Here is a 144179-nt window from a genome sequence, read left to right as displayed (position 1 = left end):
TGCTGAGTGGGCCCTTGAGGCCCCCTGGTCCCTGTCATCTATATTGCTGTAAGTGCCCAGTTAACTCACTGGTTCACTGATCTAGACTTGGGTGGGATTGTTTGTCTGGGGCGAAGAGATGTTTGTTCTCCACAGGAAAAGACCCACAGCAGACGCCTGTGAAGAACTCAGCAGGGCGGCTAACACATGGTGGGCCCTGTGCAAACAGTAGCCACGGTTAGTGTTTTCCACTTCTGTTTGCAGTGGGGACCTTCAACTGTCTCCCGATCCTCCATCTCTGACGCAGACTCTTCCGTTCCCAGCTTGGCTCCCGGAGTTGGCTCACTGAAGGAGCGTTGGATTGATCGACTAAATGGCTTCTCAGGCTTGTTTCTAGTCTGGGGAATCTGAGCTGAATAATGCTCTTCCTATCTGCCAGCCTCCCCCAGAGACTGGCAGCCAGGAGCTGCTCAGGGTAGCCCCTCCTCAGGTCTCCTCAGCTGAACAGCTGCTCTGTCTGGAGTTCTTGGAGCTGGGCTGAGTGGTGATCTGGGCGACTGGAACAGCTGAGGCTTTTCCGCTTCCAATGGCAGCCAGGCCCCCAGCAGCTGTCGAGCCCCTCCTGAGCATCCCCAGGGAGGCTGCACATGTGGCTGGGGTTCCCATAGCAACCTCTGTGGGACCTGTTGTGCCTGCATCACCACATCTCTTGGCCTCATCTGAGATGTAGGAAGGGATGGGGGCGGGGGAGAGGAAGGAAGGGGTGGCTCCCAGGAACTGGGGATGTGCCAATGTTGCCTCATATGGCAAGAAACAGAGGCCCCGAAGCATCTCAAGTCCCCCACCATACATACAAGAAAACAGGGATGCTCCCAACCAGCTTGTACTGATGGTTGGGATGGTCAGAACCCACCAAAGAGCCCTGGTTCCAAGCAAGAAAAACCCAGCTAGCTCTCTCTATCAGAAATCATGAAGTACTGATGGAAAAATGCAGTGCACACTGGAAGGGAAAAAAAGCTGAAGACACACAATGGGGAAGGACACAAAGAGGAAAGCCAGGAACCGAGTTGTTTCACCAGAAAGACCAAAGTCCCACCTATTTTTGTTGTTGTTGTTGTTGTTGTTTTGTTTCCTATCTGCTGGAGTTCAGACTTCAAGAGGTGGGACCTGTTGGACAGGAGCATCCCACCAGGCCTGTGTTCCCTGGAGAAGGTGGTCCCCAGTCGATAGAGGGATGTGTGCAAGGGGCACGAATGCTAGACAGGCCCAACCTCAAGGGCACCACGATGCGGTGGGTTGCAAGGGGAGGGGTCCATGGTCAATGAGAAAGGAGATGTGAAGAGCATGAACGTGGATGCCACCCAGAAGAGCCGGGTCGGTGCAGGAGGCAGCAGTGGTTGGAAGATGGACGCTGGGAGAAGGAAGCTGAAGGTTGATATTCTCCACTGAGACATCCATGCCTTAGCTTTTCTATACCACAGTTCTCTCTCTCTCTCTCTGTCTCATTCCTAGGACCAGAAAGCGAGTCTTGTTTGGTAAAAAGAGCCTACATTAGCTAGCGTTCTGTTGTTACAATAAAACAAGCTAAATCAAGGGAGGCTGAACTATGGCTCAGAGCTTCAAAGGTTTCAGTCCATGGTCCCTTGGGTCCACTGATCTGGGCCTATGGTGAGGCCACACCCCACAGTAGGGAGACCTGAGGAGTCTGTGGTGAGGCCGCACCCCACAGTAGGGAGACATGAGGACTCAGAAGAGGTTGACCAGGAGGATGAAGGGAATGTCTTCCAAATGGAAGACAGAACAAGTACTAAGGTCCAGAGGTCCACACAAGATCAGGCTCATTAACATTCCCTGGTTAGAGGGAGGGAGGAGCCTTCTTGAGAACCTCACTAAGCCCCTCCCTCCCCTCCACAAAGTTATAGAAGAGGTAAACAATTAGCTTGGGTAGGACTCTTCAGTGGTGCAGAGTTTAGGCAAACAGTGGGCCACCTCCAGGCCACCTCAGTGTACAGATCATTCCCTTGGGGCCTTGAAAGCACCTCTCCTCTTCCTGTCCCTCCCAGCCAGTGGCTGATGGATGGAGCGCCTGATAGTCTTGCTGGGCACCATGCCTAAATGACAGGTGACGGATGGGGCTGGAACTGAATGTGGCCATGCGGCCAGTGCACTGCTCCAAGAAGGACTTGGGAGCCAGGAGTTAATTTTTAAAAGAGGAGCAAGGGCGCTCAATATCCCTTCCTCTACTACTCAATTAGCAGAGGAGGCTGCAGGGAACTGGAGTTTTAAAGATCCCCTTAATCATCTTTGTCTGTTTGGCCTTGTGCAGGAGTGTGGTGGCAATAATCGCACGTACCCATTAACAAATGCAATTAAAGTGTTGAGGCATCCGGCACCTTGAATTCTAATTAAACAGCAGATGAGAGACTCATGGACGTGGCCTTGGAGATGAATCACTCCAAGCCCAAGACTTGGGAGGCTGGAAGTCTGGGCAGAGAGGTGATCAGAGTCGACAGAGTTGCCGTGGGAAGAGGTATCCCTTCATCAGTCACAGACTGTTCCAACTTGAGGCTCAACCTGCGGGCAGATGGACCATCTTTGGGAAAACTAAGAAGACCTGCTTTATACGACAGAGAGGCAATATTTGGAACAAACCAGCCATTCCCTCCTGCCAAGTGCTTCCTCTTTGCCAAGGGCATGATCATAAAGCGTTTAGATACAGGTAAATTCCTGGATCGTCCATTCTGATGAGAAAGTAGGGGGTCTGGGTGTGTTGCCAGGAGTTTCTGACCAGCCCTGCTCCTGTCCTGTGGAGGGAAGCAGGGGAAGAGCTGTCTGTTCTGGGGAATCACTGATGTGACAGGCCAGGTCCTGTTCTTTCCCCCTGTCTGCTGTCTTTAACTCCAATCCCACCAGCCTGAGCAAGAGCCCAGACCTCTTTATTACAGATAGATGATGGTAGGGAGACTTGGGGAGTTCAAGTTCCTCGTCTATGATCACGGGAATAGCTGGTGATGGAGCTGGGATTAGAACCCTGATCCGAGACTGTCAGTAGCCCACTCTACCAGGCAGAGGCCTTTTGTACTCACAGCTTCACTGCTGCTATGGTTACCTGCACAAGATCAGGCCAACCAGATCAGTCAATATTCTAACAGGCATCACTAACAGGACTCAGTGAATGACCCAAAAAGAGGAGGGGGGGATGAAGTTGGGAAGGGAACATATTGGGGGATGTCCAAGGGAAGTTGGAGGGGGGACGAGGGTAGTATACATGTATGAAATAATGTATACATATATAATATATACATACACACACACACACACACACACACACACACACACACACACACACACATAAAATAGGGTTTTTCTGTGTAGCAGCTCTGGCAGTCCTAGAACTTACTACGTAGTCCAGGCTGGCCTCAGACTCACAGAGATCCGCCTGCCTCTGCCTCCTGAGTGCTGGGATTAAAGGCGTGTGCCACCATGCCCAACTCAATAAAAGATTTCTTAAGAAACAAAATGAATGACTCCTGAGGAACAGCAGCCGAGATTGATCTCCATCCTTCACATGGACCCCTATACAGGAAAGGGGGTGTGTGAGGTTCTGTGATGTGACTTCAAGTCTCTGGGTTATCAGGGCTTACAGGTCCTCCCTGTAGGCACCCAGACAATGACAAGAGATAACAGACATTCTCTGTCTGCTGGGGGTCCAGTAGCCCTACCAGGGGCCTGAAGTCCCTCTGCTTTTGTCCCAGGGCCTCAGAGGGTGAGTAATGTTTCCTGATGCCCAGTTCCCCTGTCCCATTTTCCTGAGAATTCATTTTTTTTCTCTGTGGCCCCACAGAAGTGCTGGTTCCAAAGGGCTTAACTGGGTTAAGACAGGTTAAAGAGAGGAGCCACCTGCTGGTCCCGCCATCCTTGGAGGCCTTTGGAGCACCCTCACACCTGCTGTCTCCTGTGGCCCATCTTCTTCTTGAGTTTCAGACTCTCCTGTAAGATGAGAAGAGAAAGGGCAGGGATGCCCACCTAAGGCTTGGTCCAGATGTGAAGCAGCTGCTTGTCTTTCACAGCAACCGGCCACCCACTTATCTGCCAGAGGAAGAACCAGTCTTCTCTTGCAAACGCAGAACCCTAGGCCACAGCTGGGCACTGGATATGAACTTGAACTCTCACCCCATTGCCTGCCCCTCCACCCACAAGGATGTCCTTTAGGGGTCTGGCAAAGCTCTTGGGGTGGTGGACCAAGCAATGAACAAGGCAGCTCCCTGTCAGGTAGGTAACAGCACCAGGACAGCAAATAATGTGTGTGAGGAGGTTCCCCTGAGGCAGCAGCTTCCCCTGGAAGCTTGAGGGAGCCATGACTGAGGACGTTGGGAGAGGCAGCCCTTGGTGGTCTGTCTTGAAGGTGGAATGGGGCAGGGTAGGTACAGGAACTCAGGGAAGGGGAGAGCCCTCGTCAAGTCTACAAAGGCACAGAAGACATGGCACATTGTGGGGGTCAGGGAAAAATGGGTGAGTGGATAAAAACACTCGCAAAAAAACCCGACGACCCGATTTTGATCCCCAGAACTCATGAGCAGTGGTTTGAAAGAAAATGACCCCCAAAGGGAGGGGCACTATTAGGAGGTGTGGGTTTATTGGAGTGGGTGTGGCCTTGTTATAGGAAGTGTATCACTATGGGGGCGGGCCTTGAGTTTCCTGTGCTCAGGATACTGCCCAGTGTCTCAGTTGACTTCCTGTTGCCTGCAAGATGTAGGACTCTCAGCTACTACTCCAGCACCACATCTGCCTGCCACCATGCTCCCCACCATGATGATAATGGACTAAACCTCTGAACTGTAAGCTGCCACCTCAGTGAGATGTTTTCCTTTATAAGAGTTGCTGTGGTCACAGTGTCTCTTCATAGCAATAGAAACCTTAACTAGACACCATGTAAAGGTGAAAGGAAAGAACCAATTCCATTAAGTGGTCCTCCGACCTCCACATGCAGGTGGCACTGGACTCCATACATAAGGATAAAAGATGTGACATGTAGGTGCCACTTGCACCCTGCTGCTTCTAAGGCTCTCAGATCTTCAGGATTTTGTGGTGCCAGCTTCAAAGTGGGAATGGCACAGCAGCCCCGCCCCCCTCCCGCCATGCTAGTCTCTCGGACCAGGTGGGAGCAGTGGAAGGCCTGGGCACATGCCCCTTTTTCAGGAGGAGATGAAATAAAAGTTAAGGGCTGCAGGACACCCATGTCTTAAAGAGAAGAACATCAGTGCACCCAGGTATCCTTTGGCTGGGACTACAAACTCAGAGAGAGAGCTATGGACATACACAGATTAGAAGACAACCACCTTAGACATGGTCTTCACAAGATCTGTTGAAGCCAGTGTGCAGACACACATTCATGAACATGTACACACGCACGCACTCACGCACGCACGCACACACGCGCTCACACACTGGAGACCTGGAACCAAGCTTTGCTCACTTCTCATACTTCCTGCCCCTGCCCCAGACAAGTTCCCCTTTACATCAAACAGCACTGCCAATCACCTGATGCCAAACGGATGATGGCAAAAAGCTCTTGCTCCAGGTTGGGGCGGTCAAAGTCACTCTTGACAGTGAGGGCTGGCTGTGAGGCAATGACAGACAGGGTGGATGGCTCTCCTCACTTCTGTCCTGCCCTGCGCCCCAGGTGTCCACCTGGAGATGGGAGGCAGCCAAGGGGACTCTTCTCATCTTCCCTCGCCTCCTCCTCACTCTTAAGTTTAACCCTTTCCTTTGAGGGTGTTGGGACAAGGTCAGGATGATGACGGTTGATGAGAAAGACAGAGAGGCCGGTGACCTTCGAAAATCATGGAGCCCGCCCACTGAGCCAGGCAAGTGTCTGATTGGACAAGAACAGTTTCACACGGGGCCACTCTCAGCCCCACTAACTCTCAGAGGGAGATAAAATGAGACACGGCAAGGCCACCTCATGATTTATCATCTCAGCACAGATGAAAACAAATCACTCTGTCAGCCACAAAATAGGAAACCCTCCCACTTCTACTTGGGCGGTTCCCATCTTCATCCCAGTCTCTCCTTCTTACAGATAAGAGTTGTCCCTGCATTCTGTGTGGGGTGTGTGTGTGTGTGTGTGTGTGTGTGTGTGTGTGTGTGTGTGTAAGTGCATGCACAGGCCAGAGGTGGCCATCAGGTATCTTCCTGTATCCCTCTAAACTTCTTTTTATTTAAATAATTTTTTTCTGTGTTATCTGTGTATGTGTGCCATGCGTGGAGGGTATCCATGAAGGTCCACAGAAGGAATTCCCCTGGAGCTGGAGTTACAGGTGCTCTGGAGCTTCTTGAGGTGGGTGCTGGGAACTGAACTAAGGTCCTCTTCAGGAGTAACAAGGGCTCTTAACTCTGAGCCATCTTCCCAGCCCTGCCTCTTTGCTCTGTGAGGCCAGACCTCTCATGGAGCCACCCTGGGATCCCACCTCCAGCTCCCAGCCCTGGGGTTACGGGTGCACTGACTCCCGCGCCCGGTCTTTCACCCGGGTGCTGTGGGCCTGGGCTCATGTCTTCATGCTTGCTTACCCACTCAGCCATCGTCTCCCCAGCACCTTCCCTTTCTTGTACCCAGAGTCCCCCAAAGACCACCAAGAGACCGAATCCAATGCAAAAGCAAAGAGTCCTTTGTTTGTTTGTTTGTTTTTGTTTTTCGAGACAGGGTTTCTCTGTGTAGCTTTGCGCCTTTCCTGGGACTCACTTGGTAGCCCAGGCTGGCCTCGAACTCACAGAGATCCTCCTGGCTCTGCCTCCCAAGTGCTGGGATTAAAGGCGTGCGCCGCCGCCGCCGCCACCCGGCGCAAAGAGTCCTTTTACTACGAGTTAACTCGGAACTCTCCGTCCGTCTGATGCAGCAGCAGAGCAGGAAAGACCCTGAGTAGCAATGGGGCAGGGTTTTTAAAGCAAGGGGGGCTGGGGTCTACAGACTACATAGAAACAGACTCAGGATTGGTTTATGCGAGTAGCAATCCAGTTAGTAACTTTTAATTGGCTAGGGTTAGTTGGGGGTTATAGTTATCATTTTTGGGTAGGCCTGGACAAGTCCCAGTCTCTGTCCTTGAGCTGCCATGGAAGCTAGCTGGCCTAGCACATAGTGACTGTGGGGGCTGACTCAGTGGCCCCAGGCTCTGTCCTTGACCCATGAACACAGCTCTAAGTTGGTGAGGGGTCCCAGACAGTAAACAACTGGCTGAACCTTGAATGGTCAGAGTACATGCAGAAAGGGAGCTACTGCAAGGACTATGTCTTTTGTTCACGGCTCTCCCAGAAACTGCTCAAGTCTCAGGAAACTGAAATTGAGGCCTGATCTCTGGGAGAAGACTGAGCAGCCTATTATGGCGTCTGCTTGGTCCTTTCACCTTGCTTTCTGATATCCCTCCTGGAGCAACCCTGACTGCCTGAAACTTTCCTCCAAGCCTTCCCACCAGTACCCATATTATATAATCAGTTCTTTCCTACACCCTCTGTTGAAGAGAACACCCCCTCACAGCCCCTTGTGTGCACTGCCCCTGCCCCTGCCCTGCGATGAGCAATAACTCTGACTGGTATAACTGTTGACACTGTTCCTGGTGGTCTTTGATGGAACTGGAGGGTCAGTGGAGACCCTCACAGCTTTGGATAGGGACCTTCATCTGGCTCAGTGCACACATCTTTTCTTTGAGTGGGGTGGGCCTCAGGCTCTGGTGCTTCTAAAGCTCCCTAGGAAATTTGAATGGCCGGATTAGAGTGAGAATCTTTGGGTGATGCGCCACTTTAAGAGACATAAGGGTCAGAGGACATATGCTGTAAGTCCCTGAGCTTGAGGCCTGCACAAGGCACCCAGCTGAGGCTCCTTTGCCCTGCCCTTCTGTAAACAGTTGTTGAATGAGCTCCAATCCTGATGGAGGCTAGGAGTCATAGCCTTTGTAATATATCAAAGCACACCTCTGTCTCTCCCAGGCAGTCCTCTCTCTCCCGGACTCCCTGCTCCCTCACTCATCAAGGCTTGAGCTGGAGCCTAGAATTCACACTGACTCCCAGTGGCCCACTGGGCCCTACTCCCTTCCCTACACAGGAGTTTTGTTTTGTTGGTTTTTGTTTTTGTTTGTTTGTTTGAGATAAGGTTTCTCTATGTAGTCTTGACTGTCCTGGAACTCTCTCTGTAGCCCAGGCTGGCCTCAAAATTACAGAGATCCTCCTGCCTCTGCCTCCCAAGTGCTGGGATTAAAGGTGTGCACTGCCCCCCCCCACACACACACACTGGCTCCTTGCTTCTCTCTCTTTGGTCCCCATGACCCCTCATGATGGCTCAAGGCTCCTAGGTTTTCTTTGGTCTTATCTATAAAACTTAGCAAAGCCAGGACAGATCTTTCTAGAGACTGCCCTGAGCATGTCATGCTACCAGTTCAGATAACCTCTAGTGATCCTCATCAACCCCAGTGAAGTCCAATCCCTTAACATTCAAAGATGCCCCAGTCCAGCCCTACCTGCCACATGGATACATGGGTCATGTGCATATTCTCCTTAGCCCTGCTGACCTTGGGTCACTATGCTTTGTTCAAGCTGATCCCACCACCCCAAATGCCCTTCCACCATTAAGGCTGAAAAAAAATTCTTCTAATCAGGTTGCAGAGATGGTTCAGTGGTTAAGAGTGCTTGCTGTACAACTATGAGAGCTGGAGTTCAGATCCCAATACCCATAATAAGAAAAGTTGTGCATGCCTGGAACCCAACTCTGAGGGGTGTGGAGATAGGAGGATCAGTGGGGAACCCCAACTCTGATGGGTGTGGAGACAGGAGAATCACTGGGGTTTCTTGGCTTCCTGTTTACCTGAGAAAATGCTAGGCCTGAGTTCACAGAGAGACCCTGGCTCAAAGGAATCAGCATAAAGTGATTGATGCTCTCTTGTGATGCCTGAACACACCCACGTGCAACACACAAATACACACACAAATCTTTAGAGAGAATGCTACTGATCACCCAAGTGCCAGCTTTATGCTACTTCCTCCATCCCTAATCACCCCGACTCACAACCTTGAACTCATGATCCTTCATCTTCTATGCCTCTCCCCCACCCCCCACCCCCCACCCCCTATCCCCCCACCCCTCACTCCCCACCCTGCCACCAGGTGATGTAATTACAGGTATTTGTCAAGTGAGGTTCTACTATTCACTTTTTTGAAACCTACTTATGAAGCCTTTTTATACCCTGGACTAAAGTATAGCTGCTTTATTCACCCCGAGTCTATATAACAGGAGTCATTATGGCTAGTAAAGAACCTAAGAATCAGAAAATGCTGGGATGGTAATTCTATGCCCTCCTGATGTATCAGGGGTTCTGAAGCATCAGTGACCTGGACGTTTCTCAGCCTCTCCGAACATCATCTTTTTCTTGTCCACAGTGGGGAGAAACTCTTCATGCTGGATGAACTGTATGAGTTCTTCACCAGGATGTCTCTCTGGCTGGACAGGAAGACGGCTTGTTTACCACTGGACTATTGTAAGGGTCAAACAAAATAATCATATGTGTTGGATGCTGCACTCAGAACCAGGCAGAGATCATAGTTTAAATAAAACAGTTATTACGACTAGGTTGCTACGTGGTAGAACAGGCCATTGCACATTCACTGTGCACAGAAATCACATTATGATCTGGACAAAGTTCAGAGTAATTCAAGAGGTCTGGGGTGACCTGAGATTTTGTGTCTTCTTTATGTTATTTTAAGATTAAAAAAAAAAGTGTGTGTGTGTGTGTGTGTGTGTGTGTGTGTGTGTGTGTGTGTGTGTGTAGGTATGTCCACATGATAACCCAGGAGGCCAGAAGAGGTCATCAGATCCCCTGGAGCTGCAGTTACAGGCAGCTGTGCTACCTGGCAGGGAGTATTGGGAAGAGAACTCCGATCCCCTGCAAGAGAATTTTGCACTCTTAACTGCCGAGCTGTCTCTCCAGCCCTGAGTATCTGCATTTTTAACAGCTCCTGGGTGCAGTCTAGCCAGTGACCTCACTTGGAATTGCTGTCTTAGAAAGCAGGGTTTGCAACCTACGTAGAGATCTTTTCTCTTGCAGGGTTGCTATGGCTTCCAGTACAAGGTATGAAATTATCATCTTTTTTTAATGGATGCAGAGTCATTGTGGTGGTAGGCTTGAATTGCACATGGCCTTCTTGGCTCAGGAGAACACACACACACACACACAACACACATACCATACACACACATCAGCTAATCTAACCTTGCACAGACCTGAGATTTCCCAGGGGCCCAACTGCGGTGTTTCAGAAATCAGTGCTTTGAGATGGAACGGGCTGTGCACTAACCTTATAGCCCTGATTAATTCCCTCCCTTTGTTTGCCTCATTATCGTGATTAGGTTCTGCCCGTAGCATAGCAACAGCTAATTGTAGGCTGGTTGCCGAGTGCATAATTCCTGCTATTAAAATTTTATCGAGCCTTAATTGTGTTCCTTTTTGCAGCAGGGAAGCTTCAAAGTTTCAGAAGAGAGAGGATGTGGTTAGTGGGAGCTGATGATTTTTTAATCTTAGCAAGCCCTGTGAAGCCATGTTCTGCAATATCACTGACCTTGAGATGGTTTCCAGTGGCCAGAAGGAAGCCCATCATTTATTTATTAGCCCTCCTGCAGGTCTGCAAACAATCCCTTGCGGCCAGGCAGAAGGCAGATTCTAGGTCAAGTGCTATTACAGAAAGCCTCAAAGGGCAGGCAGAGCAAGGAGCTGGCCATGGGGGCATCTGGACAGAGAAAGCTGGGGGAAGGGAGTGTTGTGTTTCAGATGCAGAAGCGGTGTTGTATGCATAGGTGCGTAGCATCACTCTGTGAAAGTGCCCTTGCCTCTCGGTGGACCTCCAAACCTCCAGAGAGTCAGGAGGCTTTTGAGATTGGATATGCCAAATTGCTCAACCTGTGCTCAGCAAGAGTTGGGCAGAAGTGCGCCTATTAGCAGCTGTTTTCTACAGATGCCTCCACACCTGTCTGATTGTCGGCTCACCTGCAGAGCTTGAGTGCAGCACTTTTCCAAGCTCCACCCAGACCTATGCCTGGGATCGAAGAGGGAGGCTGGGGTACCACTCCTCAGATGAGTGGGGCTGGCACCAAGTTTGGGAACCACCACCCCTCAGATGGAAGGCAGTGTGGAAAACAGGAAGAAGAGAAGAACCAACTGGCCCTTGGGCAGGTAGTCATGTAAGCCTGTTTTGCTCATGTTGAAAGCATGGGGCCCACTGGCGTGGCTTGGCTTCATGCCAGATGGCTGAGCCCTCTTTCTAGAGCCCCTGACCCTCAGGATCGTGACTGCCTGTTCAGCCAGTCTGCAGAAGATGCTGCCATTAGGATACTTTGAGACTTTCTGTTGTAGACATCCCCTGGCGGGAATGAAGATGTTCTGAAGAGTTACTTATCTCGCCTTTTGCTATCAGAGTATTTCAGTCATGGTCCCTAAGAAACTGGAATTCTGCCAGGAATCTCATGTTGAAAAGTAAAAGCCTGGTATCATCCAGAGGAGGAACTTATCTCCAGGAAAGAGATTTCACACAGTTCTGACAACTTGTCAGACCACCTTGCAGGAGAGATGACAGCCAGAGACGGTGATCCTCTGCAGGACTGTTGAGCAGCAGTTAAAAACATCGTGGAGAGAGAAGCCTTAAGAGACAGGATGTTAGAAAGGAAGCAGACAAAACGATGTTCTAAGAAAAGGTGAAACATTCCAACCTGCAGGAAAGCCCCTTAAGCTCAGGAAGTAAACAACACAAAGGATTCAGGAAATCCCTGAAACTGACCAGATATACTAAGCCCCTCCCTCCCTTAAGTATATATAAACTGTAAGGCCTGCGGAGAGACACTCTCAGACCAGCTGAGCTGCTGGAAAAAGACACTCTCCAAGCTGTTGAGCTTTTCTGGGCTGTCACTCATGGTGGAGTGGGTTTTTGGTGATACAACTATCTTATTTAGACTTATTTCTAGTCCTGTAAGTAAACCGTCACCCATATTCCTATAAGCAACCCCAATTAAACTTGGTGGTTGACCAAGTTGGACTTTGGTGGTATCTGTACTTTGGTCTGTTATTGGTTGCTATCTAGGGTGACTAGATGTTTGTTCTTGTCTCCCTAAGAAGAATATCACACAACAGGCTTCACGCCATGCCACAACTGGTAAAATAAGTAAACTAATTTATATTGTGACCGGAGAGTTAAGAGTGAATATGGCTCTTGTTGAGGACCCACGTTCAGTTCCTACTGCCCATATTAGGTGGCTTGCACCCCGTAATTGCAGCTCCACAGGCTCTGATTTTTCTGTCTGAGGGAATCTGCGCTCATGCACACATCCATACCTCCCCACACACATATACATCATTAATTATTTTTCACATTTATTTATTATGGGAGTCACACAATGGCATGACTGTGGAAGTCAGAGAACACCTGGCAGGTGTTATCTCTCTTCTTCCCCTACGTGGTTTCTGGGAATTTAACTCAGGAGGTCAGGCTTGGTGACAAAACCCCTCACCCACTGAACCATCTTGTACGCCCCCTGCTGTCTGTTTAACCTAAACCTCATACCAGGACCCTAAAGATGGATTTGGAGGGCCGTGGGGGAGTGTCACTGGGTTTCCTTATTTATTCCTCTTCTTGATGTGGCGTATGGAATAAATACTCTCTTTATGCATTTCACTATTACCTGTCTCCTTTATTGATCGATTTAAGACTGGAGGCTGTGCCTAGCTCATGAGGAATGCCGGAGCCCAGACTCTGACCCTAACAACTCTAGTAACAGTGCTGTTCTAGATGCATCTCCAAATTTGGACCAGATGTGTCCCTTTGAAAAGGACTCCATTGTGTATCATCCTCACGTGGTAGAATGTTGCTTTTCCCAAAGACTCAGGGCTTGTGTCTTAGGCAGCTTCTAGTAATCCCAGACCAGAGGTATCTGTAATGGAGCTTTGGCCTGCGACATTGTGAAGGACCAGAGTCAAGAATCCACCCCCACACTGCCATTGTCAGGTCAAGCAGGGATTTTTTTTTTTTTTTAAAGGAAATAGGATTTTAGACTCTGGGTAAACAAGGTATTGTTGGATGAATTGGCGTCAAGCCAAGAAAGGCTTTCGCTAAGACATGGCGACTGAACTGTGGTGAGTAGATGAAAAACACAGTAAGCGTATTTGATGGAGAGGAGAAAAATGGTGAGTGGGGAGAAGAGGGAGAAACTTCAGGGGAAGCTTAAAGTGGGAGTTGGAACCCGGAAGCTCCGGGGCTGGGAATGGTGCTCTGTTGGTAGAGCGCTTGCCTAGAAGGGCGGTTTGAATGAGAAATGCCTCGCTCCCCCATAGATGCATGTGTTCAAACACCTGTCCCCAGCTGATGGCGCTGTCTGGGGAGGTTTATGGAACTTTTAGGATGTAAAGCCTGGCTGGAGGAAGTTTGTCACGGGCTTCACTGAAGACAGGCTTCGAGAGTTTATAGTCTCGCTCACTTCAGTTAGTTCTCGCTGCTCTCCTCGTGTGGCTGAAGAGGCCATCTCTCAGCCTCCTGCTTTGGCCACCGGCTGCCATGCCTCCCCACCACTGTGGGCTTCTCCCGAACAGTAAGCCCGATAAATTCTTCCTTCCAGAAGCTGCTTTTGCTTACAGTACTTTATCATTTGCATGAAGCTTGGGTTCCATCTCTCCCACCTCGTAAGTGAAAGGATCAGAGTCTGCACAGGCCACACCAAGACCAAGTTCTCAGCAAAGGGCAGAGGACGGGGGAGACAGGAAAAGAAACCAGGGAGAGGGGAAGGGATATTTGCCCCAGAGGGACAAATGACTGTCTCTGGAAAGAAAGAAGACAGCCATGGTCATGGGCAAATGACAGTTTATAAAGGGAAAAGGGGAAACCCAGGGTTAGGATGAGTTCTTTAATTTTAGTTGGACATGTTAATTAGGGTAGCCAAAAGGGGGCTTTTGATTTCTGTACTTCAATACTTTGATAGCTGGCCCTGGTGGAGGAGGAAGTGGCCAAATAAAGGACTAGACCTTGGGGGCTAGCTTCAGGAACCTAACCTAGCAAGGGGGAGAGGGAAAGGTGAGGGGCAAAACCTGCCAGTGCGTGCCGAGTGTGCCACGCTCGGGCCTCACTGGATGAATGGGCATGCTCGTGCACACCTGTAATCCCAGCCTGGGCAGGCGGAGGCAAGAGGATCAGAAGTTTGAAATCATCTCAGCCAGCCCGGAAACCATGAGAACCTGTCCAAAACACAACACAAAGGAAGAACTTCAGAGGCCAGGCAGCTAACAGAAGGCAGTGAGACAGGGCTCAGACACCCGTCAGAACCTGTCTGTGGGTCCAGACAACCTGTAACAGAGTGGTGGGGGCTGTAGGGACCTAGCCCTAAACCTCTGAAAGGGGAGGGAGAATTTCTCCGCCTCGGCAGCTGCCAATGTTAGCCATGGAAGAATGTGAGTCCAGGGTTGCCCGCCCTTTAAACTTTCAAAAGAAGTTCGGAATGTGAATTTTAAGATGAAATTTCCCTATTTGAAAAAACAAAACAACAAAACAGCTTCAATCAAACATGCCCTGCAGGCCATGAGTTTATAACTTCCTGCTTGAAAGGTTCAGAGAGATTCCTTGGTCCTTATCATGGAGCTGCTTTTACAGGAATTGGTTACAGCAGAGTGTAATTTTTCTTTATATGTTTGTTTGTTGTCTTTTAGGGGAGCTGGTTAGTTATAACAGAGAAGAAAAATAAGACAGACGAAGATGAGATCATGGAAAAGTATGAGAAAGACTTAGAAGAGGCTCCAGCACAGACACAATGCTGTCCTCTGTATAAATTATAGGCCACTGCAACATGCATCACTCCACAGTTTAGTGGCTCTGTGGCATCCCCTCTCAACCACATGACTAGCCCGGCCAGGGGTCAAGGTCATTAGCAGACACTGTGTAAAAGTGCTTGCCCCCACTGGAATGTGCTCTAGTGGAAATCTGGTTGTTGAGATCCAGTCACTGGATAGCAAGGCTAGCCATGAAGAAAGGGATGGGGTTGGGGATGTGAGGACCTGAGGTCCTCAGTTGCAAGAGTGCTTGCCTAGCATTCTGAAAGCCCTGGGTCCAGTCCCCAGCACCCTATAAACTGAGTGTGGGAGTCCACACCTATAATCCCATCACTGGGGAGACTCAGGCAGAAGGACCAGAAATCCAAGGTCTCCTTCATGGACAAAAGTTTGAGGGGATGGGGAGAGGAGAGAGGTCTAACCTACAGTTGTCCCGTCAAAGTGCCAGGTTCATAATTGGTGTCGCCATCTTGGACTTTTAAACTGTAACCACACAAGACCAGAAGAATAGCCTGGATGAGCCTCTATCAATACAGAGACGCGTGAGAAAAAGAAAGTTACTTACATCACTAAGTTTTGGAGCAATTCCTTAGGCAGTGACAATGGAAACAGTGAGTAGCCAGCCCGTGAATCAATCCTGCTGGTCGGACGTAGCAGGCTGTCTGACAACCAGTGACTTAAATACGTTAGAGTCTCACCGTTGTCCTGTCCCAAGAAGTTCGCTTTTGTTTCGCTGGCCAGAAGCAGCTGTATCAATAGGGAGTGGGGGCCCTGACATCTGAGGAAATGTCATTAGCTGGGCATGCTGATGTGCTGAGCAAAATAAAGGACTTTTTTTCTTAAGGTTTGTTTTTCCTTTTAATTATCCATATGCCCACAGCTGCCAGAATAGGGTGTCGGATCCCCTGGAGCTAGAGTTATAGGTGTTGTGATCCACCTGACGTGGATTGCTGGGGACCAAACTCAGGTCCTCTCTCATACTATCAAGCACTGAACAACTGGGTCATCTCCCCAGACCCCAGAGTTTTGACCAGTCAAGAAGAATATACCTAGCTGTTTTGCAATGCCTGTCAGGATCAGTTTCTACCAGGAAAAAGACTACCTTGTGATTTTCTAGTGAATTTTACCTTCTGCATCAAATTTAGCCATAAAACCACAAGCCAGGCAAACCCATACTGCATCCACTCATCCTGCATTTGAAGGAAGAGGTCTTGTCTCAACGGCTCAGTATTTCATGTTTTTCGGCTTCCTCCAGATTCATTTTCTAAGCAGCTGATTGATCTTGAGCTTGATTCAGCCCATTGATGTCACCACCGCTGATCAAAGGTCCCTGGGCAATCAGCTTTAAGTCTGAGGCAATGGAGGCAAGCAGACAGCTCCAAGTGAGCCTCAGCAGACTTCTAGGATGTCTGGGACAGGAGGCCATGGAAGTAGCTAAAAATAAAGTCTGTAGTTCACACGGTTAGCTGGAGGGGGGCCTAATCCATGAGTTAGAAAGCCTTGGTGGAGGTGGGAAGGCTGTTCATGAGTTCGAAAGCCTTGGTTGGGGCGGGGGTATGAGATACAAGCAATAAAAGAAAATGAGGTTGAAATTCACATCTTGGAAAGAGGAAATAGAGATAATGAGACATAAAAAAATCACAGGACATAGACTTGGCAGGGCTTTCAGAGATAGCTGGTCCCCTTCCCCACTTGTCAGTCACAGTGGCTGACACTGGTTGAGTATTTACCATGTGTCACACATTATGCAAAACGTGCTTGAATTCATTCTTTAATTGTCCCTGTCATGTTCCTTCAAGGCACCATGATTTTAATGTCCACTTTATGACATCTAGGTAAGGAAGTTGCACAAGGCCACACTGGATAAACAGGGGTGTGACTGTCCTGGCAGGAATGAAAATATTCTAAAGATACCCTTGTGTTCTGCCCTGTGGCTAGCAGGGTATTGAAACAATGGACCTTAAGAAACTGGCATTCCCCTAGGAGTCGCATACTTGGAGAGGGAAAGGGATGAAGTCTGGTACCAATCAGAAGAGGAACTTGTTTCCCAGGGAGTCCTTTCCCACAGTTCTGACCAGTGCAGAAGAAAGTGTCCTGAGATGATGATGATGATGATGATGATGATGATGATGATGATGATGATCAGGACCACACCCTGATGGGAGTTGCTTAGTTATGCATACGTCTCATCTGACTTAATCTTAGCCTTTATGGCAGGATCCTGAAAATGGACTGTGGGGGTCCCCGGACCTCTTTGTTCCTCTTCCCACTGTGGCCACACTGACTAAATCTCCTTTTTCTGTTTTCCACTATTGTTTGTTTAACTGGCCTGTTGAAGATGGGTGAAGCTCTGTTAATAGGAGCCCCAGGACCCCTGGGTACCCCTCTTCCTTAGTTCCTCTTACTCTTTCCCCTGGCAGCCTCTGCTCCACTATCCTGAGTGCTCAATTCCACTTGGAAAACTAGATTGCTCAATAGTTCATCTCTTACAATGAAAATCTGTTTTTCTAGACCCCTTGGCATCTGGGCTGCCTGCTGAAGTAACATATTGGCCATTTCTGCTCCAGCATGGTCCCTTCACTCAAGCTCCTCTGAGCCTTTACATCTTCAAAGTGAGCATCTACAACAGTCCTAAGCCCCCTCCTCATCAGATATTTGTTGTGTGTGTATGTGTCTGTCTATGTTCACATGTTTGGGGGTGGGCACAAACATGCACATGCACATGAAGGCCAGAAGTCAGTGTGGGGTGTCTTCTTCAATTCTTTCTCCACCTTGTGTTTTTGAGACAGAGTCTCATCCACAGAGGACCATAAGAATAGCCTGGATGAGCCTCTGTCAATCTAGAGACGCGTGAGGAAAAGAAAGTTGTTCACATCACTATGTTTTGGAGCAATTCCTTGGGCAGTGACAATGGAAACAGTGAGTAGCCAGCCCGTGAATCCTGCTGGTCAATGTAGCAGGCTGTCTGTCAACCAGTGACTTCAATAACTCATTTAACCTTCCTCACTGATCCAGCTAGGCTGGCTGGCTAGCAAGTCCTAAGGATCCACCTGCCTCTGCCTCCCCAGAGCTGGGATTAGGCTCACCATCATTACACGGATGCTAGACAATCCAACGAAGGTCCTCATGCCTATATGGCAAGCCCTTTACCTGCTGAGCCATCCTCCCAATCCCTACAACAGGTATTTGTATGGACCATGCTGCTTCTCTGTGTGAACCCCCAAACTCAAACTTCTGCAGACCCTGGCTAGTCAAACAAATAAAAAGCGGGCCTGCAACAGTGAGATCACGTGGATTTCTCAAGCCTTTATCTTCCCACTTTCCATAGAGACATGGACAGGGAGGGTTTCCCCCCCCCCCTCTTTCTCTGTAAAGTCAATGATAAAAGACAGCTAGCACTCAGCCTTGTCATGGGGACAGCAAGGAGTGGTGGACGCTGAGGCAAATTGGCAAGGAAACGCTTGATCTGTGGGAAGTAGACATTCCTCAGATCCCTCCAGGTATTGCTACAAAAGGGCTGTGCTGAATTGTCTGAACTTTCTCAAACCTGCTGGAATTTGAGGTTTTATTTGATTTATCCAACTTTTTTCTTTTCTTTTCTTTCTTTTTTTTCTCCCTGCCAATTTCTAGACTTTAAGAGCAGTTAAAATGGATTCTATGAGCCAAACAAAGTGGGTCTGCAGACATCTATGGGTGTCGCTGTTCTTTGTCACCAGGTGGACCCAACACCCTGACGAAGGCCAAGGGTGAGGGAACCTCACCCCACTTGACCTGCGCATCCCACTCCTAGGAATGCAGGCTTATCTACCAGAGCTTCTCCTGCATCTGTGGCATATTATGCTTGAAGTTGACATGATGCTTGTGGCCAAGTGACAAACTGCAAGTCTTCACATGTGGCCTAGCCTGACCTCTCAAGTCATTTTGCTAATGGTGTCCGGAAACTAGCGGCCTAATTCTGCATTCATTCATGTCAGCCCCATTCTCTCTTGGAGAGGTTTTGACTGTTTTCCTGCAAGCTGCTTGTGTGTGCATTTGGGAGCAGCACCCCTTCCCTGGAATCAACAGCTGGATTCAAAACCCCAATGAAGTCTGACAATCCTACCAGCATCCGTAGAAACATGGACTCATGGGCTGGGAATGTAGCCCAGGAAGGGGAGTGTTGGCCTGGCATGAGTGAGGCCCTGGGTTTGATCCTCAGCACCTCGTAAACTGGATGTGGTGGCACATGCCTACAATCTTGGCACTTGGAAGGTGGAGGCAGGAAGATCATAAATTCAAAGTCAATCTTGTCACAGAGGGAGCTCAAGGCCAGCCTGGGCTTCGTGAGTCTTTGTCCCAAAGAGCCGTAGAGGTGGCTTGCTGGGCAAAAAGCCCTTGCCACGAAAGTCTAATAACTCAAGTTCAGTCCTCAGAACCATAAAAAAGCTGGATGTATTGGCATAGAGCTGGAATTCCAGCCTTTCTACAAGGAGATCAGAGGTGGAATAGAAGATTCACCCAGAAGCGTATGAGCCAGCTAGTCTGGAGTGTTCAGCACCCCACAAACAAGAGCTTTCAACATGGTAGGCAAAAGGTGAAAACCAACTCCCCAAAGTTGTCCTCTGACCTTCACATTCCTACCGTGTGTGCCTGGGCATGTGCCCCCTCCCCACCCCACCCCCATCACAGATAATGAACACTCTCACAGCTCCTGCACTTCAGAGGACCAGCCCGTGCTCTGCACCTGCCCAGCTCCTCCACTCTCTCTTCCTGCTGTCTGTAGGAACCCATCTTGCAGCTCTGCTCTGATGGATATCGCTAAACATTCAGGCTTTATTCCAGTGACATCTGAACCCTCAGCTCTGGTCTGGAATTCTCACCTCAGTGCCTGGTGGAACTATTGTTGTGAATCTCAGGTTCTCTCTGAATGGGAGAAGCATGCACCACACCCCTCAGGTCAGCCTGGCCTTGGCTTGTGGCCTGTGGCCTGTGGCCTGTGGACACACACAGTGCTGGGCACCATTTCTGATGCTGCCACTTCCATGATCTCACTTGACAATGAATCTGCTTCTGCTGCCACCCAACCCACACTTTCTAACTGAGCCTTCTGGATGATCAAAGCGTTTGTATCTTTTGAGTTCTTCCTACCTCCCCACTATTAAAACCATGAGCAAGGAAGACATCTAGCTGTTGGGCACCTTGCATCACTTACCATGATAATCTTCTGATGCAATATCCCCTTAGTCAAAGAAGATTTTAAACAATGGGGAAAAGGCAGGGAAGGAAGGGTTCCTAATCGTGGCTCCTGAACTGTGTGAGAGTGGAAAAATTGATCTGAGCACAAGCAAGGAAGTAAGCATGCATTCATTTCTCTCCTCTCTTCACTGTGGATGTGCTGTGACCAGCTCCTGCCACTGTAATTTCCTGAAGGGAGGGACTGTGACCTGGCGCTGGATATTTGTACACTGTGTAAAGAAGTGATGCTGTGATTGGCTTAATAAAAAACTGAACGGCCAATAGCTAGGCAGGAGAGGTTAGGTGGGATTTCAGGGCAGAGAGAGGGACTTGGGATGAATCTAGGCACAAAGCTTTCTCCAGGACACGGAGCACGTTGGACATACAGAATGGAGGAGAGGTAAAGAGCCACATGGCAGAGTGTAGATGAACAGAAACGGGTTAATTATAATTAAGTTATAAGAGCTAGTGGAACAAGCCTAAGCTCAGGCCAAGCTTTCATAATTAATAATACATCTCCATGTCATTATTAGGGGGCTGGTGACCCAAAGAAAGTCCGACAGGAAAGTTCGACTACAATGACCTGGAATTATAAGCTAGCATGAACTCTTTCTCTCTTAAGTTGCCTGTTGGGTGTTTTCTCCTAGCACCAGGTCTGAAACCAGGACACTATCCTAACAACTAATTTACCCCAAAGGAGTCCTAGATCCCAAGCTCCATATACTTGGGAAAGGGAGAGGAATGTTGGATTTGTATTTTCTTTGTGTTTGAAAAAAAAAAAACATATAGTGGCAGATGACCCACAAATGTATTTGTGGGCTGGTGTTTTAAAGGTACAAGGACACATCCAACCCCCTGTTGTAAAGGACCCCACTGGCCGTGGGTCCCCACATCCATGCTCATCATTCTGCATATTAGAGCTAGCTTTATTGACCCAAGACTTTCTAAAACATAAGCAGTTAGTTAAAGTGCAAGCAAATGGTATTGGTAAATGTTATGACTAAGTCTGATGTTTTTTTTAATCACCAAATGATCCTGGTACACAGATATTACTCACTTAAATAAATAGTCACTGTCAACAAATTTCAGGATGCTGTGTGAAATTAGCAAAAAAAATTCATTCAAAATTCAATTTATTGACAGCCTTTGCTTTCAATTAGTTTGCCCAACGCTTTGAACATCTTCCCTCTTGTACTGATCTTTTTTTTTTTTTAACAAATAACTGCGATTAACCTTTTTGTTCAGTCGTATCATTGTGACACAGTGCTCTTGTCTTGGAGTGGGATAATTAAATAGTGAGTTGACATGAAGGCAGTAGGGTAGCTGTGTAGCTTGTCTGGGGTCCCCACCCCAGGCCCGTGATTGAAGGGGGAACAACAGGGGTCCACAAGTTGGAGCGATATTTGAGATGAGGGTTCTCACTGTCTCCACTCGTGGAGAAGCCTTATGACCCCCATGTTCTGGGCTCCACTCTCCCTATTCTACAGACCTAGGTTTGTATCCTGCAGACCCTGTACATCGCCCCCAAACTCGGCCCCTTCCCCTAGGACCTAATGCACGCTCTTGGTTCTCTGACCCCTTTTGTTCAGTGGCATTAGCTGACGTACTGAGTCCCCTCAGACTTTGCCCTCCACCTCTGTTCGTTGGGCCTAGTCACCCTTCAGATCTTCCAGAGAACGGTATAATTCTCTCCTGCCTGTTCCAGGGGCTGCACGGGGGGTCTCTCCGGGTCCTCATTCCGCTCTTTATCAGTTGCTCCAGGCTTCCCTCTGTTACCCACAATCGACACTACTGCTGACCTTTAACTAGTCACTTCACATTCAAGATCCTGCCATGGCGCCCCATTGCCCGGGCCGGCCAACCCAAAGCCTCACATCAAGGGTGACCATTACCAACAGCCACCACCCGCTGGCCGGAGCATCCCTCGACTCCCCCACCTTTGATCCCTGCCCATTTCAAATTGTCGGTCCCTTCTCCGCTTCCCAATATGTCCTGTACTCTCCTGCCCTCACACTTTCGGTCACAGCAGCCTCATGCTGGGCAAGCAAGCCTTTTCCATTTCTTTCTCTTAGGAAAATCATCCTTCCCCAAGCCTGCTCAGTGCTAACATCGGCCACGAAGCTTCCTAGCTTCACTCTAGGCTCCAGAGATCTGTCAACTTCAAAGGGCTCAAGAGCTTATTGTCTGGGACATTCTTTTTGATCCTTAACAAGAACCTTTGCAATTTTCCCCTCCACTCTCTCAGCTGACTAGCACATTTTTTGAAAGTAGGGACATGCCTTGTGGACCCCGTGGATGGTCTTGCTTAATGGGTGAAGCCATTTCTTTCTTTCTTTCTTCCTTTCTTCCTTCCTTTCTTTCTTTCTTTCTTTCTTTCTTTCTTTCTTTCTTTCTTTCTTTCTTTCTTTCTTTCTTTCTTTCTTTCTTTCTTTCTTTCTTTCTTTCTTTCTTCTTTTCCCTTCTCTTTTCTTTCTTTCTCTTTCTTTTCTTTCTTTCTTTTTTTTTTTTTTTTTGGTCTTTCGAAACAGGGTTTCTCTGTGTAGTTTTGGTGCCTGTCCTGGATCTCACTCTGTAGATCAGGCTTGCCTTGAACTCACAGTGATCCGCCTAGCTCTGCCTCCCAAGTGCTGGGATTAAAGGCGTGAGCCACCACAGCCTGGCTTTTTTATTTTTATTATTATTATTTTTTTGGACAGGGTTTCTCTGTGTAGCTTTGGAGCCTTTCCTGGAACTCACTCTGTAGATCAGGCTGGCCTTGAACTCACAGAGCTCCACCGGCCTCTGCCTCCGGAGATTAAAGCTGGGATTAAAGGCATATGCCACCACCACCCAGCCGGTGAAGCCGGTTCTAAGCCTTCTTCAAGAAGGGGTTGTGCTGGCTAATTTTATGTCAACTTGACACACAAATTAGAGTTACCTGAGTGGACAGAACCTTTGTGGTGGTATTGTGTTCACCAAAATATTGTGTACCTTAATAAACTTACCTGGGGTCAGAGAATAGACAAGCCACTAGTTAGTCAGTGATAGCACACGCCTTTAATCCTAGCATTCCAGAGATAGAAATCCCTCTGGATCTCTGTGAGTTCAAGGTCACATTGGAAATAGCCAAGCATGGTGACACACACCTTTAATCCCAGAAAGCCAGCCTTTAATCCCAGGGAGTGGTGGTAGAAAGTAGAAAGATATATAAGGCGTGAGGACCAGAAACTAGAGGCTTTTGGCTGGTTAGGATTTTGGCTGGTTAAGATTTTTGGCTGGTTAAGCATTCAGCCTTTGGAGCAACATAGTTCAGCTGAGACCCATTCCGGATGAGGACTCAGAGGCCTCCAGTCTGAGGAAACAGGACCAGCTGAGGAACTGGCAAGGTGAGATAGCTGTGGCTTGTTCTCTCTCTCTGATCTACCAGCATTGACCCCAATAACTGGCCTCGGGTTTGATTTTATTAATAAGAACTTTTAAGATTCCTGCTACAAACCTTAATTGAGAAAATGCATTCATAAGGTTTGGCTGTGAGGCATGTTCCTAATTAGTGATTGATGGGGGAGGGCCCAGCCCATGGTGGGTGGTGCCATCCCTGGGCTGGTGGTCCTGGGTTCTATAAAAAAGCCGACTGAACAAGCCATGAGAACAAGCCAGTAAGCAGTTCCCCTCCATGGCTTCTGCGTCAGCTCCTGCCTCTGGGTTCCTGCTCTGTTTGAGTTCCTAGCCTGATTTCTTTCGATGATGAACAGTGATATAGAAGTGTGAGCCAGGTAAACCTGTTCCTCCCCAACTTGTTTTTCAGTTATGGTGTTTTTGAAACAGCAGCAGAAACCCTAACTAAGACAGAGGTGATGTCCATTTCTCTCATCTCCTGCTTTTAGGGAGGACTCGAGCTGAGTGGCTAGAATGGGTTAGTTAGCAGGTTATGCCTGAGAGCGGCTATAGCAGGCACCTGCTGGGGATTTCCATGAGGCAGGAAGCTTGGAAGAGCCCCCACCACGTATGAACATAATGTTTGCACTGTAGTGGTCTCTTTTTGCCTGTGGTCATGAGCCATACCCCCCACTAGCTCTCATCACCCATTTGCCTCCCAAGAGACTCAGGGAGTGGGCACGACACCAAAGGTCTAAGATGCATGCACTTCTGCCTCCTTTCTCTGTACAGGGCTGCACGGGAGTCTGTTGCATGGCAACATTAGGAAGCCTGGCTCCTCCCACACGCAGCCTGGCAGCAGAATTCTCCATGCATGGCAGAGAATCTCTGTGTATTCCCAGGATTCTCCTCTTAAAGATCCCAGGGAATGGCCCAGGAAGTGAGGCCTCTTGTTTCTCAGGACCAAGAATAAAAAAGAAATAGTGGTCAGTATCTCCCAGCTGTGGTTCCACTCCCCAGTTCCCCAAAGCCAGCCTGTGTCCCCAGTGCACTCATTAGTAAGCTAATGTTTATTTTATTTTTTGTTTTGTGTGTGTATGTGTTGGGGAATATTATTTTAAGGTGTGTTGTTTTTGTTTACATTGCATTTGTTTAACTCTGTGAAGCTGTGTTACTGTGCCTGTGTAAAACACCTGAGGGTCTAATAAAGAGCCAAATGGCCAATAGCAAGGCAGGAGAAAGGTTAGGTAGGTCGGGCAGGCAGAGAGAATTAAGAGAAGGAGAAATCTGGGAAGAGAAAAGAAGAAGGAACAAGAGAGGAAGGAGGACTTCAGGGGCCAGCCACTCAGCTACACAGCAAGCCATGGAGTAAGAAATAATGAAAAGGTATACAGGAATAGAATGGAAAAGCCCAGAGGCAAAAACTAGATGGGATCATTTAAGTAAAACTGGCAAGCAAAAAGCCAAGCTAAGAACCGAGCATTTACAATTAAGAATAAGCCTCCATGTGTGATTTATTTGTGAACTGGGTAGAGGGCCCCTAAAGAGACAAAGAGTAAGAAAACAACCAACAACGTGTGTGTGTGTGTGTGTGTGTGTGTGTGTGTGTGTGTTATACATATAAATGTATACATGCATGTGTGTCTGCACACTTGTGTGTGTGTGTGTGAGCACACATGTGTGCATGTAGGCCAGAGGTCAACATAGGAAGTCTTCCTCTGTTGCTCTCACTTTATTTTTTCATCTTTATGTGTGTATGAGTGTGGGCACACATGTGCTTTGGCTTGGGTGTGAAGGTTGGAAGACAGCTTCGGTGTTGGTCCTCACCTTCCACCTTGTTTAAGACAGGGTCCCTTGATGTTTGCTGTTGCGTATGTGTGGCTAGCCGACCTGTGAGCGTCCAGGATCCTTCTGTCTTTGCCTCCCCCCGCCATAGGAGTGCTGGGCTTGTAGACATGTGCCAACACACCCTCTTTTTTCTTCTTTTAAACTTGAGTGCTGGGATCTGAACTCAGGTCTTCATGTTTCCATGGCAGACACTTGACTGAAAGAGCCATTGCCTTGGGTCTTTATTAATTATTATTACTACTATCGTTGGTGTGCTGCTGAGGGATAGTCTCACTCTACCACCTCCTGCCTCTGCCTACTGGGAGCTGGGTTACAGGTTAGCTCAAGAATACTCGTCACTAGCCAGGGGGTGGTGGTGCACACCTTTAATCCCAGCACTCGGGAGGCAGAAGCAGGCGGATCTCTGTGAGTCTGAGGCCAGCCTGGGCTACAGAGTGAGATCCAGGACAGCCGGTGCTGTTACACAGAGAAACTTTGTCTCAAAAAACAGACAGACAGACTACCCATCACAAACTTACATTTAAGAAAGGCCACCTTAGGTGTGCCCGGAGATAAGCCAAGGGCTTCACACATGTTATCTTTTTCCAGTCTTTGTAGAACCCTGCTAGAAAAGGTTCGAGATAAGAAGACCCAGGCTGGAGGAAGTTCTGGGCCCAGCTGAGTCCAGATCTCCTCATTCCACAGCCACACTGGCTCTGCCACTAGTCCCGTAGCTCTAAAGGCCCATGGCTGGGAAGCCCTTGCCCCAGCTGCCTGGATCATGGGTTACTCTAGCTGTCCTCTGGTTCTCTCCACCATAGTGAACTGGTGGCATCAGACACTCTTGGCATTTGTGAGGCTGAGATGTGAGGATTTGGGGATCACTGTCCCACAGTCCCCACCAGGTGACCCAGCAGTTGGTCCACATCCAAACTGCCCATCTCTAAAGCTGGCTGGTCAGTGTATCTTTGGGACATCAAGGCACAAAAATGCGTGTCTATGTGGGTTCTAGACCACTGTGGCCCCTTGGCTGCCCGCTCCTGTGTTCTTTAGGAAACTCAGCTAAATTGGCAAGGCAAGTTCCCCTGCCCCAGTCTCCTTCTTGGATTTAAGTTCTGGGTGACTTGGTGAAGGACTTTACCTCTCTGCCTCAGTTTCCTCCAGTGTAAAGTGACGACATCTTCATTGTTTTTTCTCACATTAACCAAAGACTGACCTAGATACACAAGAGGAGCCAGCACAGTGCCTGTGGTTGTCTTCTCCATAAACGCCAGGGTCTGATTTCTTACTTCCCACAAGACTCCCCTGAGCATAACTGCTGGGGAGAAAGCAGACTGAGCCATGGCACCCCCGGACAGTGCCGCGTGACCTGCAGTGAGCGGGACCAGGCCCCTGCCGCAGCTCTTGGCTCCTTTCCTGAGTGCCCCACGTTTGCCTGGCCATCACTGCTGAGCTCAGTATAGACGCAGCCCTTCTAAGGCAGGCCAAGGGAGAACTGAGATGGGGGGGCCAGAGTCCCCAACCCTTTTCCCTAAAGACCTTAGAGTCCTGACCTAGGGAATACCCCTCCTCTGTCCCGGGGTGAGATATGAGCTCACCTGGCTTAGACCTTATTGAACTCACCTGGCTGGGCTCAAACTCCAGTTCTGCTCATTATTGGCTAGGTAACCCCTCCTCATCCTTTATTTCCTTCTCTTGAAAATGCGGATGTCATGATATCTGTTGAATTTGTGTGAGGACCAAAGGAAAGTGATTTGGCTTCGCGTAGCACTTAGTAAAGCCTCCAAATTAACATTGTTACCAGAAAGGCTCTTTGAGTCTGAGGGCCAAGTCCTTGCTTAGGAGCCAACTTCAGGGCACAGCCGAGAGACGAATAGACATGCGCTCTTATTAGCATGGCAGGGCTGGTACCTTGGTCCCTACCGTCTTTCAGATGCTGCCTCTGTTACCAGCCTTTGGGCCCGGGGTTTCCCACCATCTTTCACTGAGACTGCCTGGGTGTGTGCTCCCTGCACCCCAGTGCCCTCAGATGAATAGTTGCTCTGCCTTTTACCCCGACTGTTGTGTGTTAATTAGTGGGCAGGTGGAGGCAGCGGCTGGCCAGCCGTGATTGGGCCACACCTGCTATGGCCTGTCAGCTCCGTGTCAGATCCAACCCCAGGGCAAACAGCAGGCCAGCTAATGAAAAGCTCAGCCTTGGCCCTGGAGCTGTGCAGCTGCTGGCTTTGTGGTTTCTCTGCTGTTTGCTTGGTGAGCTGGCCCTAGGCACCCAGAACCAGGGCCAGAGCCTTGGCACCGAAGTTCCCTTCTCCAGTGATCTGGTTACAGAATGCATTCTCTGGCTCATCTCGAAGAAGCAGCTTTTTGTTGTAACTTTGGGAACTCTGGGGGGGGGGGGGGCTACAAGCCTGAAATATTTCCCTGCAACAAACCTGAAGTCCTACCAGAGGGCCAGTGATTCTGAGCCGCAGCTCTCAGAGGCCAGGTGCGTCTCCCGCTTGGTGTCACCTGGCATGTTAGAAACACAGATTCCTGGAGCTGGGGCTGTAGCTCAGTTTGTAGGGCGCATGCTTAGCATGCAGGAAGCTCTGAGTTCCCTCCCCGGCAACACATAAACCAGATGTGGTGATGCAATCCCAGCACTGAGAAGGTGGAGGGGGATGGGAGGATCAGAGATTCTAGGTCATCCTCAAATTGTGAGCCAAAAGGAATCCCTCCTGAAGTGGCTTTCGTCAGGTGGTTCATCACCACGGTGAGAAAAATAACTCACAGAAGAGGTCTGGGCTGGTTGCATGGAAGGATAGTGTCAGGGATGGGGATCTGAGACTCCTAGAAGTACAGACCAGCAAGAGGTAATGAAGGGACAGCAGAAGCAAGCATGAATGAGATGCTCCCCTCAATGTCTCACCACTCCACTTGCTGTTTTGCAGGGACTAGTCCCGTCCCCCCCCCCCCCCCGTCCCCCCCCCCCCCCCCCCCCCCCCCGCCACAACGCAGTCTCACCACTACCCTTCCCAAGATGCCTTGCTCACTTCGGATGGCACTTTCCAGTCTCCAGTCTCCTCTCCAATCTCCTACATGTCTTGCAGATTGTAAGGCATCTTCAGAGAGGTGACTGATAGAACCATGGGAGGGGTGAGCTCTCCTGCCCATTGGGACCCTTGAAGTTAAGGAAAGCTTTTGCAATTCATGCTGAGGTCACCTTGGAGAGACTGACTTTTGCCCACAGAGAGCATCCCCAGAAAGGAAGACAAGCCCTTGGAGAAACAGGCATGCAGTCCATAGCAGCACATCCAGTGGTAGTTTGAATGAGAATATTCCCACCCCGACCCCACCCAGGGCTCAGATGGTTGAATACTTGGTCCCCAGTTGGTGGTGCTGTTTGGGTAGGCTTAGGAGGCGTGGCCTTGCTGGGAACAGACTTTGAGGTTCAAAGAAAAAAAACCTCTCACCATTCCCAGTGCTTTCTCTGCTCTGTGCTTGCAGTTCAAGATGTGAGCTCTCGGCATCCAGTTCCTTACACCAGACCTGCCGCCGTGGCCCACCCCCATGACGGACTCTCATCCCTTTGGAACTGAAAGTCAAAATAAACCTTTCCTACTATAAATTTCTGTGGTCACTATGTTTTATCACAGCCATAGAAAGATAACTAATATGCTCCCCTTGCTTTTCAAGCCTTGATGTAGTGACTTAAGCCTTTGATGGAGGAGAATGAGTTATGATCTTAGTCTCTCTAGGCAGGCTCACATGCAGGAGTTTCCCCACTCCCGACTGCCAGCCATTTCAGAATCAATGTTTCATCATTAATTTAAGGGTGTGATCCCTCCTAGAATTCCATCTCCAATGAGCTTCGTTCTGGGCTTGGGTCCCTTGGGTTTCACGTTTTAGTTCTACTATTTGTTAGTCGTTATGTTCTGGGTTAAATATTTAAATTCCTTGAGCACTGAAGTTTGCCATTGTAAAATGGAATCCACGTTTTATGCCTCCAGACACATATCTATAGATACTCATTATTATTTCAAGGGTTAAAAGTATGCACTGCTAGTTGGATTTCCCACGAGCACGTGTCTTTAAAGTTGCATAAAGAAAAGAGTGAATAAAGAAGTGAGTGGTTGAAGATTCTGACGTCAACTTGGATTGTTGGTGTTTCTACAAATGCAATCATAAAATGTAAATATAACATGGGCCAGGCATAGTGGCCGCACGCCTTTAATGCCAGAGATTGGAAGGCAGAGGCAGGCAGATCTCTGAGTTCAAAGATAGCCCGGACCACATAGCAGGTTTCAGGCCAGTCAGGGCTGCATATTGCCCTCCCCCATGATTATAATACACTTCAAATTATATATATGTATTTGAGTTATGGCAGACAGGACCTATGAAGGCAAAGGATTGCTAGGATGACAGAGTGTGAAGTATGGAAATGTGTGTGTGTGTGTGTGTGTCAGTGTGTCAGTGTGTCAGGGTGGGGGCTGGTAGCATTTGCAACCCACGTTCCCTTCCCTGCTCTACTTGCTCCTCCCTCCCTGAAGCGGAAAGGCAGACTGTGACTTGCAATTACTCGCAGTGGAACTGAAGGAGCCATTACCTGGGCTCTTCAAAGGCGAGCACAGAAAGAGCTACTTAGCCTCTTAATTGAATGCAGCCTCCCAGCATCGTCCAACCCTTGGAGCCGGCCCCAGCCACGGCGCCTGTCCTCTTGATCTTCATGAGAAAACTCTTTTATGTGTTCTCATGAGGAAAGAGAAGCGCGCTTCACTGCAGCAGCATCAGACACATGTGTGTGAGCCAGAAAGATCACCATGCCTGTTTCATCAGCATTGAATGAGAGCCGGGGACTGAGGAGGGAGAGAGACTTGGAGGAATCAGGCTCCCATGGGAACCTGAATTCTAACTTCCTGGCTGTTTGGAGATCAATGGTAGCCTTTGTGTGTGCTTCCCAGCTGGAGGGGCCCGGGGCTGGCAGGTGTTTTACATTATTAATAGTGAGCTCCTTTCCTTCCTAATAATCTAGGCCCCTTCCACATGTGTGGAACCACTTAGAAAACCAGCTGTGTCCATGTGAGTGTTAAAAAGGTAGCAAGGCCGGGGCCCCTTCCCATCAAGCAATGGCCGGCCTTATGCCTGCAGCCCTCTGGACTTCAAGGGGCCAGGAAGATGTTTTAATTTGGTTTCTTAATGAAAATGAGAATGAAAACAAAGAATAATGAAAGAAACAATAATGAATATAGATTAATGAATTGATTATTTGTCTATACCAGTGCAGTTATAAACTATACTATCTGGCTGGGTAGTTGTGGTGCCCACCTTTAATCTCAGCACTCAGAAGGCAGAGGCAGGTGGATCTCTGTGAGTTCATGGCCAGTCTGTCTACAGAGCAAGTTCTAGGATAGTCAGGGCTATATGGAGAAACTCTGTCTCAAACACACACACACACACACACACACACACACACACACACACACACACACATTTTGTTTTGCTGGAAGGGTCCACAAAGGCAAAAGTGCATAGGGCCCAGGGAACTTATATTATAGACATGGGGTTAGAAGACATTTGAATGGTTTCTGAAGACTAAGGTATGATCCTTTCTTGGGCCCTAGTAACCTCGTGACCTCAAGTAAATCATTCATCCAGGTTGCAGTTTTCTCTGTGATCCAGGGTTCTGCAACCACAGAAGAGGACTGAGTGCTGCCCCCCCCCCCACCTTCCTCTCTGCCTAGGGTTTAAGGACACCATCATTATAAACTGGAAGTGCACAAGCATTCAGTAGGTGTGTGCCTATGGGGACAATGGGGCCCGTACTCTGAGAGTGAAGGGCTCCACAGGAGTATTGAAGAACCCCACCAGGCAGCCATTACCTGTCCAGTTCCTAGGAAAAGTCAATAAAAAAGCTGGGCTGTTGAAGGTTTGCCGATTCTAGGAAATGGGCTCAGAGAACCCCACAAACCCACCAGAAGCCATCAAGCTGGGGGGGGCAGGCTGACTGGGGTATAGCAGCTGGAAGGGAAAGGAGGCTCCAGATGTGGGAGGCGTGGCTCACCTGCAGACCAGGTGACTGTCCTGCTCAGTGGACCCTCAGCTGATAGGAAGAATTAAAGAGATCTGGGAACTGAAAGATCTTTTCATAAATACACGATTGAGAGCCTCAAGATGGCTGAGCAGGTAAAGGCGCTAACAACCCAAGTCCAATCCTGGGACCTGCACACAGGCAGAAGGTGAGAACGGAGTGCACAAAGTTGTCCTCTGTCTACACATGTAACTCCAAGCACATGCCTCCTACACACAACTAAAAACAAACCTTTTAAAACAAAAAGGGACAGAGGGAGGGGGGAAGGAGAGAAGAAAGGAGGGAGGGAGGGAGGGAGAGATAACGTGAGAAAGAAAAAGATGAAAGGAAGGAAAGGAAGAAAGGGAGGAAAGGAAGGAAGGAAGGAAAGAAAGGGAGGAAGGGAGGAAGGGAGGAAGGCAGGCAGGCAGGCTGGCTAAGGCTAGCGTTTCTCACTCTGGAGGTGGGACGGTCAGTTTAAAGCCATCTTCAGCTACATAATGAGTTCAAGGTCAGCCTGGGTTGCAGGACACCCAGTCCAATGGGGCGGGGAGAAAGGAAGGAAGAACAAGACCGTGGGAAAGAGGGAACATGTAACCTTTTAATTAGGATCTGCTGTTCTTGGTGTGATACAGCCTCCTCCCTCTTCCCCGAGGACTCATGGGAAACCAGGCAGCAGCAGAACTAGGCTGTGTGTTCAGCTGTGGCTCACTGATGAACACGTCCAGTATGTGTTCCAGCCTGCCTCCTTGTTCTTCCTCTTTCTCTTCCCCCTCCCCTTTCCCACTTCTAACCTCCTGTCTTCCACCCATTCTCCATTTGTCTCTTACCCTCTCTCTTTCTAGAAAGTTCTTCCTCCTCCCCAAGGTGCAGGGAACATGTCTACCTGAGGCCTCCCAGCCATGAGGACTCCAGGTTGACTTGCCAGGAAGGCTCCTGGGAACGGATGCGTAGTCTTCTGGTCATGTGATGATTAGCTTGGAAGCCTTGTTCCGACTCTGAAGTCCGTCCAAGTCTCCTCAGCATCATTTGTCATTTACATCATTTCCGCACCCTTTCATTTCTTTTCTTCTGTGCCTTGGTAGGAGACAGAGGTGATCTTTTCCAGTGGCTCTGTGAGAACAGGGTCCAGGTAGCCATGCCCATCCAGCTGTGGAGAGATTAGACAGCTGGCCCTCACTCTGCTAGCCTACAGGGCTGGCAGGTTTGGGGGCCGAGGGATACAAGCGCCTTCGTCCACAGGTGTAAACCAAAGGTAACCTGGACTAGAGAAGGTCACACTTCACCTATCCTGGTCAAGACAGGAGAAGCAGGGGTCAGCTAGAAGGTACAGGTATCTCCATAACTGGGGTGGGATGTGGAGCTGACAGAAAGGCAGACGGAGCTCTCTCTACCTCTGTGGAACTCTGCACACCAGGGCTCTGAGCTACTATAATTAACAATCAAAGAAATGTGCATTCAAGACATCAAAACCCATCTTAAAACTTATCAGATGGGCAGATAATAAATGTTTTCAACGTTTCCCTTCTAAGCAGGTGTTCTCAAAGCCTACAGGGAAGAGTCCTACAAGCTTTCTGAAGACATGGGTTGGAAATTATGCAAGCCCCAATATTGACCCAGCGACTGATTCATTTCTAAGACTGTATCTATCCTAAGAAAATCATACCATGCAAGAGTGAGGAGCTGAGTCTGAATACCCAGCAATTACATAAAGCTGGACGTCATGGTAGCATGGGATGCCTGTAATCCCAGTGGGCTGATGGTGACATGGGAGGGGAAGACAAGAGACTCCATGGAAGATGGTGGGCCAGAGATCGGTTCTCTCCAGGTTCCGGTAGCCAGAAGTCTGCTACTCCAGTGTTGACAGAGTGGAGTGCCCTCAGCAGGCTGTAGGGGGGCGTCTCTCCTGGCTGCTGGCGTTCTATGGTGGCTGCATCACTCTGGTCTCTGCCGCCATTGTCACAGGTCCTTTTCTCTGGTGTCTCTCCTCTGTGTGTCTCTTATAAGGACATCAAGTCGCGGATTTATCTGATGAGCCAGAATGGCCTTGTCTTGAGACCCTCAACTTAATAACATCCACAAAGTCCTTAGATTAGTCAGCTCTCATTGCTGTGACCCAAATGCCTGATAACACACAACTAAAGGAGGAAGAATCCATTCTGGCTCAGGGCGTCGAGGGCTCAGTTCATGGCGGCAGGGGCATGCAGCCAAAGAGCCTCATGGTAGACAGGAAGAATAATCTGGTGGCAGTGACTTGGAGGATGGCACAGCAGTATGCGCGTGCGTGCGTGCGTGCGTGCGTGCGTGCGTGCGTGCGTGCGTGCATGCATGCATGCGTGCGTGTATGTATTTGTGTGTGTCTCTCCAGTGATTTTGTTTTATTTTTCCTCATGCCCCTCAGCCTAGTAAGATAAGGAGATGGTGAGGGCCTAAGTGTGTTGGGATGACCATCAAGAAGCCACACCCACTAGGTGACATCCAGCCATTGCTCTTCCTACCTCAGTTTCTTTTCTTGTATTATGTGGCAAGTCAGTGGTTTCCTCCACTTTTTTTTCTTATCAATGGAGCTCCCCCCACCTCCCAATCACAACGAGTACAGTAGGGGCTGGGGAGAGGGCTCAGAGCTCAACTTTCAGAACCTACATAAAGAAGTAAATAAAAGCAGGCATGGTGGCAGAGATAGGAGTCTCCCTGGGGGCTTGCTGGCCAGTCAGTGGGGCCAAGTCAGTGAACTCCAGGTTCAGTGAGAGACCCTGTCTCAGAAAGATATAGTGGAGTGCATGTGAGAAAGACGCTCTCTGCACACGCTTTGTGCATCCACATGGACATGTACACATGCACACAAAAATTAAAATTAAATGAAAGAAGAGAAAGAGAAGCCTCCTCCCCTCAAAAAAAAAAAAAAAAAAAAACCCACAGCAGTGAGGCCAGCAGGAGCACAGTGACAGCACAGGAAACAGGCTATGAGAGAGTCTCCCCATTCGACCTCAGCTGACCTCATACTAACATGTCACATGCCAAATGTTCCATAAATACCAACCAGTAGCTAACGGGTCTGATTCCTTCCAGGCCTTTCCTGCCGCCACGTTGAAATGCTCTGTTCCACTTGGCAGAATCTGGACATTCCATCCTCTCTCCTCTGTTGGGCAAGGATGCCCTGCTTCAAATGCTACCCTGTGTGTGCTGCAGACGAGGCCTCAGGGCTGGGCACTGCCGATGAAACCTCACTGGTGTTCCCAGTCAGACCCAGGGCTCCCCAGGGAGAGGAAGCAGCTCTGAGATCCCCACCCCCACCCCGCTAAGCTAGCTGGAGAATCCCTGCTTTGCTTTAAGCCTCTGGATAAAACCCACTGGGAAGGTTTCCTGACTAAAATCAAATCTGTGGTCCCAGCATCCTTTGCTTCCTAAGCAGGTGTCTCACTGCCTAGCCACAGGCTTCAGGGAGCTAGCTCTCTTCAGCCCTCTGACCTTTGCACCTCATCTGTAAGATGATGATGTCAATACCTGCTGTTCAGCTGGTGTGCATCAGAGCGGGCACCCTCATTGTCAAATAGTCCCTGTGGCAAAGCCAATGCCCTGGAGCTCCCTCACACCCCAGCACTCCAGCCACCCCCTCCCTCCGGAGATCCAGAGGTCCACTGTGTCACCAGCTCATATCTAGACCTAGAAGGAGCTGGAGACCTGGCACCAATGCTGTGGTCAGGCCCTGCTGATTATTAATATTATAGTCACACCCTTAGCTACCTGGATGCAAGGTCATGTGCATGAGGCACTTGGCACACTAGTTCCTGGAAGCCAGAGAATCGACAATGTTTATAGCAGTCATGCTTCTCAGCGTGGGATTTCCCGAGCGTTTCCCTGTCAGGGTCCAGATAACATGCCTTCCTCTCTGCCCTTCTTCACAGCGCTGGATTCCTCTCTCCCAGGCTGAGGTAAACAGGTTGCTGTTCGGTTTCATGTATCATTCTTTAAATGCTCTTGGGTCTCCCTGCTGGTCTTCTGCCTGTTTCCTGTGTGGGTTGGCTCCAGATAGAAGATGAAAAGGGATGAAGCCATTTGGTAGTGGTAGAGAAGTGATTCTGTATTTAGGAGCCAAAGCTGCCGGGCACACCATAAAGACCTACCCCGGGACTGGGGTGGGAGACCTCTGTTAGGACACAGACACTCGAGTTCATCTCCCTCCTCCCAAAATCAAGCCACACCCCCTGCAGTACCCCTTCTCTGAGACAGAGTTGATAAGAAGTAGTACTGTAGACTTGAAGCTCCTCCTGTGTCCCCTTACAGCCTCGGGATCAGTTTATGGTCTAGCCTAGTGCCTGCCTCTGTGACTGCTTGGCACATAGGCCAGGCCAGGCTAGGTCATATGGTACAAAACTTATCCCAACCCAGCACCCCTGAAAACTTCTAAGACAGCAACTCCCTTTGTTGCAGAGGGTCTGAGGGAGCTGAGGGTCCAGAGGCTCCCATATCACCCCTTTGAAGCCCTTCACAGTGCCTACGGCCATGATGCTGTTTCTCCTCTAACAGTCCGAGACTAGAAAGGAAGACTCTTTCTCCCTCCCAGGTCTCATTATGGCTGCTTACGGCCATGACACTTTCTATGGCGGTTGCCTTCCTACTTCAGGCCTCATGACCTACAGCTGTGCTCATGAACCTATAACAACCCTGGTAACGTTTCCTGAAGGGTAGCTTCATGTCAGCCCCTCCCTCTGCGCCCGCTTCCTTTCTTAATTCCTAACGTCCTCCTGGACTTGCTGAGCATGGCAGCCGAATACATACTAAAGGCTACTTTAGGCTACTTGGTGCCCATCGCTGGCTCAGTAGTGCCCCTCCCAGAGGATATGCTCACGTCCTGACCCTCAAAGTCTATGAACATGAATTGATTTATTATAAAGGTGGTTACGTTTGAGTATAAAGTGCCCTCCACATGCTCATGTACCATAAGAGAAAATTAATTTACCTACAAAGAAGGAAACATCTCTACTCTCTTTTTCTATAGATAAAACAAAACTAGAAATTAGAGGTTAGGGTGGCAAGGGGGTTTATATTTGGTGTATGGGGGCGCTTGGAGACTCTGACCTTGGGGATGTCCTGCACCTCTCTGCCCTGCAGCCAAAGACACTCTAGTCCAAATATCGCTTCCCTGGACCCAGTTAAGCCTGTGCCCTTTGCCCCCCTTCACCCTGACTCGTCACTAATCCTTCCTGTCACCTTGGGCCAGCTGATCAATCCGAGGGGACAACAGAGTAAGAGGACAGGGTCTCAGCACTGACTATGGAAACCCCAAACAGAGCAGGTCACAGAGGACACCCCAATCTGCTATCCCTGTGACAGTGTTGCTAAATGACAGAGATGCTCAGCAGGAAGGATGCAATAGCCTGACATCCCAATCCATGAGTGGAGGGGAAAGCTAGAATTTAAAGAAAAGAGCATTATTAGGAAGCTTTGGTTGGCATTTCATTTGCCCTGTCCTAATGACTTCAGGAAAACCAGATGAAGAGAAAGGTCCCTTCCAGGAACAGGCAGGCAAGCTCAAGTGCCATGTACTTAGTCCGTTGCCATGGACCCACCCACACCTACCCACCGTTGTCCACCCCGTCTTCTTCCCCAAAGGGTTTATGGCAGGTATAACTGGGCAAATGCTATTGTTTTTAGCAATAAAAAACTGAGTTAAAAACATGCGATATCTTAGTATGTTGAGCGGTGGAAGGAGGGAGGGAGGAGAAAGAGGAGGAAAGAATAGCTAGAATGACACAGCAGAGAAAAAGAGAGGGGGGAGGGGGAGGGGAGGGGGGAGAGAGGAGTGAGAGGAGGCAGGAGAGGAAAGGACAGACCCTCTGCAGCCAAAGTCCATTTATTAAGCAAACGACCTTTCTCTCTTCCTCCGCTGTGCTCTCCAAAGGCCTCTGCTGAGCAGTATCGATTGGAGAGCTGGCCACAGTCCCTGCCTAGCAGAATCCATCAAGGCAATACCTGCTTTCACAGGAGATGGCTTTCATCAGGATCCAGCCGGTTCCTAGCCAGACACGGTTTGGATCCAAACGTGCCCCTGAGGAAAGGGATCTGAATGCTGCTGTTACTTCTATCCTCTTTGGGAGGCTGGGTCTGAAAGATGGAGAGTTCAAGGTAACCTGAGCCACATAGTAAATGTCAGGCTAGCCTGGTCTACAAAGCAAGACCCTCCCCCCATCTCAAAAAAACAAAACAAAAAGATAAAAAATAAGAGAGAAAGAGAGAGGGTTCAGTGGGAAAAACATTTGCTGTGCAATCATGAGGGCCTGCGTTTGAATTCCCAGAACGCACACAAAGCTGGGCGTGCTAGCCTGCATCTGTAATCCCAGAGCTCCTATGGCAAGAAGGGTAGCCAAGTCAGGAAGCCGAAACAGTATTTCCCAGAAACTCTCAACCAGCTAGCCTGGGGTACTGTGTACTCACTGACAAACACTGAAGGAGCCCAGTCTCAAATGAGGGGGAAGGCTCCTCGTGTGTGCCTTGGGGTTGGTCTTTTTCTTCAGGATCGTTGGCCACCGGTCCACAAGGGTGGAGGGAGCAGAAGCAGAGAACGGATGTGGATACGATGGAGATAGCCCTCCGGGAGGTGACTTCTGTGAGACAACTCAACTTTATTAGAGTGTATGGAATATATAGGATTGGGGATGGTGGCTGGGGAGTCACCTAATTTGCATTAAACAGCACGGTCCTATCCTAAAGCTGGCTTAGTGGCAGCATGGCCCTATGAAAATAGCTAGAGCATGTTACTTAATTATCAGCAGGGGACGAGTGTTTGCAGGGAACTATGTCAAGGGTCATCCTTGAGATAAATCAGATACTGGGGCCTAGAGACATCCTCCAAATAAGGGCAGGTAGAGAGCAGGAAGCCTCGCTGGGGAGGGGGTCCTTCATAGAGAAAGCTGCCAGGCCATGGTAGACTGCAACTTCTGACCAGCAGGGCCTCTCAACAATTTGGCACACACACACACACACACACACACACACACACACACACACACACACACACGAAAATAAAAAGTAACTGGGATGAGAGCTTTGGAATTTAGGATTTTCTCCTCCCCTCCCGCCAGGTGCTACAGCCCTAGGACTAGATCTCCTGCTCTGGGACATGCCCTGGAGATCTATCCTGAGCTCACAGGGTAGACTGTTGATCAATCAGCCGGTCAGTCAATTGACTAATGGGTCTGTATTGAGCACTTTAGGTGTACTGAGGAAGTACTTGAACATTGTCCTCCAGGTTGTTTCGAGGGAGAAAATGTCATTGTGCCATTTAAAAAGAGCTACTCTTGACAGCCAATCAGTGGTCTTAAACAGTAAGGGAAACTGGAAAGGAGTGTTGGTGTGACTGCCCTTGTTAGGAAAGAGCCAGCCCAGTGCTAGGACTCTAAATTCAATTTAGCCAGAGCAAGGTCACCTAGCAGGAAAATGATAGACCTGGACTATGAAGGCAGCAGCCTGGTCCCAGGGCCCTAGGCCACATCTGCCACTAGGACAGGCAGCCAGCACACAAAGACACACTTGGAGATGTGACTTGTTGCTTTGGGTTAGAAGCATCCACTGTGAATTGACAATGTTCCGGTGCACTTGGAAGGTTGGTATGTTTTCGAGGTCTTCCCAGCTGCCTGCTTACTCCATCCCTGTGGGGAAGATAAGGCATAGGGAATGGGTTGTTTTCTTACTGAGCTGGTGGTCTCCAGGATGTTTGATATGTGTATATAGTCAGTCACATTAAAAAAATTATTACCAGGCAGTGGTGGCACACACCTTTAATCCCAGCACTTGGGAGGCAGAGGTAGGTGGATCTCTCTGAGTTCAAGGCTAGCCTGGTCTACAGAGTGAGTTTCAGGACAGCCAGGACTACACAGAGAAACCCTGTCTCAAAAAAACAATATACATACATACATACATACATACATACATACATACACATACATATATATACATATATATATTTAACCACATTGCATCTATTCTCTCTTGGCTAATACAAAGGCAGACTTTTTTTTTTTTTTTTTAAGGCAGACATTTTTATGGTAAGCTGAGCAATGACCAGCCTGAGCCTGCTTTTCATCTACACACACGAGAAATCAGGCTGCACCAACACAGAGGAGTAGCAGGCAAGTTGGAGGGATGGATCCCACTTCTGGGGAAGGAAGGCTTATGTAGTGTAGACACTCAACCTGCAAACAACCCCTGTGCCAGGCGTTGTCCTTACCACTACACTCTGCATTATAATATGCTCCCTGTGCCTTTGAGGGAAGATAGATATTTTCTGGGGCTGGGGAGATGGCACAGTTGGTAAAGTGTTTGCTGTGTCAGCTTGAGGACCTGATTTTGATCCCATAACCTATGGAAATAGTCAGACACAGCAGCACACACTTGCAATCCCAGTGTTGGGGAGTCCAGGACCCCTAGACTGGCCAGCTCAGAAAGCCTCAGGTTTACTGAGAGATCTTGTCTCAAAAAATAAGATGGAAAGTGATTGGAGGAGACACCTGCCCTTGACCTCTGACCCCCACATACATATATACACTTGTGCATCACCCCCACATGCACAAAGGTATTTTATGGTAGAAAGGGGCCTGGGCTGAAAAGCGGGACACACAGCTTCTGTTTTGCTGCTTAAAGGCACTGGATGAGACTCAGATTCCTCATCTATAAAACGGGAGCGGGATTGAGGAATGGACAAGGCTCTTTTCTGCTCAGACTCTTGGATTTGGTGATTGCCCCCAGGGCTTTGTCCTTGGCTTCTAGGGCCCAAGCTGGCTTCTCAGATCCTGCTCTCCCAGCTGTCCCCATCTTAGCAGGCACCAGATCGAAACTCAGCTGTGCCCTCTCACCCTGCCCAAGGCCGTCTTGAGCATCTGCCCTTGCTTCCTGCTTCTTGGCAGGGCCTAGGCACAAGGGGTGGCACCCCGTGGTGCCTGGCCAAAAGGCCAGAGCATGGCAGATGGCAAACAGAGCTGCCTCTACTCTGGGCCCTGGGTGGCTGTCACCTGCCACCCTCATGTTGGCTGAAGTCTTGCTAGGCTGGCATCAACCCCTGCCACTCAGTCAGTTCTGCCAAATGGCCTTTGCAAACAACAACAGACAAAAGAACACACTTTCTGTTTCTTGTGGCCCTTGATCTTCCAGCTGGATGAGGATGCTCCACTCCTTCTCTGCTTCTAACGTTCTTGGGTATTGCATCAGACACACAAGAGGCTTGCCGGTCTTCTACCCTGCTCCCACTGCTCAGAAGGGCGGGATGCCATGGTTGAGTCCGAGTCCAGGGCCAGGAGAGACTTAGCATGTGTAGCATGTGGCAGGTATTGAGGGAGCTGCAGGCTAGAGTCTGGGCCTCTATCTTTTCCTGCTCATCCATCCCAGAAATCGTTGTACAATAAAGATGGGAATACTTGACCTCTAGGGGAAATCCCACCAGCTGCCTCCTTTCTTATTTTTATTTTTATTTTATTTATTTAGTGTGTGTGTGTGTGTGTGTGTGTGTGTGTGTGTGTGTGTGTGTATGTGTGTGTGTGTTTGTTTTTGAGACAAGGTTTCTCTGTGTAGCTTTGGAGCCTATCTTGGAACTCACTCTGTAGATGAGGCTGGCCTGGAACTCACAGAGATCCACCTGCTTCTGCCTCCCGAGTGCTGGGATTAAAGGCATGTGCCATTACCGCCTGGCTCAGCAGCCTCCTTTCATAAATCTCTGTCTCTGTCTTTGTCTCTGTTTCTCTCTCTCTCTCTCTCTCTCTCTCTCTCTCTCTCTCTCTCTCTCTCTCTCTCTCTCTTTTTCTCTCTCTCTCTCTGTCTCTCTCTGTCTCTCTCTCTCTCTCTCTCTGTGTGTGTGTGTGTGTAGGTCAGAGGCCAACCTCAGGTGTCATTCCTCAGGTGCCATCCACCTTGTCTTTTGAGTCAGGGTCTCTTATTGGCCCAGAGCTTGCTGCTCAGGCTAGGCTGGTTGGCTATCAAGCCCCAGGGAGTCACCTCTCTTCACTGCCCTGGCACTGGGCTTACAAGCACACACCACTATGCCTGGTTTTTTTTTTGTTATACACACACACACACAGGAGTTCTGGGGATTGAACTCAAGTCCTCATGCTTATGTGGCAAGCCATTTACCAACTAAGTTGTCTCCCTAGCCTTAAATAAAACTTTATCAGTACACAGCTATTTTTGGAGACCATGAGGACTTTAGACTAGAAGGGTTGGTCCCATGTAGTAGATGAGGAAGCAGGGAATGGGAAGATTCAGACTGATGTTCTCTAGCTAGTGAAGAAGGGGCCTAGACCTAAGACTGGTTTGTCTCTGAATTAATTTTCCAGGCCCCTAGAAGGCCCGAGTTCCATCCCATTGGCCCCCATGTCACCTGCACGAAGCTTTCCTGAGAGGGAAAATCTATATTTACCTCTAACATTTCCAGGTGGTTTTTTTTTAAATATATATATTTTTTTATTCTGTTTTTTGCCCCCAAATCCAGCACTTCATTACCTGCTACCTGGTGACATCATATCTCAGTGATCTCTATTGGAGGATGGAGTCAGGAGACTCCTCTTCTCTGGCCTTCCCCTAGGACTGAGTGCTCAGTCTGTGGTGATGATTCATTACTAACAACAGAAAACACACGGCTAAGGACTTGGGAGGGGCCTCAGTCTCTGAGTGCAGGCAGGGGGACCTGAGCATCATCCCAGCACTTGTGACAAGAGCAGCTGCAGCAGCATGAGCCCTTGATCCCTGTCCTCGGGGGACAGACGGGATGATCCCCTGGCTTGCTGGACAGTGGGTCTAGCTAAATTGTTGAGTACTAGGTTGACTGAGAGGCTCTGTCTTAAAAATATAAGGTGGAGAACAATTTAGGAGGACACCTGATGTTAACCTGAGTGTGTGTGTGTGTGTGTGTGTGTGTGTGTGTGTGTGTGTGTGTGTATTCCACACACATATACAGACCCACAGACACAGACACACAGAGAGACAGACACACAGACACAGATAGACATACATACACCAGAGACACACAGAGACGTACACACGACACACACAGGGAGATACACATACACAGACACACACAAGTGCATAATTAATCTGGGCAGCAGATTATGCTTTCTTCTTGGCATGGGATGGAATACAGGCGGTTGCAGGTGTGTGTGCTCATGGAATAGGGAAGATGTAGAACACACCCCCATTGCCTCCACTATAAGCCTCAACACTCCCTAAACCTGAAGGGCCAGATTTGAAAATATGTCCCTGTGCAATTGAACCATGTGTGTGCTATACTTTGTTGGACTGGCAAATATACACCTAGGAAATCAGTAGATCTGCAAACAGGTGCCTCAATCGTCAAGGGCAACAAGCAGTCAAAGACAGCCATCCCTCTGTGGTTGATGTCAGCAGGAAAGCCAAAGACAGAGTCCGCATTTAGGAAAAGCATTTAGGAGAATCTTGTGGCTGAGGGCTCTCGTGGGGCTTGGGTAATACTGATGAATATGTGCGTTTTGAAACGGTCAGGAGTCGTCTAATAATCCATCACATATAAAGATGCCTTGGGGAGCCACTAACCCTTTCTCTGCTGCTGTGGAGTCTAACCCCTCACAATGATGGGCGCCCGGGCAGCACCACCACAGGATTTATCATCATTATCAGCACTCATCATTGCCAGCCGTGGGGAGAAGCTGAAGAGACTGCTTGTGTGTGAGGCTTGGGTAAAGCTCTGTCCAGGGTAGGTTTCATCTCTGGCCCAACCTTTTCTAGAAAACACTATGCGGGGCAGTGGAGGAAGGGTGGACAGCTAGACTGGTGAGCGAGGGGACCAGGCTAACTCTGCTAGATTATCTGTGTGTGTGTATGTGTGTGTGCACAGGGCACTCACCCATGCAACTGCAAAAGGAAGCCAGAGGTTGAGGTTGGGATGTTTTTTGTTTGTTTGGGGTTTTTTGTTTTTTTGTTTTGTTTTTGTTTTGTTTGTTTTTTTAAGAAAAGACTTCTCCCTGAATCCGGAGCTTGCGGTTTTCAGCCACACTGCCTAGTCCTTGGGGTTCACCCGTCTCCACCCTCGAGTCCTAGGATTATAGGCAAGTGCTACCATACCCAGCTTTTAGCATGGGTGCTGGAGGTTCAAACTCAAGTCCGGATGCATATCTAGCAATCATTTTACCCACTGCGCCACCTCCTTAGCACCTATAAGTAAATCTTGAATCTCTTCCTTTTCTGCCCTCTTGCTCGTCTCAAAAGGCAATATCCTAGATGGTACTATGATGATTACTGATGCCTGCCACATGCCCTGGCGGGGAGAGGGTTAGAATGTGTGCCACGTGCAACACATACAGCAGGCATCAGAATTGATCATTGTACCACACTCTGTCTTGCTAGCCTTAAATGAAGCTCCAGAACCTTCAACGAAGGGTTCCAGGCTCCTTCCCACGAGGAGTTGGATCAGCATCCACACAATTAAATCCACTCATCCTCAGATGGTGCAGGATGTTTGCTTTGAGTCCAAGTTCTGATGATCATGGTTGGGTCAAAAATGGTTGATGAACTATCAGGGCAGGCCCAGCAGGAATTTCTTTACATGAAGAACCAAGGAGCCTTCTGGAAGAGAATTACCCTAAAAGGAAGAGAAAGTATGTCATGTAAGTTAAACTGAAGGTCACAGGCTCACAGTGGGAAGGAACACGGAAGTAGATTCTACCATCGGAATGAACTCTGCTTAGCCCACTGGGCCAATGCCTGAGCCCTTTTGGTGGCAAAGGCTGTCAGAAAAAAAAAAAAAATGTGAAAGAGCAGTTTCCCAGTGGTGGTCAGCGATAATGGGAGGTAATATAGCTGCTGCTTTAGAAAACAGGAACTTTGGTGGAGAGGAGCATGGGCAGGGAGGGGCATAGGTCGGGACAGGCATGGGTGGGGAGGGGCATGGGTGGGGAGGGGTATGGATGGGGAGGGGCATAGGTCGGGACAGGCATGGGTGGGGAGGGGCATGGGTGGGGAGGGGTATGGGTTTGCACCTGCTGAAAGGCCTCTGGTGGCAGCCCTAATGTGCCTGGCCTTGGCCGCTCTGTGTGGTGGTCGCTGCGCCATGTGTAAGGACCAGCACAGTGAAACAGAGCACGTGATCAAGCTAGTGTCTAGTGCCCTACAAACAGTGAGCCACCCACGGGGCACCCCCAGACAAGAGAATGTTTCTGATACTCCTCTGAGCTCCCCCACAATTCAGGTCCAGTTGCCTCAGAAAGTACAGTTTGTGTAAGCTTAAATCACCATGCATCTTGCTAATTTTTTAAAACATCTAAATAAACGTCTATGAGTGTTTTGTCTATATATGTCGATGCATCACAAAGAACAGGAGAGGGCATCGGATCCCCTGGAACTGGAACTAGGGACAGTTGTGAACTGCCATGTGAGTACTGGGAAGAGAACCCAGATCCTCTGGAAGAATAGCCAGTGCTCTTAACTGCTAAGCCATCTTTCCAGCTCCTTATACTGCTAATTTTTAAGAAGTGTTCTTTTTAATCAGCTGTCTTTGGTATTACCGTATTATAAACTATGTATTTGGTCTGTCTCCCTTTGTCCTGACATACTACTTCTAAAGCCTTGGAAGGATGCATATTTTAGCATGCTAAGGAGATGACTGGAACCGACAGTCCCTAGGAACTTCCGGTTAAGGTTTGTGTGTGGAGGGGGGGATGTCACAGGAAAGAGTAAGGCATGATCAGAGGGGTGGAATTTTCAGCCCTAGTCCTTAACGTCTGGGAGTAGAGGAAACTGCAAGTTGAGTTGATCACCAATGACCAGAGGTCTAATCAATCACACCTACATAAAAAAGCCTCTGCTCCTCCCCCACACCCACACAAACCTTCCCGGTTCTGGGAACTTTCTGGTAGCTGAACAGGCAGAGGTTCCTGGAAGGTGCCATGCCCAAAGAGGGTCTGGAATTTCTCTGAGTCGCTACCCACATGGCTTCCTCTGTAGTCTCTTCTATCTGGCTATTCATCTATTTCTTTCATAACATCATTTATAACCAATAGCTAAATGTAAGTAAACTGTTTTTCTGAGTTGCATGAGTCATTCTAGAAAATCAACCCAAACCCAAGGAAGACAGTGAGCCCTGATGGATAACCTCTTGATCAGAAGCCCAGGCCACAAACCCTGTGCTTACAACTGTCATCCAAAGTAGGGAGTGCCTCTAGGACTGTGCTCTAACCTGTGGGACCTGATGCTATCAGATAGTGACAGAATTGAATTATCTTAGAAGATACCCAGCTGGTGTATGCAGAATCGACAGGTCGGTGAGAGGAGAGCTCTCTCTGTATGCTTGGAGTCACAGAAGTATTCTCTGTAGTATAACCTCTGTACTTAAAAAATAGAGATCCCAGATGCAGCAGTTGGGTTTCATGCCTTGTATACTCCTCATACTTTCCAGTACAAGTTGATATAGTGGTAAACTCTCAAAAAAAAAAAAACCACCTAAAAAACTAGTATGGGTGTGTGGGTATGTGTGTTTAGCTACATATGTATATGGATGCATGGTTGAATGGATGGGTGGATGGATGAATGGATTGGTGGGTGGGTAGATGGGTGGGTGAATGGATGGATGGGTAGATGGATGGATGAATAATGGGTGGATGGATGGATTGGTGGGTGGGTAGATGGGTGGGTGAATGGATGGATGGGTAGATGGATGGATGAATAATGGGTGGATGGATGGATTGGTGGGTGGATGGGTGAACTGATGGATGGGCAGGCAGAAGGATGCTTGGTTGGATGGGTGAATAAAGCGCTATTCCTAGAGGACAGCCCTAATGGTCTGTCTTACTGCTTGCTCAGCATTTCCATTTTGTTTTTCTCCCTATCGCTTTCCCACTTTTCCCCCTTTCAATACAGTGCTTGCTACCTTTGTTTACATCACCTCCATCCTTTCTCTATTATGAGTTTCCTTTCTCATAGTTTCAACTGTGTGAGATCAGAATGAAAGGCTAGGTCAATTTCCCATTAATTAATTCATTAATTAATTGAGTCAGTAACTGTTTATTGAGCTCCAGCTGTTCCTTTGCCCGTTCACATAGTCTCTTGACACGATGTTTATTGAGCACTGCTGGTATGTCTTATGTGGTGCCAGCGCTGACTTATGGGGGAAGAAGATCTCAGCAAAACCTCTGTTCTGTGGGGCCCAACTATCTAACACACACAGTGGACAGAAGCTGTTACCACTGGGCTCTGCTGACCTGTGGCTCCCACCCTGATCAGTTGTCCCGTACTCAGATTGTTGAGGCCGACTCACCCCCCAGCCTCTGAGTTGTCTTGCCTCTTGTCCTTTAATAACTGGTCAAGCACACTGCAGAAGTGGCCACATGATTAGTGTGGCATTAACAGCGACAACCAGTCTACCTACCCCACTGGCTCTCTGTACCCTACTCCTTCCATATGCCCAATGGCTTCTGTTCTTTCCCAGCCTCAGTTCTCCGAACTGGAAGAAATCTCAGCATGCTCTGGAACTCCAGCACCCCACACGGAGCCCCCATCTACAGCCTTGGCTGATCTCTTGGCTATGGTCAGCACCTCCATCGACAGTCTGCTTCCTCTGTTCAGACCCTCCTATTCTGGCTCCACTGAGGCACAGCCACATGCCAAGCTCAAGCGGAGTCAGGTCATCCAGATGTAGAGGTCAGAGCTCAAGATCATCCTGACCCAGTGTCCCAGCTGTTGCTTTCTGGATATTAGAATCAGTGCTATTAGTTTCCTCTCCTGGATTTTCTTCTTTATAGTAAATATTTCCAAGTCTGGGCTGGGGAGACAGCTCAGTTGGTAAAATGTTTGCTTGCAAGCATGAGGACCTGGGTTCAATCCCCCAGTATTCACGAAGAAGAAGAAGGAGAAGGAGAAGAAGAAGCAGCAGCCAGGCATAGCAATAGCATTGTGTGTTTACAATCCCAGCACTGGAGAAAAGGAGCCAGGCAGATCCCTGGGGCTCCCGAGTTATCCAGCCTAGCCTACTTAGCAAGCTCCAGACCAATGAGAGACCTTGTCCCCAAACACAGGGTGAATAGCACTGGAGAAATGATAGCCAAGGTTGACTTCTGGCCTCCACAAGCAGAGGAACACATCATGTGAGAATGTGTGTAATGCGTGCGCGCGCGCGCGCGCGCGCGCACACACACACACACACACACACACACTTTTAAGTTTTTAACTTTTCCAAATTCAGACGTGACCTCTCAGCTCTGAAGTGCCCCCCCCCTTCCTGCCTCTCTCTGAACATACTTCCTTTTTCCTTACATAGCCTTCACGATGTGTTCTGTCCCCATAATGAACCATTACAAAAAAGGCTTCCCAGGAACTAAGGCCAGCCAAGCTGCTGTCTGGTTTAAAGTGACCATTATGTTTCTACTTGTGCACACTTGGTTCCCATTAACCACTTCTGACACACTCTCGGATCTCATTGAACTGATACTAAAATTACCCAGTCCAGCCTGGAGTTTAACTCAGAGGTTGAACACTTGCCTAGTATACATGAAGTTCTGGATTCTGTCCCCAGGGCAGCCAAACTCTGACAAACAAACACACACACAGAGAGAACAGCTATTTTACAATCTGAGAACCTATTAATTTTTTATTATATTATTGAAATTGTTAGCAGTTTAATTGCTCAATGTTCTGCATTTGTCTTATGTTCAAATACTTGACTCAATTCCATTTTTTTCTTTTATTTTTTCAAGACAGAGTTTCTCTGTGTAGCCTTGATTGTCCTGGATCTCGCTCTGTAGACCAGGCTGGTCTTGAACTCACAGAGATCCACCTGCTTCTGCCTCCTGAGTGCTGGGATTAAAGGTATGCACCACTATCACCCAGCTACTCAATTATTAGTTCTAAGACTTTATTACTTAGGATTCTTAAAGTATGTATATTACATTCATTGAGTGAATATTTGAATTTCCATTTAGAATACTTTCACTGCTCATTATTTTCTTATTTTAATTTACCTTTCTATGACTCAATAACATTTTCAAATTGAAAAAAAAGCCAAATCTTTATTATATGGATAAAATGTGAACATGTGCACTAAGGTTGATATAAACCATGAGGATTATCTCATAGTCCAGTTTATTACATGCATTCATTTATTTGTTCATTTATTTTTGTGTGGATGGGTGTTTTGCCAACATGTGTGTCTGTGCATGTCTGGTACTCAAGGAGGACAGGAGAAAGCATTGGACCTCCTGGACTGGAGTTACAGTTGTGAGCTGCCATGTGGGTGCTGGGAATTGAACCTGAGTCCTCTGGAAGAGCAGGCAGTACTCTTAACCACTGAGCCACATCTCCAGACCAGATGGTCCATTTTACAGGAGAGGAAGCCGAGGTCCAGGGAGGACAAGCTGAGCTCAAGTTGACAGCTTATATGAGTGTGGGATGGGCTGGGGCTCCTGAGTCCTGATCAGATGTCCTTTCCGCTACATCAGGCAGCCTCCTGATTGGCAGCCACCTCTGAGAAAGCAGAACCGGTCTTTTCCTTTCCAGTTTCTCTCTAGTTCAGCATTCTGTACTACTTTGTGCTTTTGCTTTGGAAACTCAATGCATATACTGGCTGCTTTTCTCCTTGTTATGAACAAAATACCCAACAAAAGCAACCGAAGGAAGGAAGAATTTACTTTGGTTCACAGTTTAAGGGTACAGTACATTATAGCAAGGGAGACGTGGCGGCAGGAGCCGGAGGCAGTGGGTCACATGGCGTCTACACTTAGGAGGCCGACAGAGATGAATGTGGTGCTCAGCTTACTGTCTCCTTTTTCTTTAGTCCAGGAGGACATCCCATGAGATGGTGCCATGCACAGTTAGGGTGGGTCTTTCCAGCTCCGCCAATCCAAGCTAGAGACATCCTTGCAGACATGCCCGGAGGTATGTCTCCTAGGTGGTTCTAGACCCTGTCCAGTTGAAACCCATCACAATGCACAACTCTGAGTTTGGCCTCTTGGCATTTTCCCTAACTCCGTCAGTCTAAGGAGACCATGCCCAGCCTTGATTTTGCAGGCATTGCTATGGCAGATACTCCTTGCCCACACGTGTCAGGCTCACACATGACCCTTTCTCATCTCGGAGGCTCTGGGCTCTGTGGCCGGTGCTAGCCCATCCCACTGCAAGCCTGGCAAGCTACAGCCAACCTGACCTCAGCCCCGCCCCCTCTCACTCCTCCTGGTGCCTTTCTCATGAGCTCGCTTTCCCACCAGCCTCTTCTGCGTATTAGAAGCCGCAGAGATTCTATCACCAGAATGGGACTTGGTGGGAAATAGCACAAACAGGACTTTCTTCTGTATGACAGCCTTTCCAAAGACTCTGCGTGTTGTAGTGAGAAAACTCCGACCCAGGTGTGTCCGGGCGCTGGGTCCTGTCACTCTCTGGACTCGAAGTATTTCTCTGTCCTCAGTTTTCTCATCTGTATAATAGGGAATGGAACCCCATGACATGGTATGCGTTCCATGCTAGCAGCCAACCTCCGGGCCTCGTTTACAGTCTTTCATTGAATTATCGCCACAAGCCCATGGAGCAGACAGCATCCCTATTTGAAAGAAGAGAAAACTGATGCGGGCAAAGTTAATTTACCAAGGATTACCCAGCTGGCAAGTGACAGAGTGTCTTTTACCTCCTGGCCTTCCTTGTTGAGTAATCACCAAAATCAAATAATTTAGTAATGAGTATGAGGCTGCCATGAACTGCAAGCACTCTGTAAATATAGGGAGTGTTATTAAAAGGCCCATGCTCCTTGTCCACTCCCTTTCTTTCTCCTTTTCCGTCACCTCCCTAACATATAAGCAGCTGCCTTTGGTCCAGACCCATCAAAGAAATGTCATAAAACCATTTTTCAAAATGTCACATGCCTGCGTACTTTCCCCCAAAGTAATTAAGCCCTTTTATTTTCTCCAAGTCATGCTGCAGAACCCGGGGAGCTTCCAGAGCATGCCCTTTCTCCTTCATCCTGAACTAATGGAAATCAAGGCTGAAGGGTGAGCTTGCCTGGGACTCCACAAGATCCCGTCAGGGCCACAAAGGCCTGGCCTGACTTTGGCAGGCCTCCAGGGTTGACCACAGAGCACTCAGTAATAACAGGGGTCAATTATTTATCCAGGGGCCAAAGACGCAGGGTGTCATGGGCTAGTTCTAGCAGATGCCAGGGTCCCTTCATCCAAGGTGAGTGGGTGCCTGAGGGTGGACCGCGGTCCTGCCAGCTGGCCAACTCATTCTGTCATCTCCCCTGGGCCACTGATGTCATCCCTGCCTTTGTACACAACACCACTGCAAGAACACCATGCCCAGAGGGCAGCTGACATTTCAGTGGCATTATAGGGTGTTGATATTGAGCTAGATATTTGTACATACATTTTTCTATTTCATCTCCATGGCAACCTTTACTTCCCCCATTGTCCTTGACAAAAGAACTGAGGCTTATAACACAGTTGGCAAAGGACAGGGCTGGACTGAGAGCCCAAGCATTTCTTTAAAATTTTGTTTGTTTTTTTTATTTATTGACAGGATCCTGTGCAAGGATCGGTGCTCCCACGCGTATTGGAGGGTCAGAGGACAACCTATGGAAGTCAGTTCTTGCACTGCATAAGTTCATTTAAGAGATCAAACTCAGGTTGTCGGGCTTGGTAGCAAGCACCCTGACCCACTAAGTCATCTTGTCCCCCACCCCACTCCCAAGCCCAGGTATTTCTAGGACACTGTGTAGTGGTTTGAATGAAATGTCCCTCCACAGTCCTGGGCATTTGAATACTTGGACCTCTGTTGGTAGTGCTGTCTGGGGAGGCCTTAGGCGATGTGGCCTTGTTGGAAGAAGTATGTCACTGGGGAGCTTAAGACATCACCCCACTCCCAGATCCCTCTCTCTGCTTCATGAGCCCTCAGCTTCTGCTCCACTGCTGTGTCTGCTGCTTGTGGCCATGCTTGCCTGCCACAATGGACTCTCACCCCTCTAGACCCATAAGCCAAAAAATCCTTTCTTCTATATGTTGCCTTGGTTGTGGTGTCTTATCGCAGCAACAGAAAGGTAACTAAGACACCATGTGAGCTTTCCCTCAGAGAGCTTCTTCTTTGATAATTATTTTTAATAACACAATCCAGAAAGCTCAGATAATGTCAAACACAGCCTTCTAAGGAATGGAATCTGTTTATGGTCTTCCTGGGTTCACTCCTAGCTGCTGCTTCTTCTTCTTCTTCTTCTTCTTCTTCTTCTTCTTCTTCTTCTTCTTCTTCTTCTTCTTCTTCTTCTTTTTGGTTTTTCGAGACAGGGTTTCTCTGTGTAGCTTTGCGCCTTTCCTGGAACTCGCTTTGGAGACCAGGCTGGCCTCGAACTCACAGAGATCCACCTGGCTCTGCCTCCTGAGTGCTGGGATTAAAGGTGTGCACCACCACTGCCCGGCAAGCTTCTTATCAGATATGATACAGCCCATCATTAGAACCATCTAGAAGGTTTAAAATACAGATTTCTTGGAATTCATCCTTGACAGTTGACCATAATCCTAACCTTGGTACTGGAATGTAGGCATTGACATTTTTCAGCTTCCCTGGTGATTTTAATAATCTCTTGGGCCAAAAGCCATGATCTCAGGGAAGCCTTTTCTTTAGTCTCTTTCCAAATTGCTGTCTATATTCTGGTTTCACTGAGGTTGCTCTTTTTTTCTTCCACCCATCGTTGTTTTCAAGACATTCTCATTATGTAGCCCAGGCTGGCCCGAACCTCCCAAGTGTTGGGATTACTTACAGGTATGTACTGCCAGGCTCATCTTACTCAGTAGTATTTTTTTATTTTTATTTTTTTGAGACAAGGTCTCACCATGTAGCCCTCAATGGCCTAGAACTCGATATATAAACAAGGCTGGCATTGAGCTCACAGAGAACCTCCTTACTCTGCCTCCTGAGTGCTGAGATTAAAGGCATGCACCACCATGCCTAGCTTTAACGATCTATTTTTAATTATGTGTATTTCTGTATGTCTATTCATGTGAATGTAGTTGCCTGGAAAAGCCAGAAAAGGCCCTCAGATCCCTTGGAGCTGGAGTTACAGGCCATTGTGAACTGGAATATCAGTGCTGGGAACAAGACCTGGGTCCTCTGCAGGAGCAATATGTGCTCCTAACTGCAGAGCCGTCTTTCCAGCCCCTCATCAGTCTTTTAAGCCAGCTCATGCTCTGTCATCTCTGCGGGGACACCGAGCACCACAGCTGGCAGGATTGCCCTGTCAGTTCTATTCTTCAGCACTGTTGGTTTTCGTCCGGCCTCTCTATTAGTTAGAACATGAACTTAGAAAGTACGAGAAAGACCCAGACAGGAATGGTGCCTCATTTAGCACCTAGAAATATATTCCTGTCTCTGAGAGAAGAATGGGCCCAGGAGGATCTCCAGGCATCAGAGACCCAGGCTCCACTATCTTGTAGCTCATCCATCGCACAGTCCCTTTGTTCCTGTGACTCAAGCCAGCAAGGTCCCATTTAAACATTTCAGCCGGTGAGGAAGGGGAGGCAGAGTGAGGAGGAATTCACCACAGAATTATGAGCACATCCCACTGTCTGGAGCTCCATTGTGTGGCCACACATAGCTGCGCTCAAGCTCAAAAGATTGGGTTTTATTTTGCCCAGATCAAATCAGCTGATTGTGCTCGCAGAGGTGGAGGACGGACAATGGGTAACAGCCTAGCAGCTTCAGCCTCCACTTGAGTTTATAGTTTTCCATTCACGCCTGTGTTCCAAGCTTCGCTGTGGAAGCTCTGTGAGAACTGGGCCCTGAGCACCTCTTTGTGATCCAGACATCTAATATAGGAAGCACGAGATGAGAACCACTGCTTGGCGTGAGTCCAGAGTGATAGGCAAAGCGCTGGGATGTCAGGCGGGATTTTATTTTAGTCTGTGTAGTTCACAGTCGAGGGAGTGGTTCTTAACCTCTCTGAGCTTCGCTTTCACTGATCTGTGAAGTTTAACTGAAGGATGCTTCAGGTGTCTACTCCAACCCTCTGGCTTGGCAGAGAAGGAAGCTGAAAGTGAGAAAGGACAGTGACTTGTCCAGGATAAAAACTTTGTAAATGTGGGCAGTGAGATAGTGCGGTGGGGAAATGCCGCTGAGGCTTATGCCCCGAGTTTGATCTCTGGGACCCACATTGTAGAAGGAGAGAACAGACTTCTACGAATTGTCCTCCAATCTCCACACACACACACACACACACACCCTAAATTAATTAATTCATTAAAAATGTAAAGTTCTATAAGTAGGAGAGCCAGAGGCCGGGCCTCCCAGCAACCAGTTCAGGGATAGCCCGAAGACGCGCTGCTACACCTGCAAAATGGAGTTCCAGGGACAGGGTGATCTTCAAGCTTCCTCCAACTCAGAACCCCTGGTGCACATACTTAGTATTCCTATCACTCAATTAAACAAAACACACAGCTGGGGTCATTTCCACAAACGGGACTGCTGCACCCTCTGGATCTTGACACATTAGCAGCTTTGAATGGTGAGCCAGAGGCAGGACAGGAGACGGCTTGGGTTCTAGAGTCAGCTAAGAAACAGAAGCAGGTGGAGAAGCAGAGGAGAGAGACCCAGTGATACCAGTACTGGACCAGCGGCAGCCATGTTCTGAGAGCCTCTCTAGGACACTGGCTTAGGTGTCACGGAGCCTCTTCCCTCAGGGCCTTAGAACCCAGGCCACACACAGCTACAAGGCGGCAGAGGAGGGTGTCTGTAACATTAAACAGAGGAAATGTCACAAGGTAAACTGGCCATCTTAATAATAACAGCTTCCACTTATTGCTCAACTGCGATGTGTCCCCCGCACGGCGATGGGTATTTATTTTATAGGCTTGATCTCATTAAATTCTCACGACAAGCTTCTGGGATTACTGAAGGTCATAGAGCTGGTAAGTGGTGATTAATTGTCGGAGGAGTGGTGTGAAGAACATAAATTATGGAGCAGTTCAGGAGCAGAGCTGAGTGGGGACGGTCTAGGGAAGGCTCTGGGATCGGGGAGGAGAGACCGGCTGGATTTCTGAGGGCAGGTGAGGTTGGTGGGATCAGGAAGTTCAGAGGGCAAAGTCAGCCCAGATTTAGGGGTTCTGGGTGAATGTGTTCCTAGATAAGGTAGAGGAGTGTCTAAAGCCAAGGACAAATGTCCCAGTTCGAGGATGGTAGGGCTAGGGAGTGGAGAAGGAATGAGACACACCTCATAATCATTCTCCCAGAAAGGATTAAAAAGTCAATAGATTGTCCCTTGCTCCACCACGACCTACTGCCAAAGGAAAGTGAAAAGAAAATGCCTAGAAAACTCAGAAAGCAATCTGTGTCAAGTGCCCTTCCATCTAAGAAACTCACTTCTAGGGTTTAACCCAAAGAAAACGTCAGAGACACAGGGTGGAAATAAAAACAATGAAATATCTAAAAGTAGGAAAGTGGTGTGTGCATGATACCTACACTTAGAGCATGTCTACCACTAAATGTTAGCTAGCTTGTACAGAACATACTCCTGGGGACCGAGTAACCAGAGTGCAGAATGCAAAGTACAGGAGTTCTTGGCTTAAATTTGTACAGATTCCGTGCCTGAATATGTACACACGTACAGAAAGGGAAGACATTGTACCATGATACACTTTTGTTTTCTTTTAAAGACAGGGTCTCATGTAGCCCAGGTTGGGCTTGAACTCTCTATGTGGCTGAGAATGACCAAGAACTTCAGACCTCCTTCTGGCATCTCCCAGATGCTGGAATCACAGATGTGCTCCATAGTGCCCAGCTTATGCAACACTGAGGATCGAACCCAGGACTTCATGTATGCTAGGCAAGCACTCTACCAACTGAGCTACTTCCTAGCACCCATCCCTTGCTTTGTCTTTAAAGGCAGTTTAGAGTGGTTGCTACAGCCATAGGGCTTTGGGGAGTTCATTTAAACCTGATTTTCTGGCTCTTATGTAAAGCTCCCAGACGCCTGCTCCTCCTCACCCTCCCCACACTGGATCGGAAGCACTAAAGTCTCCCATTAATGGTCTCTGTAGCCATTTAGATAAATTGTCTTCCACAGAGCCATAAATCCTAAATGAATGACACTCTTATTCCAGGGGACAGGCACCAAAGCCTCTTTCAAACTCGGTGATGTATAGATCTGTAGCTTTCAGAATGTCAAGGGTCCTTCATCAATATCCACAGGACTTTCCCAGGTACTGGAGCATACCACAGCTAGTGAGAAGACATTACTGTATCAGGGTCAACAGCTTTCACCCTTATCCTTCTGTAGTGTTTGGTTGAGGCGGGGGTGTGTTTTTCTGCCTTCCACTGAGATGGTTGGGATATTCGCAGAAGGACAGTGTTTCAAGTGTAACTTGATGCTCTCTACCTGCATCTTCACAGCTAGAGGGGCAACATAAAGGTTAACACCTGAGAGAGCGCCCCCTCTTTTAACTCCAGGGCAGCACCCCATCACCAGGGGACAATTAGGAGCCTTCCATGAATACCGATGGCCAGTGATCAGGCAGAGCTTTGCCCAAGCCTCTGCAGAGCTCCAATCTCCATTCATCAGCCAGCTGCCAACGCCCAGAGCCAGGGGATGAGCACCAGGCTCAGCCTTTCTGGTTCACCCAGGAGAATGATCGATGCCGCCAGGACCGAGTGGGAGAGAAGCAGGGAATGAAATGGGCTTGTCTTCGCTGAGCCTGGGCAACCGCTCAAAGTGTCTGTCCGAGACTCCCGGAGAAATATTGCACAATGATTTTGCTTGTTCCTGCTCGCAGCCTCTTGGCTCTCGGGCAAGCAGGGCTCTACCTTCAACGGTTCTCTTTGTGGAGGTGAGGCAGCGTGACGAATTGGAACAAGCACGTAGTTGTAAGATTTTTGCACAAGTTTCTCTGGATTGTGTTTTCCCATCCATAGAATGGCCCTGCTTAGAGAGGACTTTTTTTTTTTTAATCAGAAATTGTATTTCAGTTCATAAAACAAATGCCCATCTCTTTCTTTTTTAAAAGATTTATTTTATTATTTGAATTTATGTGTATGCGTGTGTGTCTCTTTGTGTATGTGCACATTGTTATGCCGGGATTGTGGGGACCCCCAAAAGACCACCAGGGAGACCGAATCCCAGATGTAAAAGCAAAGAGCCTTTATTTTTCAAGCTGAGAGCTTGGGCTCTCTGTCAGACGCAGCAGTGAGAGCAGAGAGACCAGAGCCCAGGTAGGGTGGGGTTTTTTTTTATCATAGCAGAGGTTGGGGTGAAGGGATTTCCAGGGTTCAGGACCCTGATTGGCTAACATTTGTCAGGTATTTCCTCTTAGATGCAGGCCCCACTGGGTGGGGTCAGCTCATGGCTTTTCCTGGGTCCAGGTGTTGCCTGGCAGAAGCTGTGTCTGGGCCTCTAAGCCTGTCATGGCAGCTGTGTGGGCAAGCTGTTTTGGGGCCCCTCCACAACATGTGCACAGGTGCCAAAGGAGGCCGGAAGAGAGAGTCAGATCTTATGGAGCTGGAGTCCTAAGAGAATCATATCCTATGGAACTGGAGTCCTAGGCCATTAGTGTGAGAGGTCTGACATGGGTGCTGGACACCAAACCTGTCCTCTGCCAGAACAGTAAACACCCCAACTGCTGAGTCATCTCTCCACCCTCCTGTGTCTCCAGTATTCTGAATTTTAGAATAATAACTTTTAGAGTCTAACAATTGCTTGTGCAGACTCTTCACAGCTGGTGAAATCCCAGCCGAGAGAGTGAGAGTCCTGTGTGGAAACACCCCCACTCAGCACAAGAGACAGAACTCGAGCTTAACTAGCCATTTGCCCAACTCCACATGCTTCTACCGTCCCTGGCCAATGCAGGTCCTTCTGGTCTCTGGATGAGAGAGTTTAATTGCCCCCAGAGCTGCTAACTACTTTTCCTAGTAAAATGTGGTATAACCCATAATGATCAGCCCACAGAACTCTCATCCACAGCATACAGCAAGGCAAACTCCTAGGCACAGGGCAGAATGTAAATGTTAACAGCCTCATAGCTCATTGGTGTAAAAACTCTTTTATGGGTACCTAAATTACCAGTGATTTCTCAGAGCCTGTAGCCTGAGCAATATCCCAGCTCCCACTCACTGGGAATGTGAGAACATACAAGGCCCACTGACGTTCAGGGAGAGCTGGAGGACCTTACTGAGCCGTGCCCACTATGGGTCACAATGAGACAAGGAAGGAGGAGGCCCTTTCCTTCGGGTGTTGCTGTCCTGTCCTGGTTGGTTGGCATCAGGTACTGCCGGATCTCTGAACTCTTCGGTGCTGGGTCCTGTCTCCCCCTCATTGCCATCCTTGAAGCCTTCATGACCTGGCACTGAGTGGCAGCTGGCTGCTCATTAAACTTAGCAACTCCTCTCCTCTCTTCTTCCCGCAGCCTCTCCCTCCCTGTCCTGTCCAAGGCCTCTTGATTCCCATCTCATATCTTGAGTCTGGCTTCCTGGTCTCCACTGTGCTGCCTGGATTAGCTGCAGGCCTCGCTCTCCTCTGCCTGTGCTCACCAAGACCTCTTCGATGTGTGCAGCTGTCCAGCCCTTCCTTGTGTATGACTGGCCCCCAGGACTGACCTATTCCCTGACTTTCATTCTCTGCTCCCCTGACATTAGTCCCTGGGTGGGGAAGCTCTTGTGTCATTTCCCTGCCACCAAGCCTGTGCTGCAGTCCGAGTCACCACGTACATTATATCGTGCCCTTCGGCTTGAACCTCTGCCTTACTGGACTCCTTTCTAAGTGTTCTGGTTGTTCCCTTGGAAAAAAGGCCCTGCCTGCCTTGCTGGGCAAACTGTGTTCCCAGGAGCTGGAGTCCTGTGGGAGTTCCAGTCCCTGAACCCCAACGTTTCCTGTGGCCATTCTTGGCCAAGGTCAGACTATGGCTGCCAATATCACCCTCATAGCCTTAACTTCTAATCTAGGATCCAACTTCTTGACCTATCCATCACAGTATTTTGTTTCCCCGCATGGACTCTCTATTGCCATTTGTTTCTGGGTTTGCCTAGCAACCTGCCACATCTCACTGATGGAAACCAGGACAATCTTACAGCCTGGCAGCTCAATATAATATTGAGTTTCTTTATCATTTACATCAGTTCAACAGTCTACCACATAGTGACGGGAGGACCCACTCCTAGCTAGCAACACCCTCATCTTCTAGGACCTTGGAATCCTCAACTGTTTCTTTGCATCCAGATGGTCCAGCAGGTCAGGGAGGCAGTGAGTGGCTGAGATAGCAGAGGACACCTCAGGAGACCCTAGGGATTGGCCAAGAAATAGCATTTATTGCCTCTATTCTCATCACTGGCTTGAGCTAGTACCAAGGTCTCCCGTTCCACCTGCCCCCCAGACGATGCAAACTTCTGAATTCCACAGGGAATAGGATGATCAGAGGTACCCACAGCTTTGCCTCTGACACCCAGTGGAGGCACCTGTTGTCTAAGGACCCTCTCACCCCAGTCCAGCATGCCTCCCACCCTGGGTTCAGTCTGTCTAGGCCAGAAAGGTCCAAACACCTGAGAAGACATCTTAGAACAGTGGTTCTCAACCTGTGGGTCACGGCCTCCTAGGGGATTGAATGACCCTTTCACAGTGGTCAAATATCAGATATCTTGCATATCAGATATTTATATTATGACTAATAACAGTAGCAGAGTTACAGTTATGAAATAGCAACACAATAATTTTATGGTTGGGATCACCATAGCATGGGGAACTGTATTAAAGGAAGGTTGAGAACCACTGCCTTAGACAATGTGGCAAGGGATATGGACCTGGGTTTTTGTCTCTTAGATAGGTACCCGAGCAGGAGGTGGGTCCCGTAAAGAAGGTCCCTAAGGAATCCATCAAGTCCTATATAATTTTACAAATCCAGCTCTTTCTGACAAGTGACAGCCTTTCATGTCTTCCAAGAAATATTCTTTTCTCTCTCCTGGGGACTTGTTCAGAGAGGAGATACCCAAATGATAGATGCTCTGCAAATATCTAGATGCCAGAGGAAAAAAATGGTATGAGGAAAACTTTAGACCAAACAATGTAGATCACCATGGAAACAATCTTTAGAACACACTAGAGGGAAGAAATCATTGCTAACATGGCTCGTACTTTGTAGATATCCAATCACCAAATTCAATTTCAGACCCTTCAATCATGCAATCTTCAAAATGCTGGGGTTGTTATGGACACATCATCCATGCTGGTTTCAGGGAGGTTTCCTTGGGCCCATCTAGTACTCATTAAAGGGGATAACGATTTCATTGAGCAGTTTAACTGCCTCCTCCATCAGTTAATTTGAACTCAGTGAGTGGTCAGGTTAACATTAACACCACAACTTTACTAAATTATTCCACAAGTGTTTTTCATTTTGACAGAGAGTTGGAAGAATACAAAGGATTTTAGTCAAAATGTGCACCTGAAAAAATAAGAGGTCTGTATTTTATATGGTGCGGGGGGGGGGGGAGACCTTGTTCTTTATTATACAAAAGCAGTCTTCTTACTTTTCTGTCCTAGACCATGTGGAAAGATCCCACAGGTGTGGATACAGTCAATGGCTGTGATTCACGGTGGCTGTTTAAACCAAATCTTCAGGGGGTGCTGTATTAGTTGCTTTTCTGTGACTGTAATAAAACACCATGACCCAAAGCAACTGAAGGAAGACAGGGTTTATTTTAGCTTATGGTTCCAGAGGGATAAGTTCCATCATGCTAAGGAGGGCACGGCACAGTGGCAGGAGCGGGAACTGGCTGATCACATTCTCTTCCTTTACACACAGGAAGGGGAGAGAGGAGGAGGCCATGCTAAAGGCATTTCCAGGGGCTTACTTCTTTTCAGCAAAGTGTCACCTCCTGAAGGTTATATAACCTCCTCAAATTCCACCAGGAACTGGGGAAAGAGTTCAAATATATAAACCTATAGGGGACATTTTTCAAACCACCACAGTTGCTAATGGACAGTTTGTCCCAAAGGCTTCTAAATATATGTTAGAAAAGGGGCAATGGTTATTTCAAGTGAGTCCTCCGTGAAAGAGACTCACCACAGTCTGATGCTGGACTTGAACCTTGTAGTGTCTGCCTACCTATAATTCCCTGCTTACTAGCCTTCCAGGATTCTCGCAACTGTCTATTCTTAGGTTCCAGCCTTCTTGGAGAAAAGCTGTGTACCTTCTTCATTGGAAGGCAGAGCCATTCTGTCCTGTAGCTGGGGAATCAGGAGCTATAAGATATGTGCCTCTGAAGACTTCCAGAAAGTGTCTGTCCCCCTTTCCCTGCATTTCTTGGTCCTAGTCTTACAAACTTGGTCCCTCAGTGTCCTTGAAGGTTTGTTTCCAGGATACCAAACCCACAGATGCTCAGGTTCCTCATATAAAACAGAATAGTACAGACAAATGTGAGCATTTGTCTCCCAAGCACTTCATCTCTAGATGCCATGTAATGGGTAATAATATATCCATGCCATGTGAGTAGGTGCCATACAGGGAGTGAGGACAAGAGAAAAGAGTCTATTCATGTTCCGTATGGACCCAAATTTTTCCCATATGTTTTTGATCCAAGAATGGTGTTGTCCATGGATGTAGAATCAGGATACAGAGGGACGATTATACATGATGATGTATATGGGTTCAGGGAGAAGGAAGCCAAGTTTTTGAAAACCTGAAACACAAGCCAAGCCTTCTTTCTTGATTTCATTTCTTCGTGCAAATCGCTGCCAAGTGTGTGGTAGGCACTAGGCCTCCTCTCTGGTGCCAGGAGTGTTTCCACTGTATGCCTCCTACCCATCTCTAGGACTTCCCCTTCTTCCTACATTAGGTACCAGATTTCTCCTTATCCGTTGGTCTGTGATCACCACACCTAGGTTAGATGGCTGTTTACTGGGAATTGAACCTTTCCCTCTAGGAGGGAGGGAGAGGCTCTGGAGACTCTGGAGGTAGACACAAGGTCACAAGTCTGGGAAAGTAAAAACTTGGAAGCTTCTCAAAGGCCCCTCCCCAGCTTTACAAAAGGAGTAAGGAATAAAAGCAGCTGGAGAGGATACTGTGGCCAACGGGGCTGCAGAGAGGCTTAGTCTGCCAGCTGTGCAGAGAACTCCAGGGTTGGAACTTTGGTGAGCCCTCACTCATGTTGGAGTGGGCTTTCCCATGATGCAGCTGCTTTGAATACTTTCTGCTTGCCCATACCCCTAGTAGTAACCTCAATAAAAACTCATTGGTTTTCCAAGCTGGACTGCAGTGCCATCATTAACTTTGGTCTGTGATGTGTTCTCTATCTGGAGTGCACACAGTCTGTCTGTCTGTCTGTCTGTCTGTCTGTCTGTCTGTCTGTCTCTCTCTCTCTCTCTCTGTGTGTGTGTGTGTGTATGTGTGTGTGTTGTGTCTCCTGAGGAAAAGTGTGTGTTACACAACAACCCATTCTCAAGAAAGTTCATCTGAGTTGTTTGTACCTTGGTACAAATGGGAATTGTCATGTTCCTCTTCTTAGAACATCTTGTGTTCATTGTGTCCAATGACCGCAGTCATCTATTGCAGGGGAAACAGTTTCAAGGCAGAAGACTGTCTCCAGAAGCCTCACCTCCAGCATCTGCTGACCACCCACTTAGACTAGAAACAAGGTTGGTCTTTCATTGGCTTCTTTTTGTGTGTGATCAAAACAGCAAATGGAATCGATGGACCTCACAAAAGCATGTTAGTGTTGCTCTTAGATTGACAACACATAGCAACTGAAATCCTATTGCCTCTTATTTACATCTTCCGACACCTTTTACATCACCGGAGAGAAGTTATGCTGGAATTTTTCACATCTCTATGAAGCATCATCTAATCTTAGCACATGCTTCTTCTGGAGTGAGGTACCCATCAATGCCCCTCCACTACACTTAACTCCTATTCTTGCCTCAGACTTACCCTAGTTGTTATTTCTTCGGGGATGCTCTCTCTGATCCTCAAAGACTCAGGGGATTGGATTGGACATGCAATCTCATAGTGCCCAGTAATTCTCATAGCATGTATCATGGTTGAGTTTCCTTATATATTTTTGTGGATATATGCCCCAATGATGTCAGTCTTCATTTATTATGATGTATCAAACTCCTCTCTAAGTGTTGGGCTCATAGTAAACATCTCTGGAAAGTGTTCATGGCCAGTCTTAAGGATTGTGCTTTGTGGTGGTATTGTGTTTCTCAAAATATTGTGTACCCTAATAAATTTATCTGGGGTCAGAGAACAGACAGCCACTAGATACAAAGGCTAGAAAATGGTGGCACTCACACCTTTAATCCTAGCATTCCAGAGATAGAAATCCCTCTGGATCTCTGTGAGTTCAAGGCCACATTGGAAACAGCCAAGCATGGTGACACGCCTTTAATCCCAGAAAGCCAGGCTTTAATCCCAGGGAGTGGTGGTAGAAAGTAGAAAGATATATAAGGCGTGAGGACCAGAAACTAGAGGCATTTGGCTGGTTGAGATTTTGGCTGGTTAAGCATGTGGCTGGTTAAGCTTCAGGCTTTCGAGCAACACAGTTCAGCTGAGATTCATTCGGGATGAGGACACAGAAGCTTCCAGTCTGAGGAAACAGGACCAGCTGAGGAATTGGCAAGGTGAGATAGCTGTGGTTTGTTCTGTCTCTCTGATCTACCAGCATGGACCCCAATAACTGGCCTCGGGTTTGATTTTATTAATAAGTACTTTTAAGATTCCTGCTACAGTGCTTCTAAGACACTCAATCACTAAATCAGAACATCAGACGTTCCTTTATATCATCTACTGAAATGCTGATTGCTCTGCCTTGCTGAGGAGTCCCTTCCTGGCGAGGTCACACATCTTGGGTGGAATCTGTTCTTTCTTTCTCATTATCTCTTTCCTGGGGTGTCGTCACTTCACACAACTTGTGGGATCACACCGGTTATTCTTCTCTCACACTGGGTTGGCCCGGTCACTCCTAGGCTTTTAAGGTGGCTTGGACTTGGCTTTGAATCAAGCTCAGACTGTGACTTCACATCTGTCTGCAACCTGATCTCCACTTCTGTTCTGGTATTTATTATTCTCCATGTTTTTTGTGGTCTTGAAGCTTGTATCTGTATTATTTATTCCACCAAGAAGCATCAGCACCCACACCCACACCTTTCTGCGTACCAAGCTTAGACCCACCCCCAGAGCTATCCATTTTCTCTGTACAGTAGTCCTTGGCCACCCATGTTAGGATTCTTTCAGGCATTGATCTCCAACTGGCTTAAGATAAAAACAAAAGTCTGGGATATAGCTCAGTCATAGAGTACTGCCTAACATCTACAAAGCCTGGGTCCGAACCCCAGCACCCCATACAGCTGATGTGAGGATGCAAACCTGTAATCCCAGCACTGCAGAGGTAAAGGCAGGAAGGTCATGAGTTCAAGGTCAACCTTACTTACTATATGGGAGGTACCATTTGTGTGATTCTCATCTCAGCCATGTGGCTCCCCCCGACAAAGAAGATTGAAATAGCCTTTCTGTTTCTCCCGGTAACAGTGTCCTAATCATCAGTTGGGAAATCACTCTTTCATGCAGTCTATAGGACTGGTGCACCATGGCCTTCAGGAATGTGGAAGTTTCTGCCTCCTATGGGAAAGTCCTCCATCTGTTCTTTTCTTTCTTTGCTTCTGTAGCAACTGTGTTGAATTGTGGTGGTTTTGTCTGTTTTTCTCCCCCACCCCCATTTCATGATGCCCTACCCTTCGGTATTCATTGTTTATATTTGACAGTGGCGGGTTGAAGGCAGTGTGGAGAACGAAGTTGGTTGTGTTTTTTTTTTTTTTTATAGGATCTTATGGTTCAAATAATTAACTTTTGTTCTCATTGCTAAAAGCAATAGGATGTCTACCACACATTTGCACCATGGAGATGTGAATATATTCAAATGCATTTTCTCAGCTGTAAGTTAACTGTTAAGTTAGTTTGTAAATGATCTATATGTATGAGCTATCTATCTGTCTCTTATATGTGTAAAATGCAGTTTATTGTGCATGTATATAATTTGGCTAAATAGATTTCTTTTTATAAATGGTTCTTCTCTTTAAAATTAGATATATTTAATTATTGTGTGTGCGTGTGGGGGTAATTCATGTTGAGGCACATGTTTGGGGGTCAGAGGACAACTTTGTGGGCTCAGTTCTCTCCTTGCACCATGCAGGTCCTGCAGATTGAACGTGGATCATCAGGCTTGGTAGCAAGCCTTGATATGCTGAGCCATCTTGCCTGGCTTTTACTTACTGAATTTCAATTCATCATATGAAGACTTCAGAGACACACTATCCCATTCAGAAATAATCTCAATCTTCTTGCTGTCAAACAAGGCCCATTCTTGTGTGAACACTTCATGTCCTCAACATGTCACTTCTCTTTTTTTTTTTTTTTTTTTTTTTTGGTTTTTTGAGACAGGGTTTCTCTGTGTAGCTTTGCGCCTTTCCTGGAACTCACTTGGTAGCCCAGGCTGGCCTCGAACTCACAGAGATCCACCTGGCTCTACCTCCCAAGTGCTGGGATTAAAGGCGTGCGCCACCACCGCCCGGCTGTCACTTCTCTTTTGATAGAGTCCCTATAGATAGAGCTCTCAACTTTTTATTCTGAGCTAATCTGAAGGGTAAGAGGATGCTTCCCCCCTCTGTATTCATGGAAACATATACTTTCCACAAGATTGGCCAAAAGTGGTGCGTTTGCGAAATGACCTAAGTGTTTGGGAGGAAAAGGTTCCCCTACTGCTCAAGACCTACTGTTAACTCTCCAAACGGTTCCATGCTTGCTGCTCTCTCCAATTGCGGTAATGCTCTTAAGGGCCGGGACTTTAAGGCACCAAATCCTTGTTTCCATCAAGAAAGGCTTTTTTTTTTTTTTCTCTAGTTTCGGTGGGTAGAGAGACCCTTGCGTTTTACATGCAGTGAGTCGTGTCTGCGGCTCCACTGTCCTTGCTCCTCAGGTGTCTGATGCTGTGGGGAGGGAGATTTCTGTGCAGGGGAGGAACAGATTGAACTACTCATAACAATTGCAGTAGCTACAGATTTGCTGCATACTAAATGATCCTGAATAAAGAGTTTTCAAAACATAGACATGAGTTCTCTCACATAGTCCATGTGGGAACCAGGAGAGCATCTCTCATGAAGTTGTCTATGTTTGGAATCAACTGAAACCCACACAGATGAGCGCACACGTAAAGGATTTTCTTGACTGGATTTTTTTTTCTGGTTTCCAAGACAAGGTTTCTCTATATAACAGTCTTGCTATCCTGGAACTTGCTCCTTAGACTAGGCTGGTCTGGAACTCACAGAGATCCACCTGCCTCTGCTTCCTGAATGATGGGATTAAAGGAGTGCACCACCATCCCTGGCTTTTGATTGGATCATTTGAGTTGGGAAGACCCACCCTAAATCTGGGTCACTTGCTCTGGAGGCAGCCCACACGAAAGTGCATGGAAAAAGGGAGCTGTTTGCTCTTACTCTTGATGGCAAGTTCATCTATCCTGCCACTGAGGCATTCCTTTTCTGGTATTACTAGAACCCATTTCTTAGGGATTCCAATGTAGATCAGCTGAAATGACCATCCTCATAGTCTGAACAACTACTGGATTTCTGGACTTTTCATCAGGACAGTCCAATGTTGGATGAACCAGATCCTGTCCATATATATATATATATATACATATGCATATATATATGCATACACACACACATACACACACACACACACACACACACACACACACACACACACACACAATTGGTTTTCTTCCTCTAGAAAGGGTGATTAATACAGCATCTTAAGGATTCATTTTGTGGGGCTGGGCTGGGATCACAAAGATGGCTCACTCTCACAGGTGTTACCTGGAGGCCAGGTCAATTGCCATGTACACCCCTACTTGAAGGTCCTTATGCAATTTGTTCCTCAGAGTGTGTAATAAAAGAGGGATCATAGGAGAAGCTTCAGTGATTCTTAGAATCCAGTCCCAGAAGTCATAGGCTGTAGCCGAATTGCTAAACGGTCTTATTAATAAAAAACCTGGAGCCAGATATTGGAGTTAAAACCTGAGAGATCAGAGGAATAGGAAAAGCCACACCAACCTCACCTTACTGACTCCTCAGTCTCCAAAGAGACCTACTTCCTGTATACCCACACCTATATGTCTTTCTGTTCTGCCATCTCATTTCCTCTCTCTGTCCAGCTACATCACTTCCTCTTTCTGCCCAGCTCTGTCACTTCCTGTCTGTCTGTATAGACCTCTAGACCTTTATGGATAACTGGTGTTGGAATTTAAGGTGTGTGCCACCATGCCTGGCTCTGTTCCCAGTGTGGCCTTGAACTCACAGAGATCTGGATGGATCTCTGCCTTGTGAAGGCTAGGATAAAAGGCGTGTGCTACCATTGCCTGACTTCTGTGTTTACTATAGTGGCTGGCATTTTCCTCGGATCCTCAGATAAGCTTTATTGGGGTGCACAAAGAACATCTTACCACAACAGGCTCTCATTTCTGACATAGTGTTTGCTACAGTGAGTCAGTAAATGTCACTCATGCAGAGGGGAAGGGTGGTGAGCTCCCTTTCTTGGGAGGAGCTGCATCAATTCAGTGTGGACCTTTAAAAGTCATCACAAGGCTGTTGGTATTTCCCCCTTCATGCCTTATCTTCAACAAATAATCACACAAACAGCAACAAAACAACGTCAAAGATGTAGTCAGGGGTCAGTAAATGGACAAGAGAATATGGATAATTCACACAGGATTTCAGTGTTCCAACCTAACCAAATAGCTATTCTCTAAAACTCTAAAAGAGCAGAAGTTGGATCTAACTGGATTTTTTCCAACTTAAAAGAAGTTTGCTTGATTTTATTTTTATGTTCATGAGTGTTTTGCTTGCACACGTATGTGCACCAAATGCCTACAGTGTCCATGGAAGCCAGAAAATGGCATTGGATCTCATGGAAGTGGAGTTGCAGGAGGTTGCAAGCCTCCATGTGGGTGCTGGGAACTGAACCCAGGTCTTCTGCAAGAATAGCAAGTGCTCTTTACAGGTGAGTCATCTCTTCTTCCAGCTTTGAGGAACACTGTCTGGTGTAACCCTTGTGAAGATGAAGTTGACCAGGAGGTAGCTATTGGCAGGGTTTGCTCAGGGTAGGAGACCAGTAAGGCATCCTTGTCAACAGGGATAGAACTGTTCAGTTGCAGTCAGTGAGACTAATAGGTCAGAATGCAGGCTGCAGATGGTAAGAACTCGGGAAGAAACAGGCTGGTTCTCCTGCTAGCTGGCAAAAAACAGTCGCAGATGGTGATGATAAGGAGCAGACCTCAGTTCGGGGATGAAATGAGTGCCAGTGCCACCTGCTAGCATCACCTCAGCACCACTGCCAAGGGGCAGAACCCTTGAGTGGCATTCTCTGCTTTGATCCCTGAAACAGAGACCAAGGTGGCTCTGGCCCCTCTGTGGCTCTAAGAGCAAAACACGAGGAAGGAAGCTCTTGGTACCAGATGGAGAGGTTGTGGGAACAGAGATGGCTGTCAGGCCACAGACTGAGGCATCATGCAATAAAGACAGATGGTGAGAGAGGTGCCCACTCTATGATGGCTTCTTGCCTTTTCTGCACACACCCTGGTGTGTGCCCTTCACACACAGCCTCTTCAGGGGCTTCTGACTTCCAAAGCATCTTTAATGAGAAGTCAAACACAAAGTAAGTGCTCTGAGGTTGGATGCCCTTCTGGCTGAGAGCCCTTCATCTCTGTTCAATTTTTCTCACCAGCTTTCTGATACACTAATGATTAAGAGAAGCACTGGAGTGATACAATCCATGGAACTGAGCATTGGAGAGAAGAGGGCCCAGATGGATGTGAAGTCAAGAGTACACTCCTCTTTTTAGCACACTCCTGCCTCTAAGACAACAGAGCAAGGGCCAAGTTCCTAGCAACAGAGAAAATACGGATTTATTCTCCAAGATCTACATTGGCAGGACTCATCACTCCTAAGAGACTCATTGGCTCTGCAAGTCCTCTCTTTAAACGATTGTGCACTGGTCCTTCGACACAAAGAACAGGGATCCATTAAGCTGAGAGCTGTGTGCTCATGGTGCTATTTAGTTCACTGTACTGTGGCAGACCTTCCTGCAGGTACCCAGAAGGCAGAATTCCCCACCCAAATGGCTCTGAGCCCACTTCTCAGGTCCATGTGAGCTTTCCCCTAGCTCCTGAGGTATGCATTCTTAGACTCCTTTCTCAGCTTTAAAAATGTATTTATTAGGGGCTGGATAGATGGTTCAGTGGTTAAGAGCACTGGCTGCTCTTCCAGAGGACCTGGGTTCAATTCCCAGCATCCACATGGCAGCTCACAACTGTAACTGCAGTTCCAGGGGACCCAAAACCCATGGCAAAACACCAATGTACATAAAATAAAGTTAAATAAAAAATTTATTAGTGTGTATGACTTGTGAGTGTGTTCACACACATCCACACACATACTATGGCACATGTGTGGAAGTCAGAGGACAGCTTTCAGGAGTAAGTTTTCACCTTCTGTCCTGGGTTCTGGCAGGTGCTTTTTATATGCTAAGCCGTCTTGCTGGCTCCATCCCTGGACTTTCGAAGTGCTTGTCAGATATTATTTCAGAATTGGGAAAGTGGGAACGAAGCTTGGAATGTGTGAGCCCGAGTGTCCATAGAGTGGCAGGTACTTTGTAGTGTGGACCTCAACTGGTGTACTAGTTACTTTACATATTGTTGAAGCAAAATCCCTGACAAAGGAAGGGTTTATCCTGACTCACAGAGGGTCCAACCCAGTATGGCTGGGAAGTGATGGAGTTAACTGAAGTTTACTGATCACATGGCACTCAGCTTGGAGGGAAAGAGGGATGAATGCTTGCACTCAGCTGCCTTTCTTCCTGTATGTAGACTAGGACCCGCACCCCCCCCCCCCATGAAGTGGTGCCACCCACATTTTGGTTGGGTCCTCCCATCTCAGTTAGACCAATGTCAATTAACCCTCACAGACATGGGCAGAGACTTGCTTCTGGAGCCCATTAAGTTGATAATGTAAATGATCCCAATGGGCTATAGGATACACTGTGAGGAAGGCTTCTCTATGTTCTTTCTCTTCAGCCTGCCTAGTTCTTGCAGGGAGCTCTGACACTCTCACCCTGTTAACAGAATTTTAAATCCCAACCTGGCCATCCAAGTTATTTACCAAGTACATTTGTCAAGGAAAAAGGGTATGCTGTTTTAAAGTTTCACAGTATGTTAGCTTGTTTTGTTTTTTATATATATGTAGACATTTGGTAGGAGTACTTCCATGCCTAGCTTCCTCACAGCCCCTACAAATATTTGGATTGGTTCCAGTTTTACATTTAACACCAGATCAACTCCAATTACCGTGGCTTAGTATTTAAAGCCTTTCACTATGTGGGTCCTTTCTGATCTTGCCTCTCCTCTCCCCGCTTTACTTCTTCAGGAATCTATATACCGAACTGTCCAACTTCCAACCAGGCTCAGCTCATATGCTTCTGTCTTTGCTCTGGCGATTACTATTTTCTTGGAAAGGCTTCCATTTCGGCCTTTCATTTATATGGGCCAACATGCTATTTCACCTCCCAGCTCAAACTTCACAACCACCTCCCTTTCCTCTGGATTTTTCTAACAGCTTTTGTCTGAACCAATTTGTGGTGCTCAGAGTGTGCAGTGGTGTGTGGACATTTTTCTTATTATGCACAAGGTGTGGGATAAGATAAGGGGCCATCAATATTCAACTATTTCAAACTAGGAGAGAGGACTTAAAAAAAGGTAGCTAGAAAATTAAAAGAACACAGGCAGGTGCTAAAGGAAGACACCCTTAGCATTGTCAATGGGCTTCAGAGAGGCCATTGGGGAAAGGTCCCACCAAATAGACCATTGTCTATTAGGGAAGAGGTCTTTTGAAACTGAGAGAGCAGCAGATTGTGCGGGCAAAAGCAGCATTGTAGTGGGGAAAACAAGCCAGGAGAAAGTGGAGACCACAAATACACTTTAATGTCCTCAAGAAGAGGAGTTCTCGGAACGACAGGGCAGCTTGAGTGGGTGGACCAGGTGGGGCAGTTTTGTTCTGTTAAAGAATGGCGATGCTGAGCGTATTTGGGGAAGAACGGAGCTAGACACTGATAATGGGAAAGCCGACTGAACAGTCTGGGCCTGGCTGAGATCCAGTGTACAATGGCAGGATTAACCTTGAGAAAGAGTTAGGGTACTTTTTACTGTGGGTAAGGGATGCTAGGGGAAGACGACGGCTACAGGGTAGGCATAATAATGAGAGAAGGACTTACGTGTGAGGGGAAAGGCTGCCACTATAAAGGAAAGGCTAGGAAAGCCCAATTTCCGAGGCCAGTCCAGATAAGCATCACCGTTTCCATCCATTCCCTTCACATTAATTCAATGCCCGCCTGTGCCAAACGCGACTGGGCCCTAGGGTCCGCACAGACACACGTTTCCGTGTGGTTTGGCGACTTGTTAGGTTATCACTCCAGTGAGAGTTCGTTTCTACCCTTGTGGAGGACTTTTAAGTATAACGCACAAATGAACTGGAAGAGTCCTTTGTCAAGCGAGATGTACTGGGTTGGAGCTTGAAGCATCCGTGACAATGTCGCCCTATTTGAGGTAAAAAGGGAGAGGCCGAAATGTGGGAAATCTACATTAAAGGGGGAGACAGACGTGGGTAAACTGAGGCTGTAAGCCTTCAGGGTGGTAGATGGGACTTCCTTGTTTACTTCAGATAGCTGTGTAAAAGGTAACAGCGCCTCAGTTTACCAGTATCAAATTCAGCTTCTCAGCTAAACCACGAGTCTCTACGGCGGCCGAGTCGGACCAAACTTTGCCCAAACCGCGTCATCTAAACTACCTTGCAAACGCCCAGGTCTCCAGACTTCTTCAGGTCAGCAACACCTTTGCCCGCTTGTTATTGATGAGAGGCGGGGAGAATCACCTTTTCTCTTTTGCAATTGGTCACAGTAAGCTGCGAGTCACGCCTCCCGCGCTGCCATCGCTGACAGGCTTCTGGGACTGTCACTCAAAGAGTCTCCGCCTCCCTTCATGGGGACCGCCCTTCAATGACGGCCCCGCCCCGTGATGGCCCCGCCTCTCGCGCCGCCGCTCACAGGCTTCCGGGGCTGTCACTCGGGGAGCCTCCGCCTCCCCGCTTCCATGGCCTCGCCCCTCACCGTGGCTGGGATCTCGCGTGAAGAACCGCGGGCACGGCGGCGGCTGGGCTCCCCGGCAGCGCGCGGAGCGGGCGGGCTCTCTCACACGAGCGCTTCCTCGCCGAAGAGGCTGGAGCTGCGGCAGCGCAGGCCTGGGCCGCCGCGTCTCCGCCGCCCGCTTCAGTTATCCTCAGGGCTCCGGGGGCCGCTCGTCCGCCGGCGCGCCTCAGGTGAGGGTGCTCGGCAGGTCGCGGCTGGGGAGGCGACCCGGGGCGGCCGTGGCAGGCGGGTTTCGCGACGGGGGCGGCTCCCGGGGGGATGAGCGGCGCTCCGAGTGCGGGGATCTCGGTGACGCGGCGGGGACTGGGAGTTCCGGAGCCCCTTCGGCTTTGGGGTGGGGGTGGGTGGCCGCTCAGACGGTCCGGGGGTCTCTAGGGTCGCGGGAGGGAGCGTTTCCCGTGTCCCGAGAGCCCGTGTGCTGGCATCGCGCGGTTCCGGGACGAGGGGACCATTTCTGGCGATCCCGGGCACTTGGGGGACGCAGTATACAGTTTAGCCAGGTCCTGAGGGCACGGGAAGCCCTAGGAGCGGGGAGGGGTCTGCTTGGCATTCCTGAAGTCAAGCAGGGGGGTGTCAGGGTTCCAGAGACCAGTGTTTGTTTAAGATCGCCTTGGGGTGATAGGGCGATGCCTCTGTCCCTCCCGGGCAGGAACCGACTGGGTGGGTGTGGGTGGGGGCGGGAGCGTGCCAGGGGAGACCAGCGTCTGTATTGGGGTTTCTGCTTCGCCCAGAGGGGGGCGGTAACTGTGCGCCATGGTCCCCAGTCTTTTTTCGGGGCGATAGGGAGACGGATCTTGTCGTGTGGGCGCGGCTCAGCGGGCTCTGAGTCTCCAGGGGTGCGGGACCTGGGTTCAGGAACCACTCCACAGCACTGCTTGTGGTTTTCGGTGTCTAACGGTTTCGATCCGGTCCCTTTCCTTTAGATGAGATTTGACTCGGTGCTTAGTTGGAAGATTGATCGGGGCAGTTGCCTAGTTGGAGACACGGTGGGCTTGTTCTGCTGTTTCTTTTCTTTGCCCCGGGATCCCTTTGGGGACGCGCTGTGTTGTCGCCTGAGCTCTGAGCTCCGGAGGAGCGATACCGACTTGGGCATGCTGTCGGGATGGTGGTTTGTTTGTTTGTTTGTAGGCGAGTATCCGAAGGTTGAGAGAGGATTTAGATCCTGGGGTAGGGGCGGCTGTGCGCTTTGGGCTTTCTGTTCTAGTCTTTGATGAACCTGCATGGTTAAATTTGTCCTGTATTTGCCTGCGTCTTAGGCAGTCAGATAGTGCCAGGGAGTGTCCTTTTTAAAGCATTTGTGGAAGAGGGGTAACTTCAGTATATATATAGTCTCAAAGCCAGATTTCTGCAAAAGCGGTATTGGCAACCTGTTAAGGATGGCCTATAGAGTCCTTTCAGAGAATCCTGGTGCATCAGTTTTACTGTGCTTTAGATCTTACAGAGTTCTTGATGACTCTACCAGACTTAGGTGGAACTTAAATGACTTCTATTTATCTGCCCATGAGTGGTTTAAAAATATGTGTCAGAATGTCTGAGCATTTGCCTGACAATTCTCCTGGTTAGGCAGTCTAATGTTACCTTAGTCTGAGGAAAATTCCTGTAAGCAGGAAACAAGATGTAAGCAGACAAGTTGAAATATGGCAAAGCAAAGAAGTTTGCCTTGCCAGTCTTCCTGTCAGTTTTTTAAAAAGGTAATTTCTTTTGCTTTTTAAATCAGAAAGGTTAGGAACAAAGTATTGAAGGTTTGCATTTTGCAATCATAAAATAAACCAAACCAAGGGAATGTATTGTAGTGTTAGTAGGGCTTGGGGGGTGGGATAGGTTGGTTATCATTTTCTCACACCAAAGTACCTGATTGGCTATTTTTATGCCCATTAAAACTGATCAGTTGAGCAAGTATTTGTTTGAAACCAAAGCCCCAAAAATTCAAGTAGATCAACATCTTCAAACTCTTTTTTTTTTTTTTTTGAGAGAAAGACAAAATGACAAAGTAGGCAAAAGCCTGAAGCTTCACATTCTTTTTTGAAAAGCTTTCAGACTTCTAAAGAAGCATAGATTGACCCATCTGCAAAGACTGATCATCTGTTAGGTGCCATGATGCTGATCGGAGGTGCAGTGATTGCAGTAATGCATCCTACATGGAGAAGGAAGCAACAAATAAATAAAACCGTTAAATTGTGATGTTGCAGAGGAAAAATCATTGTCCTTGGGAGTCAGCTTTTTTCCCCTTAAATAACCCCCAAGTAATAGTTGACATTTGTTGTGATAACCAGCTCAGCTCTCTACCTTCAGAATTACTTTTTTTTTTCAAAACTTAAATTATGATCAGTAGAGTTTGGGCATTAAGTAAATGTCTCTTTGAAAATGCTTTTGTGGTGTAAGCATGAAGAAAATCTGTAGCAACACAAATGGAACTTACTATGTTTGGAGCTGTCTTTAGGAGGTAGATGCATGGTAGAGAGCTGTCCAATTTCATACTTTAATATTCCTTGAATCTATTTCAATGAGCAGCTTACATGAAAATTAGGTAAGTCCAAAAATAAAAACATTTTGAACACTGCAAGTTTGTGAATTATACAGTGTTGGCAGACTTTTGTCAATGTTGCCTGTCTTCCTGTTTGTACTAATGAAAAAGAGATATTTCAGTTACCTAAAAGTTATGGGGGAAGTGTGGACAAGTGAGATGGGGAACACAGCAAAATAAAAAGTGTATAGCTGAATGTTAAAAACATTTCAAGATACTGGGTCTTTGATTATATATAAATGTATGGGGGGGGGGAGAGGGCTCTTGTGCTGACTTCAGAAAGACTTTTTTATTCTTTGGTCAAATATAGGCATATTTAATATATATGTTTTTCTTGTGAGACATATGAACCATAAAAATAGTTTTATAGTTTCATTATCACAGTACTGAAAATGAGAGTACCAAAGTGGATTTTGAATTATCATTCAAAATCTAGAATCATAATATTATATACTAAAGCATTTTCTAGAAAGGAAATTGTAAGGACTGCATTATCTTCACTGCACTGCTAATAGTGTGACCTTTGATAATTCTTAGTGTCTCCAGGTCTCGGTTTCTATGTGTAAGCATATATGTAAATAATGGATGCAAGAGGAGCCCTGTCCATAATCCGTACAAACCTCAGTTCCACGGTTTGTACTGCATCAGTTTTTGTTACAGAACCTGCAATGTTACATGTACAGAAAGCAGAGAGAGCACGAGTGGATCATTCTCAGAATATAACTAGTTCTTTATAATTTACATCTGTATCTGATTTCAGAAGCTTCTTTATAGAGATATAAGTATTTAATTCTAGAATATACATTCATGAGGGTAAATGCTTTTCTTTGGATCATTTGGCTGTGCATATTACAGCAGTTTTACTGTTTTTAGCATTTTTGTCTTTTGTATCTGATCCCTTACTCCGTGGCAGAATACCTGTGCAATAATGTTGTGTTCTCATTTAATTCTGGGTAGAATGACAGCTCTCTAGTCATTGGCCCTAGGCTTGACCCCTGTGTTCCATCCTTATAGTGCTCTCAGCATACTGCAGATCTCATTGCTCCTTACTTAACACCCATTGTTCTTTAGCTCCAGGATTTCCTTCTGTCATTACAAGGCCTTTCATCATCCCTTCGGCTCATCTGCATTTTCTCCACCATAAACCTCAAGCTCCAGTTGTACTAATGAGAGCTGTTTACTGAATGAACCACCCTGTTTCCTTGACTCTAACCCTGCAGTTAGATTCTTTCCACGTGCCTTCTCGTATTGCTGTAAAAACCAATGATTTTTTTATTCTTCAGCTCCACACTACGCATTTTAGATCCTTTTATCCTCTCTGGCCCTTCCTCTTCCTGCCTCCCTGGGTTATTCACTCAGGTCATCTTGTTAATTCAGTCTCTTAAAGTTTATTAGTTTGCTCTAGTTGTGTCTTTTTCTGGATTTAAAGACAGGCTTATATTTGCTGTTCATTTTTGAATCCCTCTTGCTTGTTTACACATACTTGGATCTCTCCTTATATGTTTGAAATCTGGAAACCAAACTCAGTGTCTTTGTACTATGCAAGATTAATTAACCTCATATGTCAGGCTTGTCCTGCTTTCCTAAACTCTTCTTCCTCTAGGTTATCTTCTCTTCTCTTACCCACAAACTGATATTAGGACTGTTGTTTTTAGCCTCATCTTAAGAATTATTTAGCTTTGCATATTACAGCAGTTTTACTGTTTTTAGCATTTTGTAACTTTTGTATCTGATCCCTTACTCCGTGGCAGAATACCTGTGCAATAATGTTATGTTCTTATTTAATTCTGGGTAGAATGACAGCTCTCTCGTCATTGGCCCTAGGCTTGACCCCTGTGTTCCATCCTTATACTGCTCTCAACATAATGTGGTCTGTTCAGTAGAACTATTTATCCATAAAGCAATAGCATATGAGGACATTATATATGCAATAGTGGTTGAATAGTTTCCTCAGAATCACATAGCAGCCTATCTGTAAGATATTTTCTACTAAGCTAGTTGTGAATACTGGTGTGAACTATTATTTGAACAAGGCTTGATAGTGCACACCTATAAGCCCAGCCCTGAGGCTGAGGCAGGATTTTGAGTTTGAAATCATCCTGGGCTAAATAGTGGATGAAACTTGGTCTCAAAAAACAAAAACCCTGGTATTTTAAAGGAATAGTAGATGCCTGATTTTTCCCTCCAAGAAAAGTGATGCTGGGGATCTTAGAGTCTTAAGGACATGGCTCAGAGAAAATCCTGAACTTGGATCATGTCATGTGGGCACACCTCAGTGTCTTTACTCATCTACTTCCTAATCTTGTTATTTTTCCCTTCCTTTTTTTTCCTTTTTAAGGAAAAAATAATCCACAGATTATTGAGTTATTAGAATCAGGCTTATCACTAATCTCTTATGTGCCTTAAAATATGCCAACTGTATGTCAACTAAGAGGGTTACAAAAAAGACATAAAACCCAATCACTTCCCTAAAGGGACGTAGGTATGTATTTGAATGAAGTCATCTTCTAGGTCAGTGGTTCTCAACCTTCCTATGCTGCGACCCTTTACAGTTCCTCATGTTGTGGTGACCCCAACCATAAAATTATTTTATTGCTACTTCATATCTGTAATTTTGCTACTGTTATGAATCGTCATATAAATATTTGAAATGCAGGATATCTGATATGCAACCTCAACCATAGGTTGAGAACTGCTGCTCTAGCTCTTAGCCCAGGAATGATTTCTAATGGCTAACTTAATGAGTTTTTTTTTTTTTTTCCCTGTTTTTTGTTTTTCAAGACAGGGTTTCTCTGTGTAGTTTTGGTGCCTGTCCTGGATCTCACTCTGTAGACCAGGCTGGCCTCGAACTCACAGAGATCCACCTGGCTCTGCCTCCCGAGTGCTGGGATTAAAGGCGTGCGCCACCACCGCCGGGCTAATGAATTTTTATACATACCAATCAGGTAAAGATACTGAACATTTATATGACATCATAAAACTTCGTCATTCTTTTTCCTAGTTAGTACTTTCCAAAGGCACTTTACCTTTCTCATCACCCTCAATCTAGATTGTATTTGCTCTTGAACTTTATTTTTTAAAAAGCAAGTCTTTTTTAATGGTTTTCTTTATTCAAAGAAATACAGTGTCTATAAGATTCTTTTTTTTTTTTAAAGACAAGGTTTCTCTATTTAACCCTGGCTGTCCTAGAACTCCCTCCTGTAGACCAGGCTGACCTCAAACTTACAGAGATCCGTCTGCCTCTACCTACCAAGTGCTCAGAATAAAGGTGTGTACCACCACTGCCTGGCTTCATTCATAATTTTTAAAATTAGCAATAGTTTATTTTTGTTCATTGCTGTATATTGTTCCATATGTGTACATATGTACCTATTCTGTTGTTAGATATTTGGGCAGTTCTTAGCTTTTAGAAAAACAACTACTAATAACAGTTTTGTACATGTGTTTTAGTGGGCGTATAGATTCATTCCTTGGCTATAACCAGGAGTTACTTTCAAAATATTTGACACACAAGCACACATGGAGTATACATACAAGGTTCTGAGCTGCAAAAGCTTTATATAGGTCTCCAGATTGACAATAAGGTATTTGTAGTAGGTGGCTTCTCTGCATGATCTCCTCCAGAGTCCAGATGGTGATCTACCTAGAAGGCGGCATGTCTGTTCGGGCCTGTGTCTTTTGCTTCCATCCCAGCCCCTCCTCCCTGATTTATAGGGTAGGGAAAAGAGGCTCATATTCCTATTTGAGTGTTCTGGAAAGATGCCAATTTCTATGCTGCCAGAATTGAGTATTAGTTTTTAAAAAACTTTTAATTTGATAAACAAAAGATTTTACTTTGTATTTCTTTGATTATAATGATATTGAACATCATAAATTGATTTTTAAAAGAACAATTGAATCTTAAAATAGTTATAAGAAAGATTTTAAAAAGAATTCCTCAAGCATTGTCTTAGGGGATATTTTAAAGTAGGAGGCTCATTGTGTGAACCAGGCTAGCTTCCAGCTCATAGATCTGTTTGATCCTGCCCAGATTAGGGTGTGTACCACCACTCCTGGCCCATTTTCCCGATAAACAGAGAAAATTATTGAATGGTTATCATAAAATTCCAAAGGCCTGAGTCTCAGATGTAGTCCCTGTTACCTCATTTTTGTGTGTGCTTCTACAGATAGTAGATGTCCATGTGTATACATCCATTCCCCTGTGTGCTCAAGGATTAGTTATGGATACCCCACAGATACCACTGTCTGTGAATAAAGTCTTGTATACAGAGTTTTATAGTGCTCACTTTTTCTTCTCTAGGTTACTAATTAACACTTGATACAATGTAAAAGCTATACAAATAGGTGTCAGATTCTACTCTTTAGGGAATAATGATTAGAAAAAAGTCCATACATGTTCATTCAAGTGCAGCGTTTTCCCCTCTAATATTTCAGCCCTGGGTTGGCTGAATCTTCAATGTGAAACCAGTAGATAAGGAACACTAACTATGTAATGTGTGTGTGTACATGTGTGAGTGTGTACATATAAGTGTGTTTGTATATAATGTGTGTGTCCATGCATATGTGTATAGGTTGAATGTGAGTATATATGCCAGAACAGGAGATGGATTTTAGAGAACATTTATTTAAAATACTGTCTGGTTTAGATGTGGTATAGTATATCATATTGTGTACTAAAAATTAGAAAGGGTCTAAAAATGATTAGTATCTGGCTAGTGGCCCAGAAGAAAGAAAAGCAGGGTCTGGCAGTATTTGGCAGTAATTTTCTATAAGACAAGTGGCCTTAGCTCTTTTTATTATTAGATCAATTCTTTGACAATGGCACTTCTGTTTATAGTACTGATTCCCTAGTACTGTTCTTAGAAAGAAAGCCAATTTTTAAAAAACTTCGACAGTTGATACCTAAAGGAAATTATTTAAAGTATAAAAGGTATTCAGAAGAACATTTGGGGGAAAACCTCTATATTAGGCATTTTAGTATTTCTTTGCTTGTAGTTAAGAATTTTAGCAGAAGTTTCATGACATTCTTGGTTAATAGTGAGAATTTGAGGTAGACAAATTGCGAATAAAAGCCATCATTTTCCTAAACTCTTATTTGCCTAATTAAAAAGCTAATCAGCCTTGGTATAAACATTTTAAGTATGTATTTTTATAAGATTTTTATGCTAGTAATATAGTAGTAATTTGTATCATACATCAAAGATCTTTTTAAGCTTGACTTAAATGTGATTGCTCAGTAAGTGGTTTGAGCAGTAAGTCAGATGAGGAATAGAGAGATGGCTTAGCAATTACGAGTGCTTGCAGAGGACCTGAGTTCAGTTCCCAGCACCCATGTCAGGTGGCTCACAACCAACCCCAGCTCCAGAAAATCTGATACCCTTTTATGGCCTTTTATGGACAATTAGACACACATGCATATATCCTCACACAGACACATAAATAAATAATAAAATATACCTTTACAAAAAGAGTTGTTGGTTTTAATTGGATTCTTGAGTGTTTTAATAGTTCAGGGAGAAGATACTTGCTTTGTCAGTAAAAATTTTTTTAAGTCTTCTATTTCTAAAAATAAAATTTGGGGATGACTGTTACTTATTGGAAACTATCTTGTTGTGTAGCTGAAGTTTTCCTGTGTCCCAGCCAGCCAGCAATTGGGACAAATCTCTGTCATCCACCAGTCTCACAGTTGCTCAGACCCAGGTAAGCACACAAAGGCTTATATTAATTATAACTGCGTGGCCATGGCTCAAGCCTTTTGCTAGCTAGTTTTTATATTTTAAATTAGCCCATAACTATTTATGTATCGCCACATGTTCCATGGCTTTACCTGCACCCCATTGCTTGTTGCTCCTTGGGTGGCTCACTGGCAAAGATGAGTAGGGATAATATCACGTGTCCTGTTTACTGGAATTCATGTCCTGTTCAGAATATATTACTAAGTGATAGGGCCCCTGAAAGAATTTATACCTAATAAAAATTTGTAATATTTTGGGAGTTTTACAAAAAGAATTTGTTAGAGGTAGAAAATACTCATTTTTTTTTTTTTAAGTTCAATTTTTGCTGTTTTGTTTTGTTTTTTTTTGTTTTTCAAGACAGGATTTCTCTGTGTAGCCCTGACTGTCCTGGAACTGGCTGTTTAAACCAGGCTTGCTTCGAACTCAGAGTTCCACCTGCCTCTGCCTCCTGAGTGTTGGGATTAAAGGTGTGAGCCACCCCACCCCCCAGCATTAGTGTTCTATTTTAAAATTTTATGTTTTTGTAAAATTGAATAGTGTAAAGGATTCCTTTTACTATATACCCATTACTTAGCATCCCTTAATGCTAGCACCTTATATAATTGTACATTTATCAAAACCAAGAAACACAGACTGATTTTGAAAAAGAAATTCACCAACTTTTGGTGGGAATACCTGCTACATATAAAGTATGTTAGCTGCTGAAGTGCATACAGTGTTGGGAAACAAGCAATTATTACATTCTTTGAATGTAATATTATTAACAAACTGATAAGTTTGGTGTCCTTCTTGAACAGATTATTATATTATTGAACATGTGTTGTTTGTGTTTACAAAAGAAGGTTCTGATGATTAGGAATCAGCTTGAGCTTGCAAAGAACAAACAGGTTCTGATGGCTTTACTTTTTTCCTTATAGGACAGGATAGATAAACTGTTTGGGACAGCAGAACTACTGTGACAGTATATATTCAGAATTGGAGTTCTAATATGTACTAGACACTGGCTTAAATGTTTTATATATATAAGTCATTTTATTTATTTAATTTATTTTTATAGCCAAAGAAAGGGACCCCTAAGGATAGACATATCATTTGACAGTTCTGTTATTTTTGTAAACAAATTAAAAAGTTATGTGTTGAATATTAACACGGGTAGGTGGACACAGGTAGGTACTTGTAATTGATTAAAAGACTGTCCAAAGTTTGATTATTAATAGACTATGTTAAAATGAAGCAGCAGGGTCTAGAGAGATGACTCAGTGGTTGAAAAGCACTTGCTGTGAAGCATGAGAATCAGAGTTGAGCTCTCAGCATCCACATAACAAGCTCATGAATCTCGCTCACATTTGTAACCCCAACATTGAAGGGAGTGGAGGCACGAAGATCTCTGGGGCTCCATGGCTGCCAGGCTAGCCAGAGGGAGACATAAGCATCAAGTTCAGTGAGAGACACTGTTCCAAAGGAACAAGGCAGAAAGTGTCAGAAGACAACACCAGGAGCCCTTCTCTGACCTCTGTCTTCACACTCAGGTATGTACACCACTGTGCATGTGCCACACTCAAACATATGCACACACACAAATGAAACAGCACATTCTTAGTGTCATGCCTCAAGATGCCCTCCTCACCCATACAGTAAGTTTTTATTAACAATGTCTGTCTCTTAGAGTACTAGTTCATAGACAAAATCAGGATTCTCATCATGTATTTTTAATAATTTGAACAACAGCTTGTATTTAAGAAAATATTTGAAATGTTTGAATTTGGTACATAGGTTTTTGACAAGACTGCTCTACAATTAAGGATTTTAAAGCCCTCACAGATACAGAGTAGAAGATTTAGAGGGCAAACACCACTGTTCTTGCTTTCATTCATTCATTCATTCATTCATTCATTCATTCATTTATCTATCTACCTACCTACTATCTATTTATCTCTTTATTTGTAAGCAAAAAAGTGTTTCTATGGTGATATTTTATTTGTACTGAAATGTGATTTTAATTTTATATTAATATATAAAGTTGCCCTGGGGTCAGAGCTATTAGAGCCATAACAAGAGCGTGGTGGTTAGAAGAGCTGGGTAGATTTCTGTGTGTTCAGGGATACAGCCAGTATTGGAGACATATGCCTTTAAGACCTGGAGGGCGGTACTTACAGACAGTGATGAGGCAGTCATGTGGTTGGGTTTACAACCAATGAGAAGGCAGAACAGAAAGAATATTTAAACATGGACAAACAGGAAGTAGCTCTCTCTCGGGGAAGCTAGGAGCACTGCAGGAGGTAAGATTTTATCTCTGAGCTCTGACCTCTCGGCTTTCTCTTTTACCTTGGCTCTGTGTTTCTTATTTTAATAAGACGATTGGTTACATCTACATGTTTCTACTTGAGTATGGCTTCTTATTTGTCTGAAGTTAGTGTGTGTGTGGTTTAACTGTCTCCAAAGTTAGCATCTACTTAAGCTCCATTGATTTGAAATCTGTTGTCTAGAACACATTTATTATCATTTTCGTTTTTTGCATAGCTTAGGTTTTTAATTCTCTTTGTCACATTTTAAAGAGGACATTGGTAATTTATTTGGAGAATAACTATAAACAAATAATGTCGTGAAACAGATACTTGGAAAGTAATCAAAATGTTTCATGTTGTTCATCCAGGAAGAAAGACTTCAGTAGGATAGTGGTAAGGCTTTTTAATTTGGGTACTTGGATGATGTCTAATGTGCGTCCTGACTCAAATCTTGAATTTGTGAAACATACAAACTTGAATGGTACACAGAGGATTAAACATACAGGAATGAAAGTTAGGAGCGGGTAGCATGGCGTATTGCGTCATAAGAAGACCTCCTCAGCAACTGAAATGAACGTGGAGAACTCGTTTCTTCGTGTGTGTTAAAGTACCTGCTGTGTAGTGCTTACTCCTTTAAGGAGCTTTCCAGTTCCAACCTGCTTTTGTAATTAGTGTTATTTTAAAGATTTCTTCATCAACTATGATTCCAGTTGCCAAAACATTGTTTTAGGCACTTACTTTCATTTACTCATAACATTTATGAATTTAGCTAATATCACATATTAATAGGGAAATCTATACTTTCTTGACCATTCGTCTCTGAAATTAGTCCTTATTGTTTATTAGCTATTGTATTAAAAAAGGAATTGTGATCCTCCTGCTTCAGCCTCTTGAATAGCTGTGATTAAGGTCTGTGCTACCATGCCTAGTTCATCTCTATATTCTTAATATTATCCTCCTTCAATCAAAACTTTTTTTTATTACATTTACTTATTGTGTAGGTGTGTGTGGGTTAGGGGGGTGGTACCCATATATGGTGGTCAGAAGACAACGTTCGCTCACTCCACCTTGTGTGTTGTCAGGGGCTTCGTTGTAAGCACTTTCCCTGTTGAGCTGCCACCTTTCCTTTGATTGTTTCGATGTACATGCCCATTTCTTTGTCTTTTTTTAAAAAACTTTGTCATACCAGTATAAACACAAATAATTTAGTGAAAAAAATAGAATGTATTTTAGTGTGTTTGAGAAGTATGTCTTTATTTTTTTTTTTTTTTTTTTTTTTTTTTTTTTTTTGGTTTTTCAAGACAGGGTTTCTCTGTGTAGCTTTGCGCCTTTTCCTGGAGCTCACTTGGTAGCCCAGGCTGGCCTCGAACTCACAGAGATCCGCCTGGCTCTGCCTCCCGAGTGCTGGGATTAAAGGCGTGCGCCACCAACGCCCGGCGAGAAGTATGTCTTTAATTGAGCCATATCGGGAGTTATTTCAGTCATCAGCTCATCCTCTACTCCCTATAAAGTCTTTGTCATGCTTAATGGGGAGTCACCACTTAGCATGCCTTAAAAATCAAGCCACTATCATCATCTATTTTGATTGACTTTTTTCAGGGAAAGCATGGGACCAGTATCAGAGATCTCTTTGCCTTCAGTAAAGCTAATGACTTCCATTATGAAAAGATTTTGTTGCTGCTTCCTCTGGGATGGAAGTGGGGTGGTGGGGTGGTGGTGGGGTATCTCACTCTGCAATGCAAATTGTTATTCTCCAGTTACTATTTTACTTAAAACCTAAAAAATAAAATATCTTGTATGAATTTATTGAGCATACCTCTACTAGAAAAATATCATGAGGACTAGGTATGTAATTTTGTGTTATACTATCATTTAGCACTATATTCATTTGTTCATATTTAGAAGCCAAATGTCCAGCATATATTAATGTAATTGTACTAATGACAACTGGGTAATTCAGTCACTGGATAAGCAAAATGTGGCACAAGGTTATATTTTCATTACCACATACATTATTATTATCTTAATGGGAGTTAAATACTAGTGTGATATGGTAGTTTTCCAGGATACTTCTTTTAAAGTCCTTTTTTGCACTGCAATATAGACTACAAGTAAGACTGCTGCTGCTGCTGCTGCTCCTCCTCCTCCTCTTCCTCCTCCTCCTCCTCCTCCTCCTCCTTTTTCTCCTCCTTTTCACCAAATGGCAGACACCAGTGCAGCAGGAGGGCCTAGAGAACCTAGGGCCAAGGATTAGGCAGCCACAATATCTTCCTGTCTTCCATGGAGAATTCGGCAGTGGTCTTAGGGGCTGTGGCCATGGGCCATGGGGCTCATGGAGGTAAAGCCGAAGACAAAAAGTAGATCCTGGTCACCAAACTGGGTTACCTAGTCAAGGACATGAAGATCAAGTCCCTGGAGGAGCTCTGCCCGTTCTCCCTGCCCATTAAGGAATCTGAGATTATTGGATTTTCCCCCCCCTGGGGATGAGGTTCTAAAGATCATGCCAGTGCAGAAGCAGACTTGGGCTGGCCAGCAGACCAGGTTCAAGGCTTTTGCTGCTGTTGGGGACGACAGTGGTCATGTTGCTCTTGGTGTTTAAGTGCGATAGGAAGTAGCCACTGTCATCCCAGGGGCCATCATTTTGGCCAAGCTTTCTATCATCCATGTGTGGAGAGACTACTGAGGGAACAAGATTGGCAAGCCCTACACTGTTCTGGACAAAGTGACAGGCCACTGTGGCTCTGTGTTGGTGTATCTCATCCCTGCCCCCAGAGGCACTGGCATCGTCTCTCTCCTGTGCCCAAGAAGATACTGGTGATGGTCAGTATTGATGACTGCTACACATCAGCCAGGGGCTGCACTGCCACCCTGGGCAACTTTGCCAAGGCCACCTTTGATGCCATCTCTTAAGACCTACAGCTACCTGACTCCCAACCTCTGGAAAGAGACTGTGTTTGTCAAGTCCCCTTATCAGGAATTCCTTGACCATCTTGTGAAAACCCACACCAGAGTGTCTGTCAGAGGACTGTCAGCTCTAGCTGTGACTACCACATAAGGGTTTTTATATGAGAAAAATAAAGTGAATTAAGTATTAAAAAACCAGCTATTTTCTTTTACTTTTATTGTTAAGTACACATAACGTCAGCCAGTGATTTTGAGGGTATACCCCTAAGTTGTCTTTATTATCATAGAATGCTGTTGCTTTTTAGTTTATTCCCAACACTTTAACAGTGTCTAATACATAGCAGATGCCACATGTTGTATTAGTAAGTATATCAGTGACTGAAGCCATATGGATACACCAAAGATATAAGAAGAATTGGATGATTGTAGTTTTTCTGTCTCTGCAGTTAAGTTTATTTCTCTGTTTTGTCTCAGTCATACAGTGTTTGCCCAAACCAGAAAATTGTTTTGGTTGGCTCCCAAGATGAAGCTGAAAATGATTGCTAAGAATGTTAGTTTCACCCAGTGGTGGTGTCGGCACATGCCTTGAATCCCAGCACTTACCAGGCAGAGGCCGGCGAATTTCTTTAAGTTCGAGTCCAGGCTGGTCTACAGAGTAAGTTCCAGGATGGCCAGGACTACACAGAGAAACCCTGTCTCAAACAACAACAACAAAAATAATAATAAAAATTTAAAAAGTTAGTTTTTGGGCCTGAAGAGATGGCTCAGTAGTTAAGAGGATTGGCTCTTCCTGAGGTTCTGAGTTCAATTTCCAGCACCCACACAGTGGCTTACAACCATCTATCACTGTAATTTCATGTGATTCTCATGGACTCCGCTGCCCTTTTTCTGGTGTGCAGACAGAACACCCATATACATAAAATACATAAACAAGAGTACTAGTTTCTGAGAGTCAGGCTACTCCTTGTCATTTTGAACTATGACAGTGAGAGAAGTGGGAGATGGTTCAAAGCAGAATTAGAAGCAGTATTTTACATTTGCTTGTGTTGCATATGGTGAATATAAATGAGGTCAATGAAATCAAGTACCACTATTTATTTACTACAACAAGAGAATATACTAGGAGTCCACCTGCTTTTTTAATAGCTTCACTGAGGTATAGTTGACATAATAAACTGCACGTATTTAAAGCATACAATTAAATTTTTGCAGAGGTGTTCTGAGTACTTGGAAACCTTTGTGTTCAGGGTTGTAAATAAACCTACCATCTCCAGAAATGTCTAAATGTAATCTTTGTCATGCCTCTTCATGTACCCCATATCCCGCCACTTCAGACCACTGACTTGCCTTCTGTCACTAGATGGTTTTGCATTTTCTGCAGTTTTATATGAATATAATCACTCAGATACCATGTAATTTGGGGAGCAGCAGTCCACCTCTTATTTCACTTGACATAATCACTTTTAAGCTCTTCTCTGTTATCTGTCTCATTAGTTTCTTCTGGTATTGATGTTTGTCTCACTGTGTTGCTTGGCCTGGCACTCTGTAGCCCAGGCTGGGCTCACAATCTCCTTACAGCAGCCTAAGCTAGGGTTATAGGGGTGTGTCTTAGGGTTTCTTTTGCAATGATGAAACACCAAAGCAAATTGGGGGGGAAATGGTTTTTTTCATCCTACAGCTTGTAAGCCATTATGAATTCAGGCAGGGTAGGAGCTGATGCAGAGACCACGGAGGGATGCTGATTACTGGCTTGCTCAGCCAGCTTTTTTATAGCACCAGGACTATCAGCCCAGGAGTGGCATTGCCTACAGTCAGCTGGGCCTTCCCACACCAGTCATCAATCCAGAACATGAACCACAGGTTTGTTCAGAGGCTAGTCTTGTAGAGACATTTTCCCAGTTGAGGTTTCCTCTTCTAAAATTATTCTGTCTTTTGTCAAATTGACATAAAACTAGCCAGCACAGGGTGCATCATCATGACGGCCAGTTTATTATTTTTAAATTATTGAATGGTAAATTTTCATGATACATATACACCAAAATTTGTTTATCATTTATTTGTTGACTTGGGAGTTCTTTAAAATTTTACTTACAAATATAGCTACTACTGTAAACAGTAGTATATCTATCTAATATGGATAAAGTTTCCATTTTTCTTAGATAAATATTAGGAGTACAAATGGCTAGAGTCCATGGTACATGTTTTAACTTTGTGGAGTAGCATTATTATAAAAGGCCAGTTCTCCTGCTACTGTAGAGATAGCTTATAAATTAATAAGAGTAAACAAAAGAACCAACAGAAAAATGGCAGAAACTATAAATGTACACGTCATCTTAAAAGTAATACAAATGATTTTAAATATAGGAAAAGTTTCCTAGAAAGCTAAAACTTTTATTCTGTCTCTGTCTCGTGTGTGTGTGTGTGTGTGTGTGTGTGTGTGTGTGTGTGTGTGTGTGTCTGTATCTGTGTTGTATGTGTGTGTCTGTGTAACAGCTGGTAGACATTGCTTACCTCTTCTTTATGGATTCCAGGGATTGCAATCACGTCATTAGACTTGGTGGCAAACACATTTACCCATTGAGTCATCTCACCAGCTGAAAGCTGAAAAGCTTTAAGATACTGTTTCATGTTTAGATGTCAAGTTAAGAATGCTTGGGTTTGTACAATTTCTCACCTGAAGTGTAATCTTAAATATCAAGTTTTTAAAAACTACTCTGTGGTTTAGTTTCCTCACCAATAAAATTAAAGCATAATAATTACAAGAATTAGATGAGTTAGACATGAAGCTCTCACAGCAATTTTTGACACACATAAGTGTTCTTCAAAAGCAATTATTCTGAAGCAGGCATGGTGGCATATGTCTATAATCCCAGCTCTCAGGTGGCTGAGACAGGATTGCGAGTTGGAGGCTAGTTTTTGCTACAGAGTGAGACCTGGTGGCAAAGGGCACAAACCAAACCAAAAAAACAAAATAGCTAATTACTATTATCAAAGTACAGATTTAAACAAGGGTAGTTTTCACTTACTAGATTCACAAAGATTAAGCAATAATGGCAAGGATGTGTAGAATTCCTTTTCTGTATCATAGGCAGGAATGGAAGCATATGCAATTTCTTTGGAAAGTGAGTTGATTTACTAAAATGATAAATGTTCATGCTTTTTAATTCAGTAATTTTAAAGGATTTTCCTTTGTTCATTATAGTATTAATTATATTATCAAAAGCTATAAATGGCTCTTAATATTATCTGGTTAGAAAATAATGACACAGCTACACAATAAGGTGTCATTTTGCCAAGAAAAGGAGTATTAATGCCTGAGTTCATCTTCAGACGAGACAGTATCTCCCTATGCATCCCTGACTGGCATGGAATTCATTATGTAGACCAGGCTGACCTTGAACTCAAAGAGCCTTGGCCTCCTGATGTACCATCATGCCTGGCTCCACTCTTCAGACATCTCACCATGGGGCCGGGGAAACTGCAGAAATGTTTACGGCATGCTAGTATTATTATAAGAAAAGTAATTGAGCTGGGCGGTGGTGGCTCACGCCTTTAATCCCAGCACTCGGGAGGCAGAGCCAGGCGGATCTCTGTGAGTTCGAGGCCAGCCTGGGCTACCAAGTGAGTTCCAGGAAAGGCGCAAAGCTACACAGAGAAACCCTGTCTCGAAAAACCAAAAAAAAAAAAGAAAAGAAAAGAAAAGTAATTGTGTATGTGTGGGTGTACATCTACATGCACACAGTAAAACATTTATTCATTATGCATCGACTTCTTGAATATAAGTTAAAAAAAAAAAGGAGTAATTGCTTCTAGAGGGACTGAAGAAAAAGGCCTGGAAGATTGAAAGTCTGAGATGCTACACTCAAACTGCTTCAGTGGCTCTGTTTGTGTTTAAATCTTGAAGCATTTATAGGTCCTCAGGAAGTCTCAGCCTTGATCAGAGAAGTCCCTCTTACGATTACTCCTGGTGGTAACATTTTATATCATTCTAGTACAGTATGAAAACCATGACACCAACATGATGCAGTCTGCATACTTTCCCTAGATTACATCATTGTTCACATATATTCGTTGTGTGTTTATGTATTATACACCCCAAGACCAAATTTTATCACAGTCAGTTTTGTAATCATTACCGTAGTCAACAACTATTCCCTCACCACAAAAAAATCTCTGGGTCATCCTGTCATATCCATCATCCTAACCTCAGGCTTTAAAAGGCATATGCTTTTTTAAAATGTATTATTATTAAGTGTATAGGTGTATTGCCTGAAAGTGTGAGGGCATTGGATCCCATGAAACTGGAGTTGTAGATGGTTGTGAGCTGCCATGTAGGTGCTGGCAATCAAAACCAGGTCCTCTGGAAAAACAGTAAGTATTCTTAACTCTGAATCATCTCTCCAGTCCCCTAAAAGTGCATTGTCTTACAGAAAATATAATGGAAATATATAAACAAGCCTGTACAAAGAACAAAAGATGGTTTCTTAGTCCATTTCACATTGCTGTAACAGTATCTGTGGTTGGCTAATTCATATTTAAGAGTTCCAGGGGGCTAAAGATTTGAAAATACTGATCAGTAGTTCAGATTTTAAATAACCTGCCATTAATTAACGCAGTTAATTGACTATGTTTATAAAATAAGAAAACTGAGAGCTTTCTGTGGCCCCTTTCAATATAATATTTGTTTTGTGGATAATTTCATCTGAAAGAGGGCTATGATCTTACTCATTTGCCAAATATGTGTATGACTGTATAATGTCAGTCACTACTGTAGGTCCTAGAAATTCACCAGTAAACAAAATAGGCAAAAATTTCTATCTTCATAAAACCTGCTTTTTAGATGCAGCCATAAGGGTAAAAAGACATAACGCATGTTTGATGATAAGTGATGAAGAAGGAAAAATAGGAGGGAAGGAGAGTGAGGGAAGAGTTGTACTTCTTCAGAGGTTATTTAGGAAAAGTCACTGACAAGGTGACTTTTAAACAGCAAAAGGGAGTCAGGGAATGATGTATGCAGACAGTACAGGATATTGTAGGCCCAGTGCTGGGTGGAGCATGCTGGAGGTAGTTGAACGAAACCTGTCATTGAAATGGAGTGATAGTATTAGAAGATGAGCTTAGAAAGATGGTGGCAGTGGATAATAGGTCAAGCAAGATCTTAGAAGGTGACCGTCTTAGGGTTTTTATTGCTGTGAAGAGATACCATGACCATGGCAACTCATAAGGAAAACATTTAATTGGGGTTTCTCGCTTACAGTTCAGAGGTTCAGTGCATTATGATGAGGAGCATGGTGACATGCAGGCAGACGTGCTAGAGAAGCTGAGAGTCCTACATCTTGCAGGCAACAGGAAATCAACTGTGACACTAGGAGTAGCTTGAACAAAGGAGACCGCAAAGCTCACCCCCACAGTGACACACTTCCTCCAACAAGGCCACACCTACTCCAACAAGTCTATACCTCCAAAGAGTGCCACTCCCTGTGTGATTGGGGTTGGGGGGCACAATTAATTCAAACTACCACAGTAACTTGTGTGGGTATTAGCTTTTAGTCTAAGGAATAGGGAAGGATGGCTTCGAATAGAGTAGTGATTTGATTGAACTTTTAAAAATCTTTCCACTTTGGGGGAATGACCAAAGGTAATCAAGAGCAGAAGCAGTCACCCATTAGGAGACTACTGTATCCATCTAGGTGAAAGGCTCTCAGATCAGGTAGTAGAGGTAATAAGTAACTGCATAAGGTCAACAGTATTTGTTGACAGGGTGAGAGAGCAGAGTGCAGAGAATGAGGAAAAGTGGGAGATTAAGCCCAGAAGGATAGTTTGCTGTGATGGCTAAAACTGAAAGAAAACCTTTTGGAGGAGAAAAGTTTTGAATATAGTAATTTTGGGATACATATTAGGCATCTAATTGAAGAAAAAAAACTGCAGATGTCTGAGTCTTGAAACAAAAGGAATGGACTAGAGATTTAAGTTTGGGAATTGTAAGAGATTAGACCAGATGACTTCATGGAGGGAGAAAGGTTAGAGAAGTGAGGTCCCAAGACTGTGATTTGAGGCACTATAGTGTTTAAAAGTTAGTAAGGAGTCACAAAAGAAAACCTAGGAGGACCTGATTGAAGAGGAAAAGCTGGTGAGACAATGTCCTGGAAGCCAGATAGAGAAGAAAGTATTTCAAAAGGAGGATGAAATCGCTGTCTAATGCTGTTAACAGTTAAAGAGGACTGGTAATTGATTGTCATTTTGGCAACCTGGAGTTAGTGTTCTAATAAGACCAAGTTTGATGAAGTGGTGAGTGGGAAATCTGATTGGAATAGATTTGAGAGAAGGGGGAGAAGTAAGAAATAGCAGAAAGCACCCTGGGAAATTTCGTTGAAGAAATGCAGTAGTAGAGAGAATGAGAGATTGAGGAAAGATTTGTTTTTAGATGGAAAATTGACATGTTTGTAGGAGCTGAGTAAGGAGACATTTGTTAGGGAGTGCGAGTGGGTGATGAATGGAGGTGGAATGCATGAATAGAAGAAGACTGGGCCATATCTGACCATAAACAGCTGATACCGGTAATGAAAGACAGGAGAATATTTGGGCACAGCTGTAGTTAGGTGTGTTTATGAGCTTGTGGAAGTTTGTATTGTTCTATGTGTCTCAGTAAAACAGGAAATAGGCTCAACACATGAAAATGAGAATAAGAGGAGGAATGGGAGATTCTTGAAGAACAAGTAGTCATGTAGGAGAGGGACAGTAAATAAAGTAAGGTATACTTGTTAGGCATCAGTAAGGAGTCACTTGAGAGTTCTGGTCTTGGATTTGAAGGTAAAGTAGTTACCCAGCAAAGACTCTCTCTAGCCACATTGAGCTGGATAAGTACCAACAAAGAATAAGCAGAGAATTGGCTTGGTACCAATTTTAGCCAACCAAGATTGACAAAGTATAAAGGAGGAAAACTTGTTGAGATTTTATGCAAGACAGAGAAGTAATAAATGGTTGAGTAGGGATTTAACCTCAGGTAAGAGGGGATTAAGGAAGACAGCAAAAGAGTGGGAAGGAGAAAAGTGATGGCGGTAGACTAAGGTGTGATGGCACACATTTCTAATTTCAGCATGCAGGAGGATGAGGCAGGAGAACTGCAAATCTGAGTCCATTTTGGACTACATAGTGAGACTGTCTCAGTAAACCAGTACATAAGTATTAATTTAAAAGTGGAGTGTAGATTTGTTGAGTTGACAGCTTGGTAGGGCCAGGATGTTCAAGTGAGTGAACTGGGGTTGGAACTTTAGCTCAGTGGTAGAATGGTTGCCTAGCAAGTGTAAGGCCCTGGGTTCAGTCCTCAGCTCCACGGCAGGCAGGGGAGGATATAAAATAAAGGGAGTGAACTGATAAAGCATGGTGCTTGAATATGGTGTTATACAATTGCATTATTAAAATTAACACAGTTTAAGCTTTGATCATGGCTATGAGTGGCTAAAATAAGATTGGAATAAGATCATGGGAAGACCTAAGCAAGGATTTGGGGAAGAGACAGTGATAATGGTGGAATGAGTAAGCAGCTATAGTCTTGACGAAGTCAGTGGAGCATTTGATAGGCAATTGCAATAGTAGGGGCAGTGGGTGGTTATAGTCTGCTGACAGAATCTAAGTTGGATCATTTTAGAAAGGACGGGGCAGAAATGTGTGGAATGGACACAGGATGCTCTGCCTCCAAGCTCTGTAGTAAGAGGAGCTGGGATAGTGAACACAGCACACAAGGAAATCATAATAAACGTGAACCAAGTAACAAATATATATGGAGGCATAGACAGTAGGAAAAGTGGATGTTGTAGGGTAGTAAAAGCTACTGTAATTTGGAATTGAAGGCTTTTTCCTTCCTGTTTGATGCCTTTTTAGCCTTACCTCTTTTAGAATCATTTTCAACTTAGAAGCATTCTCCGTCCAGAATTTTATCCTAAAATACAAATGCCAGCTGTGTGTAATGGCACATGCCTTTAGTCTTGGCTCTTGGGAGGCAGAGGCAAGCACATCTCTGTGAATTTGAGACCCCCCTGGTCTACATAGTGAGTTCCAGTACATCCAAGACTACGTAGTGAGACCCCTCTCTGGGGGAAAAATGCCAATCCCAAGCAAGACCTATGTTAGCAGAGCATAGTTTAATTTTCCCAGGACTGATTGTAAACATTAATAAGGATTTTTGTTGCAGTTGCCCAGTTATTTCCTCCATTCAGTTGTGTCTCTGGATGTTTAGCATAGAATGACAGATCTCCCTCGTGAGCTTGCCTCCTTCCAAGTCTTCCAGGAATATCTAAATCAGAGAAAAATAACTATAAAAAGTAAGCAAAGAGTTGTTCCCTTTCTTTTCCAAATTTCATTCTATAACTCAATCCCTATTTTTATTACTGCACTTTAAATCATTGACTAAATGAATAACAGTATCTTTAATTTTTTTTTACATTTGAGACTGTTTTGCATCACAAAACGCTTTTCATATATGTCAGCTAATATCTGTTCTAGTTATGACTGTTTGAACATTAAATATAAAAAAGCCCAATTCAGGTAGTTTTACATAATAGGAAATCAATCAGTTTAACACAGCTGGAAGTAGGGGAAAGGTAGGCTTCCAGGTTAGTCAGTGAGCATGGCAATGAAGACTCAGAAGACTCAGATTCTACTAAGAGGGGCTTTAGGAAGGGGTAAGGTGCACCAGGCTCTAGTGATGGGAAGAGTAGAGCTTTCAGTCTTACGTGCTGTGTGCTTTTTGGGATTGTCTCTTGAACTCCTTTTGCTTTGCTGTGGTGGGGGAGTGTTCATGAACTTGGAGTGGTCAAGGAATGCCCCCCTTAGAATAGTAAAGGGAACAGGAAGAAGTCGAGATGAAATGTGTCCTGGAGCCATTTGTTTATCTGAGCTAAAGTCTTTGGGGAGAAGGGCAAAAAGAATTTATTATTCTTATTTCAGTCAGGATTGCTGATGTATTCAGATGAGGTAGCAGCTCTAAGAGTGATAAAATGATTTTAGCTGGAATGACTTCTGTTAAATACATCCTGGAGCACTTGCTCTGGTATTTTGTCTCTGTTTGATAGTCCAAAGGTTCTAAAATGCAGGTCCTGTGTGGGAAAGGAACCATTAAAATTGATCCTGTGTGTGAAAGTAGTCCTGTGTTGATACTGCTTTGGATACTAAGCTTTCAATACTTTACTGACTTCCTGGGCTTTTAATTTTTTTAAAATAAGGATGTTAACACATTGTACCATCTAAAAGCATTTTAATAATAAATAGGAATATGAAAATCTCCACTCCTCAAGGAAGCTGAGATGATCAAGTCTTCATGGATCTGTGCCCTGGTGCCCTTAGTCACTGAGTAATGGAATGTGTTGGGGTAGAAAACAATGGGCTTAAATTAAATAACAACAGCAACAAACCCAGTCAGTTATAGTTCAACTTGACTGTTTATAATTTTGTAACCTCAAGCAAACTAGTTAAACCTAAGACTTATTTTTCCATCTGTAAAATATCATGTGTATTTGGGAGGTATGGGGAGATGTGATACTGTCTGCCCTACATGTCAGTATAACAGTCAGAATGAAGGTGTGAAAGTGCTTTGAGAAGTGTGTAACACTATACAACGCAAGTGTAAAAACCGTTTATAAAATTAGCCCAGCTTAGTCAAGTCTTGCTTTTAACTGTGGACTTAGTTTCTCATCTAAATATTGTATTCCTTTTATTGCTGATAGTTTAGAAAAATGAAAATAATGTCTAGATTCAAAAATGGATGCAAATACATTGATATCTTTGGCAGAAGATGTAACTCAGTGTGAAAGAAATTACATACCTTTAAAGATTCTTTTTTTTAATTATTTGAAAATGTGTATCTTTTTTTATTCCTAGTCTTTAATATCTTTAAATTGTTGAATTCCATGACATTTTGTATCTTCCTGGCCCTGGAAAATTATTTTTTTTAACAATCTGATTGCTTATTGTTTGATTCTGAACTGATTCCTCTTCTAATCAGTATGTATGTATTCAGAAGAATGCACACTAACTTAATATAATGCTTAATTAGGGAGTTAAACTTGTCAGAATGTAAACAAATGATTGAAATATGAATGTAATATTTTGGTTCCTTTGAAATTATTCTGCCATATTGGCATAGATCAATGTTGGTTGTATAGTTATTCTTTTTTTTTTTTTTTTTTTTTTTTTTGGTTTTTCGAGACAGGGTTTCTCTGTGTAGCTTTGCGCCTTTCCTGGGACTCACTTGGTAGCCCAGGCTGGCCTCGAACTCACCGAGATCCGCCTGCCTCTGCCTCCCGAGTGCTGGGATTAAAGGCGTGCGCCACCACCGCCCGGCTGTATAGTTATTCTTAAGTACATGACTTTTATGGTGCTTATATGCTAATGGATGGAGTTAGAAAGTAAAAGAAAATGCAGTGTATCAGCACTAAATACTACAGAGAAAAGGAGAGAAAGGGAATGTGGAGAGGGTTGAGATACATGGGGATTAGAGGTGGGCAGGCTTGAGAAAGTGGCGATCGAGTGAAGACTCAAAGGAATAATCTATATGGGTAACTCAGGGAAGAACATTGTAATGTCTGTGGAAAGTGTGCCTAGAGTTTCCAAGGAAGAAGAAAGCCACTTGACTGAATTAGAATCAGACCAGGGGAGAGTGGTAGAGATCAGAGAAGTGAGGGAACTTTGTTAGGACTTCGCCTTGTGGCCCACTGGGGAGTTTTGAACAGAGTGACTACATGATCTTATTATTCTTTATGGTGACAGAGATTTGAGGGTTCAAGGCAGAAAGACAGTTTAGGAGAATATTGCAATAATCCATGTGAGTGAGCCTCATAGCAGTGGGTATTTTTTTTAAGAGGTTAGATTTGTTTTGTTTTGTTTTGTTTTTCGAGACAGGATTTCTCTGTGTAGTTTTGGTCCTGGAACTCGCTCTGTAGACCAGGCTGGCCTTGAACTCACAGAGATCCACCTGGCTCTCTGAGTACTGGGATTAAAGGTGTGTGCCACCACTGCCTGGCCAAGAGGTTTGATTTTTATTTTTAAGTAAAACTATCAACTAAAGGATGAGAGGTGGGCTAGAGAGAAAAGACAAGAAACAGAGCTAACTAAGGTCTATGCAACTGGACACTTGGTGTTGCCATTTACTGAAACGGGGAAGACTGGCAGTGGAGGAGGCTGTGTATGGTGGGGTTGTGCTAGAGCTAACCAGGGCTTTAATTTTGAACTTCAGTGCATATTAAATGTGCAAGTAAAATGTACTCAGTAGGTAGTCATGTATATTAGAGAACAGTTATGGAGAGAAAACCAAACTATAAATAATTTGAGATAAGCTGGTGGATATCTAAAGTCTGGAGGTGACCACCGGGGGAGTAAGCATAGATGCAAGAGAAGTCCAAGAATGGAACTCCAGGGCTCAGGTAGAGAAATGGGGAACCAGCAAAGGAGAATGAAAATAAAGTCAGTAGAGCTGATAATCTGTTTCCAGGATGCTGCTCATGGGTAAAGTAAGAATAAACTGGGAATTGGTCATTTAATTAGTAATGTGGAAAACATTAGGCAAAGTTTGGGAAAAGAGCCTGATTGGTGTGGTTTCAAGAGTGGGAAAGGCTGAGGATGTAGCTAGGTGGTAGAACACTTGCCTAGTATGGACATGGCCCAGGATTGATTTCTAGCAATGTCAGAAAATTAAGGGGAATGGGCAGTTTTGCTGTAGAAGGAGCCACTTCCTAGCTTAATCATACAGTGGTTGGCAGGATTCATTTCTTCTCAGACTGCCTGCACCAGAGGCCTTCTCTGTTCTTTGCCGTATGTACCTGTAAAGCATCTCACAGCATGGGAGCTGACTTTGTCAGAACAAGAAAGAAGTCAAGAAAGAGTCCCAGCATAGAGCATGGTAGTGGGAACATCAGTCTTGAATAACCTTGTCACAGAAGTGGCATCATGTCATTTCTGTCATTATTTATTTTTTTGTCAGCAGGTTACTAGGTTGATTCTACTCTTAGAGAAAGAAGAGATTACATAAACATGTGAATACTGGGGAGCCAGGATCATGAGGGACATCTTTGAAGTTGGCCACCCAGTCCTCAGGTACTGGGACTGGAAGATGCTCATCTGGTTGCCCGAGTTCCCCCCTTTTTTTCAAGCATCTTCATAACTGGTAGCATTCATTTGTAAGAGAACTAGGTGAGGGTAAAATTTTGGTTTAGGACTATACTTTGTACCCATGTTTCTAGTTTTTTCTAGTGATTTCCCTTTATGAAATGGGTGAATATTAAAAGAGAGTTAAAAATCATGCACTACTACCAAGAAAAAAGAAGTTAAAATTATATCTGTAAGAGCTCAACAAAAGTAGGAAAGCTGTTAAAAATCAGAAAACATGTAGATGTTTTATAGAAATTTAAAAGGTTGTTATATTTTAAGATAATTCAAGTTTTCATACATTTCCAACATAGATACTATTTTATGACTTTGAAGGAGGTGGATATATAAAAATTTCTGCAGTTGTAGTATAGTTGAACTTGATATATACTATGAAATAATCTTTCCTCAAAAAACTAAACTCTTAACAGACCATGGATTCCAACTGTTTCTTGTTATTGTTGCCCACCCCCTTGGCATAGTTTATGTTGAAGCCAGTTTAGTCTTTGTAGGAGAACATCATCCTAGACTCACAGCATGTTAGATATTAGGTTAGATATTCCAGATGAGGAAATGGCCACACAGAGATGTACCCAAGCTTGCTGGTGGCAGAGCCAGTGCCAGATGCCAAGCCTCCTGATACTATAAATTGCTAGGAATGAGCCATATGTAACTGCTTAGGAATTTTAAGGATACTTATCCCTGTCTCGTATTCAGACCTGAGTTTGGGTTGTGATTTGCACTTTGAGATTTTTAAATGCTGCTGAGATGGTTCTAGTTTGCACAGAGTTTGGTAACCTGTGCTTTTCAGGGAATTCATGTGCGTTAAAGACCCAAGTCAAACCAATAGCAGACTTTGTCCATTCTGATTCTTTAATCTTATATTTGGCTGGGTTTGGCCAGTATCGTAAGAACAATCTTTACGTTAAGAAATACCCAAGGATTGTGCTGTACAGAATTTTCTAATAAAGTGATTCTGTCACTAGTTTGTAGTTTGTATTTTGTAAATACCCTGTCAGATTTCTTTTTTTTTTTCCTGTGCAGATTTCATAATCATGAAATAGTTCTTTGACACTGACGAGGAAAGGAGAAAGTCTTCTGCCATCTGTGTTGTGGCAGTCTTTGCTGTGTGTTAACTAGATAAAGTTCTAATTACTGTTCAACAGACTGTTTCTGAGGTGGTTGTTAATATTTTAGATCAAGTGTGTAAACACAAAGTGGCAATGAGGTGGTTCCAAGATGTGGAAACAAAAGCTTTAACTTTGAATGTAAATCGATTTAATCTTCTGTTCTTTGCATGGTGTAGGCAAGATGTTGTGACTGAAATGCTAACTTAAGTTTGGTTTGTGGTATGCTTTCTCTTCTCACCTCTCACCACATCTCTTCCCACTCCTTCCTTCCCTTCCTTTCTCCCCTTTAGAGTGGATGACCTAGCTTGCCCCAGTCTCCAGAGTACTGGTATTCCAGTTTGCCCTGCCATTTCGTTCTTTTAACTATAAGGTTGGTTTTGGTTTGGTTTGGATTTTTTTTTTCCTTACTAGAGGATAGATGTAGGAGTGTGAAGGAAGAGTAAGAGTAGCAGACTGGCCTATGTGGTGGCTGGCACACCTTTGATAGCAGAGCTTGGTGGGTAGACGTAGGCAGACATCTGAGTTCGGGATTAGATTGATCTACATAGAGTTCATGCACATGTGTGCACATGCGCACACACGTAACTACAAATATTATTATTAGCAGATTTCCCTCTCTTCCATTCAACAACTAGCAAGCAGTTACTCAGTTTAAAAAAAAAAAGTCAGCAGTGACTTTGAAGTAGTATTCAACAGTGAAGAAATGCCAACTCAGAAGCAGATTAAAATCTTCTCAGGATGGGTGTGATGGTGTATGCTTTTAATCCCAGCACTGGACAGGGGATCTCTGAGTTTCTGGCCAACTTGGTCCACAGAGCAAATTCCAGGCCAACCAGGGTTACACAATGAGATCCAGTCTTAAAAAAAAAAAATAAAAGAAGCTTCTCAGTGTGGCTTTTCTGTAGATAGCCCAGCTTTTAAAATAATGGGAGAGATTTACTATCTCTTTGCTGCTTTTTTTTTTTTTTTTTGGTTTTTCGAGACAGGGTTTCTCTGTGTAGCTTTGCGCCTTTCCTGGAGCTCACTTGGTAGCCCGGGCTGGCCTCGAACTCACAGAGATCCGCCTGGCTCTGCCTCCCGAGTGCTGGGATTAAAGGCGTGCGCCACCACCGCCCGGCCTCTTTGCTGCTCTTAAAGCATGCATCTTCATCACATGTTAGTTCCCCACTGTGCTCTCAGGGAGCCACCATTTACCTCTTGGGAGGAAATTATAGGATCCTCATTAGTCATTCCAAGACTTCTAAGGGCAGTTACTCTGAGTTTTCTCAGTGGTCCCAAAGCAGTAGTGGGGAACTTTAGTAATGGATTAGAGTGAGTATAGATATGAGATTTATTTATAGATGGTTTACCCAGTTTCAAATGTAGCTAGCCATCACAGAATTTTTTATCAGAGCAGTTAGCAAAGGGCTAAATAAAAAAAAGTTTGCTGTATAATACATAAGTGTATAAATGTCACATAGAGCCTTTAAGTTTCCTTCTTAATTTTGGTACATATTAAGCTCTTTATCTTAAACCCCTTCTTGATTCTTTTGCAATTTAACATTATTAATGGATATAATTTTGGGTATATATACATGTACACACACACAGTTACGTGTGTGTGTGTGTGTGTGTGTGTGTGTGTGTGCGTGCGCGCGCGCGCGCTTGTGGAGCTCAGGGGTCAACCTCTTGTGTCATTATCAAGGATCCATCCATTTTGTTTTTTGAGACAGTTTCTCACTGGCCTGGAGCTCACCAAGAAGATGAGGCTGGCTGGCCAGTGAGCCTTAGAGATCCACCTGTCTGTCTCCCAAGTGTAGCTATTACTAGCATATGTCAGCAGGCCCCATTTTCTTTTACATGGGTTCTGGCGACTGAATTCAGGTTAAAGCAAGTGCTTTACAACCTGAGGTGTCTCTCCAGCCCTGTGATAAATTCTTAACAGACTGACTCTGAGTAGCTGAAGTAGAAACAGAGCTTCATTTCTGAAAGAATAGTGTGTGGAAAACTCACTGGAGTTACTTTCATGGAGGTTAGCCTTTGTTGTGTTACTGTTAGGGTTAATACTGGGTGAAGCTGCTTTCATTTTGATAGAGGCAGGTGGTTTAATGTGCTATAATCTTTTAAAAGTGCTTATGAAATATGGTTTTCTAGGAACTTCATTTTTAGCACCTTAGCAGCTACGAAACTATAATATCTTGTTGGATTTAATTCATGTGTAAAAATTCTTACTAAATGGAACTTGAAGAAAAGTAGAATACTATGGTAAGTAACAATGATGATGACTGAGGTCTATCATTTTGAATACTACCATTTAGTCTTCTCAGTTTAGATTCTTTACAAAGTCTTACAGTAAAAAGCAATTAGCTGCTAACCTCAGCTTATTGTCTATCAAAGCTGCTTAGATTTTTTTCCACTTGTGACCTCTTCTTGCCAAAAAATTTCATGTGACCCCCCTGGGTATATAGGTATTTTAAATGTGTACAAATCAAACATTAGTGATGATCATATATTTATTTAAAAACTTCTTTGGTTTACATATAATTTTGTCATTCATTAAAGATTAAAGTAAATTTGCATACTAATGAGATGTTATACATTTTTTTCTATAAGAATTAAATCTTGTCTAAATATTTGATACTACAGGGCATAGAGCATCTTTACCCTGCCCCCCCACCCCCAGACAAGGTTTCTCTGTGTATTCCTGGCTTTCCTGGAACTCAACTCTGTATACCAGGCTGGCTTCAAACTCAGAGGTCCACCTGTCTCTGCTTTCCAAGTGCTGGGATTAAAGGCAAGCACCACCACTGCCCAGCTAAACAACAATTTTTTAAATAAATTATTTGAGCCTAATGCAACATAATGATAAACTAATTTGATGTTTACATGCTAAGAAATGATAGGAAAATATTAAAATTCATCGATTTCCATAATTAAACCATTATGTTTCTAAGAGCAGAAAGGTTTTTATGTACATTTAAAACATTGCAATTCACAGTGTAATGGCTTAGGATCTGAGGTTAGGTGTTTGAGACAGTGTGTATTGGCATTGCATAACATGAAGGCATATGCACAGTGTGAGTTATGTTTTCAGAACCATAGTTGCAGTGAAGTCTGTGATGCATCCCAGGAGAATACTGCCAGAAACACTCTGGGCTCATTGCTTCTTGGCTTTTGAATCAAGCTTTGGTTATTGCACATGCAGGAACCTTTTAGTGTTGCCAAATTTTCATGACCTCCATTGAGTTATGCAACCTCAGATGAGGTGGAAGCCCACACTCAGCAGCTGTGTGTTGACCTTTTTTCCCATTGCCTCTTACATCTTCTAAAGGCCAACTGTGTTTACTCACAGTAATTTCCATGATCACAGGACTTTGTCTTGTTTTATTTATTTTGTTACATGTTTGTTAGTTGACTAAATAAAACAAGTATTCAAATGGCTGTTACATGTAAGCACTAAAGACAAAGAGTTTGGGGTCATGGGTCCTACACAACAACAAAAAAATAAAAAGAAAAAAAGAAATGATTGAGGTTTTCTTGATTCTTTTGAGAAGGGAGAGAGATCCCTGTGGTTCTGAACATTAAAATATAGGAGTTGCATAAACGCATCCAGTGCCATAGAGAGACAGCCAGGATGTGCCCACCTGGCAGAAGCTGTTGGCAGGTGCCTTGCAGTTTTGGAAGTCTGATTTGGTTATAAATCTGCCTTTTAAAAAGTAAATGGAACATCTAGTAGATTATGTGAAACAATAAACGCATGACTTTATAGTACGAACTGTTCGAATGGATGGTGAAGCTAAACTGGCCTTGTTGAATTTTTACAGATAACACATACAGATAGCTGTTGTTAGAAAGGATTCAGTAACCAATGTAAATTATTTCCCCCACAATGTGTTTCTGGAGTAAACCTAAATTCTTGAAGCATACCATTCATTTCTAATTGAATGTCAGATTAGAACAGAAGGCCTTGGGTGAAAGCTGTTCATTACAGACTCTTGTCCATTTGAAAATAGTGCAAGTGTAGATGAGTGAAGGGTGGCTATGTGAAATTGTTGCTGATGTTAGTAGGATACTAGAGAACTGAGTTTGCCTTAAATAGAAGAAGTTGGCTGAATATTATTTTTAAAATAAGTAGGATTAACAGTAATCAAAAGATTAAATGATGTCATGAAAGTATTTGAGTCATAGGCCTTTGTATTTAATTTTATTTGGTTATTAAAATACATAGACTTGGTTTTATGACCCCATGTGAGTAATGTAATAATCATTATTGTTAGCTTATAGTACTGCTTCCTTAGTGGAGGTAAAGTAAGAGTGGAATTACTTGTAAAATCCCTTTCCTACGTAACTGGCTTGCTTTCCCTCATCCTACTTACTCAAATATCTTACTTTCCTTGATAATAAACTCTTATTTTCCCTGATAATAAAAAGGGAAAGAAAGTATTGTTTTTCATTTTCAGAATACTCTCTGTAATAAATCACACCCACATTTTCTACTGACTGTAAGTCAGGAGTGTGTGGGGGATGGGGTGCATGTACATTTGCCAGAGCACCTGCATATGGAAGCCAGGGGTCTGTATGGGGTGTCTTTCTCTATTGCTCTCTACCTTCTTTTTTGAAACAAATCGCTCACTGCCCCCAAAGCTCATCAGTTTGGGTAAACTGGCTGGCTAGTAAGCCTCCAGGGTCCTCCTATCTCTGCCCCTCAACCAGCACTGTGGTCACACCAGCTTTTTTCATGGATGCTAGGGATCCTTATGCCTACATAGAAGTACTTTACACATTGAGTCATATCCCTGGCCAGTAAGTCAGTGTTGTTTAAAAAGAGCTTTTTGAGCTTATTTGATGGGGGATTGTTTTGTCTTTGAGATGGGATTTCACTATATAGTCTTGTCTGGCTGGAAAGTTGTGATCTTCCTGCCTCGGCTTCACATGTAACTGGAATTACAGGTATGTACTGCTCTGCCAGCTAAGTTTTATTAGCAGCATAAAACTAACTTTCTTGCCATAATATTCACTAAATTAGTCAGGGTTCCCTAGAGAAGCAGAATTGGTAGAATGAACACGCACACACAAACACACAGGATTTATTAGAGTGGCTTGCAGGTTGTGATCCTGCTAGTCCAACAATGGTTGGACTACTTGTAGAAAGTCCAAGAATCCAATAGTAGTTTGGCCTAGGAGGTTGAATGTCTCAGCTGGTCTTCAGTATACACTGGAATCCTGAAGAAATAGACTGTAATACCAGTTAAGGAATGAATTTGCCAGCGAGAGTGAGAGCAAACAGGCAAAAAGCAAAAGCTTCCTTCTTTCATGCCTTTTAGTTGCCACCAGAAAATGTGGTCCAGATGTAGGGTGGGTCTTCTGAAGCTCAAATGATCCAATCAAGATAAATCTCTCACAGGTGTGCCCAGCTGATTGGCCTTTAGTTAATTCCAGATGTAGTCAGGTTGACAACTTTGGGTTTTAAATTCATTCCTTACTAGTTTCTTCATAATCCAGGATTCCACATGACTTTTGTGGAATGTCTCCTATAGTCTGTGACAGTTTCCTGTCTATCTCTGCTTTTCATGACCTTGATTGTTCTGAGTACTAGCCAGGTGTTCTGTAGACTGCATCTCATGTACTTTGGTGCTTTCCTCATGAGTAAACTGTGGGTTTTAGAAAATAGCAACACAGAAGCGGTGTCCTTTCAACCCTTTTCAGGGAGTACATGGAGACAGTACTACTTGCAGAAGGTAGTGTTTGCTTAGTATCTCCACAACAAAGTATTTTTGTCTTTCTGTATTCTAACCTTTGAAAATAAGTTGCTGAATTCAGCCCATACTCGGGCTGGGGCAGTGAAGTTTCATGTTATGGGCAGAGCAAATTGATGAGTATTATTAGGAATTCTCTAAGGAAGTTTTTTTTTTCTTTATTAAGAAATTTTTATTTATTTTACATATCAACCACAGATCTCCCTTTCATCCCTCCTCCCTCTTCCCCTCAGCCTTCCCCCTTCAACCCATTCCCCATCCTCTCCTCCCCATAGGGAGTCAGCAAAGCCTAATAATACATTCAGTTGAGGCAGGTCCAAGCCCCTCCCCCGTGCATCAAGGCTGTGCAAGGTGTTCCACCATAGGTAACGGGCTCCAAAAAGCCAGCTCATACACCAGGGATAGATCCTGATCCCACTGCCAGGGGTCCATTAAACAGACCAAGCTGCACAACTGTCTCACTTATGCAGAGGGCCTAATCCAGTCCTATGCAGGCTCCACAGCTGTTGGTCTAAAGTTCATGAGTTCCCACTAGCTTGGTTTGGTTGTCTCTGTGCCCCTTGCTCATAGAATCCTTCTTCCCTCTCTTTGAGCTCAGCCGGGTGCTTGGCTGTGGATCTCTGCATCTGCTTCTATCAGTTACTAGATGAAGGCTCTATGATGACAGTTAGGGTAGTCAACCAATATGATTACTGGGGTAGGCCAGCTCAGGCACCCTCTCTACTAGTGCTAGTAGTCTAAGCTGGGGTCATCCTTGTAGATTCCTGGGAAGTTCCATAGCACCAGGTTTCTCCCTATCCCCGTGGTGTCTCCTTCTATCAAGGTATCTCTTTCTTTGTTCTCCCACTCCATCGATGTTCCAGCTCAACCATCCTGTTCCCTCTATTGCCCCCGTCTCGTTCCCAGTTTACTCAAGGATATCTCATCTATTTCCCCTTCCCAGGGTGATCCATGCATCCCTCTTAGGGTCCTTCTTTTTAGCTAGCTTCTCTGGAGCTGTGAGTTGCAGTCTGGTTATCCTTTGCTTTACATCTAGTATCTACTTATAGTGAGTACATACCATATTTGTCTTTCTGAGTCTGGGTTACCTCACTCAGGATGATATTTTCTAGTTCTATCCATTTGCCTGCAAATCTCATGATGTCATTGTTTTTTACTGTCATTTATATCGGTATGCATAGTTAATATGTTGACTTACTGTCCTGTCCAAACAGTCCTCAGTTTATGATGGTTAGACCTAGGATCTTCTCAACTTTGTCACGGTATAAATCAAACCATCCACATTTTCTGGGTTTTCACTTTTGTATAATGTTCAGTAGATAACACCAGATACTCAACACTTTATTTTGAAACAGGTTTTGAATTAAAAGGTTTTACCTAGTTGTGGCCTAAGTGTCCTGGGTGCATATAGATGAGGCTGTGGTAGTTAGTAGGTTAGGTATCCTAATTGCATCTTTTAGAGCATTTTCATCATATGGAGGTTGTCAGTCTGTAATCCCATTATATGGATGTCATGGTGCACCTACACTATTGTGTTTGCGACAGTGTTGTTCTCCTTGTTTATGCTCTCCAGTGGTCTCTGCACTACCCCTTTCCAGTCTCTGACAGGAATGTGAAGCTTCATTTGTTAAGTGCACTCCTGGAAGCTGCGCTCATCTTGAGGACTAAGCAATAGGAGGATATAGGAGTGGGGAAGGGGTGGAATCTCACATATACTAGGGAATCTCTGTGTCCTCTTGGAACTGCAGCGGCGTCTCTGACCAGAGGGCAAGGTTCCCTTGCCTCTGAGTTACAGGCTTGTGATCCTCATTGCCATTGCACCTATAGATGGCTGGGCCGAGAATGGAGAAGAGGGTGTGTGTGTGTGTGTGTGTGTGTGTGTGTGTGTGTGATTTCTACACTTTCTTGTGAATGTTAACATTTCCCTCTCCAGTGACAGCTGGAACATGAAACTTTCCTTTGGGCTATACACACTTCAGACTGACTGATGCCAGAAGAAAACAGTGATGGCCGTTCTAAAATGGTGCTTTGTGTTTTGGTCTCTCACAGGACCTGCCTATTGCCATTTGTTCTTCAGGGTCCCATGTATTCTATTCTAGGCATTTTAGCCAGGTCTCAAAGCTACATTGAGTTGGTGAGGCAGTTGGAGCACTGTAATTGCTACATTTTATCTGCGACCAAACCTTGCTGCTGAAAGGTTCATTGTTTTTTTCTTCTAGGAATTTAACAAGAAACTAAAGTTTGGATTCAAATATTTTTTGAATTGAAGCCAGAAATGTATTAGGATTTTGATTCTTTCATTTGATTAAGGTAAGATCATTTAATAAAATATAATTGTACCCTTACACATTTTCCAACATATTTTAGTGTTTATTTTATTAACACATTTTTATTTCTGAGTCTAACTAGAGATTTGTACTGAAAAAAAAATGTTTTTGGCTTCTCAAGGTTAGAAGTATAACTGTTAATACAGTGCTTGTTTAGCATGAACAAAATGCTGGGTTCTATCCCTTGTGCCATTTAAATCAGCTGTGGTGAGGGACACCTGTAATCTCTTCACTTGGGAGACAGAGGCAGGACAATCAGAAATTCAAGGTCATCCTCAGCCACTTAGCAAGTTTGAGACCCCATTGGAATACATGAGATCCTGTCAACAGAAAGTGGGCAAGGGTGGTCCTTTACCATTTAAATGACTAGTGTTTGTTATGACAGCTATCAGATACAAAGGAAGCATGATGGTATGGTCACTGAAGGTGTAATATATTGAAAAGAAATGTTTGCATAGGACAGAAGTCATCAAATTGGCCCACAGCTGGCCACTTGTTTTAGTAAATAGTGTTTTATTGGAATATAACCATGTCCACTCATTAGCTATAGTCTATGGCTACCTTAGCACTTGAGTGCCCAAGTTTATAACTTTGAATTTAAATATGCATGTAGGTATCTAAGTAACTGTACTAAGCCCAATATCTTGAAATGAAAGTCCTTAGAAGTACTACTTTTCTAGCTAGGCATAATGGTGCACACCTTTAGTCCCAGTGCTCAGGAGGCAGAAGCAGGTATGAATCTCTGAGTTTGAGGCCAGTTTGGTGTACAGATTGAGATCCAGGAGAGCTAGGGCTATACAGTGAAACTCTTGTTTCAACAACAACAACAAAACCAAATAAATGAATAAAGAATAAATTAAAAATAAAAAGAAATACTAATTTTCAGAAATAATTGTTTTTTTAAACCATACTTAATGCCATGAGTAGTTGTATGCCAAGTACTTATTTATTTCTAAGTAATGCTCTTTGTTTTCAAAACCAAAAGTTTATATAATGCTGGTTTTGTTTCTGCTCTAAAAAAGAGATTCATACTAATTAAATTTTGCTTTACCTAGTAAGTTTAAACAGAACTAATAAGACTTTGAGAGAATGATGATTGTTATTAATAGCTGTTCTAATAAAGTAAGTCTTAGTTAGGGTTTCTCTGGCTGTGAGGAGACACCATGACCATGGCAACTATTATTAAAGGGAAACATTTAATTGGAGCTGGCTTACAGTTAGAGATTTAGTCCATTATCATCATGGCAGGAAGCATGGTGGCATGCAGGCAGACATGGTACTGGAGAGGTAGCTGAGAATTCTTTCTATATCCAGATAGGCAGGCAACAGGAAGAGAAATTGAGACACACTGGCCAGGCTTGAGCATATCAGGCCTCAAAGCCCACCCCCAGCGACACACTTCCTCAACAGTGCCACACTTCCTCAGCAGTACCACACCCATTCCAGCAAGGCCACACCTCCTAATAGTGCCATTCCCTATGGCCATCTTTTATTCAAACCACCACAGTAATTTATAGCATATGGAGTTTTAAATGAAAATATCCTAATATAAATGTACATTAGTGAGCCAGCCTTGGTAGTATATTGTAAGTTACTTGAGAGACTAAGCAGAAGAATTGAGAATTTTGTAGTGTATTGTAGATTACTTGAGAGACTAAGGCAGAAAGATTGAGAGTTCAAGGCTAGCCTGGGCTACATAGAAAAAACATCTAGTGGTTAAATTAGGAATTATATTTCCCTCTAAAGTGTGAATTCAACCACTTAACATGGTTGGCCCTATCTCAGCAAAATCCATATTGGTGGATTTGACCAATATCAACTCAAAGATGTTTGCAAGAAAAATTATGTAAACTTCATTTCTTTGTGGTTATTTCCTAAACAATACAGTATAACAACTGCAAACAAAGCATTTGTATTGTAACAGGTAGTGTGTGAGTAATCTGGAGGTTTTTTACAATATGTGGGAGGATTTATGGAGGTCCCATGAAAGTACTGTGCTAGTTTATAAAAGGAACTTAAGCACACAGAATTTGCTGTTCTTGGGTACTAGATCTAATATTTAATGTGATTCCTATGAATGTTTAGAAACATTAGAAATTAAAATTGGAGTCAAGAAAGTCTGTAAGATGTGTGCTGTGTTTTCCAACAATCTCTAAAGGGCTAAAGAAAAAAAGAAAAATATATTTTAAAATCTAGCATGTAAATTAGAATTTCCAACCTCTATTAAAGAAATATCTATTTTAGACACCAAAAATCTGAAGGGGAAAAATAGGATTTGGAAGGAACTCATTCTGGGGAATTTATTAAAAATAAACTTTTTGTAAATCTTCAGCTTGTAAACTAATACATTTGATTTGACTTGAAACAGCCTTCTATATGTGACGCCTGAGAGGATGTGTCTGGGTTAGGACGGGCTTGTTTGTGATAGCTGTGTCTGCTTTGTTCTTAGGAAGCAGATTTAAGAAAGAGACCTAAAGAAAGAGAGCTGGGAATTTAAAGCACCTCTAGTTATATAATTGTTTTGTAACTATTATACTAAGTATCATTTCTATAAGAGTTCCACTGGACTATCACAAAGTTACTGAGCATGTGTTGAACTTCTGAATTTCAGCTAGTGATACTTCAGACATGTATTTTCTGATGCATGATGATTTGTTTACAAGAAAACTGTTTTGTCAATAAACTCATTTTATGCTAGATCAATAAACTATTTGTACAATGATTAAACCATCTTTATATTAACTATATTTTATTCTGAAGTAATGCTAAATTTTAAGATTAATGACTATGTAGAATTGTCAGTTTAGTTCTTAATGTTTTTTTAACTAATGGCATGTATAGTGCATTTAATATAAATTCTTCTATATCAAGAATTAGCTAATATGTTTCTAGCATATTAACCTCAAATCAATAAACAGGACATATTTCAAGTATGGCAAAATTGTATGAGAAACTTTCTTGGGGTATAAAAGCCATCAACCTACGTAGATCTTTTTTTTTTAAACTTGATAAATATTAATTCACATTTGGTAAAGAAAAAGCCCAAAATACTTAAAAAATAAAGAATCCAATGACTTTTAATATTCTTTTAATACATTCTAAGATGAAGTAGATTATAGACTGTGTGGGCGATATGAGTATATTTGTTTATTCCATCCTGTGTTGCAAATAGATCAGCTTAGGTAGTGAGTTACAAAGGCCAGCACAGCCTTGGGATTTAGAAGACTTGAATTCTGAAGTTACTATAGCCAGACTAGTTGTGTAACTTGGAACAAGCCACTCAGCTCTTACTCTTTTTGTCTGTAAATTAAATCATTAGAGTTTAGCTTCTAAGATTAAATTTTATTTGATGTACTTTCGTTGTTTCTATTTGTGTGTGTGTTAAAATATGCATAGCATGAAATTTGCTGTCCTAGCCACTTTTTAGATGTAGTACAGGGATATTAAATATATTCCAAATGTTATACAGGTTTCTTCACAGTTTTTCATTTTGAAACTTTGTACCTATTAAAATAAGTCCCCAGTAACTTCCCTGGCAACCACTATTTTGTTTCTTTTTGACTTTCTAGCTACTTCATTATAACTATTATAAGTCCTACAGTACTTGTTTTCTGTGTGTAACTTATTTCATTTAGTACAATGGCTTTAAAATTGGGCATTTTATAGCTTTCTTCTTTTTAAACAAAAGTAAAGGATATTCCACTGTATGTATTTGGCCACATGTATCCATTCATCCATCATTGGACACATGGGCTGTGTCCATGAACAATGCTGCTGTCAACTTGAGTGTACAGATATAACTTTGAGACCATGGTTCAGTCTCATTTCAGGTCTCAGTTCAGGGAATGGATTGAAGTACAGACTTGTTAGGCCATAGGGTATCTCTGCTTTCCATAGTGGTGGCTGAGCTCTGAGTTCATCCTACTTGGAGTTTGTGGTGTTTCCTGGATGTTCCTATTCATGTTACAGCAAATTTGGTAGATCTAGAACTATATTTTTTCCCCACACAATCTCTGTCCCTTTCAAAGGGAATGGCACTATTAGGAGGTATGGCCTTGTGGAGGAATGTGTCACTGTGGAGGTGGGCTTTGAGGACTTAAGTCACTCACAGTGTCCAGTTCATTTCCTGTTACCTTTAAATCAAGATGTAGAATTCACCAGGACCATGTCTGCTTGCATGCCTCCACACTCCAGCCGCCATGCTCTCCACCATGGTGATAATGGACTAAACCTCTGAAATTGTAAGAGTCCACCTCAGTCATGCTGTGGTCATGGTGTGTCTCTTCACAACAGTAGTGACCCAAAAAGACAGAAGTTTGGTACCAGGGACTGGGGTATTGCTGTGGTAGACCTGACCATATTTTTGTTTGGAGGAATTTGAACTTTGTTAGTTTGGGTTATGAAAGCAGTGGAATGCTTTAAGCACTGCTTAATGGAGCATGCTAGTGCATGGAAGACAGTGGTGCTGAGGATGATTTGAACTCCATGGGGCCTGGCTCAAGAGGTTTCAGAGGAGAAGAATATTAATATGTGGCCTAGAGATCCTTCTGATAATATTTTGGTGAAGAATGTGGCTTCCTTTTACTCTTACCCAAAGAGTCTGTCTGAGGCTAAAGTGAAGAGTTTTGAATTATTTCCATTGGCAGAGGAAATCTCAAAACAGCCTAGTACAGACTCTGTCATGTGGTTATTAGTGGTAACTGTAATGAAGATTTATAATGAAAAGGAGCAAGCTGAGCAGGTAAATTAGAATATGTAAAATTTGGGGAGAAAAGGAGCACCAGGAAGTGGAATGCAACTAAGTCCTGGGTTCAGGGCGATAAATGAATTAAGAAATAGAATAATGGGAGTGGTAAATTCAGGGCAATATCTCACCCAGTTACGTTTCCAATTTGTGAAAAGGAACTAAGGAAGAGCTTAGAGCCAGCTGTGTTGGCGCACACCTTTAATCCCTGCACTTGGAAGCCAGAGGCTGGCAGATCTCTGAGTTTGAGACCAGCCTGGTCTACAGGGCAAGTTTCAGGACAACCAGGCCTAGGCAGTGAAGGAAACCATGGAAAACAGAAAGCTGGTGAAGATGTAATTGAACAAGGGGGCCATGATCCAGCCCTAGACAGCAGCAGAACTTGGCAGCTTCTGCCATGTGGTTTTGGCTTTAGGGTCAAGGAGAGAAGAAAGGCCTTATGGAACCTTCCTCCGCGACTAATGCAAGCTGGTAAGGCCAGGCATGTGTCAGAGGTGTCCCTGAACGAAGGCCTAGAGAGACCATTGAGTGAAGCTGTGAAGTTGAAGCCTGGATTGACTTGGAGACCCCAAGATGTTGGAGATGCCAGAGCGGTGGGATACCTGCTGAGGAGAGCTGCTAACAGGAAGTAGAAACAGCTCAAGAGAAAGAAGTGTGTTGCAGTCAACAAAGCTGAAAAGAGTTAGAGATCTGAAGAGCATTTTCTTTCTTTTTTTCTTTCTTTCTTTCTCTCTCTCTTCCTTCCTTCCTTCCTTCCTTCCTTCCTTCCTTCCTTCCTTCCTTCCTTCCTTCCTTCCTTCCTTCCTTCCTTCCTTCCTTCCTTCCTTCCTCTCTTTCTCTTTCTCTTTCCCTCTCTCTTTCTCTCTCTCTTTCCCTCTTTCTTTCTCTCCCTCTTCCTCTCCTTTTCCCTCTCTCTCTCTTTCTTTCTTTCCTCCCCTCCTGCCCCCCCAGACAGGGTTTCTCTGTGTTGTTTTGGTGTCTGTCATGGATCTCGCTCAGTAGACCAGGCTGGCCTCGTACTCACAGAGATCCACCTGGCTCTGCCTCCCAAGTGCTGAGATTAAAGACGTCCACTGACCAGCCTGAAGAGCATTTTTACATCAGACATGGAGATGCAGAGATTGGAGTTTGCCCAACTGGTTTTTGGTCTTGCTTTAGTCCAGTATTTCCCCACTATGCTCCCTTTTCTACATTTTGGAGTGGTAATGTATATCCTATGCCGTTATATGTTGGAAGTATGTGATCTGCTTTTTTATTTTTATTTTGGAGATTTCATGAATCTCAGAAGAGACTTTGAACTTGAGACTTTTAAATAAGTTTGAGACTGTTACAAACTATGGGACCTTTTGAAGTTGGACTGAAAACATTTTTGCAGCTATATAAACCTTTGGAGGCCAGGCAGTGGAATGTGGTAGTTTGAAAGAAAATGGCCCCCATAGGGAGTGGCACTATTAGGAAGTATAGCCTTGTTGGAGTAGGTGTGGCCTTGTTGGAGGAAATGTGTCACTGTGGAGTCAGGCTTTGAGGTCACATATATGCTCAAGCCATGCCCAGTGTCCTAGTTCACTTCTGTTGCCTTTGAATCAAGATGTAGAATTCTCCAGCACCGTATTTGCTTGCATGCCACCCTGCTCCTAGCCGCCACGCTCTCCACCATGGTGATAATGGACTAAACGTCTGAAACTGTAAGACTCCACCTCAATGAAATGTTTTCCTTTGTAAGAGTTGCCTTGGATGTTTGTCTTTCCTTATTGACTTTTCCATGTGTTAGAAATTGAACCCAGGCTTTGCACATGGTATGTTGTGCTTTTCCATACAGGTTTATCCCCAGCCCTTAGTAATGTCTTTAGTATTAAGTGAAGCATAGTATTTCCAGGAAAAAAAGAAGAAGAGTTGCCTTGGGAAAAAAAAAAGAAAGGGAAAAAAAAAAGCCAGGCAGTGGTGGCGCACACCTTAATCCCAGCACTCGGGAGGCAGAGGCAGGCGGATCTCTGTGAGTTCGAGGTCGGCCTGGGCTACAGAGTGAGTTCTAGGAAAGACGCAAAGCTACACAGAGAAACCCTGTCTCGAAAAACCAAAAAAAAAAAAAAAAAAGAGTTGCCTTGGTCAAGGCAACATAGAATGAGGACTAGGGTCCCAGAAACCAGTAAAAGAGTCAGAGACAGCCCCTGTTCCCACTGTTAGGAGTCCAACAAGAGGAGCAACGTACACAACTGTTGCATATATTCTGAGGGCCTAAGTCAGTCAGTCCCTGCAGGCTCCCTGATCATCTGTTCAGTCTCCGTGAGCCCCTATGAGCCCATGGGGAAGTGCTTAGTCTTATTGCAACTTGATACACTGTTCAAATGGAGGAGTAGATTAGAGGGTGGGTAACAGTGGGGCACTGGGAGGAGAGGAAGGAGGGGAAACTGGCTGGGATTTAAAAAACAACAACAAACAAACATAAATAAATGTACTTAAAAAGAGTTTCATTGGTCATGGTGTCTCTTCATAGCAATAGAAACCCTAACTAAGACAGTATTCAGTCCACAATATTGATGGATGTATTTCCAATGTGAGAGCCTTCAGGAGGTCATTTATTCTTGATGTCAGAACCCTCTTGAAATAGATTTGGGACCTTATTTTAAAAAGCTAGATAGACGCTTTTCTCTTTTACCACATAAAGGCATTGTGTCCAAGGCTACTTAAAATGGTTAGACTCCATTGCCAAGGGCTGTGTTGCAAAGAGAAATGGGGAGTTGGAGTATCTTATGGATAGATGCAAAGTCTCAGTTATGCAGGAATAAAAGGCTTTATGCATCATTGTGCTTATACATAACGGATACTATGCTGTATACTTAGGGTAAAATACAGTGAGGACATTTTCATTCATGTTTACTATGAATAGTACCCGCTCTTTAAAAATGCAGAATATCATTGAATACTTTACTGAAGTTAAGCATATAAGATAAATATAGTCATAACTAATTTGGAAAAGTATACTACTTTTCACATCTCTAAGGCAGAAAAATACGATCCTTAGCTAGGACAAAATCAACCAGTAAAAAGAGAGAGGCAACATGTGATGGAATTATCAGATATGGATGTTAAGGCAGCTATTATAAATGTATTCCTTATGTTCAAGAGAATAGAGGAAAACATGAACATGCCAAAGAAAATGGGCATTATTTACAAAAACAGACCCAAATAGAACTTCTGTAGAAGAACAGTATCTGAAATGGGATCAGTAACATACTACATATTTCAGGAAAAAAAGGAAGACTTAAAAAGCTGAAGATATGGCATTGCATATATCTAGATGTACTACTAAGGGCATTGGCTGCCCAGGCTTGGTGTCTGGAATCCATGTGGTAGAAGGAAAAAACCAAAATTGTCTTCTGGCCTCTACATGTGTGTCATGGCACATATGCGCCATCACATACACTCTAAATAAATTAAAATGTAATTTAAAATTTTTAAATGAAACACCAAGAGAACTATTCAAAAAAAGAAAAGAACACATTACTGAACTACAAGATGTTGTCAGACAAATTAAGAAAGTATAGCAAGTTATAGATGGGGATAGGGAAACAAAAAATAGTTCAAATAATGGCCAAATATTACCATGTTTGATGGAAGAATTTTTCTAGTTAATAACACCACTTTTTGAGTTGTCCGTACAAAAGCATAAAAGTAAAATTTTTGAAAAGGAATTGGGCACCAGGTGGTAGTGGCGCACACCTTTAATCCCAGCAACCAGGACGCAGAGCCAGGCGGATCTCTGTGAGTTCAAGGCCAGCCTGGGCTACAGAGTGAGTTCCAGGAAAGGCGCCAAAGCTACACAGAGAAACCCTGTCTTGAAAAAAAAAAAAAAGAAAAAAAAAGAAAAGAAGAAGAAGGAGAGAGAGAGAGAAGAAGGAGAAGAGAAGAAAGAAAAAAAGAAAAGGAATTGGGTAGAAAATGGGTATCTTATCTTCACATTTGGTATGTACTGTTAGACTTCTTTTAAAACTTTCTTTGTAGAGATAAAAATTTTCTCTCCAAGAAAGAAGTACAGCCTCTATTATGACTGTTTATCACAGGTCATATAACCCGTTACTCTTGGACTATATGAAAGCTTTATCTGCATTGCAGTTGGTGTAATAGAAAAGGGAAGATTTGTGTATCATGTTAATTTTTGATTCTTAATATCTGCTAGCCTTTGATGTCTAAAATTTACCAAATGTGAGTAATAGTTTACTTTTCAATGCTGGAAATCAGACCCAGGGCCTCAAGACATTCCTAGGCAAGAACTGTACCACTTAGCTACATCCTAATCCTGAGTAATAATTAAACTTCTGTCTTGAAGTTTATATTTGAAGGAACTTAGATATATATTTCTTTAAGCATGAAGCAGGGTATAGGCTGTGTGATAGAACTTATGGTAGGGAGAAAAGACATCCAAGTCTATGTGAGATATTTGTGATGCCGATACAAACCCAAGGAAGTGGTTAAGGATGTGGTTAGGGGAAAACAGAGATACATGTTTGTTTTTGTCTAATATTTAGGTTCAGCTTTCAACTCTAAATAAGCATGCTGATTATTGTGTAAACTGCTTGCATAAGTATCTATGAAATATGGTTTTAACTTTTGGATTATGTGTTATGTATAGAAAATATATTTCTGTAAATTAAATAATTCTTACATAAAATTGACATCTACTACAGCTATATTACTTAGCTAAACAGAATTTCTGTGCAGTAGTTTGATTTCATTTCAAATTTTAAAGCTGACAAAATACATCCTTCACTCTGTGTGTGGTGAAGCCTTAAATAGGAGGTGGAGAAAATCCTACAGTGCTGCAGTAATCCAATCCAATCACCTTCCTGTTTGTTTGGAAAATTGTTCATCTGGGAGAGCTTAGCTTAAATCTTACTTAATTCACATTTATGGCTGGTAAAATTTATGTTCCTGACCAATATATCATTCTGTGCAAAGGCAGATTGTATTTTTTTCTCTTGATTGCTGTTCTTACCAACTTTTATGAGATAATAAAAATTACAGAAGCTTAAAGAAAAGTACTCTTTTCAGGGGAATATGTACTCTGATTTTTCAGGTTGCTTATTTGAGAAAATGTCCATAGATGTGTATTAAATATTTTATTAAATGAACTGGTAGATAGGTGAAGATCATTCATTTTGCTGGCCTTAAAAGGCATAACTTGCTAAGCATTTCCCACTCTCTGCCTACTATGAGTGTCTGCTGTGTGGTAGGCACTAAATGGAGGTGTTTATTTTATATTGTAACTATTTCATGAAATAGATATTATATCTGATTTATAGATGAGAAAAATTTTTAGAAAGGTTATTTAATTTATATAACATCGTCTATCTTGGGGCTGAAAAGATGGCTCAGTTGTAGGTGGACTTTTCTTTCCCACACACAAGTTCCCAAATAACCAACATGGAGACTTAATATTAATTATTAATATTAATATTAATTAATTAATGCTTGGTCGATAGCTCAGGCTTATTACTAACTAGCAGTTACAACTTAAATTAATCCATATTTCTTATCTATGTTATACCACGTGGCTCATGGCTTGTTACCTCATTTTGTACAGGTCCTGTTTCTTCTGTGTTTGGCTGGTGACTTCTCTGACTTTTCCCTTCTGCATCCCAGCATCCTTAGTTTGGTTGTCCTGCCTATACTTCCTGCCTGGCTACTGGCCAGTCACCTTTTATTAAACCAATTTGTGTGACAAACAAAAGGATTGTTCCACAACATTCAGTGGTTAAGAGCACTGGCTGCTCTTGCAGAGGACCTGGGTTTGTTTCCCACCACCCACATGGCGGCTCACAGCTGTCTGTAACTCCATTTCTAGAGGATCCACACTCCTCTGGCCTCTGCAGGCAACAAGCACATGGGTGGTGTACAGTATGTGTATACACCAGATGTAGTGATGCATGCCCATCTCAAAAACAAATAGGTAGCATGTGTGCATTTATACAAGACTAATTTTATCTGTTGCTTAAAAAGTCAGAGTTTTTAAAGTGTTGGTTTTTTGGGGGGGTTGTTTTTGTTTTTTGAGGTACTGGGATTTGAACTCAAGGCCTCATGCATACTAGGCAAGTGCTCTACCATTGAGCTATATCCTCAGTCCTCTTTTACTTATTATTTTGAGACAGAAATCTTACTAAATTGACTCTCAACTGAGTATAATTTGTGTATAATAAAATGCACCACCTTTAAAGTACACAGTTTGAATTTTGTCATTTTCCATCATAACAGTTAAAATATAGAATTTTTTATTGCCCCAGAAAGTTCTTTGTGTTCTTTTGTGCCAACCTCCTTGATAGATATCTCTTCTAGGCACTGCAGAAATGAATTTATGGGTGGTGGGTGGCCTTTTCTGTGTGGTTAGCTAGCAGTACAACGATATGTAGTATGGCAAACATTGGATTAAAAATTTTAAATTGGCTGGGCCACGCCTTTAATCTTAGCACTCAGGAAGAAGAGGCAGATCTCTGTGAGTTTGAGGCCAGCCTGGTCTATAGAACAGCCAGGGCTACACAGAGAAACTGTGTCTCAAAAAATAAAAAACAAAAAAAGTTTTAAAGTTGGAGTTTGGTCTATAATTGGCTTTAGTCTCCACCTATATCATTTATTAGACTTCTGTCTATACCATTTATTAAGTTAGAACAAATTATAATTTTGAATAAATTAGTAACCTATTTGAAAGAAAAATAGAACTCTGCAGTTAATCCAATTCAGTACTCTTCCTTTGTTTAGAAACATTTCCATATTTCCATAGGTACATACGTGATCTCATTTAAACCTAGACATTTTTGGGGTGCCAGTGAGCTAGTACAAAAAGTGATTGACAGTAGTAGCAAAGCTTGGGTGAGTCAACACTTGACTCCATGTGTGTTCTTATCTAGAAAATGGAGCCACCCACTGGAGTTCAGAGAAGAAAATGTGATAACTGATAAGGACTTGAAACAGCTGGTCTCTTCCTCTTCACTTTTGTAAGAAGCTCCCTTGTCTCCTGCTCACTATTCTGTTCAATATTTATTATTTAAAACATTTTTTTTTAAGTTGCAAAAGATTAGGCCAGGTCAGAAGGCTGGTACCACAGTTCCAAGGGGAACATTGTTGGGAGGTGGGAGACCTTTAAGAAATGAGACCTTATCAGAGGTCCTGAGATCCTTGGGGCATGCCCTCCAAAGGGCCTATGGCGCCTGAGTCTCTTCTCTGTCTCTCTTTATGTTGTACTGTGAGCACTCGACCAGACATACGGTCCTGTGATGATGTGCCATGCTCACCTACGTCCCTAACAAAAGAGGCTGCCTTCTATTGGACCAGAATCTCAAGGACAATGAACTGAATAAACCTTTACTTTAAGTAGTTTGTCAGGTGTTTAGTTGTAGTAACCCAAAGCTGACAATGTTGCTCAATGTCTTTTTTATCATAAATATTAGAAAAGTAGTAAGTATAGGAATAGTCTAAAAATAGGTTGTTTTTACATGATTTCCGTTATATTCTGTCTACTTTTTCTGTATGATGCTTTCTAAAGTACTTCAGAAATGCTTCCCATTATGTCTATATCAAAAAGTTTCAGAGTAATTAACTTTAAAAGATCATTTGAGGCTCTGCTTTCCACATACAGATTCTTCTACATAACTAAGGACTCCATGTCTTTAATAAAATGCAAAAAATTGCTAACCTGGCAAGATGGTGTACACCTTTAATCCCAGTACTCAGGAGGTGCAGGTAGGCAGACTTCTGATGGTTGAGGTCAGCTTTATCTACAAATCGAGTTCCAGGACAGCCAGGACTACACCAAGAAACCCTGTCTGGGGGTGGGAGGGTTGTGTTTAAAAATTGCTGTAAGCCAGCTTCCTGGTGAGCCTTCCTTGTGTCATTCCTGGCACCAAACTTGAGAAAAGATGTTCCTTGAGACTTCCTGTCATCAGTTCCTTGTAGAACTTCCTGAGAAAGCTCTCGCTCATGCTGTGAAGTCCCCCTGTTCGGGAAACAAGCAGTGAAAACACATCATTAGGCTCTTTTTCTTGGCTTTCCTAATGAGTGGAGAAATCTTACACAGCTGCAAAGGCCTGCAACGCCTTTCTGAACTGATTTATTTCCATAGCTTCTGTTTAGTTTAACACATTGCTTAGAGCAAGCAGAGAGCCTTTTACTTAAGTGCTATACATTACTTCAAGAAGTATTTAGCTCCACTGCAGTGTGGATACAGAGCAGCCCTTCACTCCTAGTTCCTTATGCTGCCACTGGAGAATGGTAAGCTGAAGACCCGAGAGACTCTTGAGGAACAGATCTGCTTTTCAGAAGCTGGTGCATGATGCTGCTCATTGTCTCTGTACAAGCCATGAGCAAGTTATTCTGCTCCTACCTGGTTGACAGAAATATATAATGATTTGGAAACCAATGTGATACTGCAGCCTGGTGGAAAGAACTTAACCCTTTGAAGTCAAATAAATGTTAGGCTAAATTCTACTGTGTATATATAGCACATAGTATATGAGGAGTGTATTTGGGGCAGGGGGTAACATTCCCTCTCTTCAAAAATTTAAAAAAAAAAATCCTTTCTGATTTGTTGAGGATTTTTAACCCAAACATTCCGTGATAGACAGTGGTAACAGAATTGCTAATGTATGTGGAGTCATGCTGGTGGTACTCTGCACCAGTGTGGGGTGATAGAGATGAGGTTGCTGTGCAACAACAGCCAAGTAAAGTAGATTGAAGGAGTGTGTAGTTACTTACACTGTGCCTACAACAGGCCTTCCGGGTTTCTGGATCAGATCTATTTCAGCTTACTACTTATGACCGACAGTGACGATTGTAGCAAAACATACAAGTAAAATTTTCCCTGCACCTTCAGTCTAGAGAATGCCAACAAATTTGTAAGAATCTCAGCCTTAGCACTTATAGTCTAGCTAAAATGTCCTTTGAAGTATTGTGCAGTCCCTAAGGAATAAGACTTATCTGCTTTCTTCTAAGCAGTGTGACAATCTAAGCATATGCTATGTAAAATTAAAATTATTAATTGATTCATATCTCACTGTGAGATGTGGAGAAAGAGCGATATGAGGAGAAAGTGGTTAATTTGTGCATTGGAAAGACTTTCTGGTGAGAGGGTGTGGTAGTCCACTGGCTTGCTCCCCATATCCATGTTCTGCTTCTCAAACATTGAACCCTGATTTTTTTTTTTAACTTAGCACATTGCTGTCTGGAACAATAGGTATTTCTCAGCTTTCCTTTCAACTTGAGATGGCCATGTTCCTGAGGTTTAGCTAATGAGATGTCAGAAGTATTCTGTGAAACTGAAGGGGGGAGTCTCATTAAAGGGACCTGACTCCATACAGAGACGCACTCTTGCCCTTGGGCCTTTCTGCTGCTTCCTGGGCTGTAATGCAGACACAAAGCTGAGGCTTCCCTAGCTTTCTTGGGTCATAGGTTGATAGAAAAAGATTAAAAGTGGCTATGTCCTTGATGAGCATGTAGCTATGTTCAAAGCTTCAGACTGCCTACTTTTGGGTTTCTTTAATGTGAGTAAAAAGTAACAATGGCTGGAACATATGGTATCTATTTCTAACAGCATAACCCAGTCCTCACAGGCATAAGTGTCTGATTCCCTCTAACTCCACCTCTAAGAACCTTGACATGAAACCAGCACTAGAAGCCCAGAGCAGTACTATACACCTGAAATACTGAAATGTCAAGAAGTTTCAACTGAACACTAGATGTTCACACTGAAAGGAACCAGAACTTGAAAACAGTGGCTGTTTCAGGTCTTAGGCAGGAAGTATACATGATGAACCTAGGATGTCTTGTCATGGAAAATAACAGAGGAGCTATCAAAAGCTATTGAGGTTATATGAAAGAAAGGACTGAGGAAAATTTGAAGAGATTGGCACACAGATTAATTTTAGTATTATAGATATAGTTCCACATTGTATACAACCTGGATAAATTTCACACCTCTATCATGAAATATTCCTGTTGAACAAAGCAAACCCTACTTTTATCAAGCTTCTAGATCTAGCTGCTGATTTATAGGAAATACTGGAGATGAGATTCTGCAACCATTCCAAAACCAAAAAGCAATACAAGGCAAAACATAGACTTTTAATGGATTTATTTTGTTGACAGCTTTATGCATGTATATAATACATTCTGATTACTCTCTCCCAGCCTTGCCTTATCTTCTCCCCATTCCTATCAGCCCCTTTCCCAGATTCATGATGTTTTGTTTTATGACCCATTTAGTTAAATCAAGGCAGTCTGTGATTATTAGATTAGAATTATCCATTGGTGCCTGGTGGAGTCATCAGTGCATTCATAACTGAAGGCAGAATTATCCCTCTCCATGAGTCTGTCAATGGCAATAGTCCAGCAGTTGAAGAGTAGAGACCCTGGAGTTCCTCCTTCATTTATGCCAAAGTTTTCAACCTTCCTAACGCTGTGACCCTTTAATACATTTCCTCCTGTTGTGGTGACCCCCAACCATAAAATTATTTGTTGCTACTTCATAACTGTAATTTTGCTACTGTTATGAATCATAATGGAAATACCTGATGTACAGGGTATCTGATAGGCAATTCCTATGAGTTGAGAACAACTGACGTCTTATTGCTATTAGGCCCTTTCTTGTGCGAACCCGGTGTTGGCATCTGCTGTTGCTGTGAGTTCTCGGTTGCAATGGCTGTGTTTTGTCTAGAAGATAACAGTCCTAGCTCTTCTTCCTATCTTCTGGCTCTTACATTCTTTACATTACTCTTCCATAGTGCTTCCTGATTCTTAGAGTATTCGAGAAGGAATGAATACTCAGCTATACTTATCAGCATCATATACAGCCGTGAGTCTAAATTCACCAACATCCCCTGGAAAGAGTCTCCTCTGATCAAGGCTGAGGGTAGCAGTTGTCTGTGGGGATGCACATCAGTATTTAGAATTGACACAATGTCACTTTAGTTGATCAGCAACATTCAGCCTACCCATTAGGGCCTGTGATCTCAGACCCCACCATGGGTTTTTAACCAGGTGTATAATATCAGAGATGGATTCCTTCCTGTGGGATAGGTCTCAAATCTAATAGCAGTTGGTGACTTCCTCAGCAGTATATCTTGCCTGGCAGGTTGGTCTTGTAGATCATAGGATTCACAGCTAGGTAAGTTTATGAATGTCTTTTCTCCCCTGGCAGCCTACATAGCCCCTTCTGAGATTATGAAAGCTAGCTGGCAGGAAGGAAGCTTCCAGCTCACTTCCAGCTGGTTTTCTCCTTACCAACAAAAGCATATATATACCCTGTATAAGAGTTTACTTCACAGAAATTTTGGAAAGCATTTCTTGTGCTTGCAGGTTTGAGAAACCGTGGCAATCATGGATGTTGAAAATGAATTCACAAAGCAGTGAGGCTGGGATGAAAAGAAGAGTACTAGCTAATAGAAAGTCATAAATCCAAAGGGTGTGGATAAAATAAGGACAACAGGATGGAAACTAAAAAAAAAAAAAAAAGGATTAAAATAAGCAGTAGAGTAGAAATTGAATTATGCAGTAGCCAAATTAAACTGCACCAGAATAGAGAATACATTAGAAAATTGAATGTATGATATAGAATACAAATTTAAGAAGCCTTCCCAAAATGCAAACGAAAAGAGATGTAAAAGATTTGAAGAAAGTAAAGAATAAAGAGATCTAAAACAGAATTTCTATTCTAGAAGAGACCAGAGCAAGTTGAATAGAGATCTATTTAATATTAGACACTAAGATGAAGGATTACCTGATTATAATTCAAACAGGCTCATTCTCAAACACCTGGGACACTTAATAATCAGACAGACAAGCCTATTGTGGTGAAATTATGTTTTTTCCTGTATTAAAATCACCATCATAAAAGATTAAAAATCTTTATGATGCATCCAGGCAAGGAGAGAAACCAGTAAACATACCAAAGCAGAGACTCACCTTAGGTCTTTCTTACAGTTATATTGTATTTATATGTACATGAACAATTGGTTTGGGGACAGAATTCAACCTTGTCTAAAGAGCTGCGTGTGGTGTGACATGTTTTTAATCCTTAACCCAGCCCTCCTGGAGGCAGAGGCAGATAGTCTCTGTGAGTTTAAGGCCAGTCTGTTCTAAATAATGACTTCCCAGCCATCAAAAAGGGGAAGAAAAAAAAGAAGAAGAAAGAAAGACCTGTTAACATGTAAGTTTAGTTTCCATGATATAGTAAGAACACAGACCTCACAGTCTTGACAGCTGATGTCAGATCCCTTTCTTACGCTAGTTATGTGAGCCATCAAAGAATTGTGTCTTCAGTGACTACTTAACATCACCAAACTTCAGGTTCATCGTCTGTAAAATGGGGCAGACAAGTGTGAGCCTTGTCCAGACTGGCCTGGAACTATCAGTTATATTCAGCCTTCCAAGTGCTGGATTACAGCCTGCACCACCAATCTGCATTAGAAATGTAATCTTATTTGAAGCATTATCAGCTACTTGTATCAGAGATCATTTAACTTGGTTACTAAAAAGTTAAGTGGGCTAGCATAGCTTACTTTTGTCCTACTGTGAGCCATTCCTGGTGTGTTCTTCTTGTTTATATTTCTAGAATGATCTTAATCTCCCAAAATATTAGTTCTTTTTAAAATTAAAATCCATCATTGGATATTTAACCAATTGACTATATAGTTTAAATCTTTAGTTGGTCAAGCAGTAAGCAACAGTAATTAAATTGTAAATCTGTTTTAAAGGGTTGACCAAGATACATCTCAGTATATTCTGTTATGTTACTTACATTCATTTCTATTTGGTTTATGGTTTTCAGACATCCAAATACAGTAAAGAAAACACAACTGCCTGGTTTGAATACCTGTGCTTTTAATTTGCATTTTAAACAATTCTTATTTATTTAACAAATCTTTAATCACGGCCTCCTTTGGATCAGATACAGTCCTAGGCACTGGGAATGCAGTAGTGGGTTGGAGATGGATAGTAATCTGAGTATGTAATGTGTCAGACGGAGTAAGGAGCTAGAGAATGATCAGTAAGATTGCTCTTTTACATGGGCTGGTACTCATTGAGGCCTTTCTATGAATTGACATCCGAACAGTAGCTCAAATGAAGTAAGAAGTGAGCCAATAGATACTAGGAAAAAAGAGTGTCAGGAGGGGAAGACAAGCGCAAGTGCAGATCTGATTAAAAGCATGCTTGACTTGAGTCACTTTCCACTGATTACTCCCGGTCTTGAAGTGTTCCTGGTCCCCCTACAAAATTCAAAGGGAACTGAGGGCTTCTTTCTCTTAGTTCAGGGCACATTCTTCCTAACTTTTAATGCTCCTATCATAGCATTATTCTCATGATGCTCTTTGGTCTGTCCTCTAGGTACATGGATAGTGCCTTTCTTACCTGCTGCATAGTAACTGGAGACTAAATGCTTAACCAGTCCACTTGAGTATGTATTGATCTGTTTCTTTTACTCATTACCTAGGAATGATAAGAAATCAAATTGCTTGATAGGGGTTTTTGGTTTGTTTGTATGTTTGTTTTGGTTTTGGTTTTTCGAGACGGCTTCTCTGTGTAGCCCTAGCTGTTATGGAATGCATTTTGTAGACCAGGTTGGCTCTCACTCTCAGAGATCCGCCTGTCTCTGCCTCCCAAGTGCTGGAATTAAAGGCGTGAGCCATCACCGCCTGTTTTCTTCTTCTTCTTCTTCTTCTTCTTCTTCTTCTTCTTCTTCTTCTTCTTCTTCTTCTTCTTCTTCTTCTTCTTTTCTCCTCCTCCTCCTCCTCCTTCTCCTCCTTTTCTCCTTCTCCTCCTCCTCCTTCTTCTTTTTCCTTTCCTTTCTTTCTTTTTTTTTGTTAATAAGAAAACAGGTCATAGCAGTCATACCTTCATAAACAGCCTACAATTATCATTTCTGTGAAGGATTACATAATGCTGATTTCCTGATGTTTCTCTTCTACATTACTAACTGGCCTTCAAGGAAGAAAACTTTGTTGACTGGGGCTGTTGGTTCATTCTGAAATATAGTTCTCAAAGTTACTGGTTTTCACCATTTTAGAAGATGGCCAGTTTTTTTGTTTTTGTTTTTGTTTTTTTTTTTTTTTTTGTGTGTGTGTGTGTGTGTGTGTGTGTGTGTGTGTTTGTTTTGGGGGGGTCTGGCTTTCTCCTTTTTGAATAGTGTTGAAACTTGTGAGTTATTACTGACTCTGGTGTTTTAATTAACTAGATGTAATTCTCACAGTTTGTTTTGTTTGTTTTGAGATAGGGTTTCTCTGTGTATCCTTGGCTGTTCTATGCTAGAACTAACTCTATTGAACTCATAAAGATCCTCCTGCCTCTGCCTCCTGAGTGCTGGGATTAAAAGCATGTGCCACCACCACTGGCAGTTCTCACAATTTTTAACACATAGAAAAGAGGAACTTTTGAGCTGACCACTATGTCTTTTAGCTGCACAACACTGTATTTTTTAAATGGTGGAAATGTTTAAACATGTAAGTATGTTACTTAGTATACAATATGTCCGCTTGTCAGATTTAGCAGTTATCAATGTTTTTTCCAATGTTAGTCTAATACCTTCTTAACTTTTTTTCTAACCTGGATCTTGCTGTATAGCCCAAGCTAGCCTCAAACTCAGAAATCTTGTTTTAGCCTCCAGAGTGCTGGGATTTTGGACACTTACCACTATACCCAGCATCTACAGCTTTTTTGACCCATGGATTATGATTCCATTTATTTTGAAAGTTTATTTGTTGTTTGTCATGATTCCACACCTAGAATCATTCATTTCTCTAAGAAGTCCCATTTTTTTTTTAAGTAAGAAATGTTGTCAATTATAAATCTTGATATTAAGGTTACTAAAAGTGTATTAAAATATGATATTTTGGTTTTTCCATCATGTGCCTTGTCATAAAGGTAGTGTTGTTCAATAAACAGTTACTCATATTTGGGTAGAAGAGGAAAGATACTCCTCAAAGATATAACAAAGAGCTTTATATTTTTATGTTTAAATTTTATTATTTGTGTGCTATGATGTTGGGGTTGGAGTATAATCCTGGAGATCAGAGGACTACTATGGAGTCAGTTCTCGCTTTCCACCATTAATTACCTGAGTTCGTCAAGCTTGCATAGAGAGAGCTGCTTTGCACACCCAATATTGCTCTTTTAGTGGTCAAAATTCCAAGCATAGTTGATACATTATATAAATGAAAACATATAGGTGTTTTCATTCAGTTTGACTTTATTACATCTTAAGGAAATCTTTGATTTATAAATATATGATCTTTGACAGATTGCTTGTACCATACTTCGTGCTATTTTATTTTAAATCATAGTAATGATATAAAAGATGAAACATTATCAGATTGAATATTTCTAATACAAAAAGAAATATTAAATATCTCCCAGATCCAAATTTTCTAAACATTGATTTGATGCCACAAGTGGAAAATTCCATAGCATGAAACTATCTCTTGCACAAAATCATCAAAAATACTATATAAAATTTGGAACTGGAAAGCTGGCTAAGCAGTTATAAGCATTACTGCTCTTACAAAGTACCTGGTTTGGCTTCCCAACAACCACATCGAGCAGCTCCCAACCAGTTGTAGTTCTAGGGGTCCAACACTCTCCTGTGGTCTCTGAGAGTACCAGCACACATGTGGTCACAAACACACATAAGATAAATACATTTTTAAAGTATATAAAATTCATTTTAAGGCTTGGCATGTATACAAAATACTAATGAATTTTGTGATTAGATTTGAGTCCTCTTTCCAAGATATTATGTACATGCAGAAATCCAAAGACCAGAAAAGATCCAAACCCTCTTGTCTCAAGCATTTCAGATATTCAACTTATATTACGTTCCCAGCTTCTAAATTCTGTGTATATTTTCAGGGTACATACAGATCTTTGCCTCCTCTTCTATTTGATGTTCCACTGAAATAAAATACTTAGACAGGAAGTGAAGAGGCTTAAGTGACCAGGAGGACTGCCAAAGGATGGCAGTTGAGCAGACCTTGGTTGGGTACCAGAAGGCCCAACTGCACCTTCTGCTCACCTCCAGACCTCACCTCACTTGGACTGTGGATTCCTGGCATTAATCCCAGGTGAAACAACAGACAGGTCTTCTATACAGACATTGGAAATGGCTAAGTTTCCAAAGCCACCTTTGTTCTGATAGTTAGATTTTGCCCGCTGCCTTCCTGTTCTCACCTAGAGGAGTATTGCTGTTAACACCTGCCTGACTCACACAGAGCTCTCTCTTCAATCCACTCTGGACTGGAGTTCAGTCTACCCATAAAGCAGACCATCTTTATAGTAATTGAGAGAATCTAATATGTGGTTACCAGGCAAGTGAGGAAAACTTAATGGCAGGAATAAGAGACAAGATAACCAGGAAAAATGCCAGTGGATAAAACAAATAATCACAGAAATTTTATTTTTAAAAAGAAACTCTGGCCGGGCGGTGGTGGCGCACGCCTTTAATCCCAGCACTCGGGAGGCAGAGGCAGGCGGATCTCTGTGAGTTTGAGGCCAGCCTGGGCTACCAAGTGAGCTCCAGGAAAGGCGCAAAGCTACACAGAGAAACCCTGTCTCGAAAAACCAAAAAAAAAAAAAAAAAAAAAAGGAAATCTCTAACATGTAGAGAGCCACAAAGACAGTACTTTTTCTATTAAGCCACAGGAGGATACACTATGAGGTTGATAAAGAAATAATCAGCCAGCAAGCTGTTCTTTCAAAACTGTAGAATTCATGAGATGAACAAAACTCCTTAATGAAGTCATAGTGTCAGGTATCAGACTGCATTCAGACCTTACCAGTAACCCATAAATATATTAAGACAGTGCAGGCCAGTGGTGGCACACGCCTTTAATCCCAGCACTCGAGGGTGGGCAGAGCCAGGCAGATGTCTGAGTTCTAAGCCAGCCTGGTCTGCAGAGGGAGATTCAGAACAGACAACAAAAACTACACAGAGAAACCCAGTCTCGGGGGTGGGGGTGGGGGGAGGAGAGGAGACAGTGCATTACTGACCTGAGACTTTGAAGCTAATCTGAACACAATCTGCATCTTGCCAGACTGTTCAGAGTGGGAGCAGAAGGTCTGGAGAGATGGCTCAGTCATTATGAGCTCTTCCAGAGGACAATTCCCATCACCCATATCGGGTGGCTCACAACCACCTGTAACTCCAGCTGCAGGGAACCAGACACATCTGGCCTCTGAGGGTGCCCACACTCATGTACCCAACCCACACAAAGACATACACACACATAATAAACCTTAAACCAAAAATAATAAAAAATTTTTTAAAAAGGTGTTGGAGTTGATGAATTGATTTTAGGCATTCAATGGCTTGAAGTTTACCTTCTCTTAGAATTGGAAGAAGTGAGTGGGTTATTATGTTCACCATTAGCTTCTCTTTGTTTTTGTTTGGTTTGGTTTGGTTGTTGTTTGTTTGTTTTTGGTTTTTTGAGACAAGAGTTTTCTCTGTATAGTTTTGGTGCCTGTCCTGGATCAAGCTCTGTTGTCCAGGCTGGCCTTGAACTCACAGAGATCCACCTGCTGCTGTCTCCCGAGTGCTGAGATTAAAGGAGTGCACTACCACCGCCTGGCCACCATTAGCTTCTTTAACTGAAATTCATCATTTAATTTTTCACAAAATCTTTTCAGTTGGGCATTTGCTCCTTTTATCCTGCCTAAAAAGGTATATTGCGGGCAAAGTGAGAAGAGATTACAAACAATATAAATAATTGTGGAATCACACTGCACATTAAAGTTACAGAGTGGCTGTGCAAACATAAATTATGCTTTACATCCTTTACTCTGAGCAATCTCGAGTGTTCCATACATCACCCATAGAACTGACACGTAGTTTCTCATGTTCCCCGATGACCTGACACGTCATCCTAGCTGGCTGCTATGCCATATGGCCAGCAGGCCCAGCAGCCTCACTGTCTCCTCCTTCACTGCTGGAGGGACATTATCTGGCTTACTTTTTTTTTTTTTTCCTGTTTCAAGACATGGTTCTCTTTGTATCCCTGCCTGTCCTGGAACTCACTCTGCAGACCAGGCTGGCCTCAAACTCACAGAGATCCGCCTGCCTCTGCCTCCCAAGTGCTGGGATTAAAGGCGTGTACAAGCACAGCTATAGCCGGAAGTTTCTCCCGCCCTGCCCTGCCCGCCCGAAGTCGGACAAATCTCTCCCACCTGCTTCCTGCAGCTGCTTGGTCCCAAATAAACACATAGAGGCTTATATTATTTACAAACTGTATGGCCTATGGCTCAAGCTTCTGGCCAACTAGCTCTTTCATCTTAATTAACCCATATCTGTTCATCTATGTATCGCCACGTGTTCTGTGGCTTTTCCTGCGCCCCATACATGTTACTCCTTAGACAGTGGTTTGGTGTCTCCTCTTACTCTCCTTTCTTCTTTCACTCTCTCGAATATTCTCTCCTGGCTCCTGCCCTGCCATAGGCCAATGCAGCTTTATTTATCAACCAATCAGAGCAACACATATTCACAGCATACAGAAAAACATCCCACAGCACACCACCCAGTGTATCTGGCTTAAATTTAAAAGTATTCTGACTGCTGTGTTTAGAACAGACTTGGGGGTGGAGTGCCAGGTGTGGGTAGAAAAAGAGGGGCCAGCTTGGCCAGTGCTGAAGTGCTACATCTGAAAAATGACCATGGCTCTGCCATGGTGGCAGTAGTGAAGTTGGTTAGTTAGATCCCAAGTGAGCAACATAGGAATCAAAGTTCTTATTCTAAGTGATAGAAGGGTGAGTGGATTGAGGGAGAAGATCAGAATGAAGCTGTTGAAAGTATTACAGTGCTTATTTGGCTTTCTAAGATGCCAGTTACTTGGAAAGCCAAGTGTGTGTGTACACCTCCAAGAGCCAACCCAAGTAACTGGCATCTTTGCTTATATACATTTTCTTTGTAACTACATATATACATTATGTAGTTAGAAAGAAAATCTAGCCTAGATAGAGAATTTGGGGGATGATCAGCATTCAAGTTCCTATAAGGCCTGAGGCCTGGGAGAGATCACTCAGGAATGAACAGAGATGAGGAACCATGCATACTGAGACTGGAAGGCCTGTCAGCATGTTAGGCAGAGAGGCAAGAGCAGAAGCAAGAGACTCAGAGCAGACTGAGGGGAACAGGAAACTAAGAACTGCAAAGATGTTAATGTTTTGTGTTGTTTTCTCAGACAGCTACTACAAGTGCTAGGATGGAAACACTGTAACTACTTTACAAATAAGGAGCACAGTAAGGAAATTCCTGAAGTAACACAGAGTGAAAATTCCGGCATCTATGCTTTAAAGGATTATGCTAACAGAGCAGTTTGCCTCTTACCTTTGCCTATGCAGGAAAGTTTGGGTCGTAGTTTTATATGACCAGATTACATGCATTTGATAAAATGTCCTGATGTGCACATTGAATAAATATATTTTAAATGAAGCAAAGTTACCTATGAAACGCCAGTAATAACTCTGTGTGATTTTCTTCTTGCCTCCATAGGTATGGTCTGAATATGCGTTGTTTGGCAGCTCGGGTCAACTATAAGACTTTGATTATCATCTGTGCGCTATTCACCTTGGTCACAGTACTTTTGTGGAATAAATGTTCCAGCGACAAAGCAATTCAGTTTCCTCGGCACTTGAGCAATGGATTCAGAGTGGATGGATTAGAAAAAAGGACAGCAGCATCCGAAAGTAACCACTATGCCAACCACATAGCCAAGCAGCAGCCAGAGGAAGCATTTCCTCAGGAGCAACAGAAGGCACCCCCTATTGTCGGGGGCTTCAGTAGCAATGGGGGAAGCAAGGTGTTGGGGCTCAAATATGAGGAGATTGACTGCCTCATCAATGATGAACACACAATCAAAGGGAGACGAGAGGGCAATGAAGTTTTTCTTCCATTCACTTGGGTAGAGAAATACTTTGACGTTTACGGAAAGGTGGTCCAGTATGATGGCTACGATAGATTTGAATTCTCTCATAGCTATTCCAAAGTCTATGCACAGAGAGCCCCTTACCACCCTGATGGTGTGTTTATGTCATTTGAAGGCTACAATGTGGAAGTCCGAGACAGAGTCAAGTGTATAAGTGGAGTTGAAGGTTGGTATCTGTTCACTATACTTGAGTTTTTCTAGCTTGATTGTATTAAGGACTAAAAATCTGAAGATGTTAGTTACATAGCCACTACATAGCTTAATGGGAAGAGACCTTTCATTGTTGCTCTGTCTGGCAAGAAGAAACATGCGAAGTGTAAACCTATTGAAGCTTTTCAGTTGGTGTGATTTAAGGGCAGCAATAAGACCAGACTGAATAAATAGGATTATTCCATTAACCTACTTCGGAGTCTCATCAATGAGGTCAAGGCACCAATCTCCAGAAATTGTGCTTCAAAACAGTATAGTTACTGGACCAGGGATGTGGCTCAGTGATACAGCATTTGCCTAACATGTTCAAAGCCAAGAGTTCAGTCCCTGCTATCACAGAAAAACACACACACACACACACACACACACACACACACACACACACACACACACACACACACTACTAATAGAGGTACTAGACAGGCAAGAGACCCAGGCTGCAGGTAAGCTTTCTAACAAGCTTTTTCCAAGGTATCATCCCCCAAAGTTAAATATTTCTTCATTTAATAAAAGATGTTTATATATGTATGATCTTTTTTAAAAATGATTGATTACAAAGATGCACAATAATGTAAAATTGGTGTAAGAATCAAGATTGATCAATAGAACCAATATACAGCATGAAAGCAGAAAAAAAGCTTCAAGTTGTGGATAACCCTAAAACATTCCTCAGACATGCAGCAGTGTAGAGTAGTCCTCAGAATGGCTCCTCAATGTCTGGGTTTAGTGATCCATTGTTTGTTTTTTATAGGTGTGCCATTGTCTACACAATGGGGACCTCAAGGCTATTTCTACCCAATCCAGATTGCACAGTATGGGCTAAGTCATTACAGCAAAAATCTAACCGAGAAACCCCCTCACATAGAGGTGTACGAGACAGCAGAAGACAGGGACAGAAATGTCAGACCTACTGAATGGACCGTGCCCAAGGGCTGCTTCATGGCAAGTGTGGCTGACAAGTCTAGATCCACCAATGTTAAACAGTTTATTGCTCCAGGTGAGTTTCAGACTATATGTGTCTTACATTTAAATTGACATATAACAAACTGGTGCGCCTTTAAAATTTTTAATGGTTTTTAAAAACATAATAGCCGTAGCTGGGGTTTTCCTGTGTCCCACCTTGCCCATGGTTAGGACAAATCTCTCTCATCTGCCAGTCCTGCAGCTGCTTGGACCCAAGTAAACACACAGAGGCTTATATTAATTAAAACTGTATGGCCTAATGGCTCAGGCTTCTTGCTAGCTAGATCTTACATCTTAAATTAACCCATTTCTATAAATCTATACCTTGCCATGTGGCTCGTGGCTTACTGGTATCTTTACATCTTACTTCTCATGGCAGGGGCGGCTGGCAGTCTCCTGACTCAGCCTTACACTTCCCAGAATTCTCCTCTCTGCTTATCCCTAGCCTGTACTATTCTTCTGCCTGACTACTGGCCAATCACCATTTTATTTATCAATCAATTTTATTTAGCAACACATTCACAGCATACAGAAAGACATCCCCAGCAAATAGCTAGCCCTTTCTTTATGTTACATGCATAAATGATGTCATCTAAGTGAAATCCTCCAAAAGGGGATAGCTGAAAAAAAAAAAAAAAAAGACAGTGTTATGAAAAGAAGTTAATTTACTATGTGAAGAACCAAGCTGTAGAGTGATACTAACATGTAGATAGAGTTGTTGTGTGCCTCCTGGGGTCTGAAGTTCTTTGGTTTGGTTTAGTCTTCGGTACTGGAATCTAACCCAGGACTTTGTATATACTAAACAAGCATTCTACCACTGAGTATATCCTCACTCTTCCTTGGCTTATATGTCAGCATAGCACAGTTGAAGTTTTAAGTGATTCTGCCCTAGGTTAAATTTTGTTTTAACTTCAAGAGCCATCCTTTCTTTTGCATATTTTTAACCAATAGCATTTTTTTCAAGAAATTATAGCATTACCAAATAGGCCTGCTCTCATACTGAATTTTGTTAATATACTAAATTATCTGAAACTTCATATAAAGCCATTTTCATTAATAAAACCATTTATAAGATCAAATTAACCTTATGCAACATTTCCCTTTTACTAAGACAGTTTCATTAATTAGGATGTAATGTATTTTCCTGTACTAATCAATATCCATGAGAATTAATGAGTCCATTACTTAAAAGGACAATGAAATAATCTTAGCACCTCAGGCTTAATGAAATGTTGTCAGGTTCAGATTTTATTCCCCCTCCCTCCAACCTGGAGTAGGTAAATAAGAAAGAAGAAAGAGGGTAAGACCTTTGTATTTTCTCCTTGTTCTTTGTTGATGATAGACCTGGAAAACCAAAATACAAATCTACTCATCCTGCAGGGCCTTGAGTTAACATTTAGGAATGTTAATGCCTTGCAAAGAAGGGGCAACCTTTAGTTTTATTGAGACTAGAACATCTTTTCTCCCATGATGTTTGTGATACTCTGGTACATAGATGCTTTGCTTATTATAAAATACCTCCCATGGCTAGGTGAGAAGTTACAAGGAAATGCTTAAAAATAGTTGTTTTATACCTAGGAAGTTATTGTAGCAGGAAATTATTATATGAAGCAAAAGAACATTTGGTTTTGGGTGAACCAAAGGGGTTTCATTTTGCTTTGATAGTGTTGTCTAGATGTTGGTAGAAAATTGTATCTTCCATCCGATCTCCTAGAGTCTCTGGAGGGTTTTCTTAGAATGGTCTCTGTCCTGTTGACAGCAACAGATTTCCTCGATGCTTTTAGATGCCTTGAGGAATGCAAAAGTAGATTCACACATCCTGCAATGAGGGGTCTTCACCTTAGCCTGTCTGTCATTCAGGGGCCAGTTGCTGGAGAGAAAACCACTTTTTTCAGGTGGTGTCAAGCACACAGAGAACTATTAAAAACATGGTGTTAGAATACACCTACTCATAGTTGATCCCTGTTGGTAAGTCTGCTAGCGAGGAGTGGCATGCACATGTTATTTTGGGTGTTCAGGAAGCTGTACTGTAAGGGTGAGGGAGAACGATTGCAACTATGTGAGAGTAAGAATCAAGGAAGTAAGGTGGCATCATTGAAACATGGCTGGGAGGCATGGAGAATGTTTAGAAAATACAGTTTTATGGGAAACAGTCCAGAGCATCATTGCTGAGAAGTTGAGACTTGTTCTTAAGAGCGTAGATGTAAGTAAGCTGAGGTTATGGAGAACCAGAGATTATTTTTCTTTCTGGGTCTTTTCCCCAAAGGAGATTTTTTTTTCCCCAAAAGGGAACAAAATCGCTTTGAGTAGGAAACTATTTTATTAGCAAGATGTAATAGAACACCTGTGATCCCAAGACTTAGGAAGCAGAAGCAGGAAGAACATGAGTTCCAGAACAGCCTGGACTACATAGTGAGACCCAGCCTGAAAAAAATCAACACACACACATGGTGGGGACCATTTTATAAGTCTGCCACATACTTTTACTTATTTATTTAATAATATTTTCCTTTAAAAATCTAATTGATACATAGAGATATCTATAGAGATAGATGGATGAATGGATGGATGAATGGATAGATGGATGGGGATAGAGAAAGAGAATCAGGGAGTAGAATTAAATGGAGTCTCAGAATAGCCTTAGCTGGCCTCAAACTCATTATGTAGTTGAGGAAGGAATTACCTTGAACTCTTGATCTTTCTGCTTCTTTCCCAGTGCTGAAATCGCAGGCATGTGCCACCATGCCTGTCTGTCTTCTAAGTTTTCAAACTGAATGATGTAGAACCACATGCTTGTAATTAATTTTCCCAAAGCATTCTTTTCCTTCCACTTCGTGATCTCTCCTCCTCCTCTCTCTCTTGTTTAGCTATTTTCCCCCAGCTTCTGCTGAGTGCTTCCCCTCCCCGCTTTTTTTTCCTTCCTGATCATCTCTTATCATTCAGCCAGGTTTGAATAGGGCTGTTTCTCATTTGATGTAGTAGACCTGTTAATGAGGAATAAATAAATGGTAGTAGCTTATGCTTTATGTGAGGATACTGACTTAAAGACTGTTCTGTTTTCCCAGCTTTACTGAGTGTAACTGGCAAGTGAATTTGTATATATTTAGATGTACAGCATGATGCTTTGATGCAGATACATGTTGTAAATTGGTTACCAGGATCAAGATTGGTAGTTTACACAGGGCTGGAATCCAGCACCCATGTCAGGTGGCTCACAACTACCTATAACTCCTCTTCCAGGGGATCTGATGCCTCTAGTGTCCATGGGACCTGCACTCACATACCCAAACTCCACACAAATACATAATGAAAAATAATAAAAATCTTTTAAAAACATGAAAGCAAAAGATAATTTACATATGCATCACCTCATAGAGGTAGCATGTGTGTTGGTAAGAGTGTAGAAATGTCAGCATATTTTAAGCATGTGATACAGTATTATCTCTAGTTTGCCATGCTGTACATCAGGTGTCTGAAAGCTTGTATTTGACTTCCCATTTCCCAGTTTCTAAATACATCATTCTGTTTCTGTAAGTTCAGCTTTCTTAACTAATCACTAGGAATGTTTAATGTAATTAGAGTATAGTAGAAATTCCATATTCAGTATCTGCCTTTCATTAAGCATTAACTCTCAGATGGCAGGATTTCTTTCTCTTTTACAACTAGAAATTACAAACACACCACATTATCCATTCACCTATCACCACACACAGGTTATTTCCATGTCTTGGCTATTTCCACTAATCTTTCAATAAACATAGGATATCTCTCACCCACGTATCTCTTTGTGATACTAATTTTATTTCCTTTGGTAAGTATGGATCCAAAGTGGGATTCCTGGTTCACCTGGGAGTCCTGGTTTTAGTTTGGGGGTGGGGGGGACCTGTATTCAAATTGTTGTAATGGCTGCACCAATTTACATTCCCATTCAGAAGTGCACAAGGATCCTTTCTCCCCATATCTCAGTGCCTGTGCTTTCCATGATAGCCCTAAGGTATAGTGGGTGATATTTTGCTATGGTTTTGTTTGTACTTCCTTTGAGATAAGGGATGGACACTTTTGCATACACCCTGTGGCTGGCTATTTGTGACTTTGGGGGAAGTATCTGTTCAGACTTTGTACATTCTTTAATTAATTGATTTTTTTCTTTTGAATTCCTTCTATGTTGTTGGATATTAACACCTTTTCAGAGCTATAGTGTTGAGATGTTGTCTCCTGTTTTGGCCTTTTCATAATTGCTACACTTTATAGCTTGATGTAGTCTCACTCTTCTGTTTGGTGGTGGTGGTGGTGGTGGTGGTGGTGGTGGTGGTGGTGGTAGTTTTGGTACTTGTGCTTTTAGTGTCAGATCTAGAAAATAACTGGCAGCATGTTTGTCCTCCCTTGTTAATGTACACATGTCCATGTATACCAAACAGAAAGTTCCAGTAGCTCTTGGAGATGAACTACTCAGAAAGTATGGTTCATGGGCTTGTGGGAGTCCAAATGGTTGGGAAGTCGAAACTTGGGTTAGTAGATTGGAAGGAGGAGTCTCCAGCCAGCACAGTGTTCTGTGGGAGCTCCGAACCTCCTCTGCTGTCTTTTCTGTTTGCACACCGTCCCTCATGCTGCCACCTGACCCTGCAGGAGTCTGGCAGGTATATAACTCCCACGTATGCCGGAAGAAGGAAACTGAAGACTGGTTTCGTATAATTGTTGGGAGACCCCAACTGTTGATTGATTGAGGGCTCTGACTTCTTTGTCACTCCAGTGTGTCTCAGGAGAATCCCCTTTATTAGTGTGAAGGTTTTAGAAAAATTAATAATCGGACTTTTTTAAGGGTTCATTCATTATTGAATCCTTTGGACAACTCATCTGGTATATTAAGACATAATAAGAGGATTGATTAAACCATGTCACTTAATTCAATTTTTATAAATAAAGTGAAAAATTAGAACAGAATTCTGGGAGGAAATGGATTTCAGCTTCCCTTCATCTGGACTAAGATGGGGCATTGTTAACCAGTCTGCCAGAACATATGTAATACTTAATAATGATAAAAAATAGGACTCAGGATAGTATGCTGTGTTGAGTGTAATTTAATCTTGTATGATTCATACTTCAGTTCTGAATCCCACAGTGTATCAGGTAGTTGAACTCAGCTCCAGATTTCCTTTACTGGAAAGGTGGAAAGTGCTAGTTAGAGACAGAATGCATGCTGACATTTTGACAGATAAAATGGATTTTGCTGAACTAAGATTTTACTATTGTGGTCAATTTTTAAACTGTCACCCAGGCATTATTTGATTCATTAGTCTGCTGTGTGTTCTCATTCTTGATACAATTTCCATAACTTTCTGCTCAATCAAATGAAGTCATGAAGAGCCTTGGGCCATGTGTTTCTGCACTAGTGGAATCGAGTGTTGAGAGGCTTGACTTCACAAGCCAATGCTATCCAGGCTAATGTGAACCTTGCTCCTGTGACACTGCATTTCCTCCAGGATTGCTGAAAGCAGAGGTCTGAGGGAAGGACCCTCCACTGGACACTCTTGAGCATCTATTTCCAGTGCCATTTCCCTTCCTCACAGTCTTTGTCCTTGGGCCCTGACGCCTAGATCGTAGTTCCTGCTCTACCAGTAGCCGTTTAATCTTACAAAGCCTGTGCATCTTCACCTTTAAGCAGCAACAATCCATGTTTTACCAACCTCAGAAGAATGAGGACCAAATGACAGCCTGTGTGTGGGTGTGTTTGGGAAACTTAAGCCCAGTAAAGATTAAGATGTTCTATCAGGCGGTGGTGGCACACACCTTTGATCACAGCACTAGGGAGGCAGAGGCAGGCAGATCTCTGAGTTTGAGGCCAGCCTGGGCTACAGAGTGAGTTCCAGGACAGCCAGGGCTACACAGAAGAAGGTGTTTGTTTTTCCCCTTCATGGTTTAAAGTTGTGCTGTATGAATTGTTTATTTACGTGGGGTGTGTGTTTGTGTTATATGTTATCTTTGCTGCTAGTGGTTTTAATATACACAGCGTCTTTGGTCATTGTTAGATTAGTGTCATTCAGGGAGTCATCTTGCTGAGAGCCAGCCATCACTGTACTCTGGCTATACGAGAGAAATTCCAGATTTCATAATTTGCCAAATAAAACAGCTTTTAGCATTTTGTTAGCATGTGGTAATTAGTGGCAGTAGTCCCCAGCATTTATCACTGTTCTAAGCCACTGTTTTCTTTAAATTGTCAAAATCAACCTTTGAAGTGATACTGTCTCTGCCAACACTTGAAGAAACTGGGACTTGGAAAGGTCTGTTTTTGCTTTTTCAGAGCTGCTGGCCAAGCGGGAATTGTGAAGCGTTTTTAACTCCAAAGTGTGCCTTCCCCCTTCCCTCTTTTATCTTATACACGAGCCCATTGTTTAATTTCCATTAATTTTGTTTATAATTCCAGAGTATAAAAAATAAACACTGTTTTCCACATCAAGTTAAGAGCCAGACTGGGCATTGTGGGTTCTGTCCTTTGTGTCTGGGAGGTTACTTGACTGTGTATCTCATCAGTTGTCCATCTGTAAAGTGGGAGGGAAACAGTGCACACTCAAGTGTAAAGTCTGGAATGTAAAACATTCAAAATATAAGGCAGGAAATACGAGCTGCATTAGAAATGAAATTTTGTACGTACCATTCTGTCTAGAACTTTACGTTTCTTGTAATAATATGCATTGAACCAGATTTTGGCTATTTTTCTCCCTTTTATAGAATAAATATATTAGAATAATCAGTGATTCTTGCCTAGTTGACATCAGGTCTAGAAAAGACAGTATGATCAGAAATTCTTAGTTATTCGTTCTGAATCCTGTCTGTAAACCAGACAGAGTCAATGTAAGGAGAAGCCTTCATGAAGTCACCAGATTTGCTACTCAGCAGAAATCTGGTAACATAACTGGAGTTAATTTTATGTGGTCAGTAGTTATCATGAATAAACTACAATTAAATTTCAAGTATAAAAATGCTTTCTTCTAACCATTCCTTGGTCTGTTCCCACAGAAACCAGTGAAGGTGTGTCTTTACAGCTGGGAAACACAAAAGACTTCATTATTTCATTTGACCTCAAGCTCTTAACAAATGGGAGTGTGTCTGTGGTTCTGGAGACCACAGAAAAGAATCAGCTCTTCACTGTGCATTATGTCTCAAACACCCAGCTAATTGCTTTTAAAGACAGGGACATCTACTACGGCATTGGGCCCAGAACTTCGTGGAGTACAGTGACCCGAGACCTGGTCACTGACCTCAGGAAAGGAGTGGGTCTTTCCAACACAAAAGCTGTCAAGCCAACCAAAATCATGCCCAAAAAGGTGGTTAGGTTGATTGCAAAAGGGAAGGGCTTCCTGGACAACATTACCATCTCAACCACAGCCCATATGGCTGCGTTCTTTGCTGCTAGTGAGTGGCTAGTGAGGAACCAGGACGAGAAAGGAGGCTGGCCAATTATGGTGACTCGGAAGTTAGGGGAAGGGTTTAAGTCTTTAGAACCAGGGTGGTACTCTGCTATGGCACAAGGGCAGGCCATCTCTACATTAGTCAGGGCCTATCTTCTAACAAAAGACCATAGATTCCTCAGTTCAGCTTTAAGGGCAACAGCTCCATACAAGTTTCTGTCAGAGCAGCATGGAGTTAAAGCCGTGTTCATGAATAAACATGACTGGTATGAAGAATATCCAACTACACCTAGCTCTTTTGTTTTAAATGGCTTTATGTATTCTTTAATTGGACTGTATGACCTAAAAGAAACAGCAGGGGAGAAGCTTGGGAAAGAGGCGAGGTCCTTGTACGAGCGTGGCATGGAATCTCTTAAAGCCATGCTGCCCTTGTATGATACTGGCTCCGGCACCATCTATGACCTTCGCCACTTCATGCTGGGCATTGCTCCCAACCTGGCCCGCTGGGACTATCACACCACCCACATCAACCAACTGCAGCTGCTCAGTACCATTGATGAGTCTCCAGTCTTCAAAGAATTTGTCAAGAGGTGGAAAAGCTACCTTAAAGGCAGCAGGGCAAAGCACAACTAGAGCTTGAAACCAAAAGCGCAGTTCGTTCCAGCCTCTTCTGAACTCAAGGGCTGAGCTCTGGGTCAGTGGCAGAGCTCAGCAGCGCGCCGCACATTTAAGATGGTGTGTGTCCGGGGTTTGTGGGTCACAGCAACGTGAGAAGAGACCCTTAAAGTTAGTCTTCTGAAACAATTGCATTCCATGGGTCAGGTGCTTAGAAATGTTTAGTCAGTGCGCTGAACAAAGATGTGATCTCTGCCCTGCTCATCTCTTAGGCTTCCGTGTGTGCAGAGTCCTTTTCAGTCTGTGAAAGAAAACGGTAAGTCGCCGCTGCTAGCCTGCTGCACAGCACTTACCTAAAACTTAGTATGGAGTGCTTTTCAAATGTGATTATTTATATTTATGCTGAATGCAGGCTTTTAGAAAACAGTGTGCTGTACTGCAGTAAACGTGCGTATAGCCTGGGTTGTGGACTGTGTATTTTCAGTGTTTCTTTCCTGTAGGTTCATTTCTTGGGCGGGAGTGAGCATTTGTTGCATTTGTTCATTTATCTATGGAAAATATTTTGAATTATGGTTTTATTGAACTATGTATATTTAAACAGCCTGTGTTCAGGTCTCATGGTCACATAACATAAGCACAACTAAATGAAACTTGTTGACTGCACAAGAAATTACGGACATGCTATGTTTTATGAAACTTGATCTACAATCAGTAGAAGTTTGATAATCATCTTCCCACCTCTGCTCCCCTTGCAGTGTGTCTGTGTTGCTATCTAGAACATTGCATTGCATTTCATACTACACTTTGGTAGTTTTGTCCATTTTGAGGACATTACCCAGAACGTTAATGATATGTCTAAATTTGGGACAGAGCTAATGATTTGAAGCCTGCCATCGGTCCCCTTAGGACTTTCTCCGTTAAAGGACAATTACTGGGTTAAATGTATGTTCAGGGTCACGGTCAAGCTTGTCCTGCTTGGATTGTCACCATCACTTTTACATCATTGCTGCTGTCCTCACTGTTTCTCTGAAACTTAATTTGGATGATTCCAGCACTGAAACAGAAGAGATGCTACTGTGTCTGCTGTCCATATGCATCAGATCTCTAAGGGTTTCAGAGTCCTCGTGCCGTGGACAGTGTCTGCTGTGGGCTTCAGGCATTAGGTAAAAAACAACGAGGGTTTGCTCTGGTTTTTGTTTATGGTGTGATAATATGGAGATAGTTAGGGAACACTATCTAGGGACAAACAATGGAGCTTATCCATGCTACCTGTCAGATGCTCCTTTAAGAGCCAGGTGGATGATTTGCCCCCACATTGGACTTCTGTTGAATTCAGCTACCAAGTACTGTTGAAACTGGAATATATATATGATTCCATATATATATATGGAATCATATATATGGAATATATATATTGTATATATATTCCATATATATATGATGCATATACACCCATACATAAATGATACATATATAAAGTATATTGGCATCAAAGGAGACTGGAAGATCTGTACTAAAGATAAAGACAATATTAAACTGTTGAGAAATAAGTGTAAACTCCCAGTTTATATGACCACAGCTTAATTTTGCCTACAACAAAACCAGGGTGGTCATTAGGTTCCCCAGCTTTTACCTTTGTGGTTCTCACACACGAGGTGTTTTAGCAACGTCTGAACATGCACATTTGTCTCAGCAATAAAAATGAGGACTCCCTTTTTATTTTCAATACTGATGTTGAAAACAAGCCTCCCCACCTGGGAACACTGTTCACTCTATTAGATTTGTTACTAGAGTGGTCCCGACTTTGCTTATGTTTGCATACTGGTCTTCAGATGAGAGGGGTCAGTGAAATCATTCCGGTACTGCTTTCGTGACAAACACCAGTGCCTTACCAATGTGGTTGTCCTTTTCCACCGAGGAGCGATGGTTGGTTTGGTTTGTTTATGGTGTAGAAATGGCAGTTTGCTGCTGTTGCTTTTCCACTGCCTCCTTCCACATTGCAACAGCAACCTGTCTTGTGATCCTGGATTCCCTGAGAGGTCACATTGAGCCTGTGGCAGCACTGTCAGTGGTTGGCTTCTCAGATTGAGGATGCCTCTGTCACCTGGGAGTTTACAGCAGGAGACTCTGGGTGTGCAGGAAGTCTGCCTGCACAGGGGGATGCGCAGCATGCCTGACAGATGGGTGAATGCTTCTGGGACCCATGCATTTTTGCCTCCAGAAAACTACCAAGTTTCCTAGGTTTTTAAATCATGTAAATGTTTACGTATCCTGAGAATAGAAAGAATGGGAAGGATATTTTAAGTTTTTGTTGTTTCTTTAAATTTTTCTTTAAAAATATCGGTTTGATTCACTTACCTGAGTTAGCTCCCATGTTGAATCTGTTGCCGTTTCAGTAGTAAAACCAGCCAGACGTTTCTAGACAAAGGGCAGGTTTGACCTCTAGGAGTTACTGTATATAACGGCTTCATTCACGAGCCGCGCAGCGCCCCTGAGCAAGTGCAGAAAAGGCACAAGCACGCTCTCTGGGGGGCGGGACTCATCCGTTTTGGTGTACAGACTCACCAAAAGCTGCTGCTGTTGTCCTTGTAATTGTCCCCTCGCTTCTTCTCCAGTGTACATGTGGGGTCTCTGCCATGTGTCAAATATGCAATAACGTGTTTACCGGATGCCCTTCTAAAGGGTGGTCCTCTGTAAAGCTGTACAGACTTTGCAGTCCAAGCACAATGTGCACATGTTAGTTTTATATACAGCGAAACTTGATTTTTTCAAATGGAAAGGTATTTTGTTTCTATACAAAGTTAAATGGGTTGTTTGTGCTTAATGTAAAGCTGCTTTATAAAATTGTAAAATAAAGTTTTTATCTTGAAAAGAAATGTACTTGGATATTTCTCTTATTTTCTGCTTAGTTTGCGGTTATGTGAGCCTAGCACGCATTTGGCCGACATTTCCTGTTGAGCCTGCAGACAGGGAAGCAGAGTACAGTGCAGGAGCCTTGGCCTGCGGGACCAGAGTGCTGCACGTTCAGAAAATGAAGTGCTGCACTGTGCTCGGGCAGGGGCTGGAGCTCAGGCTGGGGCCCTGCGGTGAGTCGGGCCGGTACACGGGTACCAGCTGGGAGTCCCATGCCGCCTGTCATCTCTCTGTACCCCTGTCGTTAGAATGACCAGTGTCACCTCATATTCTCCTCGGTAAGATTTTATATAAAGTTCCCAAATACGAATCCAGCCTGTAGCTTGATTGGACTGAACTTTTTTGATCACCAGCCAGCTGTTAGATTCCAGTGCCCAGACAGGTCTTAGCACAAGGCTGTTCTCCCTCTCGGAGCTGTTCCTTGTCTTTCTTCTACCTTCAGTTGAGAAACGGCTACGTGGTCAAAAACAGTCTCGGACAGGTGGATCATGGACTATTCAGGTTTGATTTTGCAATTTGTGACAAAATTAAGGTTTGGCCATGAATCTCATACTCTGTTTGTTGCCCTTTGGGGTAGGTCCTCCATACCACAGAGCATTTAATCCCTGATAAGCCCTTCTTTCCTGCCTGAGTTGTATTTTTAAAATGGAAGCAGAGAGAGAAAAGCAACAGGGAAAAACCAGAGTTTTGACAGAAGTCCAAGACGTAGATCCGGTGCACTTCAGAGGGCAGTGGAACTCCGCTCAGGCTCCCCAGAGTACGCCTGTATCCTTAGGGTGTTCCCTGTGTGCTGCTGTTAGCTGGATTTGGTTTCTGTGGCTCATAACCATCGAACCCACGTGAATAACACAGTGTCCGCACTGTGGAGGAAAGTGGTCTGCAGATGGCACACTTCTAGATGACAGAATACTAGAGGCTAGGGCAGCTTAAACAGCAGAGATCCACATGTCTCGATTCCAGAAACGGGAAGTCTAAAATCAAGTTGTAGGTGGGATTGGTTTCCTTTGAGGTTGCTTTTCCTCGCTGTCTTCTCCCCACATCCTTACATGGTTGCCAGAGTCCTAATCTCAAGTCTCACTGGATCAAGGACTATTCCTATGACCTTGTTTTTATATCTGTCATTTGGGGGGGAGGGTATTTAT

The 144179-nt window shown here is 43.9% G+C and overlaps 1 protein-coding gene and 1 long non-coding RNA gene across 10 annotated transcripts; both read left to right on the top strand.

Annotated features, from left to right (window-relative positions):
• The first annotated feature begins 6071 nt into the window (after positions 1 to 6071).
• On the top strand, positions 6072 to 15641 carry LOC143274137 (uncharacterized). Its single transcript, XR_013052568.1, has 3 exons — positions 6072 to 6319; positions 9403 to 9500; positions 14700 to 15641. It is a non-coding gene; the product is annotated as an uncharacterized LOC143274137 (long non-coding RNA).
• Positions 15642 to 71434: 55793 nt separating this feature from the next.
• Glce (glucuronic acid epimerase) lies at positions 71435 to 143000 on the top strand. 9 transcript variants are annotated; one of them, XM_076576433.1, is made up of 7 exons: positions 71435 to 71629; positions 79624 to 79683; positions 106130 to 106220; positions 124350 to 124419; positions 130498 to 131096; positions 131892 to 132137; positions 139118 to 143000. In XM_076576433.1, exons 5-7 carry the CDS (start codon positions 130511 to 130513, stop codon positions 140140 to 140142), a joined length of 1857 nt encoding a protein of 618 aa, XP_076432548.1. In that variant the 5' UTR covers positions 71435 to 71629; positions 79624 to 79683; positions 106130 to 106220; positions 124350 to 124419; positions 130498 to 130510; the 3' UTR covers positions 140143 to 143000. The 9 variants fall into 9 exon arrangements, with proteins under 9 accessions (XP_076432548.1, XP_076432549.1, XP_015858996.1 ...); XM_076576434.1 differs by having other exon boundaries at positions 79602 to 79683; XM_016003510.3 differs by lacking the exon at positions 79624 to 79683.
• The last annotated feature ends 1179 nt before the right edge of the window (positions 143001 to 144179 follow it).

This window comes from Peromyscus maniculatus, chromosome 7, assembly GCF_049852395.1.
Source record: "Peromyscus maniculatus bairdii isolate BWxNUB_F1_BW_parent chromosome 7, HU_Pman_BW_mat_3.1, whole genome shotgun sequence".
NCBI lineage: Eukaryota > Metazoa > Chordata > Mammalia > Rodentia > Cricetidae > Peromyscus > Peromyscus maniculatus.
Note: the sequence above shows the minus strand (reverse complement) of the source record. Positions and strands in the feature narration are given on the sequence as shown.

What these genes read in the sequence shown, in the direction of transcription:
- Glce (XM_042281071.2), top strand. Translation starts at nt 130,511, where the DNA reads ATGCGTTGTTTGGCAGCTCGGGTCAACTATAAGACTTTGATTATCATC. An exon ending in GTGTATAAGTGGAGTTGAAG is followed by an intron (nt 131,097 to 131,891) that starts GTTGGTATCTGT and finishes TGTTTTTTATAG; the next exon opens with GTGTGCCATTGTCTACACAA. An exon ending in TAAACAGTTTATTGCTCCAG is followed by an intron (nt 132,138 to 139,117) that starts GTGAGTTTCAGA and finishes CTGTTCCCACAG; the next exon opens with AAACCAGTGAAGGTGTGTCT.